Raw genomic sequence first — 121,896 nt, 5'->3', positions numbered from 1 at the left:
TATTCTGCAAGTTCTTCTGCACTTTTTCTCATGTTATTCCTCTGTTATTTATACTATCAGGAGTAATGATAGTGCTTCTCTCCTCTTTGGACTTAAATCTGGTCTTCCCCGGCAGCTGAAAGCACCTCTGTTTCTTTCAGCATTTCATTTCACACATCCAACATATTTCCCTCAATGTGACCTCCTCCTCTGTGGTGGTTTAAAGCTGTAGGCTGCAGTGTTTCAACTCTTTTGTTCTGACTTTTTCCTGAATAAAAAGCACTTTCTCATTCCAAAATGGATCAGCAGAAGGTGAAGTTATCCTTCCTGCTTTTCTCATTCAAAAGAAATAGGCCATGCTGGAATGAAAGGAGTAATTGACAGGTTTCAAAGAGGAGTGTCTGACTCTCTCAGAGCCTCTGAAGAGCTCTCCTGTCCCGCTCCCCCTGCGAGGTGCCTACAGTTTGTCCTCAGTGTGTCCTTAGATGTCAGTTGAGCATAAAGAATTGCCGCACCATCTTTTCTAGATCAGTGACCTTCAAAAGTTTCACTCTGAAGTTATCCTGACACTAAAGTAGTTTCACTTTGAGTTTAAGTTTTCCTGGATATTGTGTGTCTTTATGGGTGCATGAAAGCTCAAATAAATATTAAATTCAATTCAATTGAATTATTAATACAAAGAGTTCGGTCTAGACCTGCTCTACAAAAAGTGATTTTTTTGTTGTTATTTAAAATAAAAAATGTGTTGAATTTGTTGAATTCAGTTGCAGTAGAAGAAATGACACATCTATGGGTCTATAGATGAAGTAGTCCACTTTATTTTCATTAATTATAATAGAGTTATAAGCTAAATAAATGTAAACTAATTAAAAAGCAGCTGATACTTTTGAAACAACAATCTGCTGCTGATAGTTACAGGTAGATTATTAAAGATCTTTCAGAGTAGCTGTGTGCATCAGAGGACACTTGTGACCACACAACAACAACAACAACAACCACAACCATGAAAGATGATCCAAGCTTTGAACTTCAAGCCAGAAGGACAAAGAAATATTGCTTTTCAGCTTGGTGTTAAGTTACTCTTTAAAAAGCCTCCATGTGTTGTATCTTGTTGCACTTAAGTGCATTGTATTGATAAAATAAATTATATTAATGAGGAAAACTGAGAGAGGAGAGTGGAAGACTTGCAGTTAGTACAAATTCAGCAACAGAGCCATTTGTAGAGGCCAATTGAGCACCATTGTGAGTTAAAGCATCCCATTCTCATTTGCAGGTAAATACAAATGCTTTGTCAAGGTCCTGTGTCTCATTTAGACACGCAAGGTACCCTTCAGCATCTGCGTTAGACGCTACCAGCTTTCAACGGTCATTTATTCAATTGTGGACGCTCAGAGAAACTCCAAGTGATGTAGAAAGACAGGAAAAGGTTTATTGGGTGGTCAGGGGCAATGGATATGTGAAACAGGTTTGAGTGTTAAATACAAAGTTTGAGGACCCAAAAGCAGAAAGAAGAATTTACTAAAGTAAAAGAGGTTTACTGTAATAGTCAAAGGAAAACAGGTAGGAATTATAACCATCATAAAAAGGTTACAAGGTCCAGAAAACATGGTCAAAAAAGGTTAAACACTAGCACAGAAACAGAAGACTATGCTGTGTTTGTATCAAATACTATGTATGTAGTACGTAGCTGTTCAACTTTATTTTGCAGTATGCAACCCCAGGCGCCAGTTTCCGGTTTTGGAAAGCAGAAGTAAACAATAGCCCAACAAAAGCAAAAAGCTGCTTCTTTAGCTATAGTGCCTCTTTCTGCTGCCGTCTGCCATTTAAACCTGTTGTGACGTTCCAGCGCTTTGCATTGTGGGATACAGTAGGTGAGGCAGACTGGTCCGATGCATACTGGAGATTTTTTCTGAATCAGTACGACTTCCGGGTATTTTTGGCATACTGCACATTTTGCTTTTGTTTGCATACTACATACTACATTTTTGCCAAATCAGTACATACTGCTAGTATAGTATGGCACTTTGAACCTTGGGAAGGTCAGGGTAATCAGACACAGGTGAGACTAATCAAGGACCAGGTGAAAACAATTAGGGCGAGGTGCACAATCAAGCAGGCGAGAAAACACACAAATACAGGCGGTAAAGCTCCATTAAAGGGAAAGGAAAGTGACAGTAAAACAGAAAATGACGACTTAACACTGAAATAAATTAAATAGGTCATTAAACAGGGAGAATACATGACAGACAGGGTCATTGTAGCTATGCCAAGATATTTCCCCTAACATAACCATGTAGTTTTTTTGCCTAAACTGAGCCAAAATGAAGGGTGTGACAAAACAACATAACATAAAAAGCTCAAGGAAGCTAGTCTCCATGTTTCTGGACGACAATTAAAAAATGATGATTTAATGTTGATTTTTCAGGGAGTTTCTCTTCCATACCTCCTCTACTACCTATTTTAGCTTCTGGTCGCATCACGTACTGTTTGCTCTTTTAAAGGTCAGAAGCAGCAGGGGTCAAAGGTGAAATAATTGAATTTGAGCACAGCACCCGGCGGTAATTTGGTGCCTGGTCGTGTGTAAACAGTCTTACTGAACAAACCTACCTTGAAATCACCTCTTGGGCTTTTTCTGTGCGTGACTGAAAATATTGAACGAGTGAAGAACGTGTGTGAAAAATGCATTTGAAGGCTTTTTTATTAATATGACAAATTTGTTAGAAGTCACCACACCTCTCTCTCTCTCTCTCCCTCTGTGTGTGTGTGCGTGTGTGTTTGCGTGCAGCTCCTGTACGAGCCACTGAGCGGCAGCGTTGCCTCACAGTCCTGCCTTCACTGCTACTGTAGATCCAAATAAGATCCTCTGGCACTTTGAAACCACTGATCTGCATCTTGATTAGCATTCTGTGAGTCGACTGAGGGAGTGTGTGCTGATTCAACATGATGCTGTGATAATTGATATTGTTATCATGACGGTATCGGGATGATCTTAAGCTTCGCAGGGGGAGGAGATGAGAGCTGAGATGGAGCACAGGTGTGTTTGGGTGCAGGATGAATAAAATGTCATCTGCAGGTAATGCTGTGCTCAATGTGAACTTGTGTGTATGTGTGTGGACTACCTGAGTGCGTTGCCAGTTGTCAGCGTCATTACTGTCTCTTTAAATGGGGCTATAAAGTATTTCTGCTGACCCAAAACAGATGTAATTTTCTCTCACTTGTTCCCACTCTGCCCGCCCTCCTGCCTGCAACACACATACGCACACACGCACGCACTCACAGGTCTCCTGAGATGCCTTCACAGCAGATGAAGGTTTTTATAATTAGTTGAATACCCACACACTGCAGTGTGTTTTCCTACCAAACTAAATTCGATTTTTAATAATTTTGGACAAAGCTTTGATTCTCGATTCTTTTGATCTGTTTGTTTACTTTCAGGCACAAGGAAAATGTGCGTTCTAATCTAAAATACACACCATAATAATCTGATAGAGTTCATCTTTAGTTCACAGCCGATAAATACACAAACTCCACATTTTTTTGTATTTTAAAATCATCCTTTCTTAATGTATTTTACTCTGAACAATGCAAGGAGACCCCCTGCTCTCTGTCTGTCTCCTGGTCTCTTTGTGTGGTAGCTTTTGTGCACGCTCCTCTCTGTGAGTCCGTCTAAATGGCTTTCTATTCAGGAGTGAGAAATGTCATCACTTTGAGTGTGTGTGTGGGTGTGTGCGAGAGGAGTGTGCGCGCTTTTTTGAGAAACGGCATCGTAAAGGGTCATTACACTTAAATAAATATGAGAAAGCTATCTTCTAAACTATACACATGGTATCCAGCCATGCGTATAGTTTGGGTTGGATTTGTTCAAATGTATTTTGATGCTTTGAGCAACACAGACAGAATTGTATTCATCTCCTTGTATTGGGGTTGTGACAGCACATATCTCCTGCACATGTAGAATCAACCATGTTTATGTGTTTGTGTAATTTAGGAGTGGAGTGAACTTTTTTTATTGTCAGCAAATCCCACAAAAAGACCAATGAGTTTATCTGACTAACAAGTATTTATTGTGCAACCCATACCTGATGTATAAGAGCCTTCTCAACCTGGGGGTCACAACCTCCACAGGGATCCAGAGATAACTTCAGGTGGTCGCCAGATGATTGTGGAGAATAGATTTAAATTAGTGTGTAATGTGTGTGAGAGCCAACGTGTGCGTGCACGAGTTCTGATTGGACACAAAATAACTCATTTTGGCAGCTTTGTGCCACATTATCGTGCTTAACCAAGCAGCTATAGGCAGTTGTTGCAAACACCTTGATTATTCTGGGGAGGTGCGCTTACGAAAGGTTGAGAACCATTGTTCTATGCCATAGAGCTCCACTGTTATACAAACACAATTACACTGTTGCACTTTGTGAGGTGTTTCATTATTTGATAGTCAGTGCAATTTATTTAGTATTAAACCCAATAAATTATCAATACACCAAATGTGTATACACAGTGAGGCAAGTCTTTATTAATCCCCCCAACAAAACACACCCTCATGTTACAGATTAACCTGCTCACCGAGTGTCAAAGGTCACACAGCTCCTCTTGAAATCATCTCTCACTTTTCTCCCTTCTTCCTCTCGTCTTGCTCTCCTTTTGCTGCTGTCATTTTGTTTATCACCTGCGGTAACGTCCCTCTCTCTCTCTCTTTACCCCCCACCTGCAGCCTCCTCCCTCGGCTTCCATATTGATTCACTCGATATCCCGTCGCCACATTCTTGTGGTGAAGGTTTCCGGCTGAAAACCGCTGACATTTACCTCCCAGTCGCAACATTTAGCTTCTTTAAACCCCACAGAACAGTGCACACTTTTACAGTACATGCTGATACTATGGGAAGTAAAGGATGATTGCAGACGTTTTGTTCCCAAACTTACCTTACCCCTTTTAGTCTCACGCCAACTCTACTTTTCCATTCCCTCACAGGTCCTTGAAACAACGGAGATTTCTCAGATCCAGTGTGTGCTTTCACTGAGGGGAGAGTGAGAGACAGAAGGAGAAAATGAAAGGTAATGAGAGAGACTGCTTTTGTTAGGTCAAATAAGTAGAGCCAAACACGCACACACACAAAACATATCCGAGGGCAGGAAAGGAGCCCCTGTGGAGAGGAAGGTGGGGACCCAAAGGCTGCACCCTGCTCTCACCCAGTGGTTGCTGGAAGGAAGGAACCCAAATTTACCAACCAGGGTGGGAGGCATCACACGCACCACACACACACACACATGTGCACTCATGAGACGCAGGTGTGCACAACTGGGAGGGGCTCAGCACAGCAGGGCCACCGGCAGTGAGGCTTAGAGGGGTGATTGGGGATAGATGTGCATGTGAAATTACAAGCAGAGGTCTTCCTCTATTTCCTAATGTAGTCTTGAAAATATACCTTTTAGTGGATTAACGAATGAAAACAGCATGCAAATATTAAAACTATATATAAAAACAGTGTGCAAATATGAAAAACAGCATGCAAATATAAAAAAACGTCGAAAAAAAAAGACAGCATGCAAATATAAAAAATATATATTAAAAAACAGCGTCCAATGGGGCGCCGGTTTGGCCTGGTTGGTAGAGGCGCCCAATATATAGAGGCTACAGTCCTCGTCGCACTGATCGCAGGTTCGACTCACGGTCTGCCGATCCATTTGGTGCATGTCATCCCCCACTCTCTGCTCCCCGCATTTCCTGTCTCTCTTCAGCTGTCCTATGAATAAAGGCAAAAAGCCAAAAACAAAACAAAACTGCGTCCAAATATTTAAAAAAACAGCATGCAAAAATTAAAAATATATATATAAAAACAGCATGCAAATATATTAAAAAAACAGCATGCAAATATATTAAAAAAACAGCATGCAAATATGAAAAAACTGCATTCAAATTTGAAAAAAACAAAATGCAAATATTAAAAACCAGCATGCAAAAATAAAAAAAACTATCCATATTTAAAAAAACAGCATTAAAATATATCAAAAAAACCCAGAATGCAAATATATAAAAACAATGTATGCAAATATGAAAACAAAAACAACCTAAATGCAAATCCTGATACTTGCGCTCTATCAAGCTGTGAAAGTTTGCAGAAATGTTTCTACACTATTTAAAAATGTGAGTCATTAGTGTAACTTTTTCTCTCAGAAAAATGTGCAACAAAAGAAACAAAACATCATGTAACACGATGACGCAGTGTAGGAGCTTGAGTCAGAACAAACTCACAGTGACTCGATTATAAACTTCAGACGTCGGTCAGACCCCTCTGGTTGCAGCCTGTGATAGAATTCAGTCTAATAAATGAAGTATTTTTTCCGGTAAACAGATTAATTCATTTTACTCCTGGTGGTAATTGACTTTAGAGCTTATACAAACACTTAATATGTTTATAATATCATGGTCTGCTGAAAGTGGAGTCAGTGTGAAATTACATTAACATTCATTTCCCTTCTCGCTCCCGTCGCTGCACACTTATGACTGTCTTCCTGGCCGAGGGAGTTCATGTGTTCAAGAGCCAGCTGTCCCTCCAATAACACACTCAATAATTCATATTGCAAGGAACACGCACACACATAAACTGATCTATGTGTGTGTGTGTGTGTGTGTGTGTGTGTGTGTGTGTGTATGTGTGTTGAGATGCAGGTTAGTTCAACAGTTTTTGGCCAAACTTGGCATGGAAGTAGCAACGTAAGTGCTGACGAGCTCCGGCGGAGAATCTTTGCTTGCTAAGGAGGCAATAAAAGATTGTGCGCGTGTGTGAGATAGAGATAGAGAGGCAGGATGAGCGACCGTGAGTGTGTGTGTGTGTGTGTGTGTGTGTGTGTCCTCTTTACTAATGGAAATCAGATCGCTTGTGTGTTGAGCCAGCAGAAGGGGAGCAGGAGATCCATCATGTCACACTGGGGTCAGACTCGCAGGCCGACCTTCACTCAGAAACTTAAAGTAATTTCTTCAATCTGTTTGGATTTAGACGAATGTTGGTTAGCTCTTCAATCAGGGAATGCACATAAATTAATGAAGCAGATATCAGACAGTTTGACGGGCCAGAGAGCGAGTGGGCAGGGTTTGGATTTGCAAACTTGGGTGTTTTTTCCACTGAGTGTTGGCTTCAGTGGGCAGCCGCATGGAGGCTTGCTGGGGCATGGTGTCTTTAAATTGTGATTTGCTCCTACAGCAAAAATATGGAATTAAGTCCAAGTCAAAATAAAAGTTCATCTAAGCTAATTACCAGTCTAAAGGAAGTCTTTCAGGTCACTAAATGCTGACCATTTTTTATTCAAAGCTGTGTCTAAAATGTGTACTCCGATTTAGGGTAAGCTAAAAAAATGTATGATTGACAGATTATCCATCCATCCATCCATTATCTGTACCGCTTATCCTGTTCAGGGTCACAGGGGGGCTGGAGCCTATCCCAGCTGTCACTGGACAAGAGGCGGGGTTGGATCCTGGACTGATTGCTAGTCAATCACGGGGCTAACACATAGAGACTGATCTCAGATCGCATCGACTATAGCAGTGTTTCTGCAAGGATTTTTTTCAGCGGGGGTTGGGTGAAAAAAAATGTATCTCATTAATTACAGGCTTTGTAATTAATTGATCGCAATTAATTGCATATATCAATGATTTCTTTGAGAAACACATCACATTTAGACTGCCACACTTTAATTGTACTCTCTTCTTCACTTTAAGTTCACAATCTACTTTAATCTGATCACTTTGCTTTGCTTCAGTCCCCCCAACACACCTGCACCTCTGCTCTCTGCCCAGCTTCTGGCCCCGCCCCCTCCTTCTCTCTGTGTCTGTCTGCTGTGTTGACTGTCTTCATCAGCCGACTGTTTCATCGAGTTACAAAAGTTTAATATTTTCTCTTGCAATTCAGTTCACAGCACGTGGGCCGCTTGTACACGAGGGACGTTATTAATGAGGTAGCGTTCAAAACGATTGATCGGTCGTTACAAAATGACATCTGCACCTTTTATAATCTTTATAAACAGCGACAATCAATGCATTTACAGTAAGGACATACGGAGATACACAATATAATTATTTACATTGCATAACAGAACTGCTGGACCCTCTTTTGCTGTTAGAACACTGTGTGAGGAGTAAACTGGTCCTGCTGTTGTGTATTTGGTTGACACGACTTCACATGTGATTGACTTCCTGTGACTCCTGCTTCAGTGCTCGTCCTCAACGAGGAGAGTGGGCGAACGACGGTTCATTTGGAGCAGAAATCTCTGTCATTTAATTGCAACTTCGGGACACATTTTTCTTGTGATTAACTTTAACGGGCCTTGCCTTTGCCGAGATTTCAACATTATGATGCAGATGTGTAAAAAGTCAAAATGAAGCTTTGTCAGATCTGTCCTCAAGAGGAGAAGAAAACTACTTTTAATATGCTCATTTGTCGAACCGAGGTCAGATCGATCATTTCTGATGCATTCAAAGAAGTCTGGAAATCTGAACGCTGAACGGCTTTCGTGACACAGCGTCAAAGGAATTTATCTCAAGTTGAATTTTCGATCTAGAACGGATTGTTAGCTGAACTTACATGCAGATGTCTGTTTATAGAGATTAATAAGAAGCTAAATCATCGTCAGAATGCTGCTGATGGGAGCCTGGATGTCATTACGCCACATTACGTTCCGCCTGTCACTTGGTCAAATTACTCGACTGCAAGCGTACTACAAATGGAAACCAGAACGCTCGCCATCCCGGATATCCACGTCCCTGCCTACAGATTTTAAAATTCTGTGTAGAATCTGTAAATAGAGATTACAGAGAGACAAACAACCTTTCACACCTACAGCCAATTTTAGAGTTACCAATGACCCTACCAGCATGCCTTTGCACTGTGGGAGGAAGCCAGAGTACCCAGAGAGAACCCACGCATGCACGGGGAGAACATGCAAAAGAAAGGCCCCCTACGACTGATCCGGGATTCGAACCAGGCACCTAGCTGTGAGGCAACAGCGCTAACCACTGCACAACCTTCCACAATTGACAGATGTACTACCACAGAGCAAATGTGCTACAATATGGTGTTAATTAGATATATAATATTTAGAACATTATTATATTCATGCATTAAAAAAGTACTTCCCAGGCCTTTGAGTCATTTGAGGTGTCCTTCTCTCCTGCGTACAGTTTGGACAGCAGCATTCTGAAAGTGACACTAATGAAGGTAAACCTGAATGTCCAGTAAAGAGAGTTGGCCTTGATGTAATGTTTGAAAGTACTGTAGTATATGAAGCAATGGATTCAGTCTAGCTATTAATATGGAAGCACATTTATTGGCCCCTATAAAAACTTAATCACACTCTACAGATGCTGCACTAAAATCTCACCCCATTGAATCAGGTCATAATTGCATTAAAATCTAGCCACCCGACTGGTCTTTTACCTCATGCAAACACACACACCAGTCTGGAGTCTATCGTCTCTTTATGCTCTGCTGCTTTAACACGCAACAGACCCCCCCTCCCCTCCTCATCCTCCCTCCTCCCCTCTCTGCTCTCCTCTAGTCCACCCCCACAAGAGCCTGATGATGTGCAGGCTCCACAGTGCAGGACTTTCAAACGATATCATTACCATTTCAAAGAACCTGCTGCTGCCTTATGGACCTACAAGCTGTGGCATGTTAAATTGAGCAGGACGTTGTTTGCCACAAAACTGAATCATCACCTTACATCTTTTTATCCAAGTGACAGACAACAACTGTACGCTACGCATTTCCGAGCCCGGCGGTTGTGTGTTGCTTCAATTAGGGCAGAGGCATCGATGCTGCGAGTGTGTGCGCAGAGTTGTTGCTTGGTATCGTGTGAGGCATCACTGCCACTTGTCAGGGTTTTGAAACAAAAGCCTTGTTGTTGCTGCTGTCAATTATGTGGCAGATATAGAGCAGAGGCCGACAGAGAGAGGGGCATGAAAAACATGCCGGCCTTTGAGGATACATTTAAGCTAAACAGGAATCGAACACTTTGGAGGACATGATTCTCATTTGATTATTTATCGCCAGAGACGACGAGGAGGGGTCGGTGCAGGACGGGGGGATCTGACAGCTTCCCCCCTCAGAGAAGCTTGAGGTTTCCTCATTTAAATAGTGCTGAACACACACTCACACAGACTTAAGCGCCCAGCGGTTCCTGCTGCAACATTAATGTCCTCATTTATCCTCTTATGCACAAATGTCAACCTTTGTCAGCCTCCTTTCCTGCCTCTTTTACTCCCTTTACTCGCCCTCCTCACCTTCACAGTCATCTCTCCCACCCTGCTCGTTTCTCCTCCTTTATGTTTGTTTCCATGGCTTCTTTCCAATCATTCCTCCACCCCTACCTATGTACCCTTTCCCTCCTCTCAGTCTGTATTCCCCTCACTCTTTCACTCTGTTTTCTGCAGCTCATTGTTTCCACCTCCTCCCTCCTCCTATCCTGCGTCCTGCATAGATATTGCACATTTCTCCTCACTATCTGCTTCTCTCTTGTTTTGTTTCTTTGTCTTTTTTTTCCCCTTCACTCTGCTCGGGGATCCTCTAGTGACATCATCACTCCTACAGTTACCATGGTTTCGGGGTAAAGGCACTGTAATAACTGTTTGGATCAAACAGAGAGGCTCGGCGCTGTTTCATCTCACAGAGAAAAAAAAAGAAACTAGAGGGGCTCAGGAATTTCAAAGGAATTGCTCTTTATTACAGGATCCAGACTTTGTTTGTGGGGTTAGGTGAAAGGTAAAGTGTGTGTGTGTGTGTGTGTGTGTGTGTGTGGTCAGGTCATCGTTAATGAGGGCTCTGTGTGAATGAACGCGTCGTTGTCGTACAGGTCTTCATCAAGGTCGCCTTCCTCTTCGGTGAAGTAGGTCGGGAAAGGAGGCCTGAGCAGGGTGGAGCTCTTGGTCGGCAGGACGGTGTCTCTTACCTGCAACACACACACACACACACACAAATACATACACTTATTGGAATAGCTGTGATGTAACTCTTGTTAGGATTGCTGATACATTGTTAAAGGAGCAGTTCACCCCTGGAAAAAGCCAATGTCAGTCAAAGCTGGTGTTCTCTGTAATCGATAGAAGCAATGACATTTAAAATTGGCGCCATAGCTTTGGAGAAAGTTGTACAAACAGCTTGTGGTTTCGCCCATTCTACATTCCTACAACACCCAGCGTGCATTTCGCCCCTCCCTCTGAAAGGAACGGCCCAGCGAGAGACGCTGGAGTGAAATACTACCGTTTTCTCTGCAGGCAATTGCTCAGAGCGGTACAGAATCCGAAATACGACGAGAATTTACTAGTTTGAAAGTCTAAAAAGACTTCGGATCTGCAGTCCTTATTTCAAACCTGACGATTTTAAAGGAGACGTGACATCAGAGGCGGGCGTCCTAGACTGAGGAAGTGTAGTTTAGCGAGCTCCCTGGCCTCCGCCAGATGACGTGTTTTACATAGTCTGGTGGAGATTTTACAGGGACTACTGGAGAAGCAGATGGCCTCCTCCAAAGGCACAGAGCCAAATTGCATTTTGTTTCTACCATAATAACATTAGCTCCCCATAATAGCATGTTAGGACTGAGGTTGATAATCAGCGAACTGGCCCTTTAAGGCCAAATCATATTTTCTTTCATGTTTAAATGTTATTTAAAAACAACTAACATTAATTTATCCTTCTAAGCTAATTACGAGTCTTTAGGAATTCTTTCAGTTCTCTAAATGCTGACCATTTTTTATTCAAAGCTGTGTCTAAAATGTGTACTCAGATTTTGGGTAAGCTAAAAAATGTATGATTGACAGATTATCCATCCATCCATTATCTATACCGAGAGATTAACAAACAACCTTTCACACCTACGGGCAATTTTAGAGTTACCAACGACCCTAACAGCATGCCTGCGAGTGTCTGTTCAGTGAACCAGAGGACTGGCCCTTTAAGAGAAAGAGAATGTGTTTCAACCAGCCTATCATATGTGAAGACCTTTTGCTTTTCTGTGTTTTATTTTATTATACTGAGAATATCTTTGGGTTTTGGACAAAATTTTGCAACAAAGCATTCAAAATTAACAACAATTAGGAGTTGAAGCTCGATTCTTCACTTAAATGGATTTAAAAAATATGTTCCTCATTTACATGAAGATATTAAGGGCTGCAAACATAATGATAAAACACTAATGAACAGACATTATTAACCTGCATGTGTATCCTTAAGTGTAATATAATCTAAAGTGGATCCCGGTGTGTGTGCGTGTGTGTGTGTGTGTGTAGGACAGCTGAGGTAGGTGAAATGCAATGCACATTTGTATTCATTATCGCTTGTCTGCAAAACAAATAATATGCTGCGTGTGTCCAAGTGCACACACACACACACAAGGCGACCACAACATGCTGAGTATGAGGATGGATGTTGTGTATATTACTAACATCATTGAGGCACGCATATTAAATCAGTCACACACACACACGCTGCTGACCGAGCACAGTGTCAATGAAGATAGATCACACTGTCTTGCAGGTGTGATGGCATTTTTACAGGTGCAAGGTCACTCGTTGTCAGAACACTAAGCATGCTGCGGCTGACCTTTGACTTTACACTTTCTCTAACTGCCTGTGTGTGTGTGTGATTATTTATACCTTCAGTAAGCAGTTCCTGTGGCCGGGGATGGTGCCGTTAACATACAGCACATTATACTTGGTATTGACCCTCCATATCTGCAGGAGAGAGGAGGCAGATGATGGAATATTGAACTGAAATTGCTTTCAAGGACAGACAGGTTTAGGAGTGTGTGTGCGTGTCCTTCAGAGAGTGTGTGTGTACCTTCAGTCCGTGAGCTGTGATGTAGGTGTTGCCCATCATGCCGGGCATCTTCTTCCCTTTGAAGACTTTGCCCGGATCCTGGACGCAGATGATGAACGACACACATGCTCACATTAGTGGATTATGAGACACCAACTGTTCATGTCTGGCATGGATAAGACTCTTAAGCAGAATGTGTGTTTATGTGTGTGTGTGTCTTACCCCTCCAGGCCCAGAAGCTCCTGGCCTGCGGTGAGTTTTTGTTTGGCCGTGGGTGGCTGGCTGACCTTTGAACCCCCATCGCTTCATTACGCCTTGAAAACCCTTCCCGATGCTGCACAAACACAAGGAAGATTAATGTTTGCACGCTCATTATTTTCAGTTTACATTCATGTGGACTTTAGATAAATCGATATAGAGGGAGAAGTTTGGACTGTCTCTCAAGGTCAACAAGTGATCGAGTTTAAAAACAGGAAGTTGGAGCTGAGAGAGGGCAAGAAGAAGGAAAGGAAGCCAAGAGGAGAGAAATCTGGCAGAGCAGAACTTACGATTTGGCCGTGACGTCCACATATTGTCCTGGACGGAAATGTGCTGCGTACAGAGGAGTGCCTGAACACAACACAAACACGATAACATCACAAAACTTGTCCACAACTACATACTAGTGTTAAAGGGGAGTAAAGCTTTAATTGTAAGCTAACAGATGTGTGCATACCTGGCTTGACGATGGCGTTGTCGGACACTTTAAACGTGACGACCTTCTGTTTCGGCGGCACGCCCGCATTCCTGAACATCTCCAACTCCTTTTCAGACTTCTGTCATTCAGAGTGGGGGGAAAAAAACAAAGATGAAAGGATTGAAATAAAGTGGTAAAACAAGAATGAGCAGTGTGAACAGTTGGACTTTGGCATTTCAAAATTAACTGTGGGCCTGTTATGACTGTAAGAGAGCCAAACACACACTCAAAACCCACGAACAGACACTCGCAGGCATACGCACGCACACTTGGCAGCGAGCATCTCTGACATTTGCTTTCGCTCGGCGCGCTCTCATCCGAGCCCCCTCCAGTCAACTCTCTCTCTCTCTTTCTCCGTCTGTTGACTGAAAATCAGCCTGCCAAAGCTTCACACTTCGACAAACTCTGCCTTTGACTGCGGAGTAAAGAGGCTGCGTGAGAGGGATCCAAAACCACTCTACAATCGACAAGTGAAACCCCGACACCGGCCCATCAAACGTCTAGCGACACTCTATGAATAAATTACACGTTGATTTATTCACCCGGGCGCTTTGTTTTTTTTTACCTTAAAAAAATGGATGTAACACTAAAAAGGACAAATTCCCTTTCATACATACTAACAGGTGACTCTTAAAAATACACTCTTTAAAACAATCAACCGTTCTCTAACAACGCTATAGGATCAGAGCGAGCTGAATAGCCAGTATCGCCGCTGCCTCTTCACATTTCAGTGTTTGTGTAATAGAGTTTTGATGCAGTCTGAGGCAGTGATTAGAGTTTATTACAAACATAAAGTGACACTTTCAAAAATGTGTGTGTGCCTGTCTTTGTTAGCGGGACATCATATCACTGAAATCTAATGGATCCCATTTATTTAGACACCAAAAGATGGAACAGTCACTGATGGTTAGGGAGCGAGTATAATTTCCTGACTCTGGATCTGTATTCATAAAAGGTCTTAGGGCTGGGAGGCCTGATATGAGCTCCATGCTGCATGCGGAAATGACAAAACTCAGTTATGTTTCCATAAAGCTGTCATACTGATTTGATTTCTTTGCATGATTGTGAAATGTAGACGGAGATAAAAAGAACAAAACTGGCTGACAAGTTGTGGCTGCTGTGCGGGGATTAAAAGCAGAGTGACTGAAAGGGTAAGATATGATACTCTCAAATGTTACTGATTTGAATACTAATGCTAAAATTACTAAGTGCTTAATAATTGCCCGATTTTAGTGCTTTTATCTCATTGCCTTTTCATCGACTTACTAAAAAGGTATACTGCATTTTAGTGTTGTGGCTCAATCATGATTAAAAATGTTGCCATGGCTCAGCCGTCGTGTAAAACACAATTAAAGCGGCCTTGTGAAGCTGGAGAATCTGTGACTCGCTGTTTTTATGTTGAGTAATGTTTGTAATTAGTCAATTGAAAGGCCAAAATAAACGAGCACACAATAATTAAATGATCTTTCCGTGCTGTGAAAGCTACATTTCTATAAATAAAGCTTCCCCATTACTGCGCGCAAAAATGGTTTTTCATTAGTTTCTTTGCAAAAATTGTACGTTTTCTAGAGAGATTTTGCTTTTAGAGACGCATTAGTGTCCTAGCTTAATGCAAAGTGGTATTTTGGCATTTATCATGATCCTATTACGGCAGCAGATGTGCACTTAGTCTCGCTCAAAATTCCAAATGTGTTATTCCTGCATACTTCATGTTTCAATTCAGCCCTTGTAGTTGCTTCCACATCTAATGATAAACCGAAGCAGGGGCCTTTCTGTTCCAACGTTTATCCTTATAGGTGTTTATACGTCTATAAATAATTAACCTGTGTGATGATTTTGGAGGATTAGGGCTGCACCTAAAGATTATTTTTTTCTCGATTAATCTAAGGATTCTTTTTTAGATTAGTCGATTAATCTAACGACTAATTTATCGATTCTTCTAAAGATTATTTTCTTAAGATTACTTTGTTTTTGGTCTTCAATTTCCACATCACTGTGTGACAATACTATTAATGATAAAATGAATAATAATAGACTATTTGTCAGATGCCTGATCAGAAAAACACTGGACTTTAAATTCAAAATGATTGCTATGACACAGATTAATTTAGTCACTGTATGTCAAAGCCAACCTTTCCCTGAACTGGAGAATCAGTATTTTTACTTAGGTACCTAAAACGAGGAGGGTGAGCTAATTAAACAACAGAACGTACTACTTCAAAATAACAGAGGCATACTTTGTACCCTCCTCTATTGAAAGATTGAGTTTTTCCTAACAGGACCTGAATGCATCACTCCTCTCCTCTCACTGTAACTTGTGTCGTGAAGTGCGCATTGTGCGAGAGGTTGAGCAAGTACGAGAGAGAGAGAGCTGCGGAGTGACGGTAAATACGAGCGGAGCAGAGAGAAAGAGTTTATACTGAACATCATACAGGGGCTTCATCCAAAACGTTTGAGGCTCAAGCCAGCGTTCCCGAGAACGTGGCGCCCTAGGAGACCGCCAGCAATGAGTGACAAGATCAGTTTCTGCACGCACATAACTTTACTGTGCTCCAGCTCTTAACTCAGCTTTTTTGTTTTTGCAACGCGTCGACACACGTTATACAAATCGATGACGTTGATTAGGTTGACGAATCGCCCTACCCCTACTTATGTTCAAGAGTGAGAAGTCAACCTGTAAAAAATTTGCAGCCCTAACAGAACAATCAAGTCTCTTCATCACAGAGCTTAGTGAGTGGATCGGGAGAGGGGAGGAGGGCGAGAGTGTTCAGAGACCTGCAGAGCCCATTGTATTTTACTGATATCATCCAACAACAGGGATTGATTGAAGCACTAAAGCCTGTTGTTGCACGTACACGATATGAAAGTAAGCCGACTAACTGCTTTTAATTATGCTCTATTTATTCACAACTTTTTTCCGGCTGCAGCTGAAAGAATGAAGCTCAAACTGTCATAAACACTATAAGACTAAATCTCAGCAACATGATATTTTAATAGATGTAATTATAGTCAGATCAACTCGAGACATAATGATGGGACTGTGATATTTTAAGCCTTAATTTGCACATTCAGACAGCTTTTTTTGCCAGCTGCTTTCATGCTTTTGGCAGCTGCAGCTGTGTTTCTTTCAGCGTGGATTATTGTGGGTTTAACTTCTTCATTTTTGTCTTATATTATTGTTTGCTTGTAGTTTGTAAAATATGCTGCTCTACTGCCTGTAGTTAATTTTTAATTGGTCATATGGCTATGAAAACACTCATGGAAACTCTGGGTTGACTTAACAATTGATAATCTGGTGGCGTGACAGCTTAGCTCAACCGCTTTTGTTCGGGTTAGTGAAGCCGGATTACCAAAAGATACCCTGGTTATGTTGACTGGCTTTGTTGTACAGGCTTAAGATACAATAAAATGTTTGTTTGTTAGTTTTTTACTAAAAATAGCTGCACCTGCTGCTTCTCTAACTGACAACAGTAGGACAGTTAGAGTAAACCAAACAGTGCAGTTGTTGGCAGATAGCTTACAATAAGCTAAAAGCTTATTGTCCTGTTAGCCAAGGGGAGCTGTAGCTCTACGATATAATTCACAACAACCAACCCTGTCAGTGTTTTTAACTGTACACAACTTATCCAATATAAGTTTGAACGTTTACATGACATTTTCTGGGTAACCTCACATCAATTCACAGCTATGACAAAAACCTCACACATGTATTTTTATGACATTAACAGCTGCTGTATTTCTTACGTAGAACGGAGATCCGTTTTTCCCTCCGACCATGAGAGCGGCAGTGTGTCCATCATATTCTTCTTTGGACAGGTACTTTAATACATGGCAGTCCTGCACCTGAAGAGAGAACACCAAACAAAATAAGAGGCTGTATTAACAATATTCTCGTTTCACTGTGCAACCCTTACATCCTCATGTACAACATAAAAAATATGAAATAAAAAAAGCCCCCTGTGTCAATAATATTAATGGGGCCTCCAGGTAAAAAGATGACATTTTGCAAAGCATGCTATGTTTCAAGAAAATCATCGAAAGGCAAAGTTTATTCAGCAAAGCAGAAATGAGACCATTACTGCAGAGTTTCAGCTTCACTTCTGATGAAACATGTACTAGAATGCCAAAGTGGTGGGAGTACTATCACCTTGAGAAACTAAATTCAAATGTGCTACTTTCCATCTGGCACAAACTGTTCCTGTATCAGCTGAATGAGAAAAAAAAGGACTAAATGTGACAAAAGTGACTCAGCATTTGCGGACAGAAGTTTGTGTTTGACCTTGAACCTGAAAATCGTCAGAGTCTTAACTTTGACAAACTTCAGAAATTAAAACAGGCGTTTGTTGTTCTGCCTTCTACAGTGTGTTGTTATAAATAAAGAGCAAACGCTCAGAGCAATGGCTTGCTTTTAATTTACCCCACTGACAGAATAGTTGATGAGATTTAGACGTGATCTGAATAAAGCTGTCACAAAGTATCTCCTGTTTACACCTTGCTGTAAGGGAGGATTAGCGTGCTGAATTTCAGATGCATGATTGATTTAAGCCTGCAGGTGAGATTTAAAGGTTTTTCTATTCTTCTCAGACTAAATCTAATTTATGTGACTTATTGTCTGCACTGCTGGTCTTTTAGTTGTGGATGACAATCACACACACACATTTGTATGTCTAAGATACCTGCGGCTGTTTTGATGCAAAGCTAAAGCGCATTCGGAGAAGTGTGTCCTTGCTACCTGTAACATGGTGACGACGTGTCTTTCTCCATCTTTTGTCCATATAGGAGCCATACCCAACTTCAAGGCTATCAACCCAACTCTTCGACTACCTGAGAAGACAATTAAGAAGACAGTTTAAGTAAGAGCAAAGGAACAGGACTCAGGATGCACACAGCTCTCGCTAATGACACCTACCTTCTGCCCACTCATGTCGCTGCCAGGGCTCATCTTTGAGTGGGTTGAGCTTTTCAGCTGTTTGTGTTCTGTGTTCCTCTGCCACGCTCTTCCTCATGTACTCCTGGTTGTCCTGTGTGAGGTGTTCATCACACCATGTTGTGGTCTTTACTGTCCTGACGCAACATACCAAATGGGCAGGACTGCAAACAAAAACATCAGGGAATCAGAGGCAGTTATTTACTAGGAAGAGCATCATTTCAAAGTTAGACAATGATGGCCTTGCACATAAAACAGTGTCCAATCATTGCAATAGTACAACGTACCATACGCACAAATGATGACTGCATTAACCGACCGTCTTTGCAATGACAATGACACCCAGAAGATATAAGCAGCAAATCTGCACATTTACATGAATTTGAATGTGTGGGGCAAATTTCACAGTAGGCTATGTAGTGAATGAGTACAATTGCACAGGAATGTTAATTCTCAGAAAATTATGGAGCAACAGTTTTGATAAGATATCATTTAATTAATTTAGCAGCGTCCTAGCTGATGACAAATAAGCGGGCCCACACATTCACAGACAGTTGTTCATTTTAAATTCACTGCCAACAGTGAGTCAAAGATAGATACAGAAAAGTTACAAAGGATTAAATCAACCCTGACTGCAAAGTTTGCCCACGCCTGCTCCAATATGGCTATTAACACATTACTCATCTGTTTCAGTACAGAATCAGTTTTGTCCACTACAACAAACACATGTAAGTATTTAGTGTAAGACACTGAACATCTCAACGTTTTAAAAGCACAAATATTCCGGTCATCCTCTTGCTTAGATAAACAATAAAACCACATATTAATATTTGCAATGGAAAGGTGGGATACAATAGTGATTAATTCACTACGTCACTTGGCAGGAGGAGTGATGCAGCTAACTCTCACGTTTAATGACAATATGATAATATGACCTAAATTATTAGCAAATAAGAGGTTGATGTAAAAAATATTGCTAAGCAACATGCTGAAGTTAGTTCAGGTACATTAGCACAACTAGCCAGTTAGCATTAGCTACCTTTCAGCTGCTGCTCGCGGAGAAACGAGTCGAGTTCCGCGCTGAAGAAGAAGCCGACAGCTCCAGGCCGCCATTGCGCTCTTTAATATAAACACTTACACATAAATTTTAAAACAATACAGAAAAACTACAAGGACATGGGTTCTCAAAACATATCCACAACCATGCCTTCGTTTTCGTCCTGTCCTTAATGTCACCCTGGCTACTTCCGGTACGTGACCAAAACAGTTCCGTAGCATTGACGCTTACGTCAAGGGTTCCGCTTTCTATCAGTTATAGTTTCAGAGGCTTAACTTTTTTGTTTGATTTTAACCAAGGGATTTGACTCAGTGTTACACTAGGCTACATCTTTTAATAACAACTTATTTTTGACGGGTTGATAGAAATATTCTCACAAAAACAATGTCAAATGGTCAGTTTCAGTTTTACTTTGTAGCAATAGACAAAAACAAAATCCCATTAATATCAATTTCTGCTGTTCTGGAGCTTGCAATCAGAACACGTCATGTTATCTTAGATCTTAGAGTTATAGTTTGCCGAGTTGAAATGCTCATTTTTAAATTTCAATTTGTGAGCACTATGAAATTCTTATTCTGATTCTTCTTATTGTTGTTGATATAATGTTAATTTTGTTTATTATTATTGCCTCCCTGTCTCAATTAATCATATGAAACATCAAATGAACTGCGAATAATTGTAGGTTTTTTAATAGAACAGAATTAACTGTATAGATCTCTGCTGACCTTAATTAAACTTATCATGCCGTAGTGTAAGTCCTCTGATGTGTGTGTGGTCTCACATAAGTGATTACTGATCTGAGAATGAGTCATGTATGGAGAGTACTCTCTGGACAGCCCAACTTTGGTTCGCCCTAATTAACTATATGGAGATTAGGGAATTAATTTATTCCTGCATTTTAATGTCTGTCTGGGAGACGTAGAGAGAGTGAAAGAGAGCTGTCGAGGATGAAGGTGTCTGAGAGCTGAGAGTGCTATTTGTGTGTTTAAAGAAAGCGTGTGTGGCAATTTTGAAGTATTGGGGAGTGCTGATTTTTTTTCAATCAGGGCAGGAACGTCCTTGAGAAAGGCAGAGAGAAAGAAATGTTTGATATCTAACCTCAGTGGATGTCTGCATATACAAATACTCTGAATATTCAGTGTCAGGCAGAGACAGAAGCTCACAGGATAGAGAATAATAATTCAACAAACGCACAGCCACCTGTTCTTTCTTTGTTATTCTAGATTACACCTCCACTCTGCACGCCTGAACGCTCTCACAAAGTTATTTTTGTAATTATCATATTAATTCCTCTGAGAACTTCCCCTCACTTTGGCAACAAATACAACATATTTTACCACGATTCTAACCCTAAACTTTACCAATAACTAAGTCACATTTAATAGGAGTAAATATACGAGTAAAGATCACACACAAATGATAAAACCCAAATGTCTTTATTAGAATCAACATGCAGAATACAGAAAAAAACAGTTTTCAGCCCACAGATGAGTGTCTACCACACACACTTTTTCTATCCTCCCAGAACTCTTTACAATGTAAGAAGGTTATTAAGAAATTATTACAATTATTTTGTTCTTTATTTCCATTTAGCAAAATCTCAAAGAAATCTGTAGAAAAGAACCCAAAAAAACCACCCAAGAACACCCTGAATGTCACTCAAATGACAGAGATACTTTATTTCATAACTAGCAAGCGGCTACTGGAGATTGGATATTAGCAGGGGTTGAATTATGCATGCATTTATGCAGTTTACTAACAGGGGCGCTACCATTCCCATAAATAACATTTGCAATGCTAATTGGAAGCTTTTTACAGCTGTGCGATCACATATGTTTGGCTTTTCTACCCACAAATCTTTACTTGCTAGTTATCTAAATAAGGTAGGAGTGTCATTTCTTTGGGTGGGCTATAGTGGTCAGAGTCCGCATGCTGGTTCAGAAGACTGCTCTTATTTCTATAAACATCTTTCAGATATACAGTAGATAGTAATAATTTCCCAGGTGATGCCATTGTGGCCGAACATGCAATAGTCATCAATGTAGTAGTTCAAATTGTTTCACCAGAACGAGCTAAATCTCTGAGCTAGACTACTGTATGTTTGAGTACATGTTTGTGTGTGTGTGCTTGTGCTTTTGCATGTGTATATGTATTATACAGTACAGAAAGTATATATATATGATATATATATATATATATATATATGTATATGTGTGGGTGTGTTTGAGTTTGCATGTATTCCATTGTCAGGGGCTGAAGGTCCTTGTGGACTCGTAGTCCGACATACACTTAGGTTTGATGCCTTTAGCGTTGTAGTAATCCACCACCTGGTTCGGGACTTCTGCCAGAACACTCTTAGCCAGTGCAGCCGGGGAGGCCTGAAAACACACACACACATACACACACACACACACACAGACGGGCAGAGAGAAAGGAGAGAGGTCACAAATCATCACCAGTCATGCTGTCATGAGCCAATCTAGTTTAGTTATGTTTTTGTCTTGTATTTCAGTGTTCAGTTATCATTTCTTGTTTTACCTTATCTCTTTGTCTCCCTGTCATGAGTTCTTATTGTTTAGTTTTGTATTTAGTTTATTCTGTGTTCTTGTCAGTGTTTAGTCTTGTTTAGTTAAGTATTTCACTTGTGTCTCTTTGGTTAGATCATTTCCTGTTTTACTTTGTCACCTTGTCTCTCGTGTTGGTCCACTTCCTGCCTTTGTGTGTTTTCCCGCCTGTTTGATTCTGTGCCCTGCCCTGATTGTTTTCACCTGCCCCTTGATTGTCTCACCTGTGTCTGATTAGCCTCACCTCCTAAGTTTATTTAGTCTTTGTGCTCCCCTGTCTTGTTGCCTGTTCATTGTCATCCATCATACGTGAGTCTATGTCTTCCATCGTGTGTTAGTCTATGTCCATGACCTTACCCTGGATTGTCTTCGTGCCGTGATTTCCTCGTGTCTCTTGGATTACCTGTTCCTGGTTTTGTTTGTGAGTTTTTTGCTGTGTCTTTTGATTTTCCTTTTTGTCTTTTGTTGGATTTTAGATTTTGTTTTTGCATTTTTGCCTTTTGTTTATTAAATCCATTATCTAAGTCTGCATCTGGGTCCTCAACCTTTTTGTTTAAATCAAAACCCTGACACATGCGTGGTTCAAGGATGCTAGAATTTACAGTTGAGCCTGATACTGTCGAAGGTCCTGACCAGGGAGACTGATGTGATCAGACAGGCTCATTTGACAACCTGAAAACATCCCCGCTCTCACCTTATTGTCCTCTAGAATCATAGCTGGGCTTCTATAGAGGTTCTCAAGGAGAACAACAGCATCATATAATGCAAGACAGCACTCTTTAAACAATGCTTATTTAAATAATCAATTACAGTGTACTTGTGTTTATTCCTATCCAATTTCAATTTGAATAATTGCAATAATAAATTTGATTATTAAAATTTGAGGTAACTTAAAGTGGTAATCTCGAAGATCTCAGTTTCGTTCTCTTTGGCGGCACCTATGTTGATAACGGTAATTGCGGGAGCACACTTCCCAGATATCCCGACAGTGTCGCGCATGTGACGTCCACGGTAACTCTTGATTTTCCTCGCTGACAGGTGCTTTCCTTTTTAGATTTGTTTGCCTTCATCTGAGCGTCTCTTATTGTTGAAGTTGTATCTGTAGTCATTGATCTTTTCTTTGTTTGTTCAGCCATAGTAGATTACTGTTAACTCGCAACACTTGCAGAGACCGGAAAAGCAGCCGCTTAGCTCCGCCTATCCTCTCTGGCAGACCAACCCCTGCTGGGTGATGGAAAACGCGTCACTAACTGGCCTCTGCTTGTGATTTTTTCCACAAAAGTCGCCACAGACACCCAGTCTGTAATAATGCAAATGCAAAGGCTTTCACCAGTGGGCCATAGGCTCAATCACCATTGTGTTAGCTCATTGGGCGATAGATAGTGACTTTAATTATTACTTTAAGGCTCAATAAGTCCTTTCAAAATATTCACAGAAAAGGAATATTTTCCAAGTAGGAACTTAATTGGAAAAACCCAGCATGTTCTAAACCTCAGCAAGCATCTAAATGGGGTTTTGGATTTGGTGGATGGTTCAGCACGAGGGCAGTTATTTTTGTACTTCTCTGTGACTATATACAGATCCTCTTCTGTTTATGTAATGAATCAGTAATAAGAAACAGTTGGTAACAAAACCCCTCTCAAAGGTGTCTAGAATTCATCATTAAGGCAGATTTTTGTTATGTCATAAAAAGTTGAAGGTTTTATTCAGCCAACTTACAGAGGACTGAAGTGATTGTTCCTCTTTAAATGCACAGTAAAATTAATAATAGTTCTAAAGTTCCAAAAAAGAGTGAAAAAAAAATTCCAATGCAAACATGAACACACACACTCATACAGTAATTACGTCCATCCTCGTCAGCGAGCACACACATGCTCCCGCAGTGCGCACACCCCACAATCCTCAAAGTCAGAGGGTCTGTCGTACTCCGTCTCACATAATTCCCCGAGACAATGCATCATCAAAGTGCAGCCCCCCCCCTCCTCTCATTTCCACCCTCCTATCTACCTGTTATCCCCCCACTCTGCCTGTCACACAGCAGCTCCGTCCTGCTAATCCCCTCTGAAAAGAAACGACAGAGCAGAAAATCACCTCTCCACCTCTGTCACACACTCCCCTGCTCCCTTTTGTCTTTAGCCTCGGTCTCCTGTTGACTCCCCTTCCAACACCACCACCACCAAAGACACTCTCCCTCCACCTTCCTCTTCTGTTTCCTCCTGATTTACTTTTCACTCCCCTTGTACAGCTCCCTCCTCTCTCTCTCTCTCTCTCTCTCTCTCTCTCTCTCTCCGCACTTTCTGGTAAACTATATGTTTCCTCTCCTTCCCTCACTCTCCCCCCTCTCTGTCTCTTTCTGTTCAGCTGGGATGTAATTGGTTGATTTCTCAACCTGTCACAGACCAAACTCACCATAACAGAGCTGGCCAAACACACCCTGTCAAAGCCAAGTAAAATTAATACTGCCAGACACACATACAAACACACTCACACAAACAGGCAATGAGCAGAGAGCTGATGTGTTTTGACGAGCACACGAAGCACATTACGCCCACACACTCAAAACCCATTGCCCCCTGAATACAGCACTGGTTGCCATCCATCCAAAATACGCGCACACGCGCACACACGCACGCACACACGCACAAATAAAGATAAAGCCACTGTTAAAGTAGAACTTATTAAATGCCCGTGATTGCTCTTTCCACAGTGGATACTTTTGTTGTGCAACAACAAAACGTTTCAAACATCGAGCACAATAATCTGCAATCAAACACTGGGTCTGCCTCTTGCTCTTATTTACTGCAATCACACATTTCCACATATTCCCCCTACATTTATGGTCAGCAATGTAGTTCAAAAAGTATTTTTAGCGTGTTCATTGGGCAGCAAATGTTTCCCAGGCACGCCTGAAGCTCTAACATTGATGCATTGGTTTGTTTTAGGGGAGTAATCCAACAGCAGATGTCATTCTCCCCATTAGGACGGCAGAGCTATCAGTCACAGCAGCTTGTGTTAATACTCAGTTGGCAAAAAGAAAAGATATATACATGATCTTTATGTTCTGTGTTGCAGTAAAACAGTGCTGCTTGATTTGTTGTTGCTGTTGTTTTTGGAATATCATCTGTTGAAGCTCCTTAAGTCTGAGTTTACTTTTCCTTTTAAAGCTACTCAGTGCAACCTTTGCTTTAAGTGGTAATCTCCAAGAAGAAGAAGTTTCGTTCTCTTTGGCGGCACCTATGGCAATAATCGGTGATTGCGAGGGCAAACTTCCCAGATATCCAGACAGTGTCGCATGTGTGACGTCCACAGTTTGCTCCGGTTGTAACTCTTGATTTTCCTCGCTGACGGTCGCTTTCCTTTTCAGACTGTTTGCTTCATCTGAGCGTCGAGTTTGTTTCTTTTTCTTTGGATTTTCACTTAGTTTTGAAGTTGTATCTGTAGTCATCGATCTTTGTTTGTTCAGCCATAGTAGATTACTGTTTACTCACAACACTTGTGTTACCTCATTCAGCGATAGACAGTAACAGACATTTATTTACATGAAAATCTTCCAGATTGTTACTTTAACAGCTCCATGTTGCAGTTGCAGGAAGTGTTAAAATGTCGTGTAGCAGATTAATGAGAAAGTCAAATAAACTGAAGGTTGTGTTTCGTTGAAGTCCACTCTCCTCTCTCAAATCCTTAGACTCAGTTCATCACTCTGCTCTTAAGATTCATAACTGGAGATCCCTACAACACTCATCATTGTATTCTGTAACAGAGGCATGACAAACTTGTATCTTTTTTATCTATAAACCCCTCACTGAAGATTTACCGCCCTACACATCATCCATGCTGAACTGGACCACTGGATCCTCACAAACTCGCTCGCGTTTACTCCAAACTTCGAAAATCCGCCTTTCGTTTTTGTGCTCTAAATATGTAGGAATACTTAATCACATTGTTTGTTTTCTGTCCTTTTATTGTAGAGAGTGAGAGGACAGTTGATAGTGTCCGAGACACGGGAGGAGAGAGTGGGGATGGCACGCGGCAGGGGGGCCGAGGGTGGGAGTCGAGCCCGGGGTCGCCGCATCGAGGACTGTAGCCTCTGTATATGGGACGTGTGATTTAAGTGCTGAGCCAAACCGGCACCCCTTGTGTTGACGTTGTTTATCTGCAGTAGATTTGTTGTGGGACAGATTTGCTGCTATTATTTAAAATACGGCTGTTTTAGACACAAGAAACGAGCCTTGTTTGATATAAAAACAGACCTCACAGCCGGTGTTTGTGGCCCCGATGTGAAATCACTTATTGTTTCATGACCAGATACTCTTGTATGACCTGATATTTCTTCTTCCCTTTCATACTGCTGTTCAGCTCCTCTGTAGTTTTGCATGCTCTAAAAAAGCAGCCACGCAAGGAACCAAAAAAAGCTGACGAATAACATTTAGTGTGTTACAAAACCCCTGCTGCTGCAATCTTAAAAAGCGCCTCATTTGTTTATGTCTTGATGTTGCCTGATTCCCCTGAGATTCTGACATATTTTCTGCCTTGAATGCATTTCTAGAAGGATTTTTTCCCCCTCTCCTCCAAACCTGCACCCACATGTTTGAAGTCCTTGAAGGGGACGAACTGGACGATGTCGCGGAGCACCGGCTCGCCCTTCGGCGAACGCAGGATCCCGTCGTCCCCGTCCAGTATCTGCATGTCCGTGAAGTCCGCGTTGCCGACGCCCACGATGATGACGGACATGGGCAGGTGGGAGGCGTGCACGATGGCCTCCCGCGTGTCCGCCATGTCGGTGATGACGCCGTCCGTCAGGATCAGCAGGATGAAGTATTCCTGAGGGGAAGGGAAAGATGGATGTAAGGAGGGAGGAATGGATGTTCGATGACTTTTATGTTTTAAAGTGGTGTCTTGTCAGAGGCTAATTTGAATAAAACTCATTCTAAGCCACCAGAGAGCCACAGAGAAGCGGGAGGCATTAAGTCAGAGAGGAATTCTGCTTTAAAATTTATGACTTGAATTAAATTAATATCAATCACTTCCTTTCTCTTTTCAATTCCCCTCTATGTTCCGTCTTTTTACCTCCTCTGACAACTTTTTTTTCCTGCTCTAATTGCTATTTGTCCTCTCTTATCTCCCTCTGCGCCCGTGCAAACACAAACAGCCACAACAACAGGAACAAAGTGGTGCGGACTTTCTCATTCTCTCCCTCACCATGGCCTCTTTGGTGTGCATCTCCTCGGAGGCGGACGAGGCCACTTTCTGGATGATGGGGGCGATGTTGGTGGGCCCGTACAGCTGGATCTTGGGGAGGCAGTTCTGGTAGGCCTCCACCACGCCTTGGATCCCTGAGACACACACAGATCCTTGTGTATTTGTCCTCCTGATTGTTTTGTGCACTGACCTCACAAGTTCAGCATCAGCATGTGATTGAGTGTAAAAAAGAACCTTAAAGTCCTCACACACACAAGCTTACACGCACCTTCACCGCAGGAACCAAGCTATGTGGGGCAAACAGCGCACAAGCCCATTTCACACATACAGATGAGTGTTGTTTTCTCTGTATCTTCAAGCCTGAAGTACTTGACAAATCTCCCAACTGTGTGTGTGTGTGTGTGTTTAAGTGTGCGCCTGTGTGTTTTGGTATGTGTGAGAAAAGAAGCAGAGAGTGGGGAAAGATATCGAGGGAGAAATATGGGACTGACAGCGAGGGAGAGATGAGAGTGTTTTGGTCCTCCTGTGATGTATGAAAGTGAAAGTTTCTAAGAGTCAAAAAGTCAACAGTGTGTGTGTGCGTGTGTCTTTAAAGTGTGTGTGTGGTAAAAAGCTCACCAGCACATTCAGGATTGTCCTCATCGAAGTTCACGGCGAAATCGTGGGAAACCTTCGTGCGGGGAAGAGAACACAAAGCCGTTTGCACAACGCGATCAGAACAATTTACAGGTGGACGGATGTTGTTCTCTTTTCATGTTGATCAAAGGCAAGCTGCTCCTCAGGAGGAGATCTGAAATCTCAAATAGGCAGAGCTCGCCCTGCTACTGAAAACACACACACACACACACACACACACATCCCAAATGTCCTACCTTGAAGTCAGGTGGTATCAGAGCTCCGAAACCAAATGCAGGGAACATTTTATCGCTGGAGAAAGAGAGAGAGAGATGGGACATACTTTAAGAGAAGGAGACGGGTACAAAACTTGGGCTTCATTCACAAAGTAGGAAAGTTTACACGCAGATCTGTGCTTCATGAATGTTTCAATACCTGAGTTTGTTGCACACTGTGAACAAAACTGTCTCGGACCGTGCGAACGCGTAAATGATGAAGGCGTGTCAGTCTTGACACCTAACTTAATGCATCACATATAAAATCCACCCATCCATTATCTGTACCGCTTATCCTGTTCAGGGTCGCGGGGAGGCCGGAGCCTATCCCAGCTGTCACTGAGCGAGAGGCGGGGTACTGGAGTGATCACCTGTCAATCACAGGGCTGACACACGGAGACAGACGACCTTTCACTCTCACACTCACTGTCAATTAAGAGTCGCCAGTGAACCTAACTAGCATGTCTTTGGACTGTGGGAGGAAGCCAGAGGACCCGGAGGGAGCCCACGCATGCTCGCTGAGAACATGCAAACTCCATGTCCGAACCGGGATTCGAACCAGGAACTTTCCAGCTGTGAGGCAACCTTTGAGTAAAAGTTCTTGCTGGATGTCCAAACTGTCGCCCTCATTTCTTGGAATTATCAATTTTAATGGTTCGTTTCATGTTGATCCGGAGCGATCCCGCGGTGCTCGTCCTCCTCCTTCTTCTGGTCTATTATTCTCTTTTCGCAGCAACTTTAATGCCATAACATTTCTTCTTCTTTTTACCTGAGCTGCAGTCGGTGTCTTATGGGACAAAACAATCCCCGTTTAGTTATTTCAGTCCAAATATTTTATTTTCTCTTTTGCCAACTTCATTCCAAGGAAAATAAAACCCTTTTTTATTTCTGTCTCCGTTACTGTTGTTTCAATTTCTACCATCTTGAAATTCATTTGCTTTTTTACAACTTCGCCGCTTCCTTTATGACACACCTCTAAGGTATTGCATGTCCTTGCATAGAGAATATACAATATATGTATAGGGATATGGCAGTATGCTGAATTAAAATAACAGGCACGTGTTTCAATTTACAATGATTCGGATTTACAAACATGCAGGTATTTTTTTTAAGATTATTTTTTAGGCCTTTTAAGCCTTTATTTAAAGCGAGTACAGACAGGGGAAGAGAGAGTGGGGCAGAGCAGAGGGCCAGTGCATCGAGGGCTACAGCCTCTGTACGTGGGCAGCGTGATTCAAACACTGAGCTCAGTGACTGTATAGATAGATGGATGACGCGTCTCCATCTGCTCTCGTACGGAATTGGTGCCAAAATCCCCCCCGTGACGGGCGCTACCATTTTGCAATGGTGACGTCATTTGGAGCCAGAGTTGCGCAGTGGAGATCAGTGGGTGACGCCGCTGTAGCCACTTTTGCTAACCAAAACACACACTTAACTTACTGAAAAAAACAGCAAAGATCCCGCACGTCGGCATATTTAACAGCAGAGCAGCTGCTTGTGTTGGTCTGAAGCAGACGTTCACAGATATGGAAACTTCAGTGACTGTAGTGATTGTTTTAGTTACGTCTCCTCTCGCCGTTCCTCCTCCACTCTGCTAATCAGTAACAGATCGACTGCAGGAGCCGTATTTGTCGACACAGCTGTCAATCATCCTTTTGACAGCATCAAATAACTAATTAAAAATAAACTTGTCACAAAAATAAACACTTGGACGTAAATCAGCACGATAAGAACTAACTATGATGACAGAAACCATGTTTGAGAAACATGTATTTGACATGTACCTATGACCTAAACTGCAGCCAGTCAGCAGGGGGCGATAGGGATGTTTTGGCTCCACTTTTATGGAGCTGTCATGTCGTCCATCTTTTTATACAGTCTATGCTGAGCTAAGCCGGCGCCCCTCGTGGTTTTAAGAACAAGAATATGTCTCGTGAATCAGAAGGTAATGTTGTATTCACGCTTTTTCATGCACACTGTATATAAGAGTGAATGAGGCCCATTGAGAGCTGAAGATTTATGAGACATTTTACATTAAACACATTGAGATCTCCTCGCACAGAACATTTACTCTACTGAGGGGAAATCTAGTGTGCACATGTGTGTGTGTCTGAATGTGTGGGTCGGCTAAATGATGATGGATGGTGAGGTTTCTACCTGTCATAGTCTTGGCAGATCTCCCCGACAGCAACCAGCGCTTTCAGGTACTCATTGGGCTGGTAGGGGTGGATGTAGTGGAGGGAGCAGCTGTTTCTGGGGTCCCCATTGGATGCTGTGAAGTCTATTGCCACCTGGGACAGAAACACACACACACACACTCACACAGCATGAGTGGGCATGGACAGACAATGACATGTAAATACTGAGGAGATTGTATGTGACAAAACTTACTGTGAACTGGATCTGGCAGCCTCCCATAATGTAATCCAGGAAGGAATACATTTTGATTATCTGTCAGGGGAAATGTTTAAATTTAGGCTGCGGCATTGATTCAAGGTCGGATACGATAGAAGCTCGATGAGGTGGATGTAGCTGTGGCTGAGGGGCGGCGGCGCTTGAAATTAATGCTGAAATAATTAATCAGTTAGTTAATGGAAAATGAACTGATAACGATTTTGACATTCGTTTAAGTGTTTGTTGTTAAATTGAGCAAAAATGGCAAACGTACAGATTCCAGCTTCTCAAATACAAGCATTTGCTCTGTGTCTATGTTTTTCTGTCTTGGCTATTGGAGTGGTACATGGAAATGTGACATTTAAACTGTGATTATTTAATCAACCAACCAATTAATTAATGAGTTAAGGACCTGTGTCCGCTAGTGGCCTTTTTTGCATTGGCAGCTCCCACAACCTAAATTTCAGAGCGCTTCTCAACGGCACTTACAGTTGCTAGGTTACGAAAGTTGTCTGGTGGAACTTCCGCCCTTGGTAGCGACTGTCGACTGTATAAAAAGATGGACAACATGACAGCTCCCTAAAAGTGAAGCCAAAACAAGCCTGCTGACTGGCTGCAGTATAGGTCATAAAGCCCGCCTCCTCCATGTTAACAGATGGGACATGAGTCAAACTATAAAATCAAATTACACGCCTGATACATTTTTCTCAAACATGGTTTCTGTCATTATAGTTAGTTATTATCATGGTGATTCACATCCAAGTGTATTTTTAATTAGTTATGTGATGCTGAATCATGATTGACAGCTCTGTTGACAAATTCACATCTGCAGCCAATCAGTTCCGGGTGAGCAGAGTGGAGGATGATCCGCGAGTGGAAACGTAAATAAAACAATCACTACAGTCATTGAAGTTTCCATTCCTGTGAACGTTAACCTCAGACCAACACAGAGAAGCTATTCTGCTGTTAAACACGCCGGTGTGCGGGATCCTTGCTGTTTTTTCGGTAAGTTAAGTGTGTGTTTGGATTAGCGGAAGTGGCTACGGCCGCTTCACTCACCGATCTCTGCTGCGCAGACTCTGGCTCCATATGACATCGCCATCGCAAGATGGCAGCGCCTATCACAGGGGCTATTTTGGCATCAATTTTGTACAATGGGAGCAGATGGAGACGCGTTGTCCATCTATATATACAGTCATTGGTAGCGACCGTTCATCTGTTTTGTTCAAGGAAATTTAACAAAGAAAACATAAAAACAACGGAAAAGACTCGTGTCCTGGCATTAGCAGCAGCGCTACCTGGAAATTGTACCCTCGAAAAAACGAGAGGATTAGTTTCTCGTCTGCCATTGTTGTTGACAAAGTTGATATCAGAAGTCCCGCCCCTTCTTGATTTTTATTGGTTGGTGAGGGAGAGGTGACATTGACGAGCGTGCTGGTGTTGCAGATGTTGAACTATTTTCAACTGGGAGCGCTGTGAGCAACAAAAAACTGCATTCGTTTTGTATAGAAAATAGGTGCTGCCAATGCACAGGCTGGACACAGGCACTAGAGGTTCAATGTGGAGTTATTTCACCATTAGTAGTGCAGTGAAGCAGTTCATTTATAAGTGGGTCATGCCTGAGGATGCACATGCAAGAAACAGGGTTTACTCTATTTAAATCATAGCCATTTGGTAGCAGTAAGGACAGAAGAAGCCCAGAAATGTGTTAATAAAGAAAGAGAAGAAGAAGGCTACACGCAAAGAAACATGGAATGTTGGGAATAAAAAAATATCATCATGAAAAAAGTCATTATTTGCAGGCGACCTTGATGTTTAAGACTTAAACATGGAGGGGCTGCAGGAGGTAGATGCTGTGTTACTTCACCTTACAGTGGTTGAGGATGACAACACCCGAGTTTCTGTAATTCTTCTTCTTCATCTGGTATTTGGGGTTGATGCACTCCCATTGAATCTAGGACAAACACACACAAATTCATGTTAGCATTGATGGTGAAACTTTGGGTGTGAGAATGGAAGAAGTGTTATTCTTCACACATCACTTTAAGATACCAGACTTTAAAAAAAGGAATTTATTAAGATGAACAGGTTTTGTACATTTGCCAAAACACAGAGAGCTCTAAGAACCATGCTAGCTTAACACTCTCCAATCTGACAGAGAAAGGTGTGAATCTAAAACATTTTAATTTTTATGATGCAGCTTCATTGACAGCAATCTCGGAACCCTTCGGCTATAGTCTGACGACGATGTAGCCTCTGTGGCCAACGATGAACATGTCGGGCGTATAGCCAGCGGTTAGCGATAAACCCAAGACTTTTCCAAGCGCATTTTTCTGGCAAAATACGACTTTATTGCTGTCTTAAAGAATATTTTTAGCTTTATTTGTGTTTTTACATTTAGTTTTTCGCCTTTGTTCAGAGAGAGGAGAGAAGAGAAGAGAGTGGGGATGACACGTGGCAAAGAGCCAAGGGTGGGAGCCGAGCCAGGGGCCACCGCGGCGAGGACCATGGCCTCCATGTGGGACGCGTGAGCTGAGCTAAACCAGCGCCCTACTTGCATCTTTCTACTTATATTTTCTTTTGGGATATTTAAGATATCTTTGACTCATTTGTGATCAAATTTTAATTGTGTACTAGTTGAAATTCTGAGATGCCCGATTCTGAGAGTAAACTAAAGCTGTAATGATAGTGCCTATGAACTTTTATTACAGTATATACAGGGTAACCATTTTAAAATGACAAAGATCCAACTGTTATCAAACTATTGTTCATCTTAATAGAAGTGTAAGTCTTTGTGTGCTCACCTGTTTGCCCTCCTGCTCTGCTCTCACCTCCTTAAAGGTGGTCTGAAACTCCCCAATGAAGTCGTGTTTTCCGTTTGAGTCCCAGTCCCAAACTGTGCACTGGAACGGACACAAAGACACACACATTGATTCAGTTAGCGCGCAGCTGCAACACTGTCACCCAAACACACACACACACACACACACACACACACAGGGGCTGGTGGCATGCAGGGAAATGCCATGCTGAATGATTGATAAGGCGGTGTTAGTGGGGGGGCAATGGAGCGGTGAAATATTAATCTGAGGATGCTGAGAGGGACGTGGCTTAAGAGACAGCTTTATGAGTGTGCGCGCGCGTGTGTGTGTTTAGGCGTAATAGTTTGTTTCTCTCAAAGGAGCTCGTAGATAAAGAAAAATGGCCTCAATCAGCAGTGAAAGGTGCGGGCGGGTCAGCGGGCCGAGGCTGCTGCACGTCATAAAGAAACAATTCTGCTATTTCAAAATGTGACAAGAGGCATCAATATCAGGGCTCTCTCGCTGAGTTTGTGCAATCAATACTGTTCAATACAGGTGGTCAATAGAGGCGCGCTAACACACGCGTGTGCAGAAAAATGCTTCCACTGTAATGAAGGTTTAATGGTTGTGAATGAGTCAATTTGCGGTTGAGCTTCGTGACCTTCTTGTCCGAGGTCGCTGCAACGACCGGCGATCAGAACCAATCCAGCAACGCTTGATTAAAAACGACCGACAGTAATCCCCTTCATTTCCTGTCGCCCACTTACACTCCCGAGTGCCCGCACCTGAAGTGTGTGTGTGTGTGCCTTTTTTCTGTGTGATCATTTGTGGATTGTTTTTGACAGTCATTTTTAGTGTGTCAAGGAGAGAGTGTTCGTTTTTTTTGCAGCCTTGCTTCCACTTCAACTTGCCGAGAGCTGAGGAGAGAGTGATGAAAAAATGAAGAGTGTTCGTTCCGTTCAGTGCGTGCTAACTGTTGGATGGAGAGGCAGAGAGAGAGGGGGGAGCAGACGGAGGTGAGGAAAAGGGTAAGGAGAGGCACAAAGGGAGAGACGGACGGACCTCGCACAGGAGGGTTATGCATTTATGCATCGGTCAGTTAAGAGCCGGTGAAAAGGATGCACTGGTCTGAATAGAAATCTCTGCCCTGCCATTTCTCACATTGATGCTTCAAACAGGTATCCCTGGAAACCATAGCCGATGGTGGGCATGTGTGTGTGTGTGAGTGTGTGTGAGCCCTTTCTCCTGCTGTCAGGAGCCATGCAGAGTTAAGACGCCTCTGAATATTTAATGCACATCTCATGTTTATTCATGGGAAAGAATAACTGTTTGGAGCTGATGTGCGGCCGCTGCTTTCACACAAACGAGCGCTCGCAGACGTAGCCTGGGAAGTAAAGGTGAGAGTTTAGGGCGTCCACTGAGCTCTTTCACACCCTTCAGGCTCTTTAAATAACACAGCGGCATCAGGAAAAGGCAGCACATGACCTGAACTCAACTCATCACTGGGAGAGGAAGACGCCTGAGGCTGCTTTCATGGTTTATTTGAGCAAAACACTTACAGTTTGTGGCACTTTAGCAACGTCTTTTCTTTACAAATCTCACCATTCGTATGCAGCACAGATAAACACCTTGTAAAGAATCACCTGCAGGGCTTCAGGTGCTTCTTTTTAATGTGCAGTGTGCCTCCCCGAGGGAGAACTTACAAGGGAGCTGTGTCAAAGGTTTTTTTGCACGCTGAGGTTGCTGCAGGTTATATTCAAGGTTAAAGGAGCAATTGGCCCCTGGAAAAAGCCACTGTCAGTCAAAGCTGGTGTTCTCTGTAATCGATTTAAGCAATAATGTTTGAAATTGGCGCCATAGCTGTGGAGAAAGTTGTACAAACAGCTCGTGGTTTCACCCATTCTACATTCCTACAACACCCAGCATGCATTGCGCCCCTCCCTCTAAAAGGAACTGCCCCGCGAGAGACGCTGGAATGAAATACTACCGTTTTCACTGCAGGCAATGATTCAGAGCGGTACAGAATCCCAAATATGACGAGAATATACCGGTGGATCGTCTAAAAAATCTTCAGGTCTGCAGTCTACATTTCAAACCTGACGATTTTGAACGAGACATGACATTGGAGAAGGGCGTCTTATATGCTTTCCCACCGAAATTAGTGCGTTGACGCAGGTTTTCAGACCTGGGAAGACCCGCTTATTAATGTGGATTGTCTCTTTTCCCATTGCCAGTGAAGTATCCTCCTTTCGGTCTCTTTTCTGCTGCGTCACCGTCTGACGTCACAAACGTTAGTAAACAGTGAAGATGTTACGGTGGTTAGGTCTTTATTGTACCTATTACTCCTTCAGTCTGTTTATCAAACTTGGCGGCGACAAATTTGGAACGATGTCCGATCGCCGCTTGAACGGAGACGGGCGGAATTTGTAGCTGAGATGATGAAGTCACAGGAGTCACAGAAGTTACAGACAGAGCATAGCATGTCACCGGAAAGGGGGGCGGAGATTAGCGTGTCTACACAGGTTTTGCGTTCCCTTCGAAGCCGATTGGAGCTGAGGCGATAATTACCCGGGTCTACTGCAGAGTCATTTGACCCGGGTCTGAATGCCGATTGTAACCTTTCCCACTAAACAAAAAGGTTGTGTGCTCTAGATTGAGAAAGTGTAGTTTAGTGAGCTCCCTGGCCTCCACCAGATGACGCGTTTTACGTTGTCTGGCGGAGGTTTTCCAGCGCCCACTGGAGAAGCAGATAACGTCCTCCAAAGGCACAGAGCAAAATTGCATTTAATTCTACCATAATGACATTAGCTCCCCATAATAGCATGATAGGACTGAGGTTGAAAATCAGTGAACTGGCCATTTAAATTAATCATTTTACTTTAATTTTAAAGCTGCAGACTCACCTTTAGCTCCCTGTCGTGGTTGCCACTGCAGAGTGTGTTCAGAGAAACTTTGAAGGATTTCCAAACTGGGCTCAGGTTGTTCATGACCGTCTGCAAACACATCATTATGTTAACCACAGGCACAAGCAGGGAGTAATGAGCGTGTTTGTGTGAATGTGATTACCTCAGTTCTGTGTACGAGCGACTCGGTCCCGTCGTCATTTATTCTGAAAATCTCCAGAAAAGGATCCGACTTGCTGAAGAAATCCTTGGGAGGGAAGCACACACATGTAAGATGTTGCATCAGATCCTCCTTTGATCACCATAAATCATTCACACACTAACAGAATCATCTTCACCCTGTTTTACTCCGTTTCTTTCTTCTCTCTTCCACCCATCCCTTTCCTGTCCTCTCCAATTTACCCGCCCTCCCCTGCTTCTTCTTCTTCTTCCATCTCTCCCCTAAGGCACAACTTGTTTGGGTTAGTCATCCGTAGCCGTGCATGTGTGTGTGTGTGTGTGTGTGTGCGTGTGGAGGCTGAAAATTAATATAGTTATCTGTGTGTGAGGTGGGGAGGGTGAGATAGGAGGGGGGTTATTAGGGAGAGAGAGAGGAGGCGGGGGGGACCTATCTCTGCAGGCCTCCTCTAATGCCAGATTGTACTCCTGTGTATTGTATTGCTTCATCACCAAATCCCACAGCCCTCCACCCACACACTTCTTCACACACACACACACACACACACACACACACGCACACCTACCTCTGAATGTTAATTCCTCTCATATTTAAAGGGAAAAGCACACAGTCGTTCTAAAAGCGCACACACATTCGCACAAACCTTGTCGTCTAGCTTACGAGCACTGAAGGAGAGTTCAACGTAATCGTCGTTACCCGACAACTCCTCTGCTGTCACCTTTAAATAGGGGAGAGAGAGAGAAAGGGGGAGAGGAGGAGACAGGAAGAGAAGAGGAACAAGGAGGTGAGAGAAAATGAGATGGAAATGAGGAGCAGAACAGACTGAACAGGCAACATCATCAAATTAATTATCTTCAGAGTGTCTGAGTGCGAGAGGTGCTGCGTGTGTGTAACCAAAGAGTGTTCTGACTGCGGGTGCACTGTCATACCGTTATAGAAGACTTCCCCGCAGTGTTTCCCTGCTTGAGTAGAGCTTTGGTCAGTTTCCTCTGAGAGACGATCTGAAACAAAGAAACAAGACTCCTAAAAATCCGCTCACATATTCCCGCGTTTCCCCCTCAGACAGCTCGGCCTGTAAGTGTCACCCTGGTGTCACCCGGCTCTTCTCCTTCATGTTAGCTCACTGCCTGCTTTAACACCCAGCGGACCTGAAGCAGCATGGTTGAGTCACCTTTCTCGCTACCTGTCAAGTGTAATTTCTCTCTGCTGTTGTATCGCTGGTTTGATCTGCCAGCTCTTTGACTCTTTTCACCTTTTACTGTTTGTTTTTTTTTAGCTAGCCAGGTGCTAGCTCTATAGGTGCTATCCATCTGCAGTGGGGTGTTGAGTGTCAGCAGGAGTGTCGACATCTAAATTAGTTTTTCCTCATATAAAAATGCAAAAAGCTTCTGTTAAGATGAAAGAAATGTTACTTTTGATCAAATTCTAATATCATCTTTGCCTCCAACTGTCCAACTATCGAAGTGGTCATTGGGCGAGAGGCGGGGGACAGTCTATCACAGGGCTGACACACAGAAACAGACAACATCCACGCTCACACTCACACCTACGGGCAATTTAGAGTCACCAACTAACCTAGCGAGCATGTCTTTGGACTGTGGGAGGAGGCCGGAGTACCCGCAAGGAACCCACGCATGCACGGGGAGAACATGCAAACTCAACACAGAAAGCTGCACTTCGTCCCAACTGGGATTCGGACCAGGAACCTTCCAGCTGTGAGGCGACAGCGCTAACTAGCCTTCCAACTTGACTTAAACTTGGGGGCAGCAGAAGCTTAAAAGTACAACACTAGGGATTATTACGCCTCTGTCACGTTCGGTCTTCTATGTAAAACACACGGAGGCTGAATGGTGGGGTGAAGTTGTTCCGCCTCTGAGCCGGCATCGGAGGTAGTACAGAGGCAAAACGACATCAGTGTAAACAGCAGAGCCAGCAGGGCCGAACAGCGCATCGTTTGTGTGTATGTGAAGCACGCGCTATTTGTTTACACCTCACGCACGTTTTGCTTTGTAAAAACACACTGGGGCAGCTTCACGCCGGTATTGCTTGGTCCAATGTAAAATGGCAACGGCTGCATGATGGCGGAGCTTCGTTACGGCGCTGAGGCGGAACAGCAGTGTAAAAAGGGCTGCTGATATATTCCTTTTAAGTCAGTGAAGCTAACTAGTTAGCATGCATAGTGGGTTTTTTTTTTACAAATCTAGCAGCTACTGTACAAAGCAACATTAGCAATCACTTTCTGGCCACCTAATAATTTCATTCTGTTTTACACTTAGTGTCTCACAGGTGGAAGGGCGGTGGTTAAGCTCAGTTGGTAGAGCAGGAGCCTCATGTACAGAGGCTACTGTCCTTGTTGGAACCTTTTACTTCCTGTCCATCTTCAGCTATCTTATCCAATAAAGGCAAAAGACAAAATATATCATCTTTAAAAACAATAAAAAGAAAGACACGCTAAGAGTCTGTAGAGCCAAAGGGAATGAAGAGTAGTAAGTGAATTATACTTTAAATGTCTATCAGAGCCACTTAAAGCACAACATGCCTTGTGTAATCACTGACATGCTGTGTGTGACGATACTGCTGACATAATGCAGCGGTGGCATGGCTCCCCCGAGGCTGCGTTTCGCAACAACAACAACAGTAGCTACGGGGGGGCTGTCACTGTACACGCTAAAACATTATCCAATAATTGAAACAGTAATGCAACAAATGGCAGTAAATAAAACTCACACATTTTTAATGCTGCTTTTCTGTTGTTAATTATCACAACATGAGGAAAGCAGTTACTCTGGGGCCTCTGGGGCTTTCATACTGACACTAATATCCTATCCTATCCAAAGCTCTGTGTAGGCAACACTTTCAGCATGTTGTTGTTTAGATACACACAAAATGTTAGCGGCATGTTATTCAAAAAGCTCCCTGGCTCTCGCCTTCAAAATCCCGTTCTTCTTTGTCTTCTTTAATCCCAGTTCTCACCAGCGCTGTAAATCCACCCGTTTATGTTGCTGAAGGGATCCCTAACAACACTTCTCTCTTTCGTTCCGCTCAGCGTGATTTAGCTGGTAATTTCCTGACTTACTCAACTTGTTAATGAGGACCACTGCGATCACATTTCCTTTTTAAAAGCTCCCTGAGATTCTTGAAGCACGTATGAGAAACAAATCTTTAAATATTGATAACGACTGCAGCACTAAGAGCGGCGACAACACCGTTAAGTGAGAAACAAGGCCGTGTGCATTAGCATATGCAAATTTAAATGCATTGAAAACAGAATTTAAATCACCCTCTGGACTTTTTGTGACCAAGGACTCAAGGACAGGGACGGCTCGGCGTAAATGCAGCAAGTGACAACAGACAACCGACCTCGAGTGATTAGGAGTCCATGCACGGCTAAAGTTCGCCCCTCTAATTTAAAGTTGCTCTCTCGCCTTAATTAAAGCGCACATTACCTGATTCCTACGTTTAATATCCTGACAGGCTACATGCACTTTATATAATCCATCCTGCAAGTCTTCCTCTCAATGCATACAGGTTGCATCAGTGCATCTAACAGACTCACCAAACTGTATGTGATAAAATGGTTAATGCACTCACTGATGCACATTAGCGCACTCCTGCATGCATTCATGGTCTCATCATCCGATTCTCTAACGTGTGTTCAGATGTGCATCATATGTGAACTCCAAACTTCATGCATCATTTAGCTTGTGCAGTGACTTGAAGAGCATACACTTGAGAAAGAGAAAGTGTTTATGAATCGCATTTGTGCCACTGACCTGGCCTAAGGTGCACTCCATGGCTCCCAGGAAGTCAGCGTCACGGAGGCCGTTGTTTCCGGAGCTGATGTCGTGAAGCTCGAAGCGGAGCCTCTGCACCTCCTCAAAGTAATAATCCACCAGGAAGATCTTGGAGAAGACCGGGCCGCTGCTGCTTCGGATCACCTCTGTGCGGTCCACCTGCAAACAGGAGACACACACACACACACACACATAAAAATCCAGGCTAACCTTAAAAGTCCAGTGGATTTATGGGAGAGGCAACAACTATTTCTGTGGGTTTATAGATCCCAGAGCTGAGTTGTACCACAGCAAGAGCCCCCGAGGATCACTAAAGTGATGAGTTTTTTTAATGGAATCTGGAGGGTGGAAATATTGAAGTAATAAAACTTGAATTGTAAAATCCATCATGTATTTCTGTATGCAGGAGTCTATTTCATTGTCTTATTATGCCCATTTAAATATGAATTCATTTAATTAACAGTTGACATATTAATGTATGATCTGTAAAATCTCTTATTAATCATTGTTTTAAAGTGGTAATCTCGAAGATCTCAGTTTCGTTCTCTTTGGCAGCACCTATGGTTGATAAACAGTAATTGTGGGAGCACACTTCCCAGATATCTAGACAGTGTCGCACGTGTGACGTCCACGGTTGGCTCCGGTTGAAACTCTTGATTTTCCTTGCTGATGGTCGCTTTCCTTTTTCGACTGTTTGCTTCATCTATCTGTAGTCCATCTTTTCTTTGTTTGTTCAGCCATAGTAGATTACTGTTTACTCGCAACACTTGCAGAGACCGGAAAAGCAGCCGCTTAGCTCCGCCTACCCTCTCTGGCAGACCAACCACTGCTGGCTGATGGAAAACGCGTCACTAACTGGGCGCCGCTTGAGATTTCTTCCACGAATGTCGCATCAGACACCCAGTCTGTAATTCTGCAAAAGGCTTTCACCAGTGGGCTCAATCACCATTGTGTTACCTCATACTGCGATAGATGTGTTATACAGATCTTAAAATCATTTTGTATATTTTCATATACTAACGGTCTAGAAACATGAAAGTACTGTTCTTATTGTTGGCAGTTCAAATCTAAAGAGAGTTTTTGTGCTCCCTTTTCAAAGTGGACTGAGGTATGAAGATTAACATTCAACACACTGCCGCCGCGCATTGATTAAGAACTTCAGCAGATTTTTCAGCAATTGCCACAAACAGCCATTACCACATTGTTCACACTTATTAACTTGACAATTGGGGAAATTGATTTTTTTCTGATGGCTGGAATTGCTTTGACTGAACAGAGGAGCGACTTTAACATTGATCTCACATTTTCTTCTCTGTAACCGCCCGACAGAAAGGAACAGAAAAGCCAAACAAAAGTCTGCCAACAAAACATATTCAGCACAAGCAGCAACAACTGGGTCCTTTTTATAGCTGATAACCCCTTGGCATACACACACACACACACACACACACACACACACACACACAGAGACACACACAGACACACAGACACACAAATACAGAAACACATCAGTGAATGGCATATCATCAGACTCAAGAAACACAAACAGATTTGGCCTTTTTGTGACACTTACCTCAATAGGCTGGCATCTCATTAAAGCAAAACGAATCATGAACACACACACACACGCACGCACGCGCAAATGGCTTAAGCACTCCCTCTGAAAAATTATCCAATTAAGAGACTCTGAATCTGATGGGCAGTGATAACATTTAACAACACAATCCCACAAAGGAGCTTATTGTAACACATACACACTAATTCTCTCCCTCTATTACCCCCTAACACACACACACACAAATTTGCACCAGTGTGTGTACAGAGTCGCTTTTTGTGGCGTCTCCAAAGAGAGTAATGCTGCACTACTTTCTGAGCACTTGATCTTCAGCCCCCCTGGAAAGCGCGCGCCTGTGTGTGTCTGTGTGTTAATGTGTGAAATTTGTGTAACTTGCATAAACATCTGTTACAGCGGGTCACTGCTGCACTGGATGTGTGAGGTTGTGCGTGCGTGTGTGCATGCGCGTGTGGGCGTGTGTATCTACATATTTAAAAGAAGCATATGTGTCTTTTCCAGAACAAGGGGAGGGAGAAAAACAGACAGATGAAGATCTGTTTTATCCTGAAATTCCTCCAGATTTATCTCCTCCCTCATGCTGTGTCCTACAGAGTTCAGCTAATATATTATTTTAATTATTTAAGCAGGAGGTTCTATGTAAGTCCCTGAAACAGCAGGTTTGCTCTTAGAGGGAAAAGGAGGGGAAGTGAAACACTTGGCAGCAATTTCCTCAATGTTCTTTTGTACACCGATAACATTATGACCACTGACAGGTAGAGTGAAGAACAGTGATTATCTCGTTGCAATGGCCCCTGTCAGAGGTTGGGATATGTTGGGCAGCAAGTGAACCTTTTGTCCTCGAAGTTGATGTGTTGGAAGCAGGAAAAATGTAGAAGTGTAAGGATGTGAGCGTCAACCGATCCAACAGAGCTACTGGAGCTCAAATAGCTGAAAAAGTTGTTGCTGGTTCTGATAGAACGGCGTCAGAACACACAGTGCATCGGGCCATGTAGCCACCAACCGGTCAGTGAGACCATGCTGACCCCTGTGCACCGCCGACACCACCTACAATGAGCATCAGAACTGGACCACGGAGCAATGGAAGAAGGCGGCCTGGTCTGATGAACCACGTTTTCTTTTACATCATGTGGGTGGCCAGGTGCGTCGCTTACCTGGGGAAGACATGGCACCAGGATGCACTATGGGAAGAAGGCGAGCCAGCAGAGGCAGACTGATGCTTTAGGCAATGTTCTGCTGGGAAACCTTGGTCATGCCATTCATGTGGATGTTACTTTGACACATACCATGTACCTAAACATTGTTGTTGACCGAGTACACCCCTTCAGGGAAACGGTATTCCCTGATGGCAGTGGCCTCTTTCAGCAGGATGATGCGCCCTGCCACACTGCAAACATGGTTCAGGAATGCTTTGAGGAACATGACAACAAGTTCAAGGTGTTGACTTGGCCTCCAAATTCCCCAGATCTCATTCCAATCGAGAATCTGTGGGATGTGCTGGACAAACAAGTCTGATCCATGGAGGCCCCACCTCGTAACTTAAAGGACTTAAAGGATCTGCTGCTAACGTCTTGCTGCCAGATACCTCAGCACACCTTTAGAGGTTTAGTGGGGTCCATGCCTCGACGTGTCAGGGGTGTTTTGGCAGAAAAAGGGGGATCTACACAATATTAAGCAGTTGGTCCTGCCTTCGGGTGCTGTGAAAATCTATTCTAGAAAGATTTTGTCTCCTTCTATTAGATCAAAAAGAGCCCAATAAAATTTCCAAGGTTTCCCGGAAAAATACGTTTCATGCTCCGATTATTTCAAAATAAAAGCAATTGGGGCAGACGTCTTGTTTTGGAGGGCTTGAGATGAGCTGAGAAACGAAACAAGCACACTTTCCCTTACAAAGTCACAGAAGCATGTGGATATACAGCATAAATTAAATCTATACACATATTTTAAAAAAAAAAGAGATTTCTGTTGCCTGCCTTCCGTGACAATTAGCATCCATTATTTATAAGAACCAAAACATAACCTGCAATTTAGAGTGAGACGGTTGACGCCACAATCACAGCTCTGCACGAGAGCGTAAGTCTTTGATTACACACAATCAGTTAGTCAAACACAAGTTCAATGACGTGCTTGAATAATTTCAATTGTCGTCTTTACGGAGAAATTCTTATTTGAAGAGCAGATGATGATGCGCAATGTTTCCAGACTGGCTGGTGCAGCAGGTCACGGACAAATGAAGTGAGAATAATGTTGGAAAGCGATATTAAAGACGCATCTTTCTAACTGTCACAGAAGGTCGGATCAACTTTGTAGTCTAGTCGAAGCAAAAAACGCAAAGATAGACTGCTTGTGAAAGGTCATGGTGATGTTATATCACTTGGGAATGTTTGTCAAACTTATAGCAAGGCCAATTATTTCTAAGAGCTGTATGGACGGCCACTAAAAGAAGAAGAAGTAGGTCAAATTGTACCCAAGTTCATATTAAAGTTAGAATACACAGTGTTCCAGATTGCATGCAGTTTCACACACCCCTGCAGCTCTCACTCAGATTGTCTTACAATGCATGATCGAGTGTTGGGAGCAATGAACACTTTCATTTTCTGTCTATTAAACTGGAAGCACACTGCCCAGCCTCCCTCATCTCCTCCCTTTTCCCCGTCCGCATACCTCAAACCACTGCCCGTGCGACTGCATCTTCAGCACCACGCAGGGGTCGGGTTTGGAGAGGGCGTCGCGGTCTGAAATCCCCCGGCAGGCCACTCTCAGCTCCACTTTGGTCAGACATGGAGAGCTTATGAAGCCCAGCGTGGCCTCTGCGGACTCGTAGATGTTACTCATGCTGGAGACACAATCACGCACTGAAAGGAGAGAGAGAGGAGAAAAGACAGGCTTAATATGTAGATCGGTAGATGGATGGATGGATGGATAGATAGATAGATACTGCAGTGTATTTATACTGTTGTTTGCTCTGACATGAGCAGGTGCAGTGGCCCTGACTAAGCAGACAGACTCAAACTGTTCAAGGTCAGGACTCTGAAGCCACACACAAGGTCCCCGAATACACATAACACACAATACACACACAACTGTACTGTATTCATGCAAACACACACATAAACATGTTTCTGAATCATGCATTTAAATGTATGTGCATGTTCTCTGTACAGATGAGCACAAACAGATGCATGCACGCACACACACACACACACACACACACAGATGTATACAGTGCACAGCACAGTGCTGAGTAACTAGAACAAATCTCTGTTTCTCCTCAGGTTTCCACAGACTGTATACTGTTCACAGTCCCTAAATAGAATACTGTCAGGCATCTAAGCGCTGTGACACAACCATTTTTGTCCTGATAAATGTCAAAAGACTGAGTAATCTTTTACTAAGTATCTGCCACGTTTCATTTCTTCACAGCTAATTCTTCCGAGTATTAAACTTCATCACACTTTAATTTTAGTCCAGGAAACGTGCTGGTCGAAAACATCACACAGGAGATTTTCTTTATACAGCAGCGGTGGTCAATATCACATAGCAATATATTTAATGGTACGAGGGAGAACTCCTCTCAATCTTAAAGGCCCCAAACAGCCATCAAACTCCCACACAGGTGTTTTTAATTATTCTGCTTAATTAAAACTCCTCTCAGAGCTGTGTGGGCAGGTGCACACTCAGCTTGATTGGCGTCATCCTCCCGCACATTTTACTTTTGTTGCACCTGTTTGACTGGAATAACTTACACCTTAATAGTTCTAATGGAGGCTTGCGACTTAATGTAATTCCCACCTACCCCTAACCTGAGAAGATCCAAGATGTAATTACCCAGATGTACTGTGTGGGTGTGCAGGAACTTTTAAGAAATAGCTCAAATGGTTGGTTAGCTTAGCAATACAGCTGCACAGTCGGCATCATCTGGATGTCAATGCGCAGTGAACCCATCACAAAAGATTGCTTTAATCACAATGAATAAATCGCCTATTCGTCAACTACCCAGAGATTATTGATGGCAGTCTTGTGGCTTCAGTCAGATTAGCAAGCACGATGACTGCTAGCTAAACTTGCTAGAATTAGCAAGCTTTATCGTGCTAGCTAACTGCAAGATTAGCTACGACAATGACTGCTAGCTAAACTTGCTGGGGTTAGCAAGGTTTATTCAGCACTAGCTAACTGCAAGGTTAGCTACCATAATGACTGCTAGGATTCAGGAGAGACTACCTGTTCAAAACAATGACATCAAACATCCCGTATTTTTCTCACATCATGCAGCCCTACTTAGCATAAAGACTGGAAACAGCTAACATAGCTCTAACATTTTGTACCAGCACCTTTAAATCTCATTGAATTTGACCTTCCTCTATTTCCAGTCTTTATGCTAAGCTAGGCTAAATATCACCTGACTGTAGCTTCACATTTAATGGAAAATGTGGTGATAAATTGATAGATAAATAAAACAATAAAAAACTGTTGTAGCATTGTCAATAGAACTTTAACACTCACCCAAAAAGCCCGACTAAAACTAAGCGATATATTTATTACCATAACACTTGAAACACTGCATTGCATGTATATTTATGCATATCTATTTTTCCCAGTCCGTACTGTACATGGAGAACTTGGCCGTAAGCTTTGCTAGCCTCCAGTACAGTTAGTGTTAGCTACCGGGTAACCGCAGCTCTGATGTGCTAGATGGTACAAACTGAATATTAATGCAGTGGTCTGGTAGTATCATCCTTAGGGAGAGGAGCTCTTGGAACTGGGTCTGACTCTGACCTGAATGCCTCTCTCTTCCCCCCTCTCTCTCTCTGCCTCTGTCTTTTTTCCATAATTCATGTTCCATGTGTGTCGGCTGCTGGTGATTATTTTTAGCTAACTTCACACAGAGACGGCTGTACACAGAGAAACGGACGTGGAGAGGGCCACAGGGCAGGTGTGTGAAATACAGACGGCCTGTGTGAAGGTAGCGTGTAGGAAGATGTGTTTCAGTATGTGCATGAGGGTACATTTGTGTGTGTGTGCGGGAAGCAGCAGATGTTTGTCTGTTCCGGTTGACAGCGGATGACACTGACAGTGACGGAGGATGTGCAAGATTTCTTCTGCTGTGGCTACTGAAATAGAGCTGTGAGCAGGGTTTTCCTTTACAGTAGAGCTAAGCGTCAGCTGTGACATGTGTTGCACATTGCCAGAGGTGACAGTAAATTTCATATTAAAGTACACACTGGATTTTGTAGAAGAGGGGGAATCCCAAACAGTAGATTTGCCAAGGCTGAAATGAGTTTATTGAGCTAAAATGCATTTTATTAAAACTGTTGGGGTCTTTGCGTTGACTAAATTTGAACAAGAAGTATTACTGCAGGAAATTGCACTGTTTCACGGTATTATTGTTTACAGAAGCAGCAATCTCAAATAAAAAATTGCAGAATAAAAAGCGGTTTGCATGCTCTGAAATGTGTGTCGAAATCAATATAACAACTTAACTTAAACCAGAACGGTGATGATTGATTGCCAGGCGCTGTAAGATCCCATACAATCATTCCAAGGCTCCTCACTGTCCACTCTTATTCTCCACACTGACACAATCAATCATCCAAGAGCTCAATAGCCATGACCCTTGACTTTGTGTGTGTGCGTGTGAACGTGTGTGTGTGTGTGTGTGTGCGCCTGTGACCGTTCACCTTCACATGTTCCATGTGTAAAGTAACTGTGACAGATGTGACACTAATGATTCAGCCACAGGACGGCCCATAACACTCAAGTACGCTGTCACTTATTGATTATCAGACAGGGAGGAGAAACATCGGCCTGCAGCCACAAGGCAGGCAGCATACCCTCAAAAAACTATGTGACATGTTATGTAGCCCTGCAGGGAGTGTTAATCATGCAAGGTGACGGCGATTGAAGAAAGAGTGGACACATAAAAGGCGGCTGGTGTCTGAGCAAAGACAGAGAGGAGTATCAGAAGTGAAGCAGTCTGGTGTTGCGAACTCGCAGTGTTATTAGAGCTGACAGAAGCAGGGAGAGAGGTTGTGAGAGGGGGGATTAGAGAGATGGGGCGAGAGGAAAAACTGGGGAAAGGCAGGCAAGTGAGAGTGAGAAGGGAACAGAGAGAGGATCGTCCCTCTCACAAGGCTTATCTTGTCTTATAGCTCACCAGACAGAGTCAAATTAAAGCACATCTGTGTAAGATAAGCCTACAAGGTATTTTCCAGTGTAAAAAATCTCTCTAGTCCATGTGGATTTCTTTAGAATAAAATTATGTTGCCTGCCAGTAAAAGAGGCAGTTTTATCATCTTTTTTTTTTTACTACTGAATAATCAGTAAACCCACTCAAAAAAGTCACACAAATATGAAGCAGGTTTTTCCTCACAGCTGTTTCAGGCTATAAACATCTGCTGCATCATATACACACTGTAGGCTCTTTAAATTACAGCACAATACAGAAATAAATGTGCAGGGTAAATTTTTGGAACAGCCCATACAGCTCTCATACATGCACCGGAGTAAGACATGCACCGTCCGGGCTGCTGATGCTGCTGCTCTCTCCTGCTGAGAGAAAACTCACCTCAACGACCTGGAGAAAAGATCCGAGCGGAGCCGAACAACTTCACCGCCGTTTAGTTCACAATCACGGATGCCTCAGCGCCTCCGGACCCATCTCCCTCTCCCTCACTCTGTTTGTCTATATGTTTCCCCCCTCACACTGCAGAGCTCAGCCGGTTTTGGCGCTGACAGCCTCACAGAGATGCTTTCTGATTCCCACAGGACAGGAACGGTGAGGATGCACTCCTCGCGCCTGGGTTTACTCTGGGTGAAAGATGGGGAGGAAGAGGAGGAGGAGGAGATGAGGAGGAGGAGGAGGAGGACGGTGCGCCACTTAACTGGAGTTTGTAATCCGCCGGCTCCATCAGGGGCCGCAGAGAGCGCACCGTGCCTGGGGACCAGCGACTTCCGCGCGCGGTGCATCAGCGCCATCTCGTGGTAGTTACAGTGAACTTGTGACACTTATGAAATTGATTTTCTGCTTCTCTGCTTTGATTGGTTGCGATGCGCCTCGCTGGTTTTATAATCAGGGATGACCGCACACCTGAGACCACTTGGTAGTTAATTTAAAGTTCACGCGGTGCCCACTAGATTCAATGGTTCAGATGAATTTCAAATGACTTAGAGCAGTGTATGAGGCGATTTAGCTGCTGAAATAAACATGAAATAATCAGAAAATCTCGAATTTGTTTATTTTTCATATTGTATTTAATTGTTTACAGTTTATATGTGTGCTGTCTTCAGAATAACAATCACATGTAAAGTATTTGGGATTGCATTAACCTATAAAATATATAGGGCTGCATTTGCTTAACTTTTGGATGATCGACTGTTTATCACATGTATAAACCTTTTCCAAAATCACTGCTGCTCTTTATCTCAAATTTTATAGTCGATACATAATAATAATAATAATAATAAATTTTGAAGCGCATCCAATTCTTACATGACAGAAGAGCTTTATCCCTATCCTGTATAGGCTTAGGCCCGGTGCCATATTATTAGCAAACCAAGGCATTGATTTAGGAGGCTACGATTTTTTAAGAGGATATAGTCTAAAACGGATTTGTGTGGATCTTTCGAAAACCCATTTATCCTGTTAAATCGGTTACGACAAGCATACCCTGTCTATTTTGTAATCGTCTATTTTGTTATAATTGCTGAAGCTTTGTACCACCAAACTATTTAGTTCACTAGTAATGCATCAATCACAATAGCCTATACACAAATATTACATAATTAAGCAAGCGCATCGTCCTTTGTGCCCACTGCCATCAGACTGTACGACAGCATGGGAAACCACGGACTGTCATCATGCTGAACTCTCGTCACTCTCACTTCATTGACTCTCTGTTGTAATGACTTACTTATATACTTGCCATATACTGTTATATTTATCAGGTTGTTATATCTTCATATACTGTACTTACAACTTACCTCTATATTATAATGCACTATGTTATACTATTATTATGATAACTGTTATATAGTATAGTATATTGTATAGTGTATTACATTGTAGTATTCTATATGTATATGTTCATAATATACATTATGTTATATTACCATACCATACTGTATATTATATCATATTATATTATATTATAATATAATTGCAATTTTTACACGCACTTCACTTAATCCCATAACTGTCACTTTAACTTGTCACTTACCCCTGCTTGTATAACAGCTGTATATACCTCGTATTTTTTTATTTTTTTAATCTATTCTTATTTTTTATACTGTATTTACTTACTTGCTATTTTGTCTTTGTACTGCTGCAACACTCGAATTTCCCCATGGGGATCAATAAAGTATTATCTTATCTTATCTTATCTTATCTTATCTTATCTCATCTCATCTCATCTTAATTCTAATAAATCCGTTTCCACTGTATCCTCGTCTCAGATTTGTTTATGGCATCAATAATTAATCAGATAATAATAATAAGAAAAATAATTTTTTTTCCCTGTGTATAACCTGGCGCTGATTGTCACTTTGCGGTGGATGAGATCATTTCATGTCTGGAGCAGGGAGCCCAGCTTTGTGCGGGCGGACCACGCCCCGGCCCCGGCGTGCGGTGCGGCGGTGCACCAGGCTAGCTTAGCACTCAGCTGCTACATCCGGGCGCTCTGCTCGGTGCACAAACCCTGCGAAGATGGCGACTTCAGGGAGGAGTGCGTTATTATCCTCCACCTCAGCTGGACCTAAGAACACACTGGAGAGCTCCAACACAGAGGAAGAGGACGGACAGGACTTATGGTGGGCGATGTTTTGTTTAAGCTGGGTCTTTGTGAGCACGGTTTGTTGGCGCAGAGGGTCCATTGTGCTGGGAGGAGGATGGTTTGACAGCTAGTTTGCTAACGATGCTAGCTAGCATCAGCACCAGGCTGACTGGACGCTGGTGACACAGCAGCACGAGCTCGCTTTAGCTTCTCCCTGTCAGACGTTGTTTTTTAATGAATGAATTAGCCTCTTATAGCCGTGTTGTAACAGCGGCTCTTCTGCCTGCAGGTCCACCATCCTGAGTGAAGTGTCAACCCATTCAAGATCCAAGCTACCGTCGGGGAAAAATGTCCTGGTCATGGGTGGGTGTCTGTGTTTGTCTGCAGTCTGTCCTGGTTAGCCAATAGACATCGTTAGCTTGAATAGCACATTAGCTGGTTATCTCATCCCGATAGACTTAATACTGCTTGATAGCTATGCTAGCTGTGCTCTGGGGTGATGGTGCTTTTGTGTTCACACCTGGCTGCGGGTTTGTCGGCTTGCGATGTGAGACAGGTGTATTTTTCTAAGCGCCTACACAAACGCACGAGTACGTGCACGCGCACTTAAACACACCACCTCATCTTGAAAGACACAGAGAGAGAATCAGGCCGCTTTGAAACACTGCAAGTCATTCTAGCATCCAGTGATGCTAGTATAGCAGCTAGGTGGAGATGATGCTGAATTGACAAGACGAACCATCAGCCTGTGTGTGTGTTTGAGCGGGGCCACGAGGCTTTATGTGACTGAAGCAGACAGGGTGCCTCCCTGTCTCGCTTGGTCCTCGTGTCCCTAATGCTGCAACACACACACACTGTCCACACATCCGCCTAGGATAATCCGCAGCCTGCTACCCATTCCAGCTAATCAGCGAGTTGGTTTCTGATGTTAAGTGTGTTGTGCTGTCCATGACAACATCAGCAATCTCTGGTTTATGATGCATCGAGTCCCCCCTGTCGGTTTAAGATAATATGACACAGTGTAAGAACGGATGTAGCCTCGACCCTCCGATACAGACAATAACAATGTTATCCTGTCAGCTCCGAGGTTAGCACTAATGCTAGAACGAATGCAGCCAATTGTCCAGAGATATGCAATATATTACTTCTGTAGATCATTCATGAAATTTGCACTTAGTGCATAGTGTAGCTCCTGTATGTGCCTCTAATAAAGAGGTTTGCATTGTTTACGGTATTTATGTACTACATGTACATTTGTTTAGAGCTGAAACATTGGCTGACAGACCGATCATTCATTTGCAACTTTTTTGCTATTTAATTAATCAATATTTGAAGTAATTTTTCAAGCAAAATAGCCAAACATTTCCCTTTTCCAGCTTCTTAAATTCTTGAATCTGATTCTTTTCTTTGTTCTGTGTGACAATTAACTGAAAGACTCGGTTATGGGGTTTTTTAAAGCAACTTAAAGATGTCATCTTGGGCTTTATGAAATTGTGGTTTGTAAATTATTGATAATTAATAAATAAAGTAAGGTGCAGATTAACTAATAATGAACATATTCATGTTTGGTGTACAATTGTGCGTTCTATTAACTCTGCCTCTGTATTTATGCTTTATGTACGACTCCTAAAAGTCATTATTATTATAGAAGTAGGTTCTGGCATAGACAAGTCTAGTACTCCATAAATCTGTTATTAACTGATTGTGTGTGTTTAGGTGAGGTGGGTTCGGGGAAGACCACCTTGGTTGCAAAGCTACAGGGGGTTGAAGAGTACATGAAAGGGCGTGGCCTGGAATACCTCTACTTCAGTGTCCATGATGACGACATTGATGGTAACCAGCAGCTGCTTTAATAATTATTATTTTTATTTTTTTACCACAGAGTACTTTTTTATAAATGCAGCAGTATGGTTGTATAAGATCTGTTTTGTATCTATGTATGTGTTTAGACCACACTAGGTGTAATGCCTGGGTGTTAGATGGAGACCTTTACCACAAAGGTCTGCAGGGAGTAGCCGTCCCAGTGGACTCTATCGGCGACACGTTGCTGCTGATAACGTTGGACATGTCACGGCCTTGGAACGCCCTGGATTCGCTCCAGAAGTGGGCCGCCGTTGCGAGGGAACACATCGACAAACTCCGGGTCGCTCCGGAAACACTGCGCGAGCTGGAGCACAGACGTGAGTCACAGCGACAGCAGTCGGGCTGAGAAGTAGATAAAGATGAGACTTTTTTTTTCTCAAGAGGCACAGTTGGTTGCCATATGATTGATATATAAATGTTGTTTGTGTAGTTGTAAAACAGTTCCAGGAGTACACAGAGCCGGGCAGTGGAGAGGACGGCACCCCGCAGAGGAGGAGTGAAGATGAGGAGAGCGTGCTGCTGCCGTTAGGAGACAACACACTAACACACAACCTGGGCATACCAGTGGTGGTAGTCTGCACCAAGGTACACTCTCACACTCTTCTGGCTCATTACCATAGATTATGTGTGGAAACATTTAACTTTACCTTCAAATTTAAAGGGTTTAAAGACCCGTCTTTGTATTGTTCTGTTTTGCATTTATTTGCATGCGTTCTGACACCTGATTGTCTGACCTCAGTGCGACGCTATCAGCACGTTGGAGAAAGAGCACGACTACAGAGACGAACACCTGGACTTCATCCAGTCTCACATCAGACATTTCTGTCTGCAGTGTATCCTTCACTAGACGCTGGGAGCCAAAAGTTGCAAAAACAAAAACTTTGAAGTGTCAGTAAACAACGAAGGTATTGATCAGTACAGAATAAGCGGGGGGTTTTAACAGGACTGTTGATCAATAACACTGACTCTGCAATTTTGCTGTCAGATGCTGAGCTTTAAGGCACCCATTCACATTCTCTAACGTCCAGCGTTTCAGTGATGGAGGATGGTGATGCTGCATTACAAGGTGTTCTGTTCTCAGGACAGCAGTTTTGTTATTGCAGTGTTTTCGCCCCTGTAAGCTGTGTCTGAACTGTTGGTGTTTATATTGCTTTGTTGCAAAGAGAGTTCGATAAAAGTCATTTTACCCAGTCCTGCTTGAAATTGTTTGTTTTTCTGATTCATTTCTCCGTACAATGGCGAGTGTAAACAGTACTCAATTTACACGGGTTATTGTTTTTTAAATGAGCAAAGACTGTGTAGTTCTTCTGGTGCTGGCAGCAATTAGTCGGAGCAGGAATCTGTTTTTTATTGCAGTGCTGCTGTGGTGTTATTTTTACACCTACATTTAGAAGTGGTGCTTTTGAAAGTGTCCTTGACAGCCATGTCAGACGGTGCTTCTTTGGTTTACACATCAGTGAAGGAGATGAAAAACCTGGATATCCTCTACAAATACCTGGTCCACAGACTCTACGGCTTTCCCTTCCACTGCCCGGCACAAGTGGTGGAAAGAGACGCCGTCTTCATGTAAGCCTGCTTTCACATTATGCGAGGTCGACTGTGGGGCCTCCTGTGTTTTTGTTTTGTAACCCTTCTTCTGCTCTATCAGTCCATCAGGCTGGGACAACGAGAAGAAGATCGCCATCCTTCACGAGAACTTTCAGACAGTAAAAGCTGAAGACAGCTTTGAGGACGTAGTAGTCAAACCGCCAGTCAGAAAGGTACAGGCTTTCACTTCTAAATCGGCTGACTTGGAAAGATCCTCTTAGAATGCTAAGCTCACAGCGTAACCCCTTCTGTAACATTATGTATCATTACTTTCTTCAGAAGCAGCCATTGTTCTAAGCTTTAAGCGACATCCCTGCAGGGATCATGAGAGCTTTACCCAGTCTGACGTGAACTTCTTTGTGTCGTCTCTCTTGTCAGATTGTACATGAAAAGGAGATTCAAGCTGAAGATGACCAAGTGTTCCTGGTAAAACTGCAGGTCAGAAAACATTCCTGTTGTGTTGTTAATGCCACTCGCTTTGCTGCTTGTGGGTACTCCACTTAAATCTCACTTGAGGGTCTTGATATGTTAATTAAGTACTAATTGAGTGAGTGTGCATAATGTGCTCTAATTTGCAGTCGCTGCTCGCCAAACAGCCTGCTGTGACAGCAGGGCGGCCAGTGGTGAGTGCACTTTACTTTTTCCTTTTCAAACTTGGCTGCTAAAATAAAGTGAACCTCCCTCCAGCGTCCAGATGTGTGAAATAAACTCGTTTTCACAGGACACCACCAGTCGAGCACCCACCGGTTCCCCCAGGACGAGTAATCGCTCTGCAGCGGCCAACGTAGCAAACGCCATGCCACAGTCGGGTACGTCCTATTACGTCACTGCATGCATACAATGTGCATGGCTTTGTGTGTGTTTTTAACACTACTGTGTGTGTGTGTGTGCTGCAGGTCAGACCAGTGAGGGCGTGTTGGCCAACTTCTTCAACAGTCTACTGACAAAGAAAGCAGGCACAGGGGGGCCCGGGACGCCAGGTGGAGGAAACAACACTCCAGGAACAGTACGCAAGTCAGGTGAGAGAACACACTTACAGGCGTCAGAGGTTGTTAATGCGCTCGGGATATGTTAGAGAATATTATGTAAGACATTTAATGCCATTTTCAGTCATTAATCAGCTCTCAGCTTCTTTTTTGTTTTCATCCATCTGCCATCCTTCATTTCCTCACCTCCCTTCCCCTCCTGTTTTCTGCTCCAGACATGAACATAACACACGGTAAAGATCAAAGGGTTTGAGTGCATCTGCACAACCACACTAACGAATCACCTGTCATCTTTAGGCCTGTTTTTAAGCTCTGTGTGACTGTTCTTTCACTCTTAACTCTGCACATGGCAGCCTGCTGTGTAATCTCACTGTTAACATCACTCATAATGTGTGTATGTGTGTGTACTAGTCAGAGGATGCTGGCCACGTTAAGGTGTGTGCGAGATACAATCCTCGTTTACAATTGCTTGAATATGTCATTGTCCATTCCCAGAAGCATCCTTATTTATTTGACCCCCGTCCTCCCTCCAAGCTTTCTGTATCACCATTTACTTCTCGTACAAGCACACCTATCTGTTGGCTATAAAGTATGTTGATTAATTTAGAATATTACATTATACAGCATATTTCTTAACTCAAGATCTCTTGCACTAAATGGCTTAATTTTGTTGCTTAGACAACAGATCTTTTTTTTTATTGCAAAACATGTTCCCGGGTCTTAATCACCTTGGGAGAAGTTTAATTGGATCTGGTTCTATTGGTATTGATTTTATATTAGTGGCAAGATCCAGAGGTATCTAAAAGTCACCAGCAGAAAGGCCAACATGTCTCACGGCTGCACTCTTGCCTTCACCTATTTAGTGAGGAGAAAAAGTGTGAGCCATGACAGAATAAGTTTAATATAATTTACTGATTTAATAACATTTGCGGCCCTAATATTTCACCTCCGTCTCCACTGTGTCCATTCTGCTCCTCTTCATGTTTTTTGTTTGTTTTTGGCATGTTGCATTGCATTTCTCATAACTAACATCTGACACAAACATTGCACATGATTTTAACTAAGGCTGGGTGATATGGTAGGAAAAATAATACTATTTATGTTAAACAAACATGTTTTAAATTGTTTTTAAAAAGTATATTATTATGCTCCAAATTATATTAAAGAGCGCTGGTTTAGCTCAGCGGTCAAATCGGTGGCCATAAACGGAGGCTATATTCCTCGATGTGGCGGCCCTGGATTCAACTCCCGCCCTCAGCCCTTTGCTGCGTAATCATCCCCCGTTTCCAACACTATCCACTGTCCTCTCTCATGAAAGGCCAAAAAAAATAATCTTTAAAAAAATATGACACAAAACAAGATGTCTTCAGCTTCAGGTGGTGATGCGTGTACCACATTTGAAACAATATAATCTCTATTTACATAGAAATGTAGAATCTGTAGGCAGGGACATGGATTTCCAGGACAGCAAGTGTTCTGGTTTTCATTTGTACTACGCTTGTAGTCCGAGTAATATTGACCAATCACGTATCAGCAGGTTGCGGCGTATGCAGGAAAAACAGTCTGTGAGGAGAGCAAAAGCAGGCAGAACGTAATGCACCGTAGTGACATCCCGGCTCCCATCAGCGTCATCTGACAACGGTTTAGCTTCTCATTAATCTCTATAAACAGACATCTGCATGCTAACAGCTAACAATCTGTTCTAGAGCTAAAATTCAACTTGAGATAAATCTGTCTGACGCTGTGTCACGAAAAGCGTTCAGCGTTTAGATTTCCAGACTTCCTTGAATGCATCAGAAAAAAGATCGATCTGACCTCCGTTCAACAAACGAGCATTTTAAAAGTAGTTTTCTTTTCCTCTTGACGACAGACCTGACGAAGCTTCATTTTGACTTTTTACTAATCTGCATCATGAATTTTGGCAAACTTAAGACCTGTTAATGAAAGTTAATCACAAGAAAAACAAGTTTCTTTTTCGGGTTCATACCGCCAGATTGAAGCCTCTGTGTAACTTACTTTTTAACTGAGACTAACCAAAAACAGATGAACAGGCGCTCCTTCGGGGATTTAATGAACCAAGAAATGATTTACTGGAGGGCCGAAATTTGCTTCACTTTTGATCTGAACACTCGGTCGCGTCTCAAGTTGCTAGCTGGACTGTAAACAATGCAGCATGCGGAAAAGGAAGTCTAAAACATAGTTGCATATTGAGTTAATTGCAGGTGCGTCATACAATGACGACAACAAACATAGCTAGTCTCTTTCAATAAAAAGAACATATTATACTTATCCATACTGGTTGTTTTTGTCCTGAGCATGTATCAGTGAAAATACAATCAGTATTACCAGAGGTCTGTTTGTACATGATAATCTTGAGGAGGAAAGTTAGAGTGTGACCTTGAGACTCACAAATTGTTTCATAGGATAAAATCAATACTCACCTACTGCAGATGTGTATTTAATATTTCATATTTTACCCAGCTCTTATTTAAACATGTGTAATTTTCTTTGTGTCTGTTGCATTGTGCATTAACCACTCGATGCTGTGAAAATGCTTGTTAGCTTCTGATGTGATTTTGTACTATATTTATGCGTCTGCATCTGCCTGCTGCAGGTTCGAAGCTAGGCCTGGGTGACGTACAGGCGGAGCTGGACCGCATATCCAGCCGGGAGAGCGACTCGGACTTACCCAATGCCAACGAGACCCCCGCAACCGACGGCCAGGACACATGAAGACCAACACACTTCACCCTGCTCTCCTTCCCCTCCCCTGCCTTCCACCTCAGTCACCCTCCACCTCCCTTTGTCCTCCCTCCCTTCACTCCATCACACAGATTGCGAGGAGAAAGAGGGATGTAGGGGAAAAGGAGGGGTGGAAAACACAGTTTTGCCTCCTTGTCATCTTTCACTTTGAGAAGCCCAACCCTCTTTTCTCCTACCTCGTTCTCCTTCCCCCCCCTCTCTCTCTCCTCTTCCTGGCTGTCACGCTGAGGGCGAGTTTTTGTCACAGTTACATACAAGACTGTCTGTTACATGAGAGTAAATGGGTGTGGGGGACCAAATGGGGGTGTGGAGGTGGGTGGTGGGCAGAAGTGAGAGGCAGGGTTGAAGATGAGTGATTGCAAGAATGAAAGCGAGGGTGTTTTATCCATCCATTTCTTGTGATGGTGCAGTTAGTGTTTTTACTGTAGGAGCAGCTGAAGGGCGCATGTGGAAGAATCTGTGCTTAGGTACTTTAGGGATGATTGTGTGTTTCATGTATGTCGGGCAAGTCGCGCTTGGCCAGAGGAAGAGATTGAGAACAAAAAAAAAATGCCTGAAACAAAATTGCAAACGGTCTTGTTTTTTAAGATGAAGGGAAAAAAAATACCAGTATTTGTGTATGTGTGTGTGTGCGTTTGTGTGTGTGTGTGTGTGTGTGAGAGAGAGAGAGTGGGAGGTAGATGGAGATAAGTTACTTCAACCTAGACCTGTATGTCGAGAGATTTTTGGCTGTTTGCATTTCAACCAAAAGGCAAAAACATTACTATGCTCTTACACTACAAGCTCTTAAAACGGTGCATACACTATTACTACAGCAGCACTGTCTGCTAGACTACACAAACCAAACACGACAAAAAAATAAAGACTTTACACTCGAGCACTAGTCCTGTGTAGCCGGCACCTAGCGTCCATCATGACACTCAGTTCTACGATTGGCCAAACTTCTCCTGGCGGTACACACTGCTCAAACCTGTAGATAACAGACAGTGCACTGGAAAAAGGGAGGGGAGGGGGTAGAGGGACGGTAGGTGGGTAGCTGAGCTTTACTTGTACAGAAAGAAGCACTAGTGATTCAGTTGAATAGTTACTGCGGGCAGGGTGGCGGGCGGGCGGGCGGGTTGGTGACGGGATCAGAACAAGGGAGGGTCACACCAAGAATGTACAGTCATTGTCTCGCTGATTGGTCCTGTTATTTCAGAGCTCTGTGTTGGCGTTTGTATAATCAGATCTGTTAATCAGTCAAATAAAAGGTGTATTTATTCGGATTCATCCACCTGGTTTCTCTTTGCTTTTTTTTTACCTCCTCTCCTAGCTCTGAATAGAAGTTGCTTAATATTCTGATTGGGTTTTGTTAAGGATAAAAAACTGCTTACAGTTAAGGTTGCTTTGATTAGAACGCTGGGGTCAACCTTTTGCAAAACCTGTCTTGTTTTCAAAGAATAAAATGATTGGACATTATGCTAATTTATGCATATAAGTGTTTTGAGTGTACAGTACTCTTCTTCAGGTTGAAACAAAAGGCTAATGTAAGACAAGACTTCAAATAACATCGCAGAAACGTTGACACAAACATAATGTAAGGCTTTATGCTTGCAGAGATAATGATTCTTATGTTTCTGTTAACACCTGAAATGATGCAATTAAATTGCCCCTTTTTAGGCAATTTGAATCAGTGTTTGAGAAGGAAGTTGTTTTTATTTTCTCCACTTAATAGGAACTATTGCTGCTGTTTTCTAGCAGATCTTAGAGAGACTAATTTAGCCCAACAATTTGTATACGTGTAAGAAAAGGTCTGCATTTCTGCTGTTTGAATATATCTGTATAACATTTTTGGTCACATTGCAGACATACAGCAGTCTGTCTTTCCTATTCACCATGCTGTATTAGTCTCTAGTTAGTGCAATAAACTTGCTGCTCTGTCCGACACAGATAAAGACTTGTAGTGCATCACAATCATAAAAGTTATATTCCAGGAGTTTGATGCAAGTCCCATATACAAGTACATACAAATACGTGCATGTGACTGAGTATTATATAATAAGTCTACTACAGAATATGATTATTTATAATACAACTGTCCACTGTCACAACTATAAACTAGAACATTTCCTATTCATAAGTTTCGTTCTCCATTACTTGCAGTATCATATAGTAACGGCACTCCTCAGTGACACATTGGACTTTGACCTTGTGTAGCACGTGGTAGACGCATGAACATGCACTCTACTATGCGTGACACTTTCCCTTTTTATTATTTTCATTCAAAATCAATGCGTTTGCATGTTACATAACCATACAAATAGGTCAAACTGTGGGTAACTGTAATTTTTTTCATGCTCATCTCTATTTAATAGCAAGAATGTGAAGTAGATGCATTTAATTGGGGGTTCGATATCAGACTGTTGTTGAAGAGGCATGTGCATTGCAATTATATTACAGCTATCCTATTAATTATTGCCCAAAACAGAAATGCATTTGAAATTGACCTTATACACTTTCAGAAACAAAAGTATACAATGTTTTGAAGCCTTTTAAAGTCAGTCAAAGAACCCCTTACACTTTGTCTAAATTTTACTGTCAGCCTTTAATCATTTAGTGATGGATTGAACTAGTAGTTTTAACAAGTTGTGCAGTTTGTGTGAGGACAAAAACAACTATGAAGATAAATGCTTTAATGTTATAGTCCGAGTTTGTTTTGTTTGTATTCCTATCTCAACCATTTATTATTTGAAGAATTAAACCACAAGTGTTTAAAACGTTTATGAAAACAATGTTTGCCAAGCAAACTTCATGTTTGTCAAATTATGACTGTGATGAATAAGATGAATGATAATTAATGATATTGGCTTGGTTTGTTATGGCAAATGTTAGTTTCCCTGAGTAAACTGCATTTTAATGAACCCCCTCTATCATTTCCCAGCAGCTCATGAATCACATTCCTTTCTAATGAATGCACCTCGCCCTCCCTACAACCACAGCTAGTATCACACATCTTTCAATTACATTGGGGGGGAAATCACACAAAGCATAGCCGAGTGCACTAAAGATGATAAACAATATCTGGTGATAGATGTAAAATTATAGTTTCAATGCGAAAACTTTATTTAAAATGGCGCCCTATTTTTTCTAGTGCGGCAGAATACTGTATTTTCTCCTTCGCCATCTTGGTGTTAGCTCGCACAGGCGGAAGCAACATCTTCGGCGGAGCAACAGCGGGTGTGGTTCGGACTTCTACGGGTGGTTCACCTAGCAGCCCTTTTCCTATTTTCAGCCAAGAGAAAGGAGAAGATTTTCCTGACAAGAACCACGGAGGAGCCGCTCGACTCTGGTAAAGATTGTATGTTTAGTACATCCATTATACAACGTTTTTCAGGGCTTGGACGTTTGCTTTACCAAAGAAAATCATCTTTGGCTCGGGAGGGGGCTCCGGTGGGGTTTTGTGATGTGGCTGGCAGCACAGCAGGTTTTGTACGGTGGCGCTTGGATCTACTTTTCATACGTCCTGGTTAGCTGAGCTAATGAAACCAGAATTAAACGTTTGGAGGGTTAGCTTGAAAGTCACGATTTATGTTATGAACTGAGAGGTAAAGAAAAATGTCTCCTTATACTAATTGTGCCCTGGGATGAATCTGAGCGTTTAATATATTGTGAGTAAAGCACTAAAGAGTGTTTGTTTATGTTAGCTAGTTAGCTAACTAGCGGAGGGGTTAGCTAGGCACGTTAGGTTAGCCTAGCGAGCTATCAAGGTAAGCTACCCAACCTGTTAGCTGCTGCTGCTGGCTAATACATACTAGCGCCGCGGCATTAATTATGTTTATAAAATGTGTTTATACTGTTAGTTTAGTGTCTTTTTAGTTTTTATTAAGTAGCTTGGTACGCTCGTAGACATGAGAGGAGGAGTCATGGGAGTGATTGCGGGGCGGAGGGGGCAGTTTTCCCTCATTGGAAACCCAAGCTGCGAGGTCGGAACTTGGCCGTGGTAGGGGGAGGGGGAGAAAATATGCCTTTGATGTTCTTTGCCGCTGAATGGTGAATTGTGTTCATGCTGGCCTGGAAATACCCACCGCTTTGCTCTCTCGGCTGGAGGTGGAGGCTCGGCATTTCCCCTCGCAGCTACGTTAGCGAGACACACAAGCGTCTGAATCACAGGTAGCTGGCCCAGGTAGCGCAGAAGAAGACAGTGGGTTTATTATTGAGACCACGTAGGAGAAACGCAGAAACATTACGATTAGATTTTGCTTTGGCAAACAAGAATTCAAGGTTGAGTGTGAGTTGTCTCATTTCCCCCTGTGTACTTTTTCTCAGACATATCTGCTGTGCGGGCTGAGGGCAGGCAAGAACAATGGCTACCCAGTGTGAGTATTAAAAACTTTCACAGAGAAATGTGTTTAATGTTTTTTTAAAGCATGACCGTTCATAGTTGATCTTACGTGCTAATGCAAAAGAGTTTCTCTGTACATAAACTCGTTTAGTTATATGAGCCTTTAGGCAGTGAAATTTGAGAAAATGGAAGCCAAGTGAGCACATGTCATGGCATCCAAGCTCATTTTATTTAGTCTTTTGTTATATTTCAGTATCACCTCCACTAAGAAAAGCATGTAAGGGGATTTTAAGAGGGATTTAACGTTTACATACGTCAGTTTATAATGTGGAAAAAGTACCTGAGGGTATCACACATTGTGCCACACGTGCTTTGCTTTTTAAACCATTTATGTCTGCAATCAGGATTTTATATCTATACATATTTTATTATTTTATAATTTATGATATGAGAACTACTCGCAACTCTTTAATAACTACATATCCTCTTTAATAACTACACATCATACATAACCTGCATTCAATCATGATAACAAACACTATGATATAAAACAAGTTTACTGAAACCATAAAGTTCACTCTGAAATCTAAGCCGAAGTCATCTGAAATTATTATTGTAGTCGGTAATTATAACCTTTTGCCCCCTTTGTACAGCTGATTTGATGGAGTTGGACATGGCAATGGGGGACAGCAAGGTTGCAGTGAGCCAGTGGCAGCAGCAGTCCTACCTGGATTCAGGCATTCAGTCTGGAGTCACCACCACAGCACCCTCTCTGAGTGGCAAGGGAAACCCTGATGCTGAGGAGGATGATCCAACTCTGTACGACTGGGAGTTCAACCAGCCCTTCACCCCTGAGACTACAGGTATAGATCATCATTATTTGCAACATTTGGATTGTTACTTCTGCTTTAACGGTATGGCAAATTTCTATTAATCGTCACATCACCTCACTTTCAGACATTGAGGGGTATGCCATGACCCGGGCCCAACGTGTGCGTGCTGCCATGTTCCCTGAGACCTTGGAGGAGGGTATCCAGATCCCACCCACCCAGCTGGATGCCACCCATCCCACTGCTGTGCAGCGCCTGGCAGAGCCCTCTCAGATGCTGAAGCATGCTGTGGTCAACCTCATTAACTATCAAGATGATGCTGAGCTGGCCACTCGTGCTATCCCTGAGCTTACTAAATTGCTCAATGATGAGGACCAGGTGTGTTTATGAATGAATAAATCACACGAACACCCTTAAACAACTAAATGCTATTGAGTAATGGTAGTCTGAGTAACGTCTGCGGTATACATCCCTACGTAGACTGTGCATTGCTAACAAACATCGTCTCCATCCCAGGTTGTCGTGAACAAAGCAGCTGTAATGGTGCATCAGTTATCCAAGAAGGAGGCGTCTCGCCACGCCCTGATGCGCTCCCCGCAGATGGTTTCGGCCGTTGTTCGCGCCATGCAGAACACCGGTGATGTAGAGACGGCTCGCTGCTCTGCTGGTACCTTGCACAACCTTTCTCACCATCGTGAGGGGCTCCTTGCAATCTTCAAGTCTGGAGGCATTCCTGCTCTGGTCAAGATGCTGGGGTGAGAAACTGGAGGAATTGAAGCGGTCTTTACTGCATACATGATACTAGATTATCACACTTAGCTTAAAATTCTCGTATCAATGAATGGTACCTCAAATGGCAAGCCCTAATACTGGTGTATTGATTCTTATGAACTGACAAGATGACTGACTTGTGTTGGTTTTAGCCTTGCATATATCTGGCTAGCTGCAACGTTCCCGATGACAAAGACGAGTTAATTTTTCACATTTGTGTTTCTCACACAATCACTCACCCCTCTTCTTTCTCATCGTGCTACTACCAAGAGCTAGCTTAAAAATGCAACCTTGTATTTTCCTGCTGCAGCTTTGAACCCATCAGTCATGATTAAGCAAATAATGACTGAATCAACTGTAAATAAACGCAAACAGTGTTTGTGGTATAACTTAGCCATCACCTGTGCACACAAAAACAACTTAAGACAATCATAACAATCCAGCACGTATGAGGCCAGCACTGTTAAACTGTTGATGTGAGAAAAGCCAAATGACACATAGTAACTAAATTCTCAAGTTTCTCCGTCGACTAGTTCCACTTCTAAAGAACCGAACACTCCACAATGTTACACATTTGAAACCTTTGAAATGTCTTCCTTACTTGACTCTTTGTATTCACCATGAAAAGCCAAAGTACACAGTCAAAACAATTATCTGGCTGGCGAGTTGCGACCTGTTGGACGTCCTGTGTGTGTGTGTGTGTTTGAATTTGCACCTGGAATCACATTACTGTGCTTTGACTACAGGATGTGAACAGTTGCACGAGAGGGGATGATAAACTGCCGGATTTTATTAGACTACTAACAAGTTATCAGAAAAAAAGTTTGAACACTGGTAGCAATTTGGATTTTCTAACCTGCCTGAATTAAAGGGGCCACATCTTTTAAATGGATATTCTCATATTTTGGGTTTTACGTTTTTGGGTGTTTATTGTTCACAGTGAAAAAGTGAAAACTGCATAATTCTGGTCGCCTCTGAAATGGGCCGTTCAGAACAGCTGCAGGTTTCTACGTAGACCCTTGCTTTGCTGTAATCGACCAATCGTCATTCACCTCAGGCTGCCTTCTTGCACGAGCTCAAGTCGTCGTCAAGATTTCAACTTACCATTCAGATACCTCCTGGCCATTCTGGCTCGTACATATGAGGCAGAATAACCGATCCTAGAGCAGCCATGTTTTATTGAACTTTGGACTGAAAGTGCAGTGTGGCCGCTGCCTAATGTGGGATGGCACACATGGGGGAGGGGCTACGCGGTCACTCCAAATACTGTCAGCCAATCGTGGCTAAGGTCTAATCTTTGAATGGCAAAACAGCTTGTTCGTTTCAGGAGGAAGGAGATGCTCCGGAAAATAATATTTATTATTATAATAATAATAATTAAAATATGTATAAAATTTTAAAACGTAACAATCTTTACCAATGTGATTCAAGAACACATTAGAATAATAGAGAATGCATTGTATAGCTAAAATAGGTCCCTTAACTTCCTTAAGTGTTTGACTATTAGAGCTAGAGGTGGACAGGGTTGGCTAACCATGTGAAACTGAAACAGAACTACATAGTGTCAGCAATAATTTCCACATTTTTGTGCAGTGGTTGTAAGTAGCAGGTCAGTCGGGTCACTCTTAGCAGACAGCGTGCTTGCCTGTGGTGATGAGTAGTTGCCAAGAATCGTTGTTGGTCTTAAACGTTGCTTTGCAGTTTTCAAGAATTCCTCATGGCTTCCAAAAATACTTGTGTAGTATGTGTGTACAGTTGGGTTTTCTGCCACTGTAACACACTGCCCTGATTATTAAGCATTAAGCCATTGTACGATGTGCAAGCCTGATTGATTACTGGCAACTGCTGAGTGGAGACCAAACGAGACTGTGTGTGATGTGTTTGTATTTAAAACTCTAGTTTCAAAGGCTGGTTTTGACTGTTTGTGTGTATATTTTTCCAGCTCACCAGTGGACAGCGTGCTGTTCTACGCCATCACCACCCTTCACAATCTGCTGCTGCACCAGGAAGGAGCAAAGATGGCCGTGCGCTTGGCTGGAGGACTGCAGAAGATGGTGGCCCTGTTGTCTAATACCAACGTCAAATTCCTGGCAATCACTACTGACTGCCTGCAGATCCTGGCATACGGCAACCAGGAAAGCAAAGTATGTGAACGACAATTTCTTTATGCATTTGTTTACCTTTTTATTCTTTCTATCAAAATTTATATTCCCACACGTCTGCACAAACTACTGGGCTCACATGTCTGTAAATGTTTCAGCTGATCATTCTGGCCAGCGGTGGACCCCAGGCCCTGGTCAACATCATGAGGACTTTCACATACGAGAAACTGCTGTGGACCACAAGCCGAGTGCTCAAGGTGCTCTCTGTTTGCTCAAGCAACAAGCCTGCCATTGTCGAGGCTGGTACGTAAAAAAAACACTGTAATATTCCATACATTTTGTGGTTTGCTGCTCAGGTGAATTTCCTCTAATGCGATGCATTTGTTTGTTGTGTGTGTAGGAGGCATGCAGGCACTGGGGCTTCACCTGACAGACCCCAGCCAGCGTCTGGTCCAGAACTGCCTCTGGACTCTGAGGAATCTCTCAGATGCTGCCACCAAACAGGTACAGCACACACACCCAGTACTGTACATGGTAGACATTTTCAACTATATGAACTGTAGGATTTCTGAAGACGGTATGAAAACTACTGTAAAATCTGGAATATAAGAGTCTATTTTTGGGGGTATCCAAGAGGGGAAAAGGGATCTAAAGAAGAAGAGAAGAAGAAGACGTACTTTATTCATCCCCGAGGGGAAATTCAATTTTCACTCTTTTAGTACAAACATGCTACACACACAAAGGCCCAAATTACACACATGCACAAACAGGAACCAATTGAAATGCATTAATGGAGAGATGTCAGAGTGAGCGGGCTGCACATGGACACGTGCCCTGAGCATTTGGGGATTCGGTGCCTTGCTCAGGGACGACAGTACTTGGAAAGGTTTTCTAAAGCTATTTAATAATAAAAACATGTACACAAGTTATTTCAATACCATTTCAAGTTATTTTAATTTAAAACGCATTCAAAACGCACTCAAATTACAGCCTACCATCTGTTTTCACCATGATGAGTTCGCAATCCTGCAAACTACCGGTGCTGTAGCTAGCAGTAGCTAGCGGTAGCCTACGGTAACGTTGATCGCTGTGAGGGTGGCGGCAGCAATGGCGATCATGACAGTGCATGTCCATGACGAAGCGTTAGCAACCTCGCTTTAAACAGTGAGGAAAACACGAAACAGCACTGTGGCATGTTGTAAATAGGAGACGTTGTAGCGGCTTGGATGTGGAGTCGACACTTAACAACCAGATAGCGCCATCGCCTGGGTAATAAATGTATTAAATACACCGAATTTTACAGTTCATTCATAACCCCGGCTGTCCCTGTACAGTTAAACTACTTTGCCACTCCTGGAATCCCTTTTTAATATGAGATTAACATAAGACAGAATGCTTAATGATTTATAATGCATGCTTTCCTCTCTCGTCATTTGTTTGCTTCTGCTCTCTTCAGGAGGGAATGGAGGGTCTGCTGGGGACCCTGGTGCAGCTGCTGGGCAGTGATGACATCAATGTTGTGACATGCGCTGCTGGCATCCTCTCCAACCTGACCTGCAACAACTACAGTAACAAACTCATGGTCTGCCAGGTATGTGTTTCACACACAGCTGTTTAGAAGTGCATTTTTGTTTCTCAGAAACCCTTCCGACCTTTGACCTTGTCTGTGAATCTTTCTACCATTGTTTTTGTGTTTATATAATAAAATGTATTCCACTGATTGATCTCATCTCGTTAGGTTGGAGGCATTGAGGCTCTGGTGCGAACAGTGCTCAGGGCTGGTGACAGAGAGGACATCACAGAGCCGGCAGTCTGTGCCCTGCGTCACCTGACCTCCCGCCACCAGGATGCTGAGATGGCCCAGAATGCTGTGCGTCTCCATTACGGCCTGCCTGTGGTGGTCAAACTGCTGCACCCTCCATCCCACTGGCCGCTAATCAAGGTCATTAGCCTCTCTTTTTTTTTTTTTCTCTCTGCACCTTCACAGTTTTCCCAGTACAACAATCAGCAAATGGTAACATCATTTACAACCAGTATTTTATTCCAACTAAAACATGTGTGATTTTCTCCCTCTATAGGCCACAGTTGGTCTGATCCGCAACCTGGCTCTCTGCCCAGCCAACCACAGCGCTCTGCGTGAGCAGGGAGCTATCCCACGATTGGTCCAGCTGCTGGTGAGGGCTCACCAGGACACCCAGAGGCGCACCAGCATGGGAGGCAACCAGCAGCAGTTTGTGGTGTGTAACCAAGGCAACAACCTTTAAGCTTTCTTAAGTTTAATAATTGCATTACTTTCTGTTTTTGATTCCCCTTTCCTCCCCCTCTAACACACACAGGAGGGAGTGCGTATGGAGGAAATAGTGGAGGGCTGCACAGGAGCTCTGCACATCCTGGCCCGGGATGTCCACAACAGAATTGTCATCAGAGGACTCAACACCATTCCACTCTTTGTCCAGGTAACTTACTGTGAAAACTTAACTGTAAAGACAAACTCCTGCAGTCACACATTTGCTGCATTAAATGTATTTGTTTAAATCCTCCTCTCTGCTTTCCACCGTCTGTAGTTGCTGTATTCCCCGGTGGAGAACATCCAGCGTGTGGCAGCCGGCGTGCTCTGTGAGCTGGCTCAGGACAAGGAAGCTGCCGAGGCGATCGAAGCTGAGGGAGCCACTGCACCCCTCACCGAGCTGCTGCATTCCCGTAACGAGGGCGTTGGTGAGCATACGTGCTAAAATACAGGCTCTGATTTTTGGTGTACCTGTCTGCACTTTTGTACACTCAGTGACTTTTTTTTTTTAATGCTTTGTCTCCTGTAGCTACCTACGCTGCAGCTGTCCTGTTCCGCATGTCTGAGGACAAACCCCAGGACTACAAGAAGCGTCTGTCAGTGGAGCTGACCAGCTCTTTGTTCAGAACTGAGCCCATGGCGTGGAACGAGGTACACGCACACACAAACAAAAGCGATTGTTGGGTACAACATTGAAGCTGGTTTTTTAGTGTATTGAAAAAAGTCCCGAAATGTATAAGTACCATAAAATCCGAAGTATAAGTCGCACCAGAATATAAGTTTTGGTGGGTATCCCGGACGGAAAAAGGTTTTCTATAGCTACTTATTAATACAAGCGTGTATGCAAGTTATTTCAACTTATATTCCTATAAAATGCATTGAAAACACACACAAATTACAGCCCATCATCTGTTTACCATGTCGAGTTTGCAATCCTGCTAGCGGTAGCTTAAAACAGCGAAGAAAACACAAAACAGCACTGCAGAATTTTGTGAATAGGAGGTAAATGGGAGAGGTTGTAGCAGCTTGGACCCAGAAACGGTTTCATGCGGAGGTGTGACGTCACCACTTAACCAACAACTTTAGCTAGATTATAGCGCCATCATCTGGGTAAAATACCGTAACACAATAACATACCTCTCTCTGCATTTTATACTGGTATATTGGTCACACTGGTATATAGGACGCAGCCCAATTTTTTGATGAAAAAATAAATATAAAAAGTTCGTCTTATACACCGAATTTTATGGTACATGCGGTACACAATTAGCAACATACTAAATAATAGGGAGCAGGCACCCCCTCCTCGTTAAGGCTGTTTTTTGTTGGTCTTCTCTCATCACTGTTTGACTTTCTTATAGACTGGAGACCTGGGGCTGGATATGGGAGCTCAGGGAGACCCTCTGGCCTACAGGCAGGACGGTAAGTGCCTGTTTAACTTCTAATGAAATCTGTTCCTTCACCACATATTTCATCAGCCATCTTCTTAATGTAATAAGATCCTTGAAAGCATCTTATATTGTGGTTTTATTTGTTGATGGAAGATGCCATCGTACTTGTATTGAATGTTGTGTGACAAAACAGATGTATTTCATTATTTAGGAGACTTACAAATATAAATTAAAAACCTTTAAATGTCACAGAAACTTTTTGCCTCTTCCCTTATAATAAAGGTTTTTCATTTGCCTTCCAGATGGAGCTTACAGGGCCTACCCAGCAGCCTACGGTCAGGACACCCTTTTGGACCCAATGATGGAGGGTGCTGACTACCATGCTGACACTCTCCCTGACCTTGGCCACCACACCGATCCATTGCCAGACCTCGGCCACACCCAGGACCTGATGGACAGCAACCAGCTGGCCTGGTTTGACACCGACCTGTAGGATTGGTGAGGCTGACCTCCTCAGTAAACACTAGTTTTCACGTTAAAGTGGTAATCTCGAAGATTTGAGTTTCGTTCTCTTTGGCAGCACCTATAGTGATGAATGGTAATTTGTAGAGCACACTTCCCAGATATCCAGACAGTGTCGCATGTGTGACGTCCACGGTTGGCTCCGGTTGTAACTCTTGATTTTCCTCGCTGACGGTCGCTTTCCTTTTTAGACTGTTTGCTTCATCTGAGCGTCCAATTTGTTTCTTTTTCTTTGGATTTTCACGTATTTTTTAAGTTGTATCTGTAGTCATCGATCTTTGTTTGTTCAGCCATAGTAGATTACTGTTTACTCGCAACACTCGCAGAGACCGGAAAAGCAGCCGCTAAGCTCCGCCTACCCTCTCTGGCAGACCAACCTGGCTGATGGAAAACGCGTCACTAACTGGGCGCCGCTTGAGATTTTTATTTTTTTCCCGCGAATGTCACCACCGACACCCAGTCCATTATACTGCAACTGCAAAGGCTTTCATCAGTGGGCCGTAGGCTCAATCACCATTGTGTTACCTCATTCGGCGATAGACGGTGACATTTATTTACAGCACCTCTTTACAATCTTCGAGATTATCACTTTAACAGTAACAATGATGTAAATAAAAACACACTGACTAAGAAGTTTCTCCCGTGCTCTCTTGCAGTTGTATTCTGCTAGAACCTGCATTGTGATTGGCCTGTATTGTCTGAATCAGCGTTATGATTGGCCTGTAGAGTTGTTGAAGGTAAAGAGAGGAACAAGGGGTCTTGGAAAGTGCCTGACACAAGAAAAAAACAAAGAAGATGGTTGCCACGAGAATGTTAAAGCAAGTCGAAGCGGGGGGGAGGGGGAGCGGGGGTTAAAATATCAGAGATGTGGAATCACACAATGGAGGTCTTGGAGCAGGTAACCTAAACGGACGAGTGCACATGAGGTGGATCTTAAAAGTTTGAAACACATATGTTTTAGCCTTGCCTGTATTCTTATCAGTTTTTTGTTTCTACTTTTCTTATTATATTTTTTTATTTCTTTTTGTATTACTCATTCTCTGTTATGGTACTGACCCAGCTTGCCTTCGCACTAGCCATCTTCATTTTCTCTTCAATGCTAATCATTTGTAATTTTTATTTTTTAAACGTATATTACATGTAGTGTTAAGTTATAGTGATATTATACAATGTTCCTTTGGTTAATGGCCGAATGTGTAGAACACTAATAATCAGTTGAATTGTACTCTGACTTAAAGTGTAACATTGTGTAGTTTTTTTATAATCTCAAAAATGGAGAATTATGCATTCTTAATATGTGCTTGTTTAAGCATAAAATATGTCAGTGTCACAAATGTTCTAAAGAGGGGGTACGGGTGAAATTGAGGGTGGGTTTGGGGATAAATCTAGAGACAAGTGTTTTATATACAGTATCACTGGTAGGTTAACAACTATTTTGTATGCTATCATTGGATGTCTGATAGAAAAGTCTTTAACGCTATCATTGGTGGTCGAATAAAACCCAGTTTTATGTGCTATCAAGGGTAGCTAGGTTGATGAACCAGTTGTAGTCCTGCTGTGCTTATTTTGGAGACGAGGTTAATGACACGGCTGAACAATAAAATGGCATTTTATTTCATTCAGTCTCTGCTGTGTCTTCTGTCCATACATATGAGGTCCAGATTGATTTCTTCTTTGATAGAAGGGTGGCCTATGCCTTTAATATTGTCATGGTTACAATAATAACTGATGATCTAAAATTAAACCAATAAAGCTGCATGGACTGTGGAGAAAATTGTTCTTTTATATACCAAACAATGCTTCTCATCAGGATTACACCAACATTATAAACCACTATAAATCTGTGTTTATTGAGCTTAAAGTCTTTGTTTGAATATGAAGTACAACATGCAGAGAGGCAAACGCATCCCCGCCAGTATCTCAGCTCTCTCTTCATGTCTGTAATGACATTTTATTATATGTAGCAAGAATGGGATTTGATCATTTTGATCCTGACAACATTAAAGCTCCTGTGAGGAACTTTTGGTTTGTGATGATTCTGGCGCCCCTGGTGGACAAAGCCGTACCTCTTATCTCTTTGCTGATTTTGTCCTGTACATTCTTAAGTGTTCATCCTGCTTTCTTTAACAGACACATGTATCACTCACTTTAAATGTTTGCCCTGAGAATGTAAACAAAGGCAGCGTGCAGTTAATCACACCGTCTGATACCTACCCCCCCGCCAGCAGCTTCAGGCATTAAAATAACATAGAAATAATCAATCTCGTAGCTGATGGTCTGGTGTGCTTTTGTCGGTCATATAGAGTAATCAGAATTAATTTCAGTCTTTTTCATAACCATTGAAAAACTCCTCCTCTTAGAGATTACTATTTTGCAGCACAGACCAGGGCAATTGTATGCTGATGTAACCCATCATATAATGCCCAATGGAAAATTATGGAAGAAAAAACAAGCCCTATTCCCATACAAGCAATTTTAGCTGACAACAACCTACAGAACTACATAAATATTATTGATAACCTGTGGCTTAAAAGTACTCTTAAAATATGGAAAATGATTACAAAAGAATATAAAATAAAAGGTGACATGGTAGCTCTGAAATGGTGTGCCTACGATTCAGACTTTGCTCCTAATAAATTAGACTCTAGATTTAAGGATTGGACACAAAAAGGAATAACAGCTCTGTTCAAGGTAATGAAAGGAAGAGCAATGCTCAGTTTTGAAACACTTAAAGAGAAACACCTCCTGGAAAAACAAGATTTTTATCGATATTTGCAGATGCGTCATTATGTCATTATGGAAATGAAAAATGTGACAGAAGCAAATATAAGTTTTATAGAAGTGTTTAGAAAAGCATACAATTCAGATAACAAGGGTAAAATGATCTCACATATATATAAGAGTTTGTTAGATCTTAAAACACACTCTACTACATACATTTAAAAAAAATGGGAGAAGGAAGGGGGGATTAAAATATCTGAGGAAGAATGGACAAAAATGTGGGAATACAACTGGAAGTGTACCAGTTCGCAAATATGGAGGGAATATAGTTGGAAAAGCCTGATAAGATATTTTATAACACCTTCACAGAAATCCCACTATGATGGAAATATCCCCACATGTTGGAGGAACTGTGGTAATCAAAAAGCAAACCACTACCATGTTCTGTGGGATTGCCCTATTATTAAAGAATATTGGAGAGGGATACACAATGCCTTGCAAGATATTTTTGAACATGTTATGCCTCTGGAGATAAAGATGTTATATTTTGGGATTATACCTCAGAATTGGTCAAAAGGAGACAAATATTTAATGAACATTTTGCTGGTTGCAGCTAAAAAGACATTAACTAAGAAATGGTTGTCACAGGAGAGCCCAACTCTAAACGGATGGATGGACATTACAATGAACATTTACAGTATGGAAAGGACTACGGCTTTTATTAATCAAAAGTTAGAGCAATTCACTGCACACCGGAAAAGATGGGTTAATTTTGTAACTTCCCATAAGCCTGATTTTATTTTCACTGCTTATTAGTTATATTGTAAAGAAATGATTACTCCCTGACTGTACATACTTTTCTATTAGTTTTGTATGGTATGTCATTTTGTCGGTATGTGTACCTCTGGAACAATGGTTTTGAGACTCATGATGAGAATATAGGGAGGATGAGTACACTCAATGTCAAATATATACAATGGAGATGTTTGATGCAAAATGTCAATAAAATATAAATTAAAAAAAAAAAAAGAAAAACTCCTCACAGGGAGTTGTTGTTGAAAAGTACAATAAGCTATAGTCATAGTAAAGTAAGTCAGAGTTAAATAAAGTTTGCAGGTTATTTATTTACACAATTTTGCTGATGACTCACAAGAAATAAATCAAGAAATCAATTCAGCAATAAATCAAAACAATAAATCAATAAAACAATAAAGCAATAAAGCAATAAATCAAATCAATACAACAATAAATCAGTAAAGCAATAAATCAATTAAACAAACAAATATACATATTAACAATGATAACTGTCCCTTTTTAGAGGAGGGCAGCTGAGGCTCATGCGAGCAGCTACCAAGGGCAGAGCTGGTGAACCTGTGGCAGGCGACACCTGTAGCAAACAGGTGCACGAAACACGGCATCAGATCCTGGCAGCATCACCGGGACAGTCTGGTCCGTGTCATATATCTGTGGCTGCATCACATAAAACATCGGACTTGGCCTCATCTCTTGTATCAGCACGGGAGGGGCCTCCATCACAGGGGGGCATGGGAAGTAAGGCTCCATCATATAAGGTGGGATGTGTGGATGCTGCAGCATTGCCTGCGGGTGAATTGGCTCCATCATATAAGGTGGGATGTGTGGATGCTGCAGCATTGTCTGCGGGTGAATTGGCTCCATCACGTCTAGCGGGGTGTGTGGAAGCAGCTGCATGGTCTGTGGCTCCATCACATCTGGACCACTCCTCCTCACCCTCTTCCTCTTTTTGCCCTAAACAACACAAACAAACACGTTTTCATCCTCCTGTCTGTTATCATGACGGTGTTTCAGCAGCTCTAATATGTGTATTGATGTGAACATGAGTGAGTTGTGTGTGTGAGCATTGTGTACTTACATAGCTGTCTGTGTTGGACCAGACGTTTGGGGGCCTGTCTTTGTCGTCGGCGCTTTCACGCTGTCTCTTTCTAGAGTCAAAAAAGAGAGTGAGAGGTCATGTTATCACTCTGTGATCTTTGAGGACAGAAGGACTTACTCATTAAAATAGACAAATATTCATGTAATAGTGACAGAAACTTCACATCAAACTAAATCTGCTCCAAATTAGATAGCCAGTCAACAAAACAGAAAAATACAATTTCCCCCAAACGTACCACGAGTAGGGGTTGTCAATAATTCAGTTTGAGTTACTTACAGCACACTGACAGGACGAATCTCGAGGCCTTCGTTGAGCCTCATTGTTTCCAACTCAAACTGCAAACACAAACACACACAGAGAAATGATTAGACGAGCTGCAGTGGCGCCATCTGTCCACCAGGTGTCAGCGTCAAACACGTGTAGAATCTACAACATGTTTGTGTGTGAGTGTTTCTGCTGAGGGTCACAGAGGTCAGGAGTGTGTAGAACAAATATATATGCATTCATGAAGCCTTTGATTAACCACAACTTTATTGAAATACAATTTGAGAACAGTTGTTTTAAAATATTTAGTAGATTAATTTTGTGTGACTCTTTCTTTATCTTTATTTTTGTTCAGTTTCTTTTGCTCTTCTTGTTAAACATTTTCAGCATTATTTTTACTTGAGCTTACAATTGTTTTTTTTCAAGATAAGTATGTCTGACTGATATTTTCTAAAAATAAACAACATTTCAAACACTATCTCAAGTCTCCACTGCAGTTCATCCAAAATGGTGGTAATACGGATATTTAAAAAAAACAGGCCTCTGTAAAGCCCTCACCAATGACAAGTACCTGCATCAATACAGTTATAGATCTCATCATCATGCCCTATTTAACCTCACTCAGTATCTTACCTGCTCCTCAGCTGCAGGACTGTTCAGCAGTTCTTGCAGAATGTCCTCATCACTTGACTGCATTGTGTCCTCTTCGCACAGAGTTTGAAGCAGCCTGCAGGGACTAGCCAACGGGCTCTGCAGGCCAAAGTTCTCTAAAGTCTCTTTGAGCGAGGGGCACTCTGTAGACTCTCCATCCTGGCTTGTCTCTGGCTGTGTGTGAGGCTCGTTGAGCTCAAACCCAGCAGAAACAGCAGCAGGTGGAGGGTCGGCTGTGTCGCCCAACAGAGCTATGATGGTCTCCTCCAGAGAGGACACCATATCTGCCCACTCCACCCCTTTGACGGCTTGATTAAAATCAGCAAAGATGTCCATGTTGGATGTTACAGCACTCCTGTCACACACATTGATAGAAATGGCTTTAAGACACTTTGAACAGGAGAAACATGGATTTTTGGAAGCTTAAATGTCACTTTCAGACTAATTGCAGCCTAAATGACTGAATATGAGGAGAAATTTAACTCAAGCACTAACAAATATTTTCTTTAGTTGTATATTTGTGCAAAAACAAGATAAATGTAAAACAGAAATATGTATTTACATATAAAAATCCTCCTAACATTGAAATTCAAAGCTTGCTGCAAAGTCTTGACACACATTTACAAGCAGAATTTGATGTTTATTTTCAAACAATGTGATAAGAAATGTGTAAATACTAGTCATTATTTCCCACAGACAAATGTAATATCTTTTTAATTTAACCTATTAATAATTTGGTCTTTAAAATATTGACAAACAAAGTGACAAATGCTGCTGCAACTGTCCAGAAAGTGTGATGTCTCTGCCTGTCTGACCCTCTGCCCTCATGTTCTCTGTCTGTAGTTTCCTGTTTCAGTACTTACTTTTAATGGTCACTGGCGGTTCAGGTCACTAGGTCGTCTTAAAGTCTTCAACAGGTTGGTATTTTTCAGGTAGTTCACTCGGTTTGTTGCTCTCAGTCTGACTGTGGCTCTCTGGCTGAAGTCTGGAGTTGAACTGAATCTAGTCTGAACTGTCACTCACTGAGAAACCTGTAGAATGTCACGGTGATGTCACGGTGATGTCACATGTCAAGTTAAAAACATTAGCAACCTGTATTAAGACGAAAGATGCTTTTTAGTAGCATTTAGCTCTTATATATTAATTATATATCACATTAATGTCTCAGTCTGCATGACTTTATTCATAAACTACTTGGCTAATCCCTCAATAACCTCCTAACTACTGCCTGTAAGTAGTTATTGTTCTTGAATTACAATACTAATAAGCCTGGTTTAGTGTGGCACTATAAGGTGGCAGTACAAAGATACTTAGCATAGCATATTATGATCATAACTCAGGTATAAAATCTGCCATTCATGAGAAGTAATAAGAGGTTATTTTGGGAATACTCTAAGTGAATGGCCGAGTGGTTGTAGAATATATTGATGCAGAATAAGAGATTAATAGGTGCTTTATGATGACTAATAAAGAGCCAACGTGCTACTTACTTGGCATGCTAATTAGCAACTAGTCAAGGCTAAATAGGTGTACCTGAATGAACAAGAATACTGTTTTTGTAATGTAAAGTCTTTTGTATCTAAGATGATCTTATGGCCCCCTCCCCTCACACCACAGCAACAACCCTCTCTGTCATGGAGAGAGATGTTAACAGGATCTTTAAGAGACAGAACCCCCGCAAAGCTGCCGGACCGGACTCTGTCTCCCCCTCCACCCTGAAGCAGTGTGCCGATCAGCTGTCTCCTGTGTTCACAGACATCTTCAACGCCTCACTAGAGACCTGCCACGTGCCAGCCTGCTTCAAGGCCTCCACCATCATTCCTGTCCTCAAAAAGCCAAGGACCACAGGACTGAATGACTACAGACCCGTCGCCCTGACCTCTGTGGTAATGAAGTCCTTTGAGCGCCTGGTGCTCTCACACCTCAAGGACATCACAGTCCCTCTCCTGGATGGACCCCCTGCAGTTCGCCTACAGAGCCAACAGGTCCATAGACGACGCAGTCAACATGGCCCTACACTTCATCCTCCAGCATCTGGACTCAGCAGGAACCTATGCCAGGATCCTGTTTGTGGATTTTTAGCTCTGCCTTCAACACCATCATCCCGGCTCTGCTTCAGGACAAGCTCTCCCAGCCAAACGTGCCCGACTCCACCTGCAGGTGGATCACAGACTTCCTGTCCAACAGGAGGCAGCACGTGAAGCTGGGGAAACACGTCTCTGACTCCAGGACCATCAGCACCGGCTCCCCTCAAGGCTGCATTCTTTCCCCTCTGCTCTTCTTCCTGTACACCAACAGCTGCACCTGCAGTCATCAGTCCGTCAAGGTCCTGAAGTTTGATAGACACCACCCTCATTGGACTCATCTCTGGTGGGGACGAGTTCGCCTACAGGTGGGAGATTGACCACCTGGTGACCTGGTGTGGTGATAACAACCTGGAGCTTAATGCTCTGAAGACAGTGGAGATGGTTGTGGATTTTGGGAAGAAAGCAGCCACACCCGCCCCCATCACCATCAGCGACTCCACTGTTTCCACTGTGGAGTCTTTCCGCTTCCTGGGGACCATCATCAGCCAGGACCTCAAGTGGGAGCTGAACATCGGCTCCCTCATCAAAAAGGGACAGCAGAGGATGTACTTCCTGCGGCAGCTGAAGAAGTTCAACCTGCCAAAGACAATGATGGTGCACTTCTACACCGCCATCGTTGAGTCCATCCTCACCTGCTCCATCACCGTCTGGTACGCTGCTGCCACTGCCAGGGACAAGGGCAGGCTGCAGCGTATCATCCGCTCTGCAGAGAGGGTGATTGGCTGCAATCTGCCATCTCTCGAGGACCTGTACACCTCCAGGACCCTGAGGCGTGCAGGTAAGATTGTGGCCGACCCCTCCCACCCCGGTCACAGTCTCTTTGAGACCCTCCCCTCTGGCAAGAGGCTGCGCTCCATCAGGACCAAAACCTCCCGACACAGGAACAGTTTCTTCCCCTCTGCTGCCAGCCTCATCAACAAGGCCCCGACCCCGGCCCACCCCCCCACGTGACATGGACTCTCATCCAGCCCCTCAGTCACTCAACATTACACGAATGTTTAAGACTCTAATTCAGACTATGCGTTACATTAACGCACACTGGACTTTTATATTGTCTGTACACTGCACTATTTTATTTTTAACTTTAACTTTATACTGTAAGCTTTTGCACTCACTAATATCCTGCACATATGCACAGTTTTTAATCACACCTGTTGTGCATATTTTGTATTATACGTATTGTAACTGTCTCAGAGACATTTTACATTGAGTTCTTTATTTTATGTTATAATTCATAATATTGAGTTCATACATCCTTTAAAAAATGGTTTAAAAATGTCATTAATAACATGTTAAAAAAGGGTAGCTGATCAAACCTTGTCTAAAAATACCACCATAAAACATAGTTTATATAAGATTTTATTTTGATATGTTTGGTGTTACAGGTCACATGACCAGTGTTTAATTAAGAATATACCCCGTGGTATTATGGGTCAGGATCTACACTGCTCAAAAAACACTTAATCGTCACATTATAACACCAAGTCAGTTAAACTTCAGGGATATCAATCTGTCCATTTAGGAAGCACAAGTGATTGTGAATCAATTTCACCTGCTGTGGTGCAAATGAAAGAGACAACAGGTGCAATGGAGAGACAAACGCAAGACAACCCCCAAAAAGGGAAGGGTTCTACATGTGTACCTGCAGCCCAATCAGGTTGCACAGGTCGTCCAGCTCCTCCAGGATGGCACATCCATACGTGCGGTCGCAATAAGGTTTGCTGTTTCTCCCAGCACAGTCTCAGGAGCATGGAGGAGGTACCAGGAGACCGGTTGTTACACAAGGAGAGCTGGACAGGGCCATACAAGAGCATCAACCCAGCAGCAGGACCGATATTTGCTCCTTTGAGCGTGGAGGAACAGGAGGAGCGCTGCCAGAGCCCTACAAAATGACCTCCAGCAGGCTACTGGCTTGCATGTTTCTGACCAAACTGTCAGAAACAGACTCCATGAGGGTGGCATGAGGGCCCGACGTCCTCTAATGGGACCTCTGCTCACAGCCCAGCACCGTGCAGCTCCATTAGCATTTGCCAGAAAACACCAGAATTGGCAGGTCCGCCATTGGCGCCATGTTCTCTTCACAGATGAGAGCAGGTTTACACTGAGCACATGTGCCAGACGTGACAGAGTCTGGAGATGCCGTGGTGAATGTTATGCTGCCTGTAACATCATCCAGCATGACCGGTTTGGCGGTGGCTCAGTGATGGTCTGGGGAGGCATTTCCTTGAAGGGCCGCACAGACCTCCATGTCATAGCCAATGGTACCCTGACTGCTGTTAGGTACCGGGATGACATCCTCCAAGCAATTGTTAGACCTTATGGTGGTGCAGTGGCCCCTGGGTTCCTCCTGGTGCAGGACAATGCCCGGCCTCATGTGACCAGAGTGTGGCATTGATGCCATTGACTGGCCCTCTCGTTCCCCTGACCTAAATCCAATTGAGCACCTATGGGAGATTATGTATCGATGCATCAGACGCCGCCAAGTTGTTTGATTTAAGTGTTCCCTTAACTTTTTTTGAGCAGTGAACATGGCTGCAGAGGAAAGTGTACGGCCCCAAAAGAACCTCATTCTACACGTGGTCTAAGAGGCGTTCATGGTAAATTGTCTTTAATTTGTTTCATATTTGTGCATAATGTTTGTTAATGTGCTTTTTTCATGGACAATGTGAGACATTTGTGGTATTTTTATGTTTTCAGCGAATTTCTGTTGTGCTGGCGTGTCGGAGCCTGCTTGTGAACGGATGCTAGCTTGAGAGACTTTGTCTGCATACGAAAGAGAGAGAGAGGTAAATAAAATCATCAAAAGACATCTGTATGATTCGTGGCCTTCATTTCAACGGACCAGTGTAGCTACACGTATTGTTTTTTATATTTTTATTCTTATTGCATATTTTTTATCTTATTCTATTGAAGTCTTTTACTTATTTTTATTCTACTTCTGTGTTAATTGTTCTGCACCAAAACCACCAAAACAAAGTCCTTGTATGTGTAAACCTACTTGGCAATAAACCTGATTCTGATTCTGTTACCTTGGAAACAAGCCAGTGACAATCATTGCATATCTTCGTTATCACTCCCAGTCATCACACGAGTTCACCGGAACAAAACCGACATTCTCTTCTTCTGTTGTCATGATTTACTTTAAATAACTGATTACATTTCTTAGATATAATTACTTGTTACCATGTTTATACAGCCGAGACCATCAGGGGAAATGTTGTACTTTTATCCCACTGTGGTCGTCTGACAGCAAAAGTTACTAAATTTTTCACAGGTTAATGTTTAGATACACACAACAGTTTGTGAAGTAATACATCTTTGAGCAAATTAAAACAGTTTTAAATACAATAAGTTCAGTTGACCTTTGACCTTGTGCTGCTTACAACATATTCTCTCATTTTAATACAAAAACTGTGAAAGGGATAATCCTACATAACACATGTTGCCTATAACATTTTGTCCTGTTACTAGATCAATAGTTTAGATAGATGAGGTCAGGCTTTATTCAGATTTTGCAGCAACACCATAAAAAGCTACTGAAACGCACAGCATCATGGGTAAGTGTGGGAACAGAGTAAGTGATGTAACTGCTGTGTGTGTTGGTGTAATAAGGAGCAGCTCTTGTGTAGACAGGGAATGAGGGCTCAGAGTACACCTGCGTCCTCTTGGTGGGTTTGGTGAGTCCATGGTGAGTGCTGCCCCCTGCTGAGCAGATGGGGGAACTTCCTGCTGCAGCCTGCAGGAGGAGAAGCTACTCAGAGTCCCAGCTGAAGCTCCTCTTTGTCCCGCCTCGCTGCTCCGCTCTGACCGGCACACTGGACAGAGGAGAAGCTGTGGAGGCCCGAGCAGAGGGGCTGTCTCTCTACAGGAGGGATTCGATGGAGAAAGGGCCGCTGAACTTCACCTCAAATCTAGAGACAAGTGTTTTATATACAGTATCACTGGTAGGTTAACAACTATTTTGTATGCTATCATTGGATGTCTGATACGCTCAAAAAAATCAACTTGGGCATTTGTTTGATTAGTAAACTAGAAATATGTTTATATAAAATGAATTTGTTGTGTTTATGTACATTCAATGATTGGTTCGTATTCGTTGGGCATGACAAATACGAAATGTGGATTAATGAATTTCTTTAATGTCAATCCAATGAGAATGAGGTCCATCAAATCAATAACTCTGACCAGGGTTATCTTTTGCGCATGCTCCACGCCCACCAGATGCTGAAAAAGTTTGTGGAGGCGGGAGTCGGATGTGTTATGGATGTGGACTGACCGAGCACCTGCCCTAGCACTTTCACATTATTGTTCAGCATCCTTGATAATAAGGGTAAGTAATTTAAATATATTTACATCAATCTGTGTACATCTACAGGGTGATTGATAAATAAAGTTATTAGACATTTGAGAGACATTTGTCAGTTGGGTGTTCACGCTCAAACACGCATTCTGTCATTCGTGTTTTTCACAGGTAAGGCTAGCTAAACGTTGCTATACCTAATTTAGGTTTTCTTTAATTACAACCCAGGTACATTATCACTCAAAATGTAAAAATGCCTGCCACTGAACCGCGGTGCAGAAAAGTAAATCTGTAACTAGCACGGTCAATGAATTTAGCATTCATTTCAGTGAAGGCATTAGCCCTTTGGTTAATGTGTTGTGGCATACCCATGTCTTAGCCTCAGCCAGGCTAGCACTCTGCATGGGACAGACACGGTGTGTGGGGGGTGTTCCAGGATTTAGTCGTAGCCATGGTGTGTCAATAAATCCCATAAGAACCCACGGTGACACAAGTGTCACAAGACCTTTAAATGTTCTGGAAAGTTCCTTATACAGCTTTATCCTTGACTTTAACTCATGAAGTCCCAAAGTGACACATTTTAGCTGCGTCTTTTATTGTGGCCAGCCTAAGGCACACCTGTGCAATAATCATGCCGTCTAATCAGCATCTTGATATGCCACACCTGTGAGGTGGATGGATTATCTCGGCAAAGGAGAGGTGCTCACTAACACAGATTTAGACACATTTGTGAACAATATTTGAGAGAAATAGGCCTTTTGTGTACATAGAAAAAGTCTTTGAGTTCAGCTCATGAAAAATGGGAGCTAAAACAAAAGTGTTGCGTTTATATTTTTGTTCAGTGTATTTCATATTGTTCAATGCAAAGCATATTAGAACAAATGTAAACAAAGAATCACGTTATATTAATTACGTTACGTATTGGGAAACCATTTTCACCTATCAGTAAATACAATAAACAGACAGATTTTTCTACCCTATATCAGTCACATTTCAATGTCAATTAATGTATTATTTATTTCTTTATTTATTAATGAATCAAACCAAAACTACAAAGTATTTGCGGACAACTTGTTTTCTTCAGCACTACTGGTGCTCGAGCTTCTTCAGCGACAGATCTACTTCGTGGCAACACTCCGCAGCAATCGCTTGGCTGGTTGTCAGCTTGAAGATGAGAAAAGTCTTGCCAAGAGAGGCAGAGGATCTGTTGATGCCAGGGTGGAGAAAGAGGGACGCATGGCCATTGTCAAGTGGTACGACAACAGATCTGTTACCCTGATCTCATCCTACTGTGCAGATGAACCTCAAGACAAACCCCGACGCTGGAGCAAATCAGACAAAGCATTTGTGGAAGTCAACAGGCCACACATTGTGAAGGTGTACAACATATTCATGAGGGAGGTCGAACTCCTAGATTCATGTGTGGCAAGGTGCAAGTACCACATGAGTTCACGGAGGTTGTACCTCTACCTGTTTTGGCAAACCATAATACTAGGCCTTGTTAACGAATGGCTGATCTACCGCCATGACAGTAAACTACTTGGTGTCCACAAGCCACTGAAACAAAGAAGTTTCCAGGCAGAGGTCGCAACTCGCCTTATTCTCCTGCATTCACAAAGGGGCCACCCATCACTCAACGCCACATCTCCGCCACCACCTCCCAAGAGAGTTCTTGTTGGAGTTCCAGATGATGTTCGCTTGGACCAGGTTGCACACTGGCCTGTGAAATGTGACAAGCGTGTTGCAAATTCTGCAAAATCAGTGCAACCACCAGCCTCTGTGAGAAATGCGACGTGGGTCTTTGCTTCGCTGAGGAGAGAAATTGTTTCAAATGTTTCAATTTGGCTAAACTGATATCGATGGTTAAAACATGGTGTTGAGGATAAAAAAGTTTTTGTTTCAACACTAGAAATATGTGTTTTGTTACGTTTACTTCATAAGTCTGTTGCTCATTTTTCTACAGCTGCAGTAACTTGTAGAGAAGACCTCAAATATGAGGCAGTGTTATTTATTTTTATTCAGTTCGCAAATTTACGTGTTGTAAAACAAATGTGAAAAGAAGATTTTGTTGTTAAACCTAAGAAGTAGAGTTTAAATTTTGTGGAAATGCTAATTAAAAGACAAATCTTTGTTACCAAACAGAAAAAGAATTTCAGGCTGATTTATTTTCACTTAGGGAAGGAGGAATAAACTTACCATTAACACCCAATGTGACATATATGTAACATTAAAGGTCTTTGACACTAAAAAGTCAGAAATGTGTTCTATGTGATCTATTTAGTCTGTTTTGTGTCCCCCATAATTTTCCTTGAAGGAGAAATGGGTCTGGGTTCTTATGGGATAAAGTTAAAGTGGTTAGGTTTCTTTAGTCAGTCCTTATACAGATAAAGCTGAAGTTATGAGACGTATCAGCGGACCCGTGTGTTGCGTTTATGCCGAAGTAATAAACCAGTTCATCATGTATGATGCATCTTTCTATCAACGTTTTTATAACGGCTCGTTGCGAGCTTGGCTGAACAGCTGAATTAAACTTCCTACTGGTTCGGAGCTGCATCTCGGGGAACTCGGGTAAATCCTGTCTAAATCCTGTCTAAACCTTTTTGTCACAGGGACGCAACACTCTCCATGTGCAGTATGCACATATTGGCTAAAGGAAAGTATCAAGCAAACTGGCCTCACTGATTTATTGTAGGCTGATAGTGAGTTATTTTCCTCTGTCTGTAACATCACATTTGCACATTAGTGGAGTATTTGGTCTTCATGGGTCACTTAGTTTTCAGATGGCCAGCTCTGTTCACTTTGAAAGAGGTACATGTCCTAAATAACTGTTAAATGATGACAAGTCAAATACAATAGTGTTGACCAAAACAAGGATTATGGGTAATTTGATATTTAGTCGACTTTTCTCTTCATTGTTGGTGCAAATGTAGTGATCAAATGGCCAGTAACTCATTGTACATCCGTCCTGTATTATATATTCTTGAGATGCTCTAATAGGATGAGTGACAAGTGCATTGTTAATGTTTTTCAGGTTGATAAGGAGTTCATGCGCATATCAACTGCACCTCTGCTATCTACAGTCTTTGCTGAGCTGGACCGGTACTCATCACGCATGATGGAGCTGCGCACCTGGGGTCCTATCTCTGCTATGCTTGCAGACGGACACAACAGGCTTACTAACTCCAATGCTCTTAAACAGGCTCCTCTGAGCTGTAGTCACACCATCTACACCTGCGAGCTGTGGTTGTGGTATGTCAGCTTAAACACTTTGATTGTAGCATTGATCACAGACTATTAGAAAGGAATTCTGGTGCATTCAGGTGCATCTGTTAAACTTCAAATCTATACTTAAATGGCCATGAAGGTTGTTAAAAATGTTTTTTATTTTATTTTCCTTTATTTAGATTCATCTGTCTTCACTTTCCTGTTCTTTCACTACAGCTTTTTTTAGGGACCTCATTGCAATGCAAAGCTGTAGACTCCAATAGATTCTAGCCCTCACAATTTCATCAAATCTAAAATGATCAAATTATTAGCAGCAATTGTTATCAGCAAAGTCCAGAATATTCTTGTGCAGTGACTTTTATGCCTCTGCATTGGTGACAGCAGTGGCCAGAGGCATTATGTTTTCAGGTTGTGTCCCATTCTTGTGAGTGCAATATCTCGGCACTCTGGTATTGTGTTCTGGATTGTCCCCGTCATACTACATCCCTACAGACTTCATCAGGCCATTATACTGATCACATCTGCTTCGGTCAGAGACGGGGAATTAATTGGTAAAATTACAGCAAACTTTTTGGTCAGAATGAAAAACTACCGTGTGTGTGTGGTTGCCTCATGTTGTGTCTGATTTGGTTGAGATTGTGTATAGATGTTGAGAGACCAAAGTATTGTCCTGCCACACAATAACCACACTCAACACTTAGGACTTGCAGTTTGTTATGAAGACTGTCTTTTGTGAAAAGGCCTAAAATTCCCTTTTGTTTTTTTCAGGATGACACAATACATACAAGACGAGCGTGCATCCTTGTGCATCTACCTGAACGAAGACCATGAGAAGCTTGTGAAGGATTACATGGTGAGTTACTTCTTAAATACAATAAGTGTGACAAGGTCACATATACATATTTATTCACTTGATATGTTAAACTGGCAGCTGAAAATAAGGGTGATGAAAATGATGTTAGAAGGCAAAACATACATTTTGAAATCCTGAACAGTTAAAGCATTATTTTTGTCCTTCACCTAATTTGGCATTTGCTAAACAAATCAGCTTTTAGACGTCTTAAAACACGATCATTATGAACCATTTTGTACAGAGGTGTTTGCAAGTGTCGTGAAGAAAATACAGACGAAGTTTGCGTCAAAGCAGCTGCTATTTTTCAGCTGTTTTTTGATTGGCTGTCACTTACTACATTTCCATGGACTGCAATAATGACTATTGACCTTTATTAATGTGATTATTACCTAATTAGTCAAATGATTTAGTTATTCAACTAATCACATTTGAAGTTATATTCCTGCAGAAACAGAATGTTTTGTGGCTACAGTTTAATATCTGGGCAGAACATCAAAGCTGCAACCAGTGTTTTTACATGAAGGCAGAAATAATGGACACAAAAAGCAGAGCTGAGGGTGTGACAGGGAAATATGGACATGACCTCATCATTTTAAATGTTCTGTGATTTCTGGTGATACATGCAGGTTTCTGCTCTGTGTCAGGAGTGATAAAGGTTCAAATCCACATTAGCTCAGGTGGTTGATCAGAGCTGCTGACATTGGTTGGATCCCCAAACCACCTGTTTATTGACAGATCTAAAATCAATGGTTGCCATATTTAAAGTGAGAAGTAAAAGTTTCTCTTTCTGCAAGAGCTTTAAATTGTGGGCTATGCCTTTAATATTGTCATGGTTACGGTAATAACTGAAGGTCTAAAATGAAACAGATAAAGCTGCGTGGACTGTTGGAATATTAGGGAAAAAATAGTTCTTTATATACCAAAACAGAGCTTCTCATCAGGATTACGCCAACATTATAAACCACTAAAATTCTGTGTTTCTTGAGCTTAAAGTCTTTGTTTGAATATGAAGTACAACATGCAGAGAGGCAAACGCATCCCTGCCAGTATCTCAGCTCTCTCTTCATGTCTGTAATGACATTTTATTTTCATCCTTCCTCAGTGTGTTGACTGTTCTTGGCTCAATACTTCTGTGTCCCTGTGTGCGAGGCTCCTGTAGTTTTTCAGAGATGACAGAGCATGTAGCCTACACTGGGAAATGTAGTCCCATTAAGAGCACTGGTCATCCAGATGTGTTAAGGTTATGTTGATTCAGTCCAAATTACAAACACAATTTGTCCTGTACATTCTTAAGTGTTCATCCCGCCTTCTTTAACAGACATATGTATCACTCACTTTAAATGTTTGCCCTGAGAATGTAAACAAAGGCAGCGTGCAGTTAATCACACCGTCTGATACCTACCCCCCCGCCAGCAGCTTCAGGCATTAAAATAACATAGAAACAATCAATCTTGTAGCTGATGGTCTGGTTTGCTTTTGTCGGTCATATAGAGTAATCAGAATTAATTTCAGTCTTTTTCATAACCATTGAAAAACTCCTCACAGGGAGTTGTTGTTGAAAACTAAAATAAGCTATAGTCATAGTAAAGTAAGTCAGAGTTAAATATAGTTTGCAGGTTATTTATTTACACAATTTTGCTGATGACTCACAAGAAATAAATCAAGAAATCAATTCAGCAATAAATCAAAACAATAAATCAATTCAGCAATAAATCAATAAAACAATAAGTCAATAAATCAATACAGCAATAAATCAATAAAACAAACAAATATACATATTAACAATGATAACTGTCCCTTTTTAGAGGAGGGCAGCTGAGGCTCATGCGAGCAGCTACCAAGGGCAGAGCTGGTGAACCTGTGGCAGGCGACACCTGTAGCAAACAGGTGCACGAAACACGGCATCAGATCCTGGCAGCATCACCGGGACAGTCTGGTCCGTGTCATATATCTGTGGCTGCATCACATAAAACATCGGACTTGGCCTCATCTCTTGTATCAGCACGGGAGGGCCCTCCATCACTGGGGGGCATGGGAAGTAAGGCTCCATCATATAAGGTGGGATGTGTGGATGCTGCAGCATTGCCTGCGGGTGAATTGGCTCCATCATATAAGGTGGGATGTGTGGATGCTGCAGCATTGCCTGCGGGTGAATTGGCTCCATCATATAAGGTGGGATGTGTGGATGCTGCAGCATTGCCTGCGGGTGAATTGGCTCCATCACGTCTAGCGGGGTGTGTGGAAGCAGCTGCATGGTCTGTGGCTCCATCACATCTGGACCACTCCTCCTCACCCTCTTCCTCTTTTTGCCCTAAACAACACAAACAAACACGTTTTCATCCTCCTGTCTGTTATCATGACGTTGTTTCAGCAGCTGTAATATGTGTATGGATGTGAACATGAGTGAGTTGTGTGTGTGAGCATTGTGTACTTACATAGCTGTCTGTGTTGGACCAGACGTTTGGGGGCCCGTCTTTGTCGTCGGCGCTTTCACGCTGTCTCTTTCTAGAGTCAAAAAAGAGAGTGAGAGGTCATGTTATCACTCTGTGATCTTTGAGGACAGAAGGACTTACTCATTAAAATAGACAAATATTCATGTAATAGTAACAGAAACTTCACATCAAACTAAATCTGCTCCAAATTAGATAGCCAGTCAACAAAACAGAAAAATACAATTTCCCCCAAACGTACCACGAGTAGGGGTTGTCAATAATTCAGTTTGAGTTACTTACAGCACACTGACAGGACGAATCTCGAGGCCTTCGTTGAGCCTCATTGTTTCCAACTCAAACTGCAAACACAAACACACACAGAGAAATGATTAGACGAGCTGCAGTGGCGCCATCTGTCCACCAGGTGTCAGCGTCAAACACGTGGAGAATCTACAACATGTTTGTGTGTGAGTGTTTCTGCTGAGGGTCACAGAGGTCAGGAGTGTGAAGAACAAATATATGCATTCATGAAGCCTTTGATTAACCACAACTTTATTGAAATACAATTTGAGAACAGTTGTTTTAATATATTTAGTAGATTAATTTTGTGTGACTAGATTAAGTATGTCTGACTGATATTTTCTAAAAATAAACAACATTTCAAACACTATCTCAAGTCTCCACTGCAGTTCATCCAAAATGGTGGTAATACGGATATTTAAAAAAAACAGGCCTCTGTAAAGCCCTCACCAATGACAAGTACCTGCATCAATACAGTTATAGATCTCATCATCATGCCCTATTTAACCTCACTCAGTATCTTACCTGCTCCTCAGCTGCAGGACTGTTCAGCAGTTCTTGCAGAATGTCCTCATCACTTGACTGCATTGTGTCCTCTTCGCACAGAGTTTGAAGCAGCCTGCAGGGACTAGCCAACGGGCTCTGCAGGCCAAAGTTCTCTAAAGTGTCTTTGAGGGAGGGGCACTCTGTAGACTCTCCATCCTGGCTTGTCTCTGGCTGTGTGTGAGGCTCGTTGAGCTCAAACCCAGCAGAAACAGCAGCAGGTGGAGGGTCGGCTGTGTCGCCCAACAGAGCTATGATGGTCTCCTCCAGAGAGGACACCATATCTGCCCACTCCGCCCCTTTGACAGCTTGATTAAAGTCAGCAAAGATGTCCATGTTGGATGTTACAGCACTCCTGTCACACACATTGATAGAAACGGCTTTAAGACACTTTGAACAGGAGAAACATGGATTTTTGGAAGTTTAAATGTCACTTTCAGACTAATTGTCGCCTAAATGACTGAATATGAGGAGAAATTTAACTCAAGCACTAACAAATATTTTCTTTAGTTGTATATTTGTGCAAAAACAAGATAAATGTAAAACAGAAATATGTATTTACATATAAAAATCCTCCTAACATTGAAATTCAAAGCTTGTTGCAAAGTCTTGACACACATTTACAAGCAGAATTTGATGTTTATTTTCAAACAATGTGATAAGAAATGTGTAAATACTAGTCATTATTTCCCACAGACAAATGTAATATCTTTTTAATTTAACCTATTAATAATTTGGTCTTTAAAATATTGACAAAAAAAGTGACAAATGCTGCTGCAACTGTCCAGAAAGTGTGATGTCTCTGCCTGTCTGACCCTCTGCCCTCATGTTCTCTGTCTGTAGTTTCCTGTTTCAGTACTTACTTTAAATGGTCACTGGCGGTTCAGGTCACTAGGTGGTCTTAAAGTCTTCAACAGGTTGGTATTTTTCAGGTAGTTCACTCGGTTTGTTGCTCTCAGTCTGACTGTGGCTCTCTGGCTGAAGTCTGGAGTTGAACTGAATCTAGTCTGAACTGTCACTCACTGAGAAACCTGTAGAATGTCACGGTGATGTCACGGTGATGTCACATGTCAAGTTAAAAACATTAGCAACCTGTATTAAGACGAAAGATGCTTTTTAGTAGCATTTAGCTCTTATATATTAATTATATATCACATTAATGTCTCAGTCTGCATGACTTTATTCATAAACTACTTGGCTAATCCCTCAATAACCTCCTAACTACTGCCTGTAAGTAGTTATTATTCTTGAATTACAATACTAATAAGCCTGGTTTAGTGTGGCACTATAAGGTGGCAGTACAAAGATACTTAGCATAGCATATTATGATCATAACTCAGGTATAAAATCTGCCATTCATGAGAAGTAATAAGAGGTTATTTTGGGAATACTCTAAGTGAATGGCCGAGTGGTTGTAGAATATATTCATGCAGAATAAGGGATTAATAGGTGCTTTATGATGACTAATAAAGAGCCAACGTGCTACTTACTTGGCATGCTAATTAGCAACTAGTCAAGGCTAAATAGGTGTACCTGAATGAACAAGAATACTGTTTTTGTAATGTAAAGTCTTTTGTATCTAAGATTATCTTACGGCCCCCTCCCCTCACACCACAGCAACAACCCTCTCTGTCATGGAGAGAGATGTTAACAGGATCTTTAAGAGACAGAACCCCCGCAAAGCTGCCGGACCGGACTCTGTCTCCCCCTCCACCCTGAAGCAGTGTGCCGATCAGCTGTCTCCTGTGTTCACAGACATCTTCAACGCCTCACTAGAGACCTGCCACGTGCCAGCCTGCTTCAAGGCCTCCACCATCATTCCTGTCCTCAAAAAGCAGTCATCAGTCCGTCAAGTTCGCGGACGACACCACCCTCATTGGACTCATCTCTGGTGGGAACGAGTCCGCCTACAGGTGGGAGATTGACCACCTGGTGACCTGGTGTGGTGATAACAACCTGGAGCTTAATGCTCTGAAGACAGTGGAGATGGTTGTGGATTTTGGGAAGAAAGCAGCCACACCCGCCCCCATCACCATCAGCGACTGCACTGTTTCCACTGTGGAGTCTTTCCGCTTCCTGGGGACCATCATCAGCCAGGACCTCAAGTGGGAGCTGAACATCGGCTCCCTCATCAAAAAGGGACAGCAGAGGATGTACTTCCTGCGGCAGCTGAAGAAGTTCAACCTGCCAAAGACAATGATGGTGCACTTCTACACCGCCATCGTTGAGTCCATCCTCACCTGCTCCATCACCGTCTGGTACGCTGCTGCCACTGCCAGGGACAAGGGCAGGCTGCAGCGTATCATCCGCTCTGCAGAGAGGGTGATTGGCTGCAATCTGCCATCTCACGAGGACCTGTACACCTCCAGGACCCTGAGGCGTGCAGGTAAGATTGTGGCTGACACCTCCCACCCCGGTCACAGTCTCTTTGAGACCCTCCCCTCTGGCAAGAGGCTGCGCTCCATCAGGACCGAAACCTCCCGACACAGGACCAGTTTCTTCCCCTCTGCTGCCAGCCTCGTCAACAAGGTTGGATGTTTTATAAATGTTACCATTACTTTTTTATTGTTGGTTTGCCCGTATATTTGAAAGTAGTTACGTCACACCCCGTGCAACATTTACCCATGATGCTCTCCGCTTCTCGTTGTAAAGCAGTTTTCTACCTGATATAGGAGCGCTGTTTGCTGGTTTTGTATAAAACAAGAATGTAATACATTTTTCTGCTGTCTTTATAAAAACACCATTTGTTGTTATTTTCTATCTCAGGGTGATAGGCAGAAGGACACTAAGGTAATCCCTTATTTAGTCTGAAACAGCATCATTAATTGTTGTCTTAAATGTCCCATTCAGTTGGCTTTGTTTATGTTGAAACTTACTACATATGTGATAGTAACCTTTGCCCTTCCACAAAGACATCACCATCAGAGACAGCTGCTGTAAATGAGGTGACAATCGCTGGAATGTGGGTGGTTAAACAACAATGATGCAGCTTTTAACCTTTCAGAAACATTGCAGTGATTTTCACCTCATGTGAGCTGCAGCAGGAGCTTTTCACTGACACACAGTAAATGTGTTAAATTGTAGGAATTCTTACAAGATAATGGTATTCATGACCATGTACAGTACGTTCTGTTGGTTAGAATGAAAACACAAGCCTCAGAAGCCTCATTAGTTGTCATGTTTTATTGTAAAAATAAGGTGCTCTAAAAAGGTAATTTCAAGGATAAAACACATTACAGACGAAACCGCACAGCATCATGGGTAAGCGTGGGAACAGAGTAAGTGATGTAACTGCTGTGTGTGTTGGTGTAATAAGGAGCAGCTCTTGTGTAGACGGGGAATGAGGGCTCAGAGTACACCTGCGTCCTCTTGGTGGTTTTGGTGAGTCCATGGTGAGTGCTGCCCCCTGCTGAGCAGATGGGGGAACTTCCTGCTGCAGCCTGCAGGAGGAGAAGCTACTCAGAGTCCCAGCTGAAGCTCCTCTGTGTCCCGCCTCGCTGCTCCGCTCTGACCGGCATGATGGACAGAGGAGAAGCTGTGGAGGCCCGAGCAGAGGGGCTGTCTCTCTTCAGGAGGGATTCGATGGAGAAAGGGCCGCTGAACTTCACCTCAAATCTAGAGACAAGTGTTTTATATACAGTATCACTGGTAGGTTAACAACTATTTTGTATGCTATCATTGGATGTCTGATACACTCAAAAAAATCAACTTGGGCATTTGTTTGATTAGTAAACTAGAAATATGTTTATATAAAATGAATGTGTTGTGTTTATGTACATTCAATGATTGGTTCGTATTCGTTGGGCATGACAAATAAGAAATGTGGATTAATTAAGTTCTTTAATGTCAATCCAATGAGAATGAGGTCCATCAAATCAATAACTCTGACCAGGGTTATCTTTTGCGCATGCTCCACGCCCACCAGATGCTGAAAAAGTTTGTGGAGGCGGGAGTCGGATGTGTGATGGATGTGGACTGACCGAGCACCTGCCCTAGAACTTTCACATTATTGTTCAGCATCCTTGATAATAAGGGTAAGTAATTTAAATATATTTACATCAATCTGTGTACATCTACAGGGTGATTGATAAATAAAGTTATTGGACATTTGAGAGACATTTCTCAGTTGGGTGTTCACGCTCAAACACGCATTCTGTCATTCGTGTTTTTCACAGGTAAGGCTAGCTAAACGTTGCTATACCTAAGTTAGGTTTTCTTTAATTACAACCCAGGTACATTATCAGTCAAAATGTAAAAAGCCCTGCCACTGAACCGCGGTGCAGAAAACTAAATCTGTAACTAGCGCGGTCAATGAATTTAGCATTCATTTCAGTGAAGGCATTAGCCCTTTGGTTAATGTGTTGCGGCATAGCCATGTCGTAGCCTTAGCCAGGCTAGCACTATGCATGGGACAGACACGGTGTGTGGGGGGTGTTCCAGGATTTAGTCGTAGCCATGGTATGGCAATAGATCCCATAAGAACCCACGGTGACACAAGTGTCACAAGACCTTTAAATGTTCTGGAAAGTTCCTTATACAGCTTTATCCTTGACTTTAACTCATGAAGTCCCTAAGTGACATACTGAACATCATTGTGAGTCGTGTCACAGGTCATGTGATTTTGCGTTGCCATAACAACGTTTCCAAGATGCCTGTGTGCCAGGCTGACACGTGAGAGATCTAGCTAAATTTAAAAAGCTTATTTTTTTGTTGCTAAATGTAAGATTTAAGCCATTTAAGATTTGTAATGATTACATAATATGTCCTTTACTGCATTTAAGCCGTTGTGAACACATTTCTTGAACAAATTGATATAAAACAAATCAGATAAGAATCGTTGTGACATATATGTCACATCAGGCCTTTAACCTTGAAATTGTCACAGAAAACCTAATGTGACATATATGCCACAATAAGGAAAATTGTAATGATTTGGTCTGTTAATTTAGCTGATTCAATTATATTTTGTTAATATATTTCATATTGTTCAATGCGAAGCATATTAAAACAAATGTACAAAAAAATCATGTTATATTAATTTCATTATTAATAAAATGTATAAGGAAACCATTTTCACCTATCAGTAAATAAAATAAACAGACAAACAAGATTTTTCTACCCTATATCAGTTATATTTCACTGTCAATTAATTTATTATATATTAATTAATCAAACCAAATCTACAAAGTATTTGCGGACGACTTGTTTTCTTCAGCACTACTGGTGCTCGAGCTTCTTCAGCGACAGATCTACTTCGTGGGAACACTCTGCAGCAATCGCTTGGCTGGTTGTCAGCTTGAAGATGAGAAAAGTCTTGCCAAGAGAGGCAGAGGATCTGTTGATGCCAGGGTGGAGAAAGAGGGACGCATGGCCATTGTCAAGTGGTACGACAACAGATCCAGTTAGGAAGTAACACTGATTGTGAATTAATTTCACCTGCTGTTGTGCAAATGGAACATACAACAGGTGGAAATGAGAGGCAAATTAGCAAGACAACTCCTATAAAGGAATGGTTCTGCAGGTGGTGGCCACAGACCATTTCCCTGTCCTCATCCTTTCTGGCGGATTTTTGGTCACTTTTGCCAGTGCCCTCACCACTAGAGGTAGCATGAGGCGGTGTCTGCAACCCACAGAAATTGCTCAGGTAGTGCAACTCATCCAGAATGGCACATCAATGCGCGCTGTGGCACGAAGGTTTGCTAAGTCTCCCAACACAGTGTCAAGAGCATGGAGGAGATACCAGGAGACAGACCAGTACACCAGGAGTTGTGGAAGGGGCCGTAGGAGGAGAACAACCCAGCAGCAGGACCGCTATCTGCTCCTTTGTGCAAGGAGGAACAGGAGGAGCACTGCCAGAGCCCTACAGAATGACCTCCAGCAGGCCACTAATGTGCATGTTTCTGCTCAAACTGTCAGAAACAGACTCCATGAGGGTGGTATGAGGGCCCGATGTCCACAAGTGGGGCCTGTGCTCATAGCCCAGCACCGTGCAGCTCAACTGGCATTTGCCAGAGAACACCAGGATTGGCAGATTCGCCATTGGCGCCCTGTGCTCTTCACGGATGAGAGCAGGTTCACACTGAGCACATCTGACAGACGTGACAGAGTCTGGAGATGCCATGGAGAACGTTCTGCTGCCTGCAACATCCTTCAGCATGACCGGTTTGTCGGTGGGTCAGTGATAGTCTGGGGAGGCATATCCTTGGAGGGCTGCACAGACCTCCATGTGCTAGCCAGAGGTACCTTGACTGCCATTAGTTACCGGGATGAGATCCTCAGACCCATTGTCAGACCAAATGCTGGTGCAGTGTGCCCTGGGTTCCTCTTGATGCATGACAATGCTCGGCCTCATGTGGCTGGAGTGTGTCAGCAGTTCCTGCATGACGAGGGCATTGATGATATGGACTGGCCTACCCGTTCTCCAGACCTGAATCCAATCGAGCACCTCTGGGACATCATGTCTCGTTCCATCTACCGACGCCACGTCGCACCACAGACTGTCCAGGAGTTGACTGATGCCCTGATCCAGGTCTGGGAGGAGATCCCTCAGGAGAACATCCGTCGTCTCATCAGGAGCATGCCCAGACATTGTCGGGAGTGCATACGGGCATGTGGAGGCCACACACACTACTGAGCCTCATTTTGAATTGTCTTGAGGCTTTTTCCACTTTTATTTTGAGTATGATTCTGAATCCAGACCTCCATGGGTTAATGATTCTGATTTCCATTGATCATTCTTATGTTGTTTTGTTCTCAACGCATTCCACTATGTAATGAATAAAGATTTTCATCTGAAATATTTCATTCATCGAGAACTAGGATGTGTTGTTTAAGTGTTCCCTTTATTTTTTTGAGCAGTGTATATGTAACATTGGGTGTACATATGTGTAACATATGTGACATACAGGTCTCTGACACTATGGGGTGGTATTTTGAAAAAAAAAAAAAAGTCAGAAATGTGTTCAATGTGATCTATTTAGTCAGTTTTGGGATTATGAGATAAAGTCAAAGTGGTTAGCTTTCTTTCGTCAGTCCTTATACAGATAAAGCTGAAGTTATAAGACGTATCAGCGGACCCGCGTGTTGCGTTTATGCCGAAGTAATAAATCATATGATGCATCTTTCTCTCAACGTTTTTATGACGGCTCGTTGCGAGCTTGGCTGAACAGCTGAATTTAACTTCCTACCGCGGTTGGGAGCTGCATCTGGGGTAACTCGGGTAAATCCTGTCTAAATCCTGTCTAAACCTTTTTGTCACAGGGACGCAACACTCTCCATGTGCAGTATGCACATATTTGCTAAAGGAAAGTATTGGAGGATATGAATCCAGGAAAGCTGTGATGCAGTATGCGTTATCCTAAACATATGCTCTTATCAAGCAACCTGGCCTCACTGATTTATTGTAGGCTGAAGTGCTCTGTGTTTTTCAGGGGAAATAATTACAAAGAGGATAAATTGTTGTGTCTATAGTAAGTTACTTTCCTCTGTCTGTAACATCACATTTGCACATTAGTGGAGTATTTGGTCTTCATGGGTCACTTAGTTTTCAGATGGCCAGCTCTGTTCACTTTGAAAGAGGTACATGTCCTAAATAACTGTTAAATGATGACAAGTCAAATACAATAGTGTTGACCAAAACAAGGATTATGGGTAATTTGATATTTAGTCGACTTTTCTCTTCATTGTTGGTGCAAATGTAGTGATCAAATGGCCAGTAACTCATTGTACATCCGTCCTGTATTATATATTCTTGTGATGCTCTAATAGGATGAGTGACAAGTGCATTGTTAATGTTTTTCAGGTTGATAAGGAGTTCATATCAACTGCACCTCTGCTATCTACAGTCTTTGCTGAGCTGGACCGGTACTCATCACGCATGATGGAGCTGCGCACCTGGGGTCCTATCTCTGCTATGCTTGCAGACGGACACAACAGGCAACTCCAATGCACTTAAACAGGCTCCTCTGAGCTGTAGTCACACCATCTACACCTGCGAGCTGTGGTTGTGGTATGTCAGCTTAAACACTTTGATTGTAGCATTGATCACAGACTATAAAAAAGGAATTCTGGTGCATTCAGGTGCACCTGTTAAACTCAAATCTATACTTAAATGGCCATGAAGGTTGTTAAAAATAGTTTTTATTTTATTTTCCTTTATTAAGATTCATCTGTCTTCACTTTCCTGTTCTTTCACTAGAGCTTTTTTTAGGGACCTCATTGCAATGCAAAGCTGTAGACTCCAATAGATTCTAGCCCTCACAATTTCATCAAATCTAAAATGATCAAATTATTAGCAGCAATTGTTATCAGCAAAGTCCAGAATATTCTTGTACAGGGACTTTTATGCCTCTGCATTAGTGACAGCAGTGGCCAGAGGCATTATGTTTTCAGGTTGTGTCCCATTCTTGTGAGTGCAATATCTCGGCACTCTGGTATTGTGTTTTGGATTGTCCCCTTCATACTACATCCCTACAGACTTCATCAGGCGATTATACTGATCACATCTGCTTCGGTCAGAGACGGGGAATTAATTGGTAAAATTACAGCAAACTTTTTGGTCAGAATGAAAAACTACCGTGTGTGTGTGGTTGCCTCATGTTGTGTCTGATTTGGTTGAGATTGTGTATAGATGTTGAGAGACCAAAGTATTGTCCTGCCACACAATAACCATACTCAACACTTAGGACTTGAAGTTTGTTATGAAGACTGTCTTTTGTGAAAAGGCCTAAAATTCCCTCTTTGTTTTTTTCAGGATGACACAATACATACAAGACGAGCGTGCATCCTTGTGCATCTACCTGAACGAAGACCATGAGAAGCTTGTGAAGGATTACATGGTGAGTTACTTCTTAAATACAATAAGTGTGACAAGGTCACATATACATATTTATTCACTTGATATGTTAAACTGGCAGCTGAAAATAAGGGTGATGAAAATGATGTTAGAAGGCAAAACATACATTTTGAAATCCTGAACAGTTAAAGCATTATTTTTGTCCTTCACCTAATTTGGCATTTGCTAAACAAATCAGCTTTTAGACGTCTTAAAACACGATCATTATGAACCATTTTGTACAGAGGTGTTTGCAAGTGTCATGAAGAAAATACATACGAAGTTTGCGTCAAAGCAGCTGCTATTTTTCAGCTGTTTTTTTGATTGGCTGTCACTAACTACATTTCCACGGACTGCAATAATGACTATTGACCTTATTAATGTGATTATTACCTAATTAGTCAAATTATTTATCTATTCAACTAATCACATTTGAAGTTATATTCCTGCAGAAACAGAATGTTTTGTGGCTACAGTTTAATATCTGGGCAGAACTGTCTGGTACCTACCCCCCCGCCAGCAGCTTCAGGCATTAAAATAACATAGAAACAATCAATCTTGTCGCTGATGGTCTGGTTTGCTTTTGTCGGTCATATAGAGTAATCAGAATTAATTTCAGTCTTTTTCATAACCATTGAAAAACTCCTCACAGGGAGTTGTTGTTGAAAAGTAAAATAACCTATAGTCATAGTAAAGTAAGTCAGAGTTAAATATAGTTTGCAGGTTATTTATTTACACAATTTTGCTGATGACTCACAAGAAATCAATCAAGAAATCAATTCAGCAATAAATCAATACAGCAATAAATCAATTCAGCAATAAATCAAAACAATAAATCAATTAAACAAACAAATATACATATTCACAATGATAACTGTCCCTTTTTAGAGGAGGGCAGCTGAGGCTCATGCGAGCAGCTACCAAGGGCAGAGCTGGTGAACCTGTGGCAGGCGACACCTGTAGCAAACGGGTGCACGAAACACGGCATCAGATCCTGGCAGCATCACCGGGACAGCCTGGTCCGTGTCATATATCTGTGGCTGCATCACATAAAACATCGGACTTGGCCTCATCTCTTGTATCAGCACGGGAGGGGCCTCCATCACAGGGGGGCATGGGAAGTAAGGCTCCATCATATAAGGTGGGATGTGTGGATGCTGCAGCATTGCCTGCGGGTGAATTGGCTCCATCATATAAGGTGGGATGTGTGGATGCTGCAGCATTGTCTGCAGGTGAATTGGCTCCATCATATAAGGTGGGATGTGTGGATGCTGCAGCATTGTCTGCGGGTGAATTGGCTCCATCACGTCTAGCGGGGTGTGTGGAAGCAGCTGCATGGTCTGTGGCTCCATCACATCTGGACCACTCCTCCTCACCCTCTTCCTCTTTTTGCCCTAAACAACACAAACAAACACGTTTTCATCCTCCTGTCTGTTATCATGACGGTGTTTCAGCAGCTCTAATATGTGTATTGATGTGAACATGAGTGAGTTGTGTGTGTGAGCATTGTGTACTTACATAGCTGTCTGTGTTGGACCAGACGTTTGGGGGCCTGTCTTTGTCGTCGGCGCTTTCACGCTGTCTCTTTCTAGAGTCAAAAAAGAGAGTGAGAGGTCATGTTATCACTCTGTGATCTTTGAGGACAGAAGGACTTACTAATTAAAATAGACAAATATTCATGTAATAGTGACAGAAACTTCACATCAAACTAAATCTGCTCCAAATTAGATAGCCAGTCAACAAAACAGAAAAATACAATTTCCCCCAAACGTACCACGAGTAGGGGTTGTTAATAATTGAGTTTGAGTTACTTACAGCACACTGACGGGACGAATCTCGAGGCCTTCGTTGAGCCTCATTGTTTCCAACTCAAACTGCAAACACAAACACACACAGAGAAATGATTAGACGAGCTGCAGTGGCGCCATCTGTCCACCAGGTGTCAGCGTCAAACACATGTGGAGAATCTACAACATGTTTGTGTGCGAGTGTTTCTGCTGAGGGTCACAGAGGTCAGGAGTGTGAAGAACAAATATATATGCATTCATGAAGCCTTTGATTAACCACAACTTTACTGAAATACAATTTGAGAACAGTTGTTTTAATATATTTAGTAGATTAATTTTGTGTGACTCTTTCTTTATCTTTATTTTTGTTCAGTTTCTTTTGCTCTTCTTGTTAAACATTTTCAGCATTATTTTTACTTGAGCTTACAATTGTTTTTTTTCAAGATAAGTATGTCTGACTGATATTTTCTAAAAATAAACAACATTTCAAACACTATCTCAAGTCTCCACTGCAGTTCATCCAAAATGGTGGTAATACGGATATTTAAAAAAAAAACAGGCCTCTGTAAAGCTCTCACCAATAACAAGTACCTGCATCAATACAGTTATAGATCTCATCATCATGCCCTATTTAACCTCACTCAGTATCTTACCTGCTCCTCAGCTGCAGGACTGTTCAGCAGTTCTTGCAGAATGTCCTCATCACTTGACTGCATTGTGTCCTCTTCGCACAGAGTTTGAAGCAGCCTGCAGGGACTAGCCAACGGGCTCTGCAGGCCAAAGTTCTCTAAAGTCTCTTTGAGGGAGGGGCACTCTGTAGACTCTCCATCCTGGCTTGTCTCTGGCTGTGTGTGAGGCTCGTTGAGCTCAAACCCAGCAGAAACAGCAGCAGGTGGAGGGTCGGCTGTGTCGCCCAACAGAGCTATGATGGTCTCCTCCAGAGAGGACACCATATCTGCCCACTCCGCCCCTTTGACAGCTTGATTAAAGTCAGCAAAGATGTCCATGTTGGATGTTACAGCACTCCTGTCACACACATTGATAGAAACGGCTTTAAGACACTTTGAACAGGAGAAACATGGATTTTTGGAAGTTTAAATGTCACTTTCAGACTAATTGTCGCCTAAATGACTGAATATGAGGAGAAATTTAACTCAAGCACTAACAAATATTTTCTTTAGTTGTATATTTGTGCAAAAACAAGATAAATGTAAAACAGAAATATGTATTTACATATAAAAATCCTCCTAACATTGAAATTCAAAGCTTGTTGCAAAGTCTTGACACACATTTACAAGCAGAATTTGATGTTTATTTTCAAACAATGTGATAAGAAATGTGTAAATACTAGTCATTATTTCCCACAGACAAATGTAATATCTTTTTAATTTAACCTATTAATAATTTGGTCTTTAAAATATTGACAAAAAAAGTGACAAATGCTGCTGCAACTGTCCAGAAAGTGTGATGTCTCTGCCTGTCTGACCCTCTGCCCTCATGTTCTCTGTCTGTAGTTTCCTGTTTCAGTACTTACTTTAAATGGTCACTGGCGGTTCAGGTCACTAGGTGGTCTTAAAGTCTTCAACAGGTTGGTATTTTTCAGGTAGTTCACTCGGTTTGTTGCTCTCAGTCTGACTGTGGCTCTCTGGCTGAAGTCTGGAGTTGAACTGAATCTAGTCTGAACTGTCACTCACTGAGAAACCTGTAGAATGTCACGGTGATGTCACGGTGATGTCACATGTCAAGTTAAAAACATTAGCAACCTGTATTAAGACGAAAGATGCTTTTTAGTAGCATTTAGCTCTTATATATTCATTATATAGCACATTAATGTCTCAGTCTGCATGACTTTATTCATAAACTACTTGACTAATCCCTCAATAACCTCCTAACTACTGCCTGTAAGTAGTTATTGTTCTTGAATTACAATACTAATAAGCCTGGTTTAGTGTGGCACTATAAGGTGGCAGTACAAAGATACTTAGCATAGCATATTATGATCATAACTCAGGTATAAAATCTGCCATTCATGAGAGTAATAAGAGGTTATTTTGGGAATACTCTAAGTGAATGGCAGAGTGGTTGTAGAATATATTCATGCAGAATAAGGGATTAATAGGTGCTTTATGATGACTAATAAAGAGCCAACGTGCTACTTACTTGGCATGCTAATTAGCAACTAGTCAAGGCTAAATAGGTGTACCTGAATGAACAAGAATACTGTTTTTGTAATGTAAAGTCTTTCGTATCTAAGATTATCTTACGGCCCCCTCCCCTCACACCACAGCAACAACCCTCTCTGTCATGGAGAGAGATGTTAACAGGATCTTTAAGAGACAGAACCCCCGCAAAGCTGCCGGACCGGGAGGCAACACATGAAGCTGGGGAAACACGTCTCTGACTCCAGCACCATCAGCACCGGCTCCCCTCAAGGCTGCGTTCTTTCCCCTCTGCTCTTCTCCCTGTACAACAACAGCTGCACCTGCAGTCATCAGTCCATCAAGCTCCTGAAGTTTGATAGACACCACCCTCATTGGACTCATCTCTGGTGGGGACGAGTCTGCCTACAGGTGGGAGATTGACCACCTGGTGACCTGGTGTGGTGATAACAACCTGGAGCTTAATGCTCTGAAGACAGTGGAGATGGTTGTGGATTTTGGGAAGAAAGCAGCCACACCCGCCCCCATCACCATCAGCGACTCCACTGTTTCCACTGTGGAGTCTTTCCGCTTCCTGGGGACCATCATCAGCCAGGACCTCAAGTGTGAGCTGAACATCGGCTCCCTCATCAAAAAGGGACAGCAGAGGATGTACTTCCTGCGGCAGCTGAAGAAGTTCAACCTGCCAAAGATAATGATGGTGCACTTCTACACCACCATCGTTGAGTCCATCCTCACCTGCTCCATCACCGTCTGGTACGCTGCTGCCACTGCCAGGGACAAGGGCAGACTGCAGCGTATCATCCGCTCTGCAGAGAGGGTGATTGGCTGCAATCTGCCATCTCTCAAGGACCTACCTGTACACCTCCAGGACCTTGAGGCGTGCAGGTAAGATTGTGGCCGACCCCTCCCACCCCGGTCACAGTCTCTTTGAGACCCTCCCCTCTGGCAAGAGGCTGCGCATCAGGACCAAAACCTCCCGACATCAGGACCAAAACCTCCCGACACAGGAACATATTCTTCCCCTCTGCTGCCAGCCTCGTCAACAAGGTTGGATGTTTTATAAATGTTACCATTATGTTTTTATTGTTGGTTTGCCCGTATATTTGAATGTAGTTACGTCACACCCCGTGCAACATTAACCCATGTGATCCCAGGTTCTCGTTGTAAAGCGGTTTTCTACCTGATATAGGAGCGCTGTTTGCTGGTTTTGCTTAAAACAAGAATTTAATAAATTTTTCTGCTGTCTTTATAAAAACACCAAATGTTGTTATTTTCTATCTCAGGGTGATAGGCAGAAGGACACTAAGGTAATCCCTTATTTAGTCTGAAACAGCATCATTAATTGTTGTCTTAAATGTCCCATTCAGTTGGCTTTGTTTATGTTGAAACTTACTACATATGTGGTAGTAACCTTTGCCCTTCCACAAAGACATCACCATCAGAGACAGCTGCTGTAAATGAGGTGACAATCGCTGGAATGTGGGTGGTTAAACAACAATGATGCAGCTTTTAACCTTTCAGAAACATTGCAGTGATTTTCACCTCATCTGAGCTGCAGCAGGAGCTTTTCACTGACACAGTAAATGTGTTAAATTTTAGGAATTCTTACAAGATAATGGTATTCATGACCATGTACAGTACGTTCTGTTGGTTGGAATGAAAACCAGATGCAAAAAGCAGAAGCCTCATTAGTTCTCACGTTTTATTGTAAAAATAAGGTGCTCTAGTTGTCATAACAAGGATAAAACACATTACAGACGAAAACGCACAGCATCATGGGTAAGTGTGGGAACAGAGTAAGTGATGTAACTGCTGTGTGTGTTGGTGTAATAAGGAGCAGCTCTTGTGTAGACAGGGAATGAGGGCTCAGAGTACACCTGCGTCCTCTTGGTGGGTTTGGTGAGTCCATGGTGAGTGCTGCCCCCTGCTGAGCAGATGGGGGAACTTCCTGCTGCAGCCTGCAGGAGGAGAAGCTCCTCAGAGTCCCAGCTGAAGCTCCTCTTTGTCCCGCCTCGCTGCTCCGCTCTGACCGGAACACTGGACAGAGGAGAAGCTGTGGAGGCCCGAGCAGAGGGGCTGTCTCTCTTCAGGAGGGATTCGATGGAGAAAGGGCCGCTGAACTTCACCTCACATCTGATCTGAATGGCTCTGCAGGCTGCAGCCTGCAGGAGAGGGGAGAGGAGAGGAGCGCTCTGATGATCTGTTCAGGTTTTCAGTCTCCACTTTGGAGGCCAGCTCAGGGAAGAGCTGCAGGATCCCTTTGAAGTGACGACGCACCATTTTCGCTGTGATCTGTCTGGGGTCCAGTTTCCAGTAGTAGGTGTCCAGTGAATCTGGGACCACTGGAATCTGAAAAATGCACCCGGGTGAAGTTTAGTTTTGGGTTTATATTCACAGAGGTCATTAGCGTCTTAACTGTTCATTGGAAACATAAAAACCTTTGGTAATTAAACTCACCTTAACAAAGCAGTTGTTGGTTGAACAGACTCTGATGTTGTTCTCAACTGATTTAATGTCTTCAGAGCTTAATGATGCCAGCTTGTCCATCAACTACAAAACACAAAGATAAAATCTGTGTTTTATGTGACATTTTTGTAAAGATGCCTTCTGCAAATATCCTGACTGAAAACTCTATTAAACATGCTGAAAGATAGTGACTTAACAGACATTTATTTACATGAAAGTCTTCGAGATTATCACTTTAACAGTAACAATGATGTAAATAAAAAGCTAATCAAAGAGCTAATAATTTGTAATTTTTATTTTTTAAACGTATATTACATGTAGTGTTAAGTTATAGTGATATTATACAATGTTCCTTTGGTTAATGGCCGAATGTGTAGAACACTAATTAGGTTAACAACTATTTTGTATGCTATCATTGGATGTCTGATACACTCAAAAAAATCAACTTGGGCATTTGTTTGATTAGTAAACTATAAATATGTTTATATAAAATGAATTTGTTGTGTTTATGTACATTCAATGATTGGTTCGTATTCGTTGGGCATGACAAAATAAGAAATGTGGATTAATGAATTTCTTTAATGTCAATCCAATGAGAATGAGGTCCATCAAATCAATAACTCTGACCAGGGTTATCTTTTGCACATGCTCCACGCCCACCAGATGCTGAAAAAGTTTGTGGAAGCGGGAGTCGGATGTGTTATGGATGTGGACTGACCGAGCACCTGCCCTTGCACTTTCACATTGTTGTTCAGCATCCTTGATAATAAGGGTAAGTAATTTAAATATATTTACATCAATCTGTGTATTGCTACAGGGTGATTGATAAATAAAGTTATTGGACATTTGAGAGACATTTGTCAGTTGGGTGTTCACGCTCAAACACTCATTCTGTCATTCGTGTTTTTCACAGGTAAGGCTAGCTAAACGTTGCTATACCTAATTTAGGTTTTCTTTAATTACAACCCAGGTACATTATCACTCAAAATGTAAAAATGCCTGCCACTGAACCGCGGTGCAGAAAAGTAAATCTGCAACTAGCACCGTCAATGAATTTAGCATTCATTTCAGTGGAGGCATTAGCCCTTTGGTTAATGTGTTGTGGCATAACCATGTCGTAGCCTCAGCCAGGCTAGCACTCTGCATGGGACAGACACGGTGTGTGGGGGGTGTTCCAGGATTTAGTCGTAGCCATGGTGTGTCAATAAATCCCATAAGAACCCACGGTGACAAGAGTCACAAGACCTTTAAATGTTCTGGAAAGTTCCTTATAAAACTTTATCCTTGACTTTAACTCATGAAGTCCCAAAGTGACACATAATGAACATCATGGTGAGTCGTGTCACGGGTCATGTGATTTTGCGTTGCCATAACAACGTTTCCAAGATGTCTGCGGGACAGGCTGACACGTGAGAGATCTAGCTAAATTTAAAAAGCTTATTTTTTGTTGCTAAAGATAAGATTCAAGCCATTTAAGAGTTGTAATGATTACATAACATGTTCTTTACTGCATTTAAGCCGTTGTGAACACATTTCTTGAACAAATTGATATAAAACAAATCAGATAAAAATCGTTGTGACATATATGTCACATCAGGCCTTTAACCTTGAAATTGTCACAGAAAACCTAATGTGACATATATGCCACAATAAGAAAAATTGTAATGATTTGCTCAGTTAATTTAGCTGATTCAATTATATTTTGTTAATATACACTGAACAAAATTATAAATGCAACACTTTTGTTTTTCCTCCCACTTTTTTTATGAGCTGAACTCAAAGATCTAAGACTTTGTCTATGAACACAAAAGGCCTATTTCTCTCAAATATTGTTCACAAATTTGTCTAAATCTGTGTTAGTGAGCACTTCTCCTTTGTCGAGATAATCCATCCACCTCACAGTTGTGGCATATCAAGATGCTGATTAGACAGCATGATTATTGCACAGGCTGGCCACAATAAAAGGACACTCTAAAGTGTGCAGTTTTATCACACAGCACAATGCCACAGATGTCGCAAGTTTTGAGGGAGCGTGCAATTGGCCTGCTGACTGCAGGAATGTCTACCAGAGCTGTTGCCCGTGAATTGAATGTTCATTTCTCTACCATAAGCCGTCTCCAAAGGCGTTTCAGAGAATTTGGCAGTACATCCAACCGGCCTCACATCCGCAGACCACGTGTAACCTCACCAGCCCAGGACCTCCACATCCAGCATCTTAACCTCCAAGATTGTCTGAGACAAGCCACCCAGACAGCTGCTGCAACAATCGGTTTGCATAACCAAAGAATTTCTGCACAAACTGTCAGAAACCGTCTCAGGGAAGCTCATCTGCATGCTCGTCGTCCTCATCGGGGTCTCGACCTGACTGCAGTTCAACTTCGACTGCAGGTCAGGGGGGGTTGTACCTCCTACCTGTTTTGGCAACCCATAACACTAGGCCTTTTTAACGAATGGCTGATCTACCGCCGTGACAGTAAACTACTTGGTGTCCACAAGCCACTGAAACAAAGAAGTTTCCAGGCAGAGGTCGCAAGTAGCCTTATTCTCCTGCATTCACAAAGGGGCCACCCATCACTCAACGCCACATCTCCACCACCACCTCCCAAGAGAGTTCGTGTTGGAGTTCCAGATGATGTCCGCTTGGACCAGGTTGCACACTGGCCTGTGAAATGTGACAAGCGTGGCCGTTGCAAATTCTGCAAAATCAGTGCAACCACCAGCCTCTGTGAGAAATGCGACGTGGGTCTTTGCTTCGCTGAGGAGAGAAATTGTTTCAAATGTTTCCATTTGGCTAAACTGATATCGATGGTTCAAACATGGTGTTGAGGATAAAAACGTTTTTGTTTCAACACTAGAAATATGTGTTTTATCACGTTTACTTCATAAGTCTGTTGCTCATTTTTCTACAGCCACAGTAACTTGTAGAGAAGACCTCAAATATGAGGCAGTGTGATTTATTTTTAATTCAGTTTGCAAATTTCCGTGTTGTAAAACAAATGTGAAAAGAAGATTTAGTTGTTAAACCGAAGAAGTAGAGTTTCAATTTTGTGTAAATGCTAATTAAAAGACAAATCTTTGTTACCAAACAGAAAAAGAATTTCAGGCTGACTTATTTTCACTTAGGGAAGGAGGAATAAACTTACCATTAACACCCAGTGTGACATATATGTAACATTACAGGTCTCTGACACTAGGGGGTGGTATTTTGAAAGCAATGTGTTGTATGTGATCTATTTAGTCTGTTTTGTGTCCCCCATAATTTTCCTTGAAGGAGAAATGGGTCTGGGTTGTTATGGGATAAAGTTAAAGTGGTTAGGTTTCTTTAGTCAGTCCTTATACAGATAAAGCTGAAGTTATGAGACGTATCAGCGGACCTGTGTGTTGCGTTTATGCCGAAGTAATAAACCTGTTCATCATGTATGATGCATCTTTCTCTCTACGTTTTTTATAACAGCTTGTTGCGAGCTTGGCTGAACAGCTGAATTTAACTTCCTACCGCGGTTCGGAGCTGCATCTCGGGGAACTCGGGTAAATCCTGTCTAAATCCTGTCTAAACCTTTTTGTCACAGGGACGCAACACTCTCCATGTGCAGTATGCACATATTGGCTAAGGGAAAGTATTGGAGGATATGATGCCAGGAAAGCTGTGATGCAGTATGCGTCATCTTGATGCAAACATGTGCTCTTATCAAGCAAACTGGCCTCACTGATTTGTTGTAGGCTGAAGTGCTCTGTGTTTTTCAGGGGAAATAATCACAAAGAAGAAAGATAAATAGTTGTGTCTATAGTAAGTTACTTTCCTCTGTCTGTAACATCACATTTGCACATTAGTGGAGTATTTGGTCTTCATGGGTCACTTAGTTTTCAGATGGCCAGCTCTGTTCACTTTGAAAGAGGTACATGTCCTAAATAACTGTTAAATGATGACAAGTCAAATACAATAGTGTTGACCAAAACAAGGATTATGGGTAATTTGATATTAAGTAGACTTTTCTCTTCATTGTTGGTGCAAATGTAGTGATCAAATGGCCAGTAACTCATTGTACATCCGTCCTGTATTATATATTCTTGTGATGCTCTAATAGGATGAGTGACAAGTGCATTGTTAATGTTTTTCAGGTTGATAAGGAGTTCATGCGCATATCAACTGCACCTCTGCTATCTACATTCTTTGCTGAGCTGGACCGGTACTCATCACGCATGATGGAGCTGCGCACCTGGGGTCCTATCTCTGCTGTGCTTGCAGACGGACACAACAGGCTTACTAACTCCAATGCACTTAAACAGGCTCCTCTGAGCTGTAGTCACACCATCTACACCTGCGAGCTGTGGTTGTGGTATGTCAGCTTAAACACTTTGATTGTAACATTGATCACAGACTATAAAAAAGGAATTCTGGTGCATTCAGGTGCACCTGTTAAACTCAAATCTATACTTAAATGGCCATGAAGGTTGTTAAAAATAGTTTTTATTTTATTTTCCTTTATTAAGATTAATCTGTCTTCACTTTCCTGTTCTTTCACTACAGCTTTTTTTAGGGACCTCATTGCAATGCAAAGCTGTAGACTCCAATAGATTCTAGCCCTCACAATTTCATCAAATCTAAAATGATCAAATTATTAGCAGCAATTGTTATCAGCAAAGTCCAGAATATTCTTGTGCAGTGACTTTTATGCCTCTGCATTAGTGACAGCAGTGGCCAGAGGCATTATGTTTTCAGGTTGTGTCCCATTCTTGTGAGTGCAATATCTCGGCACTCTGGTATTGTGTTCTGGATTGTCCCCGTCATACTACATCCCTACAGACTTCATCAGGCGATTATACTGATCACATCTGCTTCGGTCAGAGACGGGGAATTAATTGGTAAAATTACAGTGAACTTTTTGGTCAGAATGAAAAACTACCGTGTGTGTGTGGTTGCCTCATGTTGTGTCTGATTTGGTTGAGATTGTGTATAGATGTTGAGAGACCAAAGTATTGTCCTGCCACACAATAACCATACTCAACACTTAGGACTTGAAGTTTGTTATGAAGACTGTCTTTTGTGAAAAGGCCTAAAATTCCCTCTTTGTTTTTTTCAGGATGACACAATACATACAAGACGAGCGTGCATCCTTGTGCATCTACCTGAACGAAGACCATGAGAAGCTTGTGAAGGATTACATGGTGAGTTACTTCTTAAATACAATAAGTGTGACAAGGTCACATATACATATTTATTCACTTGATATGTTAAACTGGCAGCTGAAAATAAGGGTGATGAAAATGATGTTAGAAGGCAAAACATACATTTTGAAATCCTGAACAGTTAAAGCATTATTTTTGTCCTTCACCTAATTTGGCATTTGCTAAACAAATCAGCTTTTAGACGTCTTAAAACACGATCATTATGAACCATTTTGTACAGAGGTGTTTGCAAGTGTCGTGAAGAAAATACAGACGAAGTTTGCGTCAAAGCAGCTGCTATTTTTCAGCTGTTTTTTTTATTGGCTGTCACTTACTACATTTCCATGGACTGCAATAATGACTATTGACCTTATTAATGTGATTATTACCTAATTAGTCAAATGATTTATCTATTCAACTAATCACATTTGAAGTTATATTCCTGCAGAAACAGAATGTTTTGTGGCTACAGTTTAATATCTGGGCAGAACTGTCTGGTACCTACCCCCCCGCCAGCAGCTTCAGGCATTAAAATAACATAGAAACAATCAATCTTGTCGCTGATGGTCTGGTTTGCTTTTGTCGGTCATATAGAGTAATCAGAATTAATTTCAGTCTTTTTCATAACCATTGAAAAACTCCTCACAGGGAGTTGTTGTTGAAAAGTACAATAACCTATAGTCATAGTAAAGTAAGTCAGAGTTAAATAAAGTTTGCAGGTTATTTATTTACACAATTTTGCTGATGACTCACAAGAAATAAATCAAGAAATCAATTCAGCAATAAATCAATACAGCAATAAATCAATTCAGCAATAAATCAATAAAACAATAAATCAATTAAACAAACAAATATACATATTAACAATGATAACTGTCCCTTTTTAGAGGAGGGCAGCTGAGGCTCATGCGAGCAGCTACCAAGGGCAGAGCTGGTGAACCTGTGGCAGGCGACACCTGTAGCAAACAGGTGCACGAAACACGGCATCAGATCCTGGCAGCATCACCGGGACAGTCTGGTCCGTGTCATATATCTGTGGCTGCATCACATAAAACATCGGACTTGGCCTCATCTCTTGTATCAGCACGGGAGGGGCCTCCATCACAGGGGGGCATGGGAAGTAAGGCTCCATCATATAAGGTGGGATGTGTGGATGCTGCAGCATTGCCTGCGGGTGAATTGGCTCCATCATATAAGGTGGGATGTGTGGATGCTGCAGCATTGTCTGCAGGTGAATTGGCTCCATCATATAAGGTGGGATGTGTGGATGCTGCAGCATTGTCTGCGGGTGAATTGGCTCCATCACGTCTAGCGGGGTGTGTGGAAGCAGCTGCATGGTCTGTGGCTCCATCACATCTGGACCACTCCTCCTCACCCTCTTCCTCTTTTTGCCCTAAACAACACAAACAAACACGTTTTCATCCTCCTGTCTGTTATCATGACGGTGTTTCAGCAGCTCTAATATGTGTATTGATGTGAACATGAGTGAGTTGTGTGTGTGAGCATTGTGTACTTACATAGCTGTCTGTGTTGGACCAGACGTTTGGGGGCCCGTCTTTGTCGTCGGCGCTTTCACGCTGTCTCTTTCTAGAGTCAAAAAAGAGAGTGAGAGGTCATGTTATCACTCTGTGATCTTTGAGGACAGAAGGACTTACTCATTAAAATAGACAAATATTCATGTAATAATAACAGACACTTCACATCAAACTAAATCTGCTCCAAATAAAAATTAAGATGATGTAATTAGATTTTAAATATTAGATAGCAAGTCAACAAAACAGAAAAATACAATTTCCCCCAAACACGAGTAGGGGTTGTCAATAATTCAGTTTGAGTTACTTACAGCACACTGACAGGACGAATCTCGAGGCCTTCGTTGAGCCTCATTGTTTCCAACTCAAACTGCAAACACAAACACACACAGAGAAATGATTAGACGAGCTGCAGTGGCGCCATCTGTCCACCAGGTGTCAGCGTCAATCACGTGGAGAATCTACAACATGTTTGTGTTTGAGTGTTTCTGCTGAGGGTCACAGAGGTCAGGAGTGTGTAGAACAAATATATATGCATTCATGAAGCCTTTGATTAACCACAACTTTATTGAAATACAATTTGAGAACAGTTGTCTTAATATATTTAGCAGATTAATTTTGTGTGACTCTTTCTTTATCTTTATTTTTGTTCAGTTTCTTTTGCTCTTCTTGTTAAACATTTTCAGCATTATTTTTACTTGAGTTTACGATTGTTTTTTTTCAAGATAAGTATGTCTGACTGATATTTTCTAAAAGTAAACAACATTTCAAACACTATCTCTAGTCTCCACTGCAGTTCATCCAAAATGGTGGTAATACGGATATTTAAAAAAAACAAGTCTCTGTAAAGCCCTCACCAATGACAAGTACCTGCATCAATACAGTTATAGATCTCATCATCATGCCCTATTTAACCTCACTCAGTATCTTACCTGCTCCTTAGCTGCAGGACTGTTCAGCAGTTCTTGCAGAATGTCCTCATCACTTGACTGCATTGTGTCCTCTTCGCACAGAGTTTGAAGCAGCCTGCAGGGACTAGCCAACGGGCTCTGCAGGCCAAAGTTCTCTAAAGTGTCTTTGAGGGAGGGGCACTCTGTAGACTCTCCATCCTGGCTTGTCTCTGGCTGTGTGTGAGGCTCGTTGAGCTCAAACCCAGCAGAAACAGCAGCAGGTGGAGGGTCGGCTGTGTCGCCCAACAGAGCTATGATGGTCTCCTCCAGAGAGGACACCATATCTGCCCACTCCGCCCCTTTGACAGCTTGATTAAAGTCAGCAAAGATGTCCATGTTGGATGTTACAGCACTCCTGTCACACACATTGATAGAAACGGCTTTAAGACACTTTGAACAGGAGAAACATGGATTTTTGGAAGTTTAAATGTCACTGTCAGACTAATTGTAGCCTAAATGACTGAATATGAGGAGAAATTTAACTCAAGCACTAACAAATATTTTCTTTAGTTGTATATTTGTGCAAAAACAAGATAAATGTCAAACAGAAATATGTATTTACAGATAAAAATCCTCCTAACATTGAAATTCAAAGCTTGCTGCAAAGTCTTGACACACATTTACAAGCAGAATTTGATGTTTATTTTCAAACAATGTGATAAGAAATGTGTAAATACTAGTCATTATTTCCCACAGACAAATGTCATATCTTTTTATTTTAACCCATTAATAATTTGGTCTTTAAAATATTGACAAACAAAGTGACAAATGCTGCTGCAACTGTCCAGAAAGTGTGATCTCTCTGCCTGTCTGACCCTCTGCCCTCATGTTCTCTGTCTGTAGTTTCCTGTTTCAGTACTTACTTTAAATGGTCACTGGCGGTTCAGGTCACTAGGTCGTCTTAAAGTCTTCAACAGGTTGGTATTTTTCAGGTAGTTCACTCGGTTTGTTGCTCTCGGTCTGACTGTGGCTCTCTGGCTGAAGTCTGGAGTTGAACTGAATCTAGTCTGAACTGTCACTCACTGAGAAACCTGTAGAATGTCACGGTGATGTCACGGTGATGTCACATCTCAAGTTAAAAACATTAGCAACCTGTATTAAGACGAAAGATGCTTCTTAGTAGCATTTAGCTCTTATATATTCATTATATAGCACATTAATGTCTCAGTCTGCATGACTTTATTCATAAACTACTTGACTAATCCCTCAATAACCTCCTAACTACTGCCTGTAAGTAGTTATTGTTCTTGAATTACAATACTAATAAGCCTGGTTTAGTGTGGCACTATAAGGTTGCGTTCTTTCCCCTCTGCTCTTCTCCCTGTACACCAACAGCTGCACCTGCAGTCATCAGTCCGTCAAGCTCCTGAAGTTTGATAGACACCACCCTCATTGGACTCATCTCTGGTGGGGACAAGTCTGCCTACAGGTGGGAGCTTGACCACCTGTTGACCTCGTGTGGTGATAACAACCTGGAGCTTAATGCTCTGAAGACAGTGGAGATGGTTGTGGATTTTGGGAAGAAAGCAGCCACACCCGCCCCCATCACCATCAGCGACTGCACTGTTTCCACTGTGGAGTCTTTCTGCTTCCTGGGGACCATCATCAGCCAGGACCTCAAGTGTGAGCTGAACATCGGCTCCCTCATCAAAAAGGGACAGCAGAGGATGTACTTCCTGCGGCAGCTGAAGAAGTTCAACCTGCCAAAGACAATGATGGTGCACTTCTACACCGCCATCGTTGAGTCCATCCTCACCTGCTCCATCACCGTCTGGTACGCTGCTGCCACTGCCAGGGACAAGGGCAGGCTGCAGCGTATCATCCGCTCTGCAGAGAGGGTGATTGGCTGCAATCTGCCATCTCTCGAGGACCTACCTGTACACCTCCAGGACCCTGAGGCGTGCAGGTAAGATTGTGGCCGACCCCTCCCACGCAGGTCACAGTCTCTTTGAGACCCTCCCCTCTGGCAAGAGGCTGCGCTCCATCAGGACCAAAACCTCCCGACACAGGAACAGTTTCTTCCCCTCTGCTGCCAGCCTCGTCAACAAGGTTGGATGTTTTATAAAGGTTCCCATTGTGTTTTTATTGTTGGTTTGCCCGTATATTTGAAAGTAGTTACGTCACACCCCGTGCAACATTAACCCATGTGATCCCCGGTTCTCGTTGTTAAGCGGTTTTCTACCTGATATAGGAGCGCTCTTTGCTGGTTTTGTTTAAAACAAGAATGTAATAACTAATGATTTTTCTGCTGTCTTTATAAAAACACCAAATGTTGTTTTTTTCTGTCTAAGGGTGATCGGCAGAAGGACACTAAGGTAATCCCTTATTTAGTCTGAAATCATTAATTGTTGTCTTAAATGTCCCATTCAGTTGGCTTTGTTTATGTTGAAACTTACTACATATGTGGTAGTAACCTTTGCCCTTCCACAAAGACATCACCATCAGAGACAGCTGCTGTAAATGAGGTGACAATCACTAAAATGTGGGCGGTTAAACAACAATGATGCAGCTTTTAACCTTTCAGAAACATTGCAGTGATTTTCACCTCATCTCAGCTGCAGCAGGAGCTTTTCACTGACACACAGTAAATGTGTTAAATTGTAGGAATTCTTACAAGATAATGGTATTCATCACCATGTACAGTACGTTCTGTTGGTTGGAATGAAAACCAGATGCAAAAAGCAGAAGCCTCATTAGTTCTCACGTTTTATTGTAAAAATAAGGTGCTCTAAAAAGTTGTCATAACAAGGATAAAACACATTACAGACGAAAACGCACAGCATCATGGGTAAGTGTGGGAACAGAGTAAGTGATGTAACTGCTGTGTGTGTTGGTGTAATAAGGAGCAGCTCTTGTGTAGACAGGGAATGAGGGCTCAGAGTACACCTGCGTCCTCTTGGTGGGTTTGGTGAGTCCATGGTGAGTGCTGCCCCCTGCTGAGCAGATGGGGGAACTTCCTGCTGCAGCCTGCAGGAGGAGAAGCTCCTCAGAGTCCCAGCTGAAGCTCCTCTTTGTCCCGCCTCGCTGCTCCGCTCTGACCGGCATGATGGACAGAGGAGAAGCCGTGGAGGCCCGAGCAGAGGGGCTGTCTCTCTTCAGGAGGGATTCGATGGAGAAAGGGCCGCTGAACTTCACCTCACATCTGATCTGAATGGCTCTGCAGGCTGCAGCTTCAGGAGAGGGGAGAGGCGAGGAGCGCTCTGATGATCTGCTCAGGTTTTCAGTCTCCACTTTGGAGGCCAGCTCAGGGAAGAGCTGCAGGATCCCTTTGAAGTGACGACGCACCATTTTTGCTGTGATCTGACTGGGGTCCAGTTTCCAGTAGTTTCTCTTGGTGTCCAGTGAATCTGGGACCACTGGAATCTGAAAAATACACCCGGGTGAAGTTTAGTTTTGGGTTTATATTCACAGAGGTCATTAGCTTCTTAACTGTTCATTGGAAACACAAAACCTTTGGTAATTAAACTCACCTTAACGAAGCAGTTGTTGGTTGATAAACAGACTCTGATGTTGTTCTCAACTGATTTAATGTCTTCAGAGCTTAATGATGCCAGCTTGTCCATCAACTACAAAACACAAAGATAAAATCAGAGATTTGAAATTAAAATCTGTTTTATGTGACATTTTTGTAAAGATGCCATCTGCACATATCCTGACCAAAAACTCATAAGAACTCTTTGAAGCAAGGAAATGTTTATAGAACTTTATGCAAGCTCTATAAGGCTGTATAAACACTCTATGACCATTTTATTTAAAAGTCTGTAACTGTCTGTCTTTGTTACCTGAGTAAAGGTGAGCATCTTTCCTGGAGAGTCTTGTAGCACGACAGCAATCTTAGCCAGGTAGGTTGTGCTCTTCCTGAACAGACGGTGCTGAGAGCTGCGGGATGGAGCAAAGAGAGGCAGCCGAGCTCCAAGCTTCTCCGTCCTGGTCTGCATCTTGTTTTTAGGAGAGTCAGAGGAGTCAGTTCTCACACAGAGCAGAGTGATCACAACCTCAGTGAGAGCAGAAGTGGACCTGAAGAGGTCAGATGTGGATTTAAGTCCTGCTGGGACAAAAGGACATCAGAGGGTGAGCACTGCAGGTTAATGAGACCTTTTGATGAGAAGATGAGCCGTTACTGCTGGAGGCGGAGCCACAGATCACAGTAACAGGTTTCTAAAAGCTCATCAGCATGTCTGTATGGATGATCTGGGATTTCTTTACATTAATAGAGACTCTAAAATTCCCAAAAATTAATTAAAACTATAATTGTAAGTTTGTTGTAAATGCTCATGTTTCAGAGATAGTCAGATGAGAAGGGTTAGGGTTGGACAGAAAGATACTTTAAATACAAGATGGTTTTTAAACATGCTGAGCGTCTGATCGGGTATAGAAAATAATCTATAAAGAATTGTAATGTTTATTTGAGTTTAATTACTGACACTTATACTCACAAATACTAAGCAACTCTACTATTAGTACAGGGACTCTTTACTGCACTATTGAAATAATTAGAAGTTGGAGCTGTGTGCCTCCTCTAGAACAGATACATCTCTCAGGCTGTAATCAGAGAGGTGATAATCACTGGAATGTAACAGTTTGAATGGGTGATTACAACAAACAAAGGACTGTAACTGAACATCTGAGCTTTGAATCACACTGGTTTTGGTTTTAAATAACACTGTAATCCTTTTCAACATTTCTAAATACATTAATGTCTTAACATGGCAAACCCTCTTCATTCATTCTAACAAAGTGCAGCTTTGTAACGTAGATTAATCTCACATTTCTTTGTATAATTTGGCTCTAATTGTAGGCTTGTTCTGTGATTATACTTCATTCATACATTTAATTGAACTAAAGCTTCTTCCACATGTGTATATTTTCTATATGTAGGATACCTTTAAACACAACCAAACAAAATACAGAAAGATTAATTTTAATTGTCTCAGAGTTTAGATATTAAGAACTTTAATCATGTAAGTTTTCCATGTAATTTTATTACATTAGTCCAAGGTAAAATGTCACCTTAAATGCAATGGTTTTATATAATGTTGAGACAACTTAAATAAAGTTAGTAACTTAGTGACTATTATTGTAAATAAAGTATTGATTTCATTTCATTTAGTTACATTTTACCTAAAAATATACCTTCGATTTTATTAGGGCCAAGAATACTTTTTTTGAGTGTGTTGTGTTTATTGTGTATTTTTGCTTTAAAGATTTTAGTATAATTTATTAACTTTTTATATGGATTGATGTCTTATAATTGGAAACACTCATGTATGCATTTTAACTACTGTAACTTGGGTCAAAAGGTCATTTTTGTATCATTGATAGATCTTGTCTCATGCATGCACTTATCACTCTATCAATATTGACAAATTCTTACAAGATAATGAATGTAATGACCAGAATCAAGAAGGACATGGTTTTCTTCCAAAATTCTAGAAACGTCTAGAAAAAGTATTTTATTTACTCTATCAATGTTTGTTCTTGTTTTTGGTGCTCAAACCTTCCTAACTCTTTCAAACTCTTCTCTATCATCTCTCTTATAGTGGGTCCCATTGGGGCCTATTAAGCAGGTAGATCCTTCCAGAAGCCTGCCATTCCCATTCCCAAACAGTAAAATACAAACACAATATTTAAGAACTTAAAACATAAAAAGGTATAAAAACAAATATATATATTGAAATCTGCTTTGTGTTACAACAGAGCTGTTTTTTGGGAAACAAGTGAGAAGTTGTCAGGAGAAAAAGCAAAGTGTGCAAAAAAATAAAATCCTTAAGACAGGAAAAAGCAAGCCCAGCAAAAAGAGGTCTTTACAGACAGTAAGAGCTTTGAAACAACCTCCCTGACTGTGTCTTGTCAGTTTCTATTATCAATGTCCACGTCATAATGGCTAACTGTTTGTTCTGAGACATTCTCCCTGAGTAGAACCTTAAATCCAGCAAAGTCTCCGATCAACCCCTTCCTGGTTCAGACATGCTTGGTGGATCTGACCTCAGAGCAGCTGAGCAGCTCAGCTTCAATCAGACACAAGTGACCTCAGCTGTGGGTGTGTTTGCAGACTCGCAGCTTCAATCTGTTTGTGCACAAAGCACTGAGTGCAGGTAATGTGTTGATGCATCTGAATGAGGATCGCTGATGTAAATGACCTCCGTCATTATGTGGAACAAAAGGCAACAGGTTGGACGTGCAAACTGCTGGAATGTGATTAGAAAGCTCATTTAAATGTCACTCAGCTGTGTGTTGTGTAAGGTTTAATGAAGCTTAAATCTCTCCAGTATCACAAACTGAAGCAAGAACAACGCACTGCTGCAAGTAGTTAAGAATCAGCTGCAGTGTGTCTCATGATCCACCAGGAAAACAACTTCAATGTGAGTAGTTTCAAGTTAATTCAACTGTTGAAATATATTTTAAACCTGATGTCAGTCATGTTAAGCCTCACATTTTCAACATACTTTGTATGTTAGTGGTATATTTGTAGTTATTCTAGTGTCTTATGTGTTCTAATCTATGTACAAGTGATTTTGAAGCCCCACAACCAAACACAGTTCAGAGGGATTTCTAATTTAAACAATGTTCTTATATTTATGTGACTGTAAAGTTGGACTTCACATGCTTATCTAAAGTAACATTTAAAAGCCTGAGCCTTTTACATGTAAATGTGTGTTTTTTTTCACTTTGTTTTAGATATGGAAGTGCAGTCCTTTTTTAATTTATAGATGATTTAATGTCTTGAAATTACATTTTAATAACGCAAAACTGGGTTTAAATCTAATATATTTGTATTGATGACTGATGACTGTACTAGTAGTCTTACACAACAACTTATTCTCAAAGCACCATACATTAGTTAGGTAAAGTGTCTACAACTGGTGCCCTTTTTTATATATATATATATATATATAACAGACCTGATTACGCCACTGTTTGTGTGAAACTTATGTTACATAAGTTTAGTTATGCAAAGAACTCAAAGAGGCAGATCAGCAACCTTCATCATCCATACAGACATGCTGATGAGCTTTTAGAAACCTGTTACTGTGATCTGTGGCTCCGCCTCCAGCAGTAACGGCTCATCTACTTATCAAAAGGTCTCATTAACCTGCAGTGCTCACCCTCTGATGTCCTTTTGTCCCAGCAGGACTTAAATCCACATCTGACCTCTTCAGGTCCACTTCAGCTCTCACTGAGGTTGTGATCGCTCTGCTCTGTGTGAGACCTGACTCCTCTGACTCTCCTACAAACAAGATGCAGAGCAGGACGGAGAAGCTTGGAGCTCGGCTGCCTCTCTTTGCTCCATCCGGCAGCTCTCAGCACTGTCTGTTCAGGAAGAGCACCACCTATCTGGCGAAGATTGCCGTCGTGCTACAAGACTCTCCAGGAAAGATGCTCACCTTTACTCAGGTAAGAAAGAGTCAAGTTACAGACTTTTAAATAAAATTGTCATAGAGCTTTCATAGTTTTTTTCAGAGCTTTCATAGTTTTTTAAAGCTTTTGTGGGCATGTAAAAGTTTGGAGTGTTAAAGATTTCTTTCTCAAGCTTTTTGGGAGTTTTCATAGATGCTACAGATTATAATTCTTAAATGTAATGTATTTGCTTTGTAGTTAATGGACAAGCTGGCACCACCCCTTTGTGAAGACAGGAAATCAATTGAGAACAACATCAGAGTCTGTTTATCAAACTACAACTGCTTCGTCAAGGTACATTGTTTTTATTTCAAAGGTTTGATATTTCAGTGAAGAAGCTAATGACCTCTGTGAACACAGACTTAAAACTAAACTTCACCCGGGTGTATTTTTCAGATTCCAGTGGTCCCAGATTCACTGGACACCAAGAGAAACTACTGGAAACTGGACCCCAGTCAGATCACAGCGAAAATGGTGCGTCGTCACTTCAAAGGGATCCTGCAGCTCTTCCCTGAGCTGGCCTCCAAAGTGGAGACTGAAAACCTGAGCAGATCATCAGAGCGCTCCTCGCCTCTCCCCTCTCCTGAAGCTGCAGCCTGCAGAGCCATTCAGATCAGATGTGAGGTGAAGTTCAGCGGCCCTTTCTCCATCGAATCCCTCCTGAAGAGAGACAGCCCCTCTGCTCGGGCCTCCACAGCTTCTCCTCTGTCCAGCGTGCCGGTCAGAGGGGAGCAGCGAGGCGGGACAAAGAGGAGCTTCAGCTGGGACTCTGAGGAGCTTCTCCTCCTGCAGGCTGCAGCAGGAAGTTCCCCCATCTGCTCAGCAGGGGGCAGCACTCACCATGGACACACCAAACCCACCAAGAGGACGCAGGTGTACTCTGAGCCCTCATTCCCTGTCTACACAAGAGCTGCTCCTTATTACACCAACACACACAGCAGTTACATCACTTACTCTGTTCCCACACTTACCCATGATGCTGTGCGTTTTCGTTTGTAAATATATTTCAACCTTCAAAGTGCACTTTTATATGTTCATTGTTTTTGAGTGGATTGTACATTTCAGAGATATTTTTCTTAAAAAAAAAAAGACGCATAGTCTGATTTGAAGTCACACACGGCCTGTAAATGGTCTCATGTGTCTATTAGCCTACATTTCTTTTATTCGTGGCTTTATTTTGTTTGAATATGTCCTCAAGTTGTACATTTTCTGTAGCCTAAGTGCAATAAAAGACTACATTATCTTGTTAAAAAAAACTATAGAACTGCACTGGGACATTTTACACATTTTTTACAAGTTTTTTTATGCTTTGAAGTTTTTCTGACCACAAGAGGGCAGCATCGCATTTTAGCTGAAATGCAATTAATTTAAAGACGTTCCCTCGTGTCAAACCCATTAAAGGTGTTTCTTCTGCATCCTGTTACAGCAGTCCAACTTCTTGTTTGTGTGATATTAATTATGCTTTTATTGACCCCTATTATTAAGATTATTACACTTATTGTAGTTACACCTCTGTATTCCTCCTAATCACACCTGGAAATCTAGGTCATGCCATGTTGAGGGTGTTAAAAGGCAACCTCTAATATTGCGCGCCATGATAACAAGCATTATATTAACCATGCCAGTCGATAAGAGTTGTTATATTTAAACTTTGAACCTTGCTCCCTGAGCCCGCAGTCACCCTATGTAGCAGGTGATATAATGCCGGGTTGAGTGGCCACAGTGGCAAGGTTACGTTGAGCAAATATGTAGTAGATGAAATCTGTTTGCAGCACAGCTGTCTGAACGATAACCTACTTAGTCTGTCTGACCACTTTTTGAATCCAATAGAAAGCTGTATACATGCATATAGAGGTAGACGTGCCAAAGTTCTGTAAGCACAATGTTAGAGGTCAGATGTCGATAAGCTAAAGGGAAAGACTGTGTACAACATTGCTGCACCATGTAATGCAGTGTACAGCTTCAAACACTCACTTTGTGGACTCAGTGGCGGTGTCACATTCACCATTGGAATCATTGAGGACACAAATTCCTAGAGTTACAGATTAGGGTAAAAAAAAAACGCTTCTTTTGTTTTGCTGTTCTCACAATTTCACAAACACTCACCTGGACAAAGGAATGGCATGGTTAGCATAGGAGTGTCTCATTGTCTCCATCAACACATCCTGCTGTTCAAACACTAACAGCAGCGGGAAGACCCGTTTATAGATGCCGATTGTTTCTGCTCCCATTGCCAGTGGAGTATACTCCCGTCTGTCTCTTCTCTGCTAGGTCACCGTCTGATGTCACAAAAAGGGTTAGTAAACAGTGAAGCTGTTACAA

General features: G+C 42.2%; 4 protein-coding genes across 7 annotated transcripts; 2 read left to right on the top strand and 2 right to left on the bottom strand.

The window, feature by feature from the left end:
* Nucleotides 1-10,692: 10,692 nt before the first annotated feature.
* On the bottom strand, nucleotides 10,693-19,687 carry mrpl3 (mitochondrial ribosomal protein L3). The gene is made up of 10 exons (XM_069681863.1): nucleotides 19,488-19,687; nucleotides 18,431-18,612; nucleotides 18,254-18,345; nucleotides 17,266-17,364; nucleotides 13,501-13,600; nucleotides 13,334-13,394; nucleotides 13,008-13,119; nucleotides 12,807-12,884; nucleotides 12,623-12,700; nucleotides 10,693-10,920 (listed from the first exon to the last, which is right to left on the bottom strand). The coding sequence occupies exons 1-10, from the start codon at nucleotides 19,559-19,561 to the stop codon at nucleotides 10,771-10,773; spliced, it is 1,026 nt and encodes a 341-aa protein (XP_069537964.1). The 5' UTR covers nucleotides 19,562-19,687; the 3' UTR covers nucleotides 10,693-10,770.
* A 1,235-nt stretch (nucleotides 19,688-20,922) lies between these two features.
* cpne4b (copine IVb) lies at nucleotides 20,923-48,617 on the bottom strand. The gene is made up of 16 exons (XM_069681862.1): nucleotides 48,367-48,617; nucleotides 44,466-44,656; nucleotides 40,208-40,387; nucleotides 37,364-37,435; nucleotides 37,078-37,152; nucleotides 36,420-36,503; nucleotides 36,257-36,346; nucleotides 33,357-33,455; nucleotides 32,420-32,506; nucleotides 30,550-30,609; nucleotides 30,316-30,449; nucleotides 28,141-28,195; nucleotides 27,887-27,938; nucleotides 27,269-27,402; nucleotides 26,654-26,890; nucleotides 20,923-21,883 (listed from the first exon to the last, which is right to left on the bottom strand). The coding sequence occupies exons 2-16, from the start codon at nucleotides 44,634-44,636 to the stop codon at nucleotides 21,752-21,754; spliced, it is 1,662 nt and encodes a 553-aa protein (XP_069537963.1). The 5' UTR covers nucleotides 44,637-44,656; nucleotides 48,367-48,617; the 3' UTR covers nucleotides 20,923-21,751.
* Nucleotides 48,618-50,494: 1,877 nt separating this feature from the next.
* dync1li1 (dynein, cytoplasmic 1, light intermediate chain 1) lies at nucleotides 50,495-59,033 on the top strand. Of its 2 annotated transcripts, XM_069681850.1 has the most exons (14): nucleotides 50,495-50,606; nucleotides 50,859-50,932; nucleotides 52,286-52,402; nucleotides 52,519-52,749; nucleotides 52,863-53,017; nucleotides 53,172-53,265; nucleotides 53,863-53,998; nucleotides 54,081-54,192; nucleotides 54,398-54,457; nucleotides 54,598-54,642; nucleotides 54,741-54,828; nucleotides 54,916-55,038; nucleotides 55,221-55,238; nucleotides 57,620-59,033. In XM_069681850.1, the coding sequence occupies exons 1-14, from the start codon at nucleotides 50,503-50,505 to the stop codon at nucleotides 57,736-57,738; spliced, it is 1,476 nt and encodes a 491-aa protein (XP_069537951.1). In that variant the 5' UTR covers nucleotides 50,495-50,502; the 3' UTR covers nucleotides 57,739-59,033. The 2 variants fall into 2 exon arrangements, with proteins under 2 accessions (XP_069537951.1, XP_069537952.1); XM_069681851.1 differs by lacking the exon at nucleotides 55,221-55,238.
* Nucleotides 59,034-60,946: 1,913 nt separating this feature from the next.
* On the top strand, nucleotides 60,947-71,610 carry LOC138608347 (catenin beta-1-like). Of its 3 annotated transcripts, none has more exons than XM_069680915.1 (17): nucleotides 60,947-61,105; nucleotides 62,074-62,123; nucleotides 62,743-62,952; nucleotides 63,047-63,297; nucleotides 63,436-63,674; nucleotides 65,633-65,834; nucleotides 65,951-66,095; nucleotides 66,193-66,296; nucleotides 67,249-67,383; nucleotides 67,531-67,734; nucleotides 67,871-68,029; nucleotides 68,129-68,248; nucleotides 68,357-68,507; nucleotides 68,609-68,730; nucleotides 69,441-69,501; nucleotides 69,773-69,968; nucleotides 70,649-71,610. In XM_069680915.1, the coding sequence occupies exons 2-16, from the start codon at nucleotides 62,111-62,113 to the stop codon at nucleotides 69,961-69,963; spliced, it is 2,307 nt and encodes a 768-aa protein (XP_069537016.1). In that variant the 5' UTR covers nucleotides 60,947-61,105; nucleotides 62,074-62,110; the 3' UTR covers nucleotides 69,964-69,968; nucleotides 70,649-71,610. The 3 variants fall into 3 exon arrangements, with proteins under 3 accessions (XP_069537016.1, XP_069537015.1, XP_069537017.1); XM_069680914.1 differs by having other exon boundaries at nucleotides 60,948-61,096; XM_069680916.1 differs by lacking the exon at nucleotides 60,947-61,105 and adding an exon at nucleotides 61,300-61,352.
* The last annotated feature ends 50,286 nt before the right edge of the window (nucleotides 71,611-121,896 follow it).

Source organism: Semicossyphus pulcher, unplaced genomic scaffold, assembly GCF_022749685.1.
Source record: "Semicossyphus pulcher isolate SPU_LCO1_2020_fin unplaced genomic scaffold, fSemPul1.0.p SCAF_5, whole genome shotgun sequence".
NCBI classification, from domain to species: domain Eukaryota; kingdom Metazoa; phylum Chordata; class Actinopteri; order Labriformes; family Labridae; genus Semicossyphus; species Semicossyphus pulcher.
The sequence above is the reverse complement of the archived record's forward strand: the minus strand, read 5'-3'. Positions and strand labels throughout refer to the sequence as shown.

Bases quoted from the DNA above. Each gene is read 5' to 3' on its own strand.
- mrpl3 (XM_069681863.1), bottom strand. From the start codon at position 19,561: ATGGCGGCCTGGAGCTGTCGGCTTCTTCTTCAGCGCGGAACTCGACTC. The intron at 12,701-12,806 runs GTACACACACAC...TCTCTCCTGCAG, and splicing joins TCACAGCTCACGGACTGAAG to ATATGGAGGGTCAATACCAA. The intron at 10,921-12,622 runs GTATAAATAATC...TGTGTGTTGCAG, and splicing joins ACAGGAACTGCTTACTGAAG to GTAAGAGACACCGTCCTGCC.
- cpne4b (XM_069681862.1), bottom strand. From the start codon at position 44,636: ATGAGTAACATCTACGAGTCCGCAGAGGCCACGCTGGGCTTCATAAGC. The intron at 30,610-32,419 runs GTGAAGTAACAC...TTCCCCTGACAG, and splicing joins TCATCCTCAACCACTGTAAG to ATAATCAAAATGTATTCCTT. The intron at 27,939-28,140 runs GTAGGACATTTG...CCCCGCACGAAG, and splicing joins TGATACCACCTGACTTCAAG to GTTTCCCACGATTTCGCCGT.
- dync1li1 (XM_069681850.1), top strand. From the start codon at position 50,503: ATGGCGACTTCAGGGAGGAGTGCGTTATTATCCTCCACCTCAGCTGGA. The intron at 52,750-52,862 runs GTGAGTCACAGC...TTGTTTGTGTAG, and splicing joins GCGCGAGCTGGAGCACAGAC to TTGTAAAACAGTTCCAGGAG. The intron at 53,999-54,080 runs GTAAGCCTGCTT...CTGCTCTATCAG, and splicing joins GAAAGAGACGCCGTCTTCAT to TCCATCAGGCTGGGACAACG.
- LOC138608347 (XM_069680915.1), top strand. The intron at 62,953-63,046 runs GTATAGATCATC...CCTCACTTTCAG, and splicing joins CTTCACCCCTGAGACTACAG to ACATTGAGGGGTATGCCATG. The intron at 65,835-65,950 runs GTATGTGAACGA...TAAATGTTTCAG, and splicing joins ACGGCAACCAGGAAAGCAAA to CTGATCATTCTGGCCAGCGG.